The following is a 144,179-nucleotide window of genomic DNA, read 5'->3' as shown; positions in this document are numbered from 1 at the left end:
TCTCCTTTATCGTGCCGAATCGGCCTCACCCCTCCTCTGACTACCCGTTTACTGTTTGCATGCCTGTCGAAGTCTTTTGGATTCCCTTTTATGTTGGCCGTCAGTCTATAGTCATATTTCTCTTTGCCTCTCATTTCCTTTTTCACTTCCCCTCTGAACTCCCTAAATTCTGCCTGGTGAATTAACGCATAAAAAAGTTAGCATTTCTTTCAGCTGGAAACAGAAAGTTACTGGTTGATCAATGGCGATTTGAACAAGTATTCGTCTTTTTTACAGAGTTGAATGAGTTTTGCGAAATTAATACAGTGAACTAATACAGTAAAGTTGAATTCCTGATCGGGAACCGCCTCAGACAGCGCATTACTGCCCATCCCTTGGAAACAAGATACTACCGAAGCTTTGACAACACATCGCAGGTCCCCCTACAAAGTCACAGCTTGCCAGCTGTTCCGAAATTTGGAGCCTGGACAGGGAGTTAAACGCTGGACCTTCAGCTCACTACCCACTTTAAAAGTCTGATACTCTACCGACTGAGCTACCCAGGCTCGATACTACATAAGCTCACTTCGTACATATTCATGGGAGATCTCCGAATTATCATTGCAGCCGTCGAGCAAGGGTGAGGTCCGTTTGATAAAATTCTCAGGAACATGTTGAGGAGAATCCTTGTTTCTGTTGAACATGATGTAAGAAACATGGACAGTGAACTCGTGAGTTTACAATTCTTCTTGTTTGTGCGAAATGTCTTGTCATTCGTTAGCAGCAATTAAAAATAACACTTTACCCAGAGGCTCAAAGGCTGAACTTGTCCCACACGGGAGTTGGAAAAGGCCTCCAGACCTTTCAGCGTATTAACATCTGTAAGCTGAATAATTTCACCCGTGACACATTGAAACCAGGCAGAATATTTCTCTTCCAAATTTTCCCAACACGAAACTTGCAACCGATGAATATCGGCTTAAAGAAAAGAAGAATTGTTTTTTGGTTCTTTAGATTTAAAGATCTCGTACCGGCCCCTTTGCCATATGAGCTGCCGCTAAAAGCCCCCTCTCCCCCTATGAACAAGTAAACTGACACTTGCTATTGAAAGACGGTAGGCCAGAGGAACCCAAATGCCCACATGGGAAAACTAAGAAGTCGATTGTTGACCTCCATACATTTGTCCCACAAGGGCGTATTGTAAAAACGACTGGTTGTTAACAAGATGCGTTATTGAAGACACCATTTCTACCTTGAACTCCGATCAAAATGTTCGGAGTAAAAGGTTTGATTGTTTTAGAAGACGCTCGAACTCACAACCTGGTCATTTCTGGAGCCCATACTGCTATAAATAAGTAACGCACGCTTAACAATTGTGCAACACGAGAGCAGCGAACAACCGACAGCATCAGCGCTCTTGACAAACAGCTTTATTTTCGGTCTCTCAATTATCACTTCGAGATCTTTCTCAAACACAAGCCTCCAATCAAGATGCGATTCGTTAAATAACAATTCCTAAATCAAGAGAGTTTTGATCGATCATGACTAAAGCATGTACAATTTCCTCACCTGTTCCTTTTAATCCCTGGGGTGGAAACCATCAGCTCCTGGAAATTTGTCTATCTTTCGCCTCCTCATTTTCTCCATTGCCATTATTTTACTTGTACTGAATCCCCTTGATTTATTAACAGTTTTCCTCGTGTCTCTGGTATGTTAGCCTCATCCATTTCTGTGACGACCGATGCAAAGTAAAAAGTTAGCAACTCTGCCATTTCCTGATTTTCAATTACAATATCACCTGCATCTGTCTTTAAGCGGTCCACATTACTCTAAGCCTCCCTTCTTTCTCTGAATATACTCGTAAAAATCTTGAGAGTTGTCCTCATTTTCCCTCATAAGTTTTTCTCCTTTTCCCTTTTTGCTCCTCTTGCGATTTTTTTAGTTTCAGCACGACAATAAACCACACTTCGCTGTAAAGTTCGGCTCAATAGTTCTCCAATGTCAGAGCGAGAATTGTCTGAAGCCCTGATTTATTTCATGTCACAAATACAATCACACATAATCATCCTTGTATCAACTCACTGAAGGAGACACAAAGATAAACTCAGCGAGAAATGCAGTCAGTGTCGGGATACACAGGTGAACGGACAAGCGTAATGGACAGAGACAAAACGGCCTGAACCCCCAACAGTGAAGTGTCGCTGATAGATATTAGTGAGGAGGTGGGGGCCCCATCTCATCAATTGGCGCTGTGGCTTAGTTGGTTAAAGCATCTGTCCAGTAAACAGAAGATCCTGGGTTCAACTCCCAGTAGTGCCTTGTGCAGTTCATTATTTTACCTAATTTATGGAGTAAAGCGACAAAATAACAATGTGGTGTTCGTTTTTGTTCAGGTTTCAGGAGGAAACGGATAACAGAATGACTGTTCAAAAACGCCCTTTCATTCCACAGACAGACCTCTCAGAGAATGTGCCTGTAACACGTTAATTTAAGGACACGTTCTTGTTTCTCGGCTCGTTGGGATCGGGGTATAATTCACGATTTGAGGTTCAAAGCCGGAAGACATCCTAATTTGGACCAAGACTTGTGATCTTGACCTGCGGGACAAACGTTTGCAAAGAGGAAAAAGAAGTCCTCAAATCGCTCGACCTGAATCTCCAAGCCCAGATGAAATAGATCCCAGGTTGTTAACAGAAGCAAGGAAGGAAATAGCGGAGGCTCAAACCATCATTTTCCAATCCACCCTGGCAAGAGGTGTCGTGCAGGAGGATTTGAGGATTGCTAACGTTGTACCATTGCTGAAAAAGGGGTAAAGGGATAGATCGAGTAAATACAGGCCAGTCGGCCTAAACTCGATGGGAAGTATGAGTCGTCATTTAGAAAGGCACGGATTAATCAAGGACAGTCAGCGTGGATTTGTTAAGGGAAGGTCGTTTGAATTGAATTATTTGAGGAGGTATCAAGGAGGATCGATGAGGGTATCGCGATTGATGTAGTCAACATGGATTTTAACGAGGCTTTTGACAAAGTCCTACATGGCAGATTTGTCAAAAATGTAAAAGCCCATTGGATCCAAGGGACATTGGCAAGTTGAATCCAAAATTGGCTGAGCAGCAGGAAGCAAGCGGTTGTGGTCGACGGGTGCTTTTGTGACTGGAAGGCTGTTTCGAGTGGGGTTCCATGCGGATTCGTACTCGGTCCCTGCTTTTCATGGTACAGATCATTGATTTAGATTTAAATGTAGGGGGCATGATGAAGAAATTTGCAGATGATACAAGAGTTGGTCCTGTGGTTGAGAGTGAGGAGGAAAGCTGTCGACTGCAGGAAGATATCCATAGAGCGGACAGGTGGATAGAAAAGTGGCAAATGCAATTCAATCTGAAGAAGTGTGAGGTAATGCATTTAGTTGAGGGAGGGGGGGGCAAAAGGCAAGGGAGTGTACAATAAACATTGTAATTAATTTGCCATTGACACGCCCATTCTGCAAATTTACTAATGTCTTCCTTTATTTTTCGCATTTTTCCTTTGTATTAACTACAGCTCGCAATTAGGTGTCGTCCCTAAATTTTGAAATTGTACTTCCGATTCCAGTGTAGAAATCAGAAATGTAAATTGTAAACAGCAGTGGTCCCAGCACCGATAAATTTTGAAAAACAGTGGTCCCAGCACCGATAAATTTTGAAAAATAGTGATCCCAGCAGCTATAGATTTTGAGCAACAGTGGTCCCACCATTGATGAATTGTGAACAACAGTGGTCCCACCACTGATAAATTGTGAACAGTGGTCCCAGCACCGATAAATTGTGAACAGCAGTGGTCCCAGCATGTATAAATTATGAACAACTGTGGTTCCAGGAATTTTGAAATTGAACTGCAGTTGAAACTTTTGCATAAAAGGAAATGACGTCCCCAAATCGCTCGACCTGAATCTCCAGGCCCAGATGAAATATATCCCAGGTTGTTAACAGAAGCAAGGAAGGAAATAGCGGAGGCTCTGACCATCATTTTCCAATCCACCCTGGCAAAAGGCGTCGTGCAGGAGGATTTGAGGATTGCTAACGTTGTACCATTGTTTAAAAAGGGAGAAAGGGAAAGATCGAGTAAATACAGGCCAGTCAGCATAAACTCGATGGGAAGTATGAATCGTCATTTAGAAAGGCACGGATTAATCAAGGACAGTCAGCGTGGATTTGTTAAGGGATGGTCGTTTGAATTGAATTATTTGAGGAGGTATCAAGGAGGATCGATGAGGGTATCGCGATTGATGTAGTCTACATGGATTTTAACGAGGCTTTTGACAAAGTCCTACATGGCAGATTTGTCAAAAATGTAAAAGCCCATTGGATGCAAGGGACATTGGCAAGTTGAATCCAAAATTGGCTGAGTAGCAGGAAGCAAGCGGTTGTGGTCGACGGGTGCTTTTGTGACTGGAAGGCTGTTTCGACTGGAGTTCCATGCGGCTTCGTACCAGGTCCCTGCTTTTCATGGTACAGATCATTGATTTAGACTGAAATGTAGGGGGCATGATGAAGAAATTTGCAGATGATACAAAAATTGTTCCTGTGGTTGATAGTGAGGAGGAAAGCTGTCGACTGTAGGAAAATATCCAGAGAGCAGACAGGTGGAAAGAAAAGTGGCAAATGCAATTCAATCTGAAGAAGTGTGAGGTAATGCATTTAGTGAGGTGGGGGTGGTGGGGCAAAAAGGCAAGGGAGTATATAATAAATATTGCAATTAATTTGCCATTTACACGCCCATTCTGAAAATTTACTAATGTCTTCCTTTATTATTCGCATTTTTCTTTGTATTAACGACAGCTCGCAATTAGGTGTCGTCCCTAAATTTTGAAATTGTACTTCCGATTCCCGTGTCCAAATCATGAATGTAAATTTTGAACAAAAGTGGTCCCAGCACCGATAAATTGTGAACAACAGTGGTCCCACCACTGATGAAGTGTTAACAACAGTGGTCCTATCACTGATATATTGTGAACAACAGTTGTGCCAGCATCGATAAATTGTGAACAACCGTGGCCCAGCACCGATAAATTGTGAACAGCAGTGGTCCCAGCACCGATAAATTGTGAACAACTGTCGTCCCAGGAATTTTGATCTTAAACTGCAGTTGAAACTTTTGCACAAAAGAAAATAACGTCCGCAAATCGTCCCACGTGAAACTCAAATGCTTTGGGAAGAAGTCCAATCGAAACAATCAGGACTTTAAAGGCACCTCAACGACCTGAACTTTCGTTGAATGAATTGTGTTAGCCATTGCATTCGACCGTGAAATCGCTCTTGACTTTCATCTCACTGAAGCAGAGTGTGGCCGCTTTGTATCTGTGAGCATGTCGGTGGCGTGTTTAGCTTTGATATTGATCGCTTCCAATTTGTAAAATTTCATCAATCGTCAGGAAAAAGAAACCGAGAATCGAATTGTCCCTCCAAGTGATGAACTGAAGGGATTGGTGATCCAAGCAGATCTGGAAAATGCGTGGTGCAATCGGTCAGGAGTTCCAAATCCACCCTCCAGCCACTCGGCAATTATATTGAATGAACTTTACTCTGGCCCAGTGTCACCGCACTGAAATCGAGTATTTCTCCGGCATGTTTTTCTTCATAGTTGCTGGTTTAAGAGTGAAGACCTGCTGGTTGGATTTTCACTCCTACAAGCTTTAATCATTCATTTTTCACTGACTGTAGATAGTTGTTGTATTGGTCGCTGCAATCTCAAAGTTTAGCCCAGTGAATTATTGGTTGAGCAGGTGATCTCTTCACCTGTTCTCGGCGGTGTTATCCGTTGGCGTGAAAGTTTGATTGTTCGAGCCCTTATTTTATTTTTCCTCAGGATTCATCGCCTCAAAGTTCCAGGGTTTCAACGCATGATTTGGAATCAAGAAAATGTACCGGAATCAATGCCAGCTGAGCAGGGCTGATATTCTACCATTTACCCTGCGGTCGGAAATCAGGCACATGAATCATATAAAGGAATGGAACATTGGCTTCACGGTGATTACAATTCTCCTTGACAGACAAGCCCCCGAAAGGCCCGAAGGGAGGCCGCATTCGCAGCAGGAGAGCTGGTTCGCTGTGACATGGAGATTTCTGTAGTGAGTGCGACCAGACTGTTCCTATGTTCAGAGAATAAATTTCACACCCTTTATTTTGGAAAAGCAAAACGGTGGGGATTTTTGTCATAGCCCGATGCCTTTCGTGTTGTATCAGATGTTCCTCGTTGCGTTACTTTCATCTTGATCGGAGAACCAGTTCGGGCGCTCCTGTGATAAACAGCGACAATTGCCAGTTAATGTTAAATTTAACAACGACTCTACTGCGTTTTTAATCCCACTCTTAAGATGCAGTCTATAAAATGAATAAAAAATCATCACATTCAAAGCATAAAAATCTTATTAAAGTTTGGAATGTCTCTCGGTAACCACGTCAACATCGCCTTCAGTCTGAAATAGAATGTTATCGATTGATTCATGGTGATTAAAACAGGGATTCAACGACGAACAGGATTTAATTAGCTTCATGTAATTAATTTAATCAGTTCATAACTCTTTTTAAAATTAATTCCCTGACTGGGAATCGAACCTCGCGGCGGTGAGAGTCCCGAATTCTCACCACCAGGCCATTGGGGAGCTCCCAAGATTGTGCACGAGACAAAGTGGAACTGATGACATTAGTTTTTCTTTCGCTCTTTCGTGATTCATTCAGCTCTGTGTTTATTCTCAGGCCTCTTATCTCTCCTTCTTTTCAGCTTCTGACTGCGGATATTCCTGTGGCTCAATATGAATAATATAGAACATCTCACAGCCCCGGTATATTTGCTGTTTCTCTGTGCAGTTCTGTGCAAAATCAAACTGCACGCAAATACCGGCAGTGCCTCTCTCTCACTCCCCACAGAAGCAGCAGGAGATGCCACTTTAAACTGCCAGTTGCTTCAAACGATTCATGATGGACCTGCGTGGCCTTGCAGTTTTCCAAGGAGCTGCATTCAGTGCGTGAATTTTGGAAATGGAAACATGTCAATCAGCAGCTTGTGGTAGTATTTTACCTCACTTTCCATTTCATGTACATGCCTACTTGCACTTGGTGATGTCATTGCCTGAACATCACATCTGTCGCGGTATTATTTCGAACAGAAAATGCCATTTTGTGCGAGCAGTTTGTCTGGCAGGAAAATGACCTGAATTACAAAGGGCCAAGTAGGAAAGGCCGCGTTGCTCTGCTTGTTCGCAGCAACGAATTTTCAGCGTTTCCTTGGGGTTCAGTGTTTCGGATTCGGCGCTTTCATCACCACGGCAAAGGTTCGATTGTCGGTCTCAACATCCGCATATTATACACTCTATCATAAGTGTACTGTACTCAAATTGCTGATTTTTTCATTGTGAGGGGAAGAAACATAAATGTGTGGACATTAATTACGAATTCATCAGCTGGGTTGCACCATTTCTTTTCCTACCGTCTCAGTCTTTCCATCTTTACCCTTCTCTGCTGGTGTTGCAGGTTCCATCATTCTTCGCTGTTCACGATGCCTGAGAAGTCCATCAGGAGAAAACAGGCAAAGTCAAGAGACAGAGACAGGGAGAGATTAAAACACAGAAAAAAATTGTATAAATGTCAAGTTCTGCGAACGAGCAGAATTTAGAATGGAGCTTGGGAGAGATTCCTTCACGTGTCTTGCAATTTTGCAAGAGATCATTGGGCTCCGAGTTAAAAGCGTCGTTGGCGATGGAGCACCTCTCTGAGGGAGCGAACAAGGTCCGTTCGTTCAAGTTCATATTAATTTGAACACTGAACAAACTTTAAAAAGTAGCGCTGCGAACAGGATTCGAACCTGTGCAGGGAAACCCCACTGGATTTCAAGTCCAACGCCTTAACCACTCGGCCATCACAGCTGGAAACATCGATGATGCACAGCTATAAATCAGAATGCGTAGGGTTATCACACGAGATCTGTGACACTTTGTTCTCTCAGACAGGTTTCCAACTGGAAACTTACAGCTTGTTAATGTGCTGACTTTGCTGTCTCGGTGATAGAATTCTCGTTTATCACGTGAGAAACCGGGGTTCGATTTCCGGTTCGTTTAGGATTATTTTCATTCTCCATTCATAAGATCGCGTGAATTGTGCGACATTCGCCTTCAGCTTAAATCTGCGCACCATTTGAGACATTTTCCATTCTCCACGTGTGTTGCGTCGAAGCTGGGTTGGAAAATCACATTGCAAGTCTAACGCCTTAATCATTGGGTCATCGCTGCTGCAAGCGACAAATCCGACACGGCTGCAGAAGAGAATGAAGAAGGTTATGACAGGAGAACTCTGAGACTGTATGTTCTTTTAGACAGGTTTCGAACTGAGCGCAGACCACCGGCTGCTGTGCGGACTTTGTTATTTCAGTGATCAAATTCTTGCTGTCTGCGCGGGAGGCCCGAGTTCGACCACCGCTCAATCGACGAGCATTTTTCATTCTCCATTCATGAGGTCATGTGAATTCGGATACGTTTACATTAAGCTTCAATTTGAACACCATCTTGTGACATTTTCCTTTCTCCATGTGTGTTGTCGTCGACAGAACCTCTGCATTCTGTCCTCCATGCACTGGAATTAAGACAATCCTGCCGACTACACCGCTGACGAGACGTGAGAAACCAATTTGTGATTTTGAACTATAAATGGTAACACCGCAGGGCTCGTCCGGGATCTCTCACATAACAATCAGCAAATCCCCAAAGCGAGAATCATACCAGAAGACCAAAGAGCCACTGATAACAGAGGGGTGAAACCAATGCAGAATTCGGTGCCACCCACAGCCGATCGGCCACCATTCTCTACATCCTATCACTTTTTCTATTCCGATGTACGGCAATGTGAAGACGTACATTAACTATTTCATATCAACAATATTAGCCTCTCTTTACCACATTCGTTTCGAATGTGCGAGTTGTAATATCAAGTGAGACTTTGCAGAATTAATTGCTCTGTAGCTACATTGTTGTCTGTCTCGGCATCCGCAGATTATCCACTCTCCCACAAGTATAACAGTGACTACACTTCAAAAATACTTCATTGGCTGTAAAGCGCTTTGGGACGTCTTGATGTCGTGAAAAGCGCTTTATAAATACAAGACTTTGTTTTTATACTGGGCTAAAAGTACTGATAATTTCACTATGAGGACGAAGAGACATCAATATGTGGACATTGGCTACGAATTCATCATCTGGGTTGGTCCTTTACTTTTCCTCCCGTCTCATTCTTTCGATCTTTAGCGTTCTCTGCTGGTGTCGCAGGTTCGATGAGCTTTGGCCGTTCAATGAAGCCTGAGAAGTCCATCAGGGGAAAACAGAGCGGGACAGAGACAGGGAGAGATAGAGATAAAAGTATAGAAAATAAGCCTGAATATCAAGTTAAAAGAATTTTAAATGAAGCTTGAGAGAGATGGAATCATACACTCAAAGAATCGTTACTGCACAGAAGGAGGCCATTCGGCCCATTGAGCCTGCCCCGGATCTCTTTAAGAGCAATCCAGTTCGTCCCATTTCCCCGTTCTTTCCCTGTAGACCGCAAATATATTTCCTTCAAATACTTGTCCAATTCCTTTTAGAAATTAACGATTAAATCCGCTTCCATCACCCTTTCAGGAGATGCATTCCCGATTAGAACTACTCGCTGATTTAAAACGTTTTTCCTCATATCTCCTTTGGTCAACCACCGTAAATCGATGTCCTCTGATTCTCGACTCTTCCGCCAACGGGAGCAGTTTCTGTTTATTTACTTTATCTAAACCCGTCATGATTTTGAACACTTCTGTCAAATGTCCTCTCAACCTTCCTGCCCGAAGGAGAACAACCCCAGCTTCTCCAGTCTATCCACGTAACTGAAGTCCCTCATCCCTGAAACCATTCCAGTAAATCTTTTCTGCGCCACCCCTAAGGCCTTCACATCCTTCCTAAAGTGCGGTGCCCAGAATTGGACACAATTCTCCAGTTGTGGATTATTGTGAAGTTTCCTTCACGCACCTTGAAATTTTGCAAGAGACCATTGGGCTCCCAATTAAAAGGCTCTGCCGCGGTGGAGGATCTCTCTGAGAGAAGGAAATGCGGCCCGTTATCTCCAGTTCATATTTATTTGAGCATTGAATAAAACTGTAAACAATAGCGCCGCGAGCAGGATTCCAATGTTTTACCAAAAGACCCCGTCGAGTTTTAGATGTGACGGCTTAACCATTCGGCCATCACAAGCAGCGAGTGCTCGTAATGCAGGGCTGTAAATCAGAATGCGCAAGGTGCTCAGAGGAGATTTGTGAAATGATATGTTGTTTTGAACAGGTTTCCAATTGGACACAGCAAACGTTGCTGTTTCACTGGTAGAATTTGCACTTACCACGCGAGGGAACAGGGTTCGTTTTCCCGACCAATTAAGGCGCATTTTTGTTCTGCACCTCTGAGATCGCCTGAATTGGGATAAATTCACCTTCAGTTTCAATCTGCACACCGCCGTGAGGCATTTTACTCTCTCCGTGTGTGTTGCGTCGATAAACCGGCTGCATTCTGACCTCTGGACCTCAAACATGTTCGAGAATTAATTCAATGCTGCTTTCTGCAACGCTGAAAAGATGTGAGAAAGAAATGAGTAAATCCTCACTGGAAATAGTGAAACAGGCGGGTTCTGGGATTTGAACTGGGGAACTCTCACGTATCAATCAGTGAAACGTCCAAAATGAAAACCATAATCCGAGAACAAGGAGCCGTCATTAACACAACCGGACAACCAGTCGAAAATTTCCCTGTTACCCACAACCGATCGCCCATTCATTCAGACCGCTTCTGTCCATCGAATCACAGAAGGAGGCGATTGGGCTCAACGAGCCCGTGCCTGCTTTTTGTAAGAGCAATCCAATTCGTCCCATTCCCCGGCCCTTTCCCGGTGCTCTGTATTTTTCCCCTTCAAATTCCTTTTTCAAGTCACGATTGAATCTGCTTCCACCATCCTTTCAAGCAGCGCATTCCAGATCAGAACTACTCGCTGCGTCATTAAGTTTTTCCTCATATCGCCTTTGGTTCTTTTGCAATCACCTCAAATCTGTGACCTCTGGTTTCCGACCATTTCGACAATTAAAACAGCTTCTCTTTATTAACTTTAAACCTTTCATGACTTTGAACACTTCTATCAAATCTCCTCTGAACCTTCTCTGCTCTCAGGGGAACAACCCATCACCCGGCAAATACGGTCAATTAGCTTCAATTAATTTATATTATCATTAAACGGACCTTTAAAGACATGCCTTGTTTTGTGGAAGTGTGAGCTGGTGGTTTAAATCGCTGGTTTCAATGTCTGGGGCGTTTCTCGATTCGAATTTTACCACTGACATAATTTCTGCCAATGTTTATTTTGACCTGTTCACAGAAAACCCGATTGCAGTGCGATGGAGCAGAGGATGTGAAAGAAGCTGAAAGTGAAAGTGCAGATATTAGTTTCATCACGGGGACAGGACACGTTTCCACAGGTAAGGATCTCTCACCTTAAGATTCTTTCCAGCAGAGTGGGACAGGTGATCAGAGTGACCGGGCTCTAACGGCGCAATCGGTCCTTATATGAGTTACAGGCTCGGGAAATGCCGGGGTTGTTAATTCGAGTCTCACCTCGATCAAGCAATCCTTTTGTTTGTGAACATTTCGACAGGAGTTGAAGGTAGAATTGATGTTTTCGAAAATGCATCTACTTATCTGAATTGCCATGTGGTTCCTCTGGACTACGCTGTTGAAATATCAGAAGAGATGTTGAGTATTACTTGTTTACAGGAGGGAGGCTGCGGTTTTGTAGACACAAACTATGATTTTGATCCATCTTCAAATCGTGGGATTTAACTGGAGCTTTAAACCAGCGCCAGAGGCCGCTCAGCCAGGATACTTTCCATCCGACACTTCAGGAGCTAGTTTTACAGGAATAGAATTACTGCAAGCAAGAATTCTACGCCTCAAGCACCAATGCTGCCACGGCAGCAGGATGCATGTGTCCAGTTAGAAACCTGTCTGAAGGAACATGCAGACTGACAGAGCCGGAAGTCGAGCAGATTGACTTTCGGTCTGAGCAGATGTTGAGTCTCCTTCTTGAGAGAGTTTCGCCAATCCAGCTCAGAGTGGTTTAAGAATCATGAATTCGGGTGTGACTGGAGCCACTTGTGTAAGATGAAGTGTAGGGGGCAGTTTCACATCCTTGACGGACATTAATGATCCTGTTGCGGTTTTGCTGCAAAATTTCACTTCCCAGCTCCCGAACTAAAATCCAACGCCGTTGCAACTCGAATCCACAGCCTTTGAATGGCTTATCAAACAAAACAAGTAGAAGTCCAACACACGAGCCATTGCGTCACAGGGTCAGTTGCCAAAAAAAACCCGAATAAAAAGAAAGACGTGTTTCTCCGGTCCAGGGGCAAAGTGACAATGGATATTATTCAAAAAACTGTCCTCTCAAATCTGTCTTTATATTTTTTTTGTAAAGCTTCGATTTTAAATGTTATAAAAAGCCGAAATAAGTAAAGTAAATTAAAAGAATCGAATCCGTGATTAAGGGGTTACAACACACTCTAATCAACAGTTAACCGGCCGTACTGATGGTCCATTAGATATTTTAATTAATTTCTGTACCTGTACACTAGTTGGTAGCGCTTTCTGTACTTGGACCCCGAAATCTCTCTGCTCCTCCACAGTTCCTAGCTTCTCACCATTTAGAAAACATTCTGATTTATCTTTGTTAGATTTAAATTGGATGATCTCGCTCACCCCCCATTGAACTATATTTGCCGCAGTTTTGCCCACTCACTGAATCTATCAATTCCCACTTTTCAACTTCCTGCTTCAATCTTCATGACTTGTTGCGTCACCAGAAGGCTGCGTGTTCAAATCACGGGGTAACCGTTACTTTTCGAGCTGATCAGATTCTGGATCGTTCCGGGATGAATATTGTATCTGCTTTTTCTCAATAAACAGAACCTTGCTCTAAAGTCTGCTTCCCTGGTTCTCAAATTTCAGGAAGGCGTCTCATTCCGCCCTCGACTTTTGATTTTGACCTGCGGTTGAAACTTTTGCAAAGATGGAAAAGAAGTCCCCAAATCGCTCCATGTGAATCTTAAACGCTTTGGGAAGAAGTTCAGTGCAAACAGTTTGGAATTTAAAGGCACCTCAATGACCTGCACTTTCTTGGAATGAGTTTTGTTCGCCATTGCATTCGACCGTGAAATCGCTCCCGGCTTTCATCTCACTGAAGGGAAGAGTGTGGCCGCGTTCCAACTGTCAGAGTGGAAGTGACGAGTTTGGGGTCGGTGTGGGTCGTTCACAACTTTTGAAATCTCACCAAGCAGCAGAGAAAAAGAATCTTGGAATCAAATTGTCCCTGTCAGTGATGAATTGAAGTGAACATCGCTCCAAGCAGATCTGGACAACTCGCAGTGCAGCCGCACAGGAGTTCCAAATCCACCTTCTCGCCACTCGGCAATCGCCTGAACTGAACTTTACTCTGACCCAGTGTCACCGCGCTGAAATCGAGTAAGTCTCGGCCACACTTTTTCTGAACATCATGGTTACTGGTTTAAGAGTGAAAACTGCCGTCCGCTTCACTGTAAGTGCAAGAGACATCTTTGTAAACACCGAGTCGTGTCACAGACCTGCTCGTCGGACCTGCTCATTTCATCTCATCTCATTTTCAGCAAACCTGAATATTACTGGAATAGAGATTGACGAATCACAGCTCGAGAAATCAATCCTCTCGACCACGAGGGGACGGAGTCTTCCAACATACAGGTGTTTAATGGCAAGGTGAGTTTAATGTTCAGGAATAATAGAGCACAGATTTTCGGTCGTGCAAACTTCACACACTTTATTTTGGAAAAATAAACTGATAGCAGAGAGAATTTATTTTGATCGCTGCAACCTGAATTTTTAGTTCGTTGAATCAGTAGTTCAACAGCAAACGTGTGCCTCTGTGGCGCAATCGGTTAGCGCGTTCGAAGTTAACCGAAAGGTTGGTGGTTCGATCCCACCCAGGGACGGTAGGGAAACTTTTATCTTCATGGTCTCGCATTTCCTGGTTCTGTTGTTTGTTTTGGCTGCAAAACAATTGCCCGGTTTCGATGGCCAGCTGAGTGCGGCCGATCTTCCATCATTTCACCTGTGATTGGCTTCGCCGAAATCTGAATTCTTCTTGACAGACAAGGTCTGACATCGATATTTCTGCAGTGACCGACACCAGACTGTTTCCTCAATGAATGTCACTCCCTTTTATTTTGGAAACGCAAAATTGTATTCACATTCCGAACGGTTTCAGTTGATTTGTGAGAGATCATGAAAGGATCCTGCAGCGCTGCCTTGGATAATAACAACAGTTCTAAGCCGCATTTCAGTCGCGGCAACAAATCCTCACATCCGAGTATCTGCACCCTTAAATCCGAGTATCTGCACTTTTGCAGCAGAGTATCTGCACCCTCACACTGGAGTATCTGCACCGTTGCACCGGAGTATCTGCGCCCTTGCAACCATTAACTCATCAACTGTCCCCAATCATCTTTATCAGCGTCAGGAGCCCTAAACAAAACCCAACAGTGAAGAAATTGGCTTTATGATTCTTCACTAATGCACGGACACATTTTTATTAACGGAACTTTGAAGGAGATTTGGGGAAAGTGGCCGCTGATACTCAGAAACTACTGCTTGTTTTTTTTGCTCAGCGGGCTCGTTGGTCGAGGGGTATGATTCTCGCTTCGGGTTTGTTGTTTGAAATATGTGAGAGATCCCGGGTTCAAATCCCGGAGAAGCCATCATTTTTTTTCCCCCCCGACCTTTGATCTTGAGCTGCTGTTCAAACTGGCAGGGTGTTTGTCGGTATCTCAATAATCTCACGTCTTCTGAATGCATTCTGCTCGCAATTGCAATTGACCTTGAAACCGCTCTCGGATTTCATCTCACTGAAGCAGAATGTGGCCCCTTTTTGTTTCAGCGTGGAGGTGACGAGGTTGTGGTTGATAACCGCGGGCACACCTGTCCGGACATTGGTGGTCAGAATGTACAAAATGCTGTCTCAAATATTCTGTTGTCATCCAGGGAGCTCTAGTTTTGCATGCCCAACCTTTACCCTAGTAAGAATGTGTCCAGTCTGTACCCGAACTATCTCCTCACTCAAAGCCTCCCATTGCTCATTTACTGCTTTACCTGCCAATCTTTGATTCCAATCCACCTGGACCCGATCACTTTTCAACTCGCTGATATTCGCTCTTCCCAGTTCAGTATTTTCATGCTTGATATTTCCTTGCATTTTCCATAACTATACTAAACCTGCTGCAAATGCTCCCCCACTGAATCATGCTCCACTTGCCCCACTTCTTTCCCCGAAATAAATCCAGCACTGCTTCCTTCCTCGTTGGGCTGAAGAAATACAGATTAAGAAAGTTCTCTTGGACACAATTCAGGAATTGGTCGCCCTCTTTGACTTTTGCACTGCTCTTTCCCAGTCTATATTCGGATAAATGAAGTTCCCTTTTATCAATGCTCTAAAATTATTGCATCTTTCTGCAATTTCCTCCTCCATCTCCTTCCCACTAGTTGGCCCCCTATAGTCTGCATCCAGCAGCGTAATAGCTCCTCAATTTTTCCTTAATTCTAAACAAATAGATTCTGCCTTTGAACCCTTAAGCATGGCGACCCTTTCTACCGCTGTAACAGTATTTTTGATCAATAGTGCCTGGTCCACACCCCCCCCCCAACTTTTATCCCCTGCCTTTCCTGAATACGTTGTAGCCAGGAATATGTAAGTGGCCACTCCTCCGCTTGTTTGAGCAAGGTCTCCATTATTGACACTATAACATAATCCCATGTTACCACTTGTGTCTGCAGCTCACCAACCTTATTTACCAAGTATGTTAAACACAACATCAGGGCATAAGGGTAGGACAAGTTCTAATGCCCAATTAAATGTTCTATACACTAATGTCCGTAGCATAAGAAATAAAACAAGGGAATTAGAAGCCTAAATTGAGCTTATAGTGCATGACTTAGTGCTCATCACTGAGACCTGGCTACAAACTGGGCATGACTGGGAGATAAATATTTCAAGTTATAAGCCGTTTAGAAAGGATAGGGACATTGGAAAAGGCGGTGGAGTAGCGATATTGAGGAGGGATACTATTACTGCATGAGAAAGAAGACATATCAGTAAAGGTGAGCACGCAGTAGAAAGGCTTTGCGTGGAAATGAGTAACAGAATAGAATGCAAGACTTTGGTGGGAGTTGTTCATGGACTTCCGGACAGCAGTGAAAAAGTAACAGGATACACAGAAGCGGACAGGATGTTAGGGGTCTGGAACTCACTGTCTGAAAGGGTGGTCGAGGCAGAAAACCTCAACTCATTTAAAAAGTACTTAGATGTGCATTTGAAGTGCCGTAACCTACAGGGCTATGACCAAGTGTTGGAAAGTGCGATTAAGTTGGATAGCTCTTTTTCGGCCGTCATAGACACGATAGGCCGAATGGCTTCCTTCTGTTCTGTAACTTTCTATGATTCTATGTGTGTGAAGGGATTCGTTCAGTCATCACACGTGCTGAGACACCAGCGAGTTCACAAGTGACTGCAGGGGTTGGATTCTGCTGTTAATCCCATCCATCCAGGACTGAACCATATTCATTCTGACATTTGGGGTTTGTTTCTGCTGATGTTAATAACCGCTATAACTGGGCTGGAGTTTAAGATTCTGGATATGTTAAATAAATCAGCTATGTTTTAAACACCTTGTTGTCGATTTTGGTCTTTCCCACCTGAGTGTTTAGCATCACCTAACTGGAGCTCAGAAAGCACAATCTGGGGGGAGGATCATCCGGTGGGAACAGAACTTCAGCCTGGACACAGTCCTTCACGGCCACAGTGAGAGGGGCAAATGGCACTTTGGTCTTTCCCGTCGCTCGTCACTGACATCAAAGTCACCGTGCGGCGTCCAGTCTAAAAATGACTGTGGTAATTATTCTATGTTTGTTTGACAGTCCTGAGTCTACCATTTAAAGCAGGCGTTAACTGATTTAAAGTAAACCCGCTTAAAAGAAATGGGTTATCAGTTGTGATATCCGTGAAGCCAATGTTCCATTCCTTTATATGATTGATGTGCCTGATTTCCGACCGCAGTTTCAGTGGTGGAATATCAGCACTGCTCAGCCGGCTATGATCACGGTACATTTTCTTACAAACCAAACACAGATTGAAACCCTGGAACTTTGAGGCGATGAATCCTTGGAGAAAAAATAAATAAGGGTTCGAACCATCAAACTTTCTCGCTAAATGAGAGCACCACCGAAACATACAAAGAGGTCACCTGCTAAACCAGCAATTCACTGAGCGAAACTATGAGATTGCAGCCACCAATATAACAGTTGTCTACTGTCAGTTTACTTCTCCAAAATGACTGGATTTTTACTCCTGCAAGCTTCAACCAACGAGCTGGTCTTCACTCCGGAAACAGCAACTGTGAAGTTCAGAGAAACGTGTTCGATTTCAGCGCGGTGACACAAGACCAGTGTAAAGCTCAGTCAATGAGATCGCCGAGTGGCGAGAGGGTGGATTTGGAATGCCTGAGCGCCTGCACTGCGCACTTTTCAGATCTGCTTGGAGCACCAATCCCTTCAATTCATCACTTACAGGGACAGGTCGATTCTCTGTTTCTTTTCCTTGAGGCTTGGTGAAATTTTAAAAATTGATAGAGACCAATGTTAAAGCGAACCTCGTCAGTGACATGCTCATAGATACAAAGCGGCCAGACTCTGCTTCAGTGAGATGAAAGCCCAGAGCGGTTTCAAGGTCGAATGCAATTGCAAGCAAAGCTCGTTCAATGAAAGTGGAAGTCATTGAGGTGCCTTTAAGGTCCTGATTGTTTGAAATGAACTTCTTCTGAAAGCGTTTGAGATTGAGGTGGAGTGATTTGGGGATTTCTTTTCCCTATTTGCAAAAGTCTGAACCGCCACTAAAGATAAAAAGTCAAGGGCTAAATTGGGGATTCTACGGGATATGGACCTCGAATCGAGAATTATACCCCGACCTCAACGAGCCCAGAAACAAGAACGTGTCCTTACATTAACGTGTTACGCTCACATTCTCTGAGGGGTCTGTCTGCAAAATAAAAGGGCATTTTGAAGAGATATTCTGAGCAGTTCCGTATTGGACCCCGAACAAAGTACAAACACCGCACGATGCTTTTGCTGGTCAAATTCACTAAACATCATAAATTCCACAAAAGCACCACGGGGAGTTGAATCTATGACCGGAGTTCTTTAAGCAACTAAGCCACGGAGCCAATTCACGGGCACGCTTCTCACTTCCTCATTAATATCTGTGCTACACATTCTGTTGGGGGTTTAGACTGTTTTATCTTTGTCAATTTCATAGAAAATGAAAGCAAGAGTGGATCATTCAGCTCTGCCATTCAAAATGATCATGGCTGATCGTCTAGTTCTGTACCCTGTTCCCGCTTTTTCCCCATATCCCTTGAGCATTAAGAAATATATCTATCTGCTTATTGAATAAGTCTAATGACTTGGCCTCCACTGCCTTCTGTGGTAGTGAATTCCACAGGTTCACCACCCACTGAGTGAATACATTTCTCCTCATCTCGGTTCTAAATGACATACCCCGTATCCTGAGACTGTGACCCCTGGTTCTGGACTCCCCAGCCACCGGGAACATCCTCCCTGCATCTAGTCTGTCTCGTCCTGTTAGAATTTTATATGTTTCGATGAGATCACCCTTCATTCTTCTAAACTCGAGCGAATATAGGCCTGGTCGACCCAATCTCTCCTCATACGTCAGTCCTGCCATCCTCGGAACAAGTCTGCAAAACCTTCGTTGCACTCCCTCCATGGCAATGACATCTTTCCTCAGATAAGGAGACCAAAACTGCACACAATACTCCAGATGGGGTCTCACCAAGGCCCCGTACAACTGCAGTAAGACATTCCCTGTTCCTGTACTCAAATCCTCTTGCATTGAACGCCAACATACCATTCGCCTTCCTAACTGCTTGCTGCATCTGAATGCTCGCTTTCAGCGACTGGTGTACAAGGACACCCAGGTCTCGTTGCACCTCCCCATTTTCCCAATCTATCACCATTCAGATAATAAACTGCCTTTCTGTTTTGACAAAAAAAGTAGATAACCTCACATTTATCCACGTTATACTGCATCTGCCATGTTCTTGCCCACTCACCCAACTTGTCGAAATCACATTGGACCCTCTTTGCATCCTCCTCACAGCTCGCATTCCACCCCAGCTTTGCGTCGTCTGCAAACTTGGAAATGTTACATTCCGTTCCGTTCCCTCATCCAAATCATTGACATATATTGTGAATAGCTGAAGTCCCAAGCACTGACCCCTGCCGTGCCCCACGAGTCACTGCCTGCCACCCGGGAAAAGACCAGTTTATTCCCACTCTTTCCAGTCTGTCAACCAATTCTCAATCCAGGCCAGTCTATTCCCCGAATCCCATGTGCTTTAATTTTGCACACGGTCCTCTTCTGTGGGACTATATCAAAGGCCTTCTGAAAATCCATGTTTCCCACATCCATTGGTTCTCACCTATCTAATCTACTAGTTACATCCTCAAAAACCTCCAGTAGATTTGTTAAGCATGATTTCCCTTTCATAAACCTATGCTGACTTTATCAAATCCCATTAATGCCTTCTAATTGTTCTGTTATCACATCTTTTAAAATAGACTCGAGCATTTTCCCCACGACTGATGTGAGGCTAACTGGTCTTTAATTCCCTGTTTTTTCTCCCCCTCCTTTTTTTTTAAAAAAAAGTGCGGTTACATTTGCAACCCTCCAATCTGTAGGAATTGTGCCAGAGTATAGAATTTTGGAAGATGATCACCAATGCATGCACTCTTTCCAGGGCCACTTCGTTTGGTACTCTGGGATGTAGATTATCAGGCCCTGGGGATTTGTCAGCCTTTAACTCCATTAATTTCCCAAGCATTTTTTCTTTAAAAGTAATACTGGTTTCCTTCAGTAGAAACTTGGTTCCTCACATTTCTGGAAGGTTGTTTGTGTCCTACTTTGAGAGCAGAACCAAAGTATATTTTTAATTGTCTTCACTAATCTTTTTCTCTTGACATTTAGAGAAACTTTTACAGTCAGTTTTTATGTTCCTGCTAGTTTACTCTCATACTCTAATTTTTTCATCTGAGTCAATCTCTGTCCTCCTTTGCTGAATTTTAAACTGCTTCCAATCCTCAGGCTTGTTGCTTTTTCTAGCAATTTTATATGTCTCCTCTTTGGATAAATACTATCCCTAATTTCTTTTGTAAGCCACCATTCCTGTTTTATTTTTGTGCCAGACAGGAATCAATAATTGTTGTAATTCCTGCACATGTTCTGTTAATATTAGCCATTGCCTATCCACCTTCATCCCTTTGTGAAGTTCCCCAATCCATCCTAGCCAACTCACACTTTCATAATTTCCTTCATTTAGATTCAGGACCCCAGTTTCGGATTCAACTACTACACTCTCCATCTGAAATAAGGAATTCTATCATGTTATGGTCGCTCTTCTCGAAGGGAGCCCGCAAAAGATTGTTAATCAATCCTTTCTCATCGCACAATACCCAATCTAGGATCGCCTGTTCTCTAGTTGGTTCCTCAATGTATTGGTCTAGAAATCAATCATGTGCACTCCAGGAATTCCTTCCCCACAGTATTATTGCTAATTTGGTTTGACCAAACTACATGTTAAATTAAGTCAGCGTGATTACAGTTGTACCCTACTTGCATGCGTCTCCTATTTCCTGTTTAATGCCCTCTCCTGCATCACTACTCTTTGGGGGGCAATAGACAACCCCCACCGTTTTCTGCCCCTTGGTATTTTCGCTCCACCCATACAGATTCCATATCGTGATTTTCTGAGCCAATATCCTTCCTCACTATTGCGTTGATTTCCTCCTTTACTAACAACGCTACCTCACATCATTTCACTTTTTGCCTGTCCATCCTAAATATTGACTACCCCTGGATGTTCAGTTCCTATCCTTGGTCACCCTGCAGCCATGTCTCCCTTATCGTAACTTTTTCGTACCCATTAATCTCTGTGCTGTTAATTCATCGACCTTATTGCAAATGCTCCACACATTAAGACAATGCCTTCAGACTTGTCTTGAAGATTGCTAGTTAACTAGTATTTTTTTTGCACGGTGGCCCTATTTGTTTTTTTGCTCTGGTTTTCTCCGCCTGCCACTATTGCTTCCTCCCTTTGTCTTGTTTCAATCCTTGTTTTCCCCTCCTGTCTCTCAGCTCAGGTTCCAATCCCCCTGCCATTCCAGTTGAAACCTTCCCCAACAGCACGAACAAACTCCCCTGCGAGGACATCGGTCCTGGTCCGGCTCCGGTGTAACCCGTCCCACTTGTACAGGTCCCACCTTCTGCAGAACGGTCCCAATGTCCCATGAATTTAAATCCCTCCCTCCGACACAATCCATGCAGCCACACATTCATCTGGTCTATTCTCCTGTTCCGATAGCCCGAGAGAGCCCAACACTCGCCAGGCTTGGCAAATTGGTCAATCGATGCCGTCAGGGAAGAGCCAATTCCGGAGACATGTGCCCAGGACCAGTGTTAGAGGCAAGTGAACCAGTCATTCCTGACCGACACCATTTTGCTACAAACCCACCACAACTTTGCCCTGGATCTCAATGCGAATCGTTGGGGGGGGGGGGGGGGGGGATTGTTTGCTGCAGCCGTGGGATGCTGCAAAAACAATTCTCAAACCAGATACCAAATTAACTCACTGCAAACAGTACAATCCAGCGAGCATTTGAAAGATAACAAGACCAGCAATCGTCTATAACAGGAGTTTATTATCCAACAGACACATCTACAGTTCCATGGAGCTGCACTCGGAGCCCACCCTGCGGCCCTGCTCCATTTTCCACAAAGCAACAGTCCCGACCAACAGGGCCACGGAGAGCAGCGCTGCCCCAACCGCTAATCCAGGAACACGGGAGGGGGAATCAACAGCAGTGTCTGTGGAGAGAAGCCAGGGTTAGATGGGCACCAGTTACTCCATCACGAGACACAGGTGGAAGCTCCCTGTTTACCTTTCTCATCCTGTCGGATCCGAGCAGCCAATCTCTCCTCACCTTCCAGGAAAAGGATGGGTCCATCAGCGGTCACCAAGGCCCCAGACCGGTTATCGGCGCTTCTTCGCCTCTCTGGGGGCGAAGAAGAACAAGAGACAAGAGTTGATGTGAATAATTAAATCTTCAGTTGTCTGCAAATCCTGAATCAGATGGCCTCATGCAAAAAACCATCAGGGCCCTGGGTACCGGACAGAGTTTAGAGTTCAGGCTATAATTGCATCTGGTTCTCACCAAACCGAATCTCAGAAGGACGCACCAACTGAGCAGAGTTTGCAATTGCTGCTGCTACAATGGCCAGCCTGGTCTCCTGTGAAGGAGACACCGTTTGATGCATTACTTTGACCCGCAATTGGCCAGGTGTCCGGCCCCGGGACATCCTTTCAGTTGCACCCTGAATTCCCAGTGTCAGAAAGAGGACAATTAGATGCTCGTTAAACGTTCTCCAATGCCAAGGGTGGACTGTTCCGAACCGGATGCGGAACACAGCCGTGCCAACAATGGGAGGATTCTGCTCTTCAGCGGTCGGCAAGTGGGGCAGCTCAGCATCCGGGCAAGTAGCAAGAGCCAAAAATACTTCATTCACCCCAGCTCAAGGATCAGAGCATCCTTCACAATTACTGACCTGGTGCAAGATGCGCTCAGCCCCGCTGCCCTATATTGACATTCGAAATGGAAACCTGCACCGAATGCAACTGGGCAAGTTCCCAGAACCGCCAGATTCAGGACACTCCTCCTGTTCCCAGTGTTCGGCCTCTTGCTGAGGGAGCTCCGTGTCCAGATGTCCCACACCCACCCCTCCCCATCAGGAATTAATTTCTGGTCAGATCACAGGTACTTACTGGAGCTGCAGGGAGCAGTGCAGTTCTCTCGGGTGGAAGGGTAGCAAACCTCAGCACTGCAATGGAAATAAACCTGCAAAGGGACAGTGCGGTCCGGTCAGTCACACAGTTACCAGTCAGGAGATTAATGCTTCTAGTCAACCGACCAACAGGGGGCCTACTCAATTATTAAGAGCCAGGGAACAAGTGATACCAAGTGACCGGGAAAGAAGCACTGAAGGAAACTCACCTCCCCGGTCAGAGCCCGGCCCAAAACTCGGTCCCAGAAAGCGAACGTGCTGACTACAAAACGATTATGGTGAGTTGGGAACAGCAAATGGGAAGCAGCGGTTACCGGGAGGAGGCGGGTTTTGTAGTTATCACCAGCAAAGGGGCACCTGGAACAGAGACAGAGGGGGAGTCACACGGTTACAGGTTTACATCAAACCTATTATACCAGCGTCTGGAACACAATATCAACTTCGAAGGACTATTTCCCCCCGTCATTAACTCGGACTCCAGGAACGATTTCTGTATTAATCCCCGCCGATGTCGCACCCTCCCCAATCCCCACACTGCCTCAAGCTCCCTCGCTCCCTTACCTGTCCACCAGGAGGTCCCATCGGAGCCCCGAATACAGCTCGGCGGTGGGGGTCGCCCAGCAGTCATTGAGCAGCAGCACAAGGGACGGATCGTTCCGGTTCAGAACACGAACCTCCACAAACACGGGCTCCCGGAGCACACTCAGGATAGGGTAGTCACTGGCCACATACCAGCTCCGGTAGCCACCATCTGGAAAGAGAAAGATGAAGGGCGGGCACTATGCGGAGAGAGCCTCAAGTTGGACACCAGCCATCAGCGAGCACTCGTTACCTCTCGCTATTCTCAGCTCTAGAAGCAGGATCCCGGCCTCAGTGGCAGGCAGTGGTGGAGAAAGGGTGTAAACTCTGGGCTTCACCTGCAGATCAGACTCCTGGCAAGAGAACGGACACGGCTGGAGAATTCAGCTCCTCACTGTCTCTACCCGCTGAATGTGCTCCTATTCTCACCTGAAAGGGCTGTCCCGGGTCACCGATCCCAAAGCTCCATCCAAGATCTCAAACTCACCCAACACATCCGTTTCATACAGAATGTTCACCCCGTCCAGCAACAAGAGAAAAGACCATCAGTCCCGAACTGAGCAATTGATGGGACTCCCAGCCCGCAATACCTACCCGCTGAGTAGCGCCACATTCAGTGACTGCGAACTGAAAAAGCAGTGTCTGCAGAGGCCACGGTCGGATTGCACTCAGCTCCGTCTCCATCCTTCAGATGGAGGGTTGTTATGTTTAAAGGAGGCAGCGTCAAATCCTTGGAGATCGCGATCAGGACCCGCCCATCCTTGGTGCAGACTGCAAGAGAGGCAATGAAAGGCGGTTAGTTGCCCCACGGGGAGGGTCAAGGGAACTGTTACCGGGAGGGGGACAAACCCCATCCATGTTTCAGTTTCTATCCCGTCCCATTATCGGTCAAATGAAGACCAGTGGACCAACTATAGCTCATCACCACGATGGCTGGATTTAAATTGCTTGTATCTCCGACAGAAATTAAATATCAAATCCAAATAGCCAGTGGCAGCAGGGGCCGGGGCTCATTCACTCTGCCCTTACTCAGTGCGACTCCCAAGTCACCGAACAGTAGAATGATTCGAACTGCAGATACTGGGTCAAAGGACGATTAACTATTGCCTTTTCTGTATCTGATTAACAGCACCCCCAATCCCACCCTCAAATCTACTCTGCGGGATTGGAAGCTCAATCCCACCAGCGGTTCCACTCTCCGGACTGGAAAAGTTTGAATCTCCAACTGGCGTTGTAGGACAGGAAGGAAAGAGATGAAACTGTCCAGGGAAACCGCGTGCAGCTTGATGGCGGGTGACCCTGGAAAGTCCTGGCCCAGAATATAGACGGACCAAGAATACACCCACCTGGCAGATTGTCCAGTGAATAGAAACACGGCGGCGCATCCAGATTCCCCGCATCGAAGCAGCAGCCTCTCCGCACACACTCACGAGCTTCAATTCCCGGAAATCCGCAGTCTTTGCGGTTTTTAGGAGACAACCAACATTTATCGGCGGGGAAAAGAAGAGAGGGCGGCTGAGCAGAACAGATTACAACAAATAACAAAACAAGAATCCCCAACTCCTCCATTATAACAAGCGAACTCTCCTAAGTAAGTGATAATGGAAAGCCGACTTCCCCTTTTTATCGCAGCGCTGTTTAACCCGCAGTAACGGAATGTCCCAATCAGGCTGAGGCAGAGTCCGTGGCCCACGGGCTCCCGAACATCAACCCGCATTCGCACGGCTCACACGGATGGGCCTGTTTTTAATGGAAGAATAAAGGTGAGACAGAATTACTTGGTACACACGTGACATTAACTCTTCCATTGTTGGTGCTGAATTTGATTTACAACTTGTACCATGTGAATGTCTAACACCTACTGAAATTAATCACAGTAAAATTATGATGTGAACTATATAAAAAAAATAAAGGTGATACTGGGTCCAACGACACCTTTATTTCTTCATCACAACCAAACTGGAACCAAATCGCATTATTTGTTTTTTTTTTGCTTTTTTAGTCACCTTTATTCTTTAGACCCAACGTCACCTTTAATAGTTTATTAAAAATAGGCCCCATCTCCGTGTGACCGGTGGGAATGCGGTTTTTTAAATACTAATTAATAAACAGAGTGAAATCAATATGTTGTTGTCCAGATACGGTACGGTAGCAGAGTGGTTGTGTTACTGAAATAGTAATCTCACAGTCCTGGCTGAATAATCTCCAAGTCATAAGTTCAAATCCCGCCACGGCAGCTGAGGAATTTAATTTCAATTAATTAAATAAAATCTGGAATTAAAATACTGGTATCAGTAATGGGTTGCCATGAAACTACCGGATTGTCGTGAAAACACATCTGGTTCACGAATATCCTTCAAAGAAGGAAACCTGCCGTCCTTACCCGGTCTGGCCGAAATGTGACTCCAGACCCACAGCAATGTGATTGATTCTTAATTGCCCTCTGAAATGGCCGAGCAAGCAACTCAGCTGAAAAATCTCGCTTAAAAAAAAGTCATAATAAGAATAAAACCGGACGGACCACTCGGCACGGGACACGACATAGGTCAAAACAAGCCCAGTTGACCCCGCAAAGTCCTCCTCACGAACATCTGGAGACTTGTGCGAAAATTAGGGGAGCTGTCCCACAGACGAGTTAAGCAAAAGCCTGACACAGCCATGCTCACAGAATCATGCTTTTCAGCCAACGTCCCAGACTCTTCCATCACCATCCCTGGGGATGTCCTGTCCCACCGGCAGGACAGATCCGACCAGAGGTGGCGGTACAGTGATATCCAGTCAGGAGGGAGTGGCCCTGGGTGGTCCTCAACATTGACTCTGGACCCCATGAAAACTCATGGCATAAGGTCAAACATGGGCAAGGAAACCTCCTGCTGATTACCAGCTACCGTCCTCCCTCAGCTGATGATATCAGTCTTCCTCCATGTTGAGCACCACTTGGAGGAAGCACTGAGGGTAGCAAGGGCACAGAATGTACTCTGGGTGGGAGACTTCAATGTCCACCACTGACCGAGCTGGTCGAGTCCTGAAGGATATAGCTGCGAGACTGGGCCTGCATGAGGTGTTGAGCGAACCAACACGAGGGATAAACTGACTTGACCTCGTCCTCACCAATCTACCTGTCGCAAATGCATCTGTTCCATGACACCACTGCACAGTCCTCATGGAGACGAAGTCCCGTCTTCACACTGAGGATACCATCCAACGTGTTGTGTGACACTACCATTGTGCTAAATGGGGAAGATGCAGAACAGATCGAGCAGCTCAAAACTGGGCATCCATGAGTTGCTGTGGGCCATCAGCAGCAGCACAATCTGTTATCTCATGGATCAGCATATCCCTCACTCTATCATTACCAACAAGCCAGTGGATCAACCCTGGTTCAATGAGGAGTGTAGAAGAGCATGCCAGGAGCAACACCAGGCGTCCAAATAATGAGGTGTGAACCTGGTGAAGCTACAACTCAGGACTACATGCATGCTAAACAGCGGAAGCAAAATGCTATAGACAGAGCTAAGCGATTCCACAACCAACGGATCAGATCAAAGCTCTGCAATCCTGCCACATCCAGTCGTGATGGTGGTGGATAATTAAACAAGTCATGGGAGGAGGAGGCCCTGTAAACCTCCCGATCCTCAATGATGGCAGAGCCCAGCACGTGAGTGCAAAAGACAAGGCTGAAGCGGTTGCAACCATCTTCGGCCAGAAGTGCCGTGTTGATGATACATCTGGGCCTCCTTCCGATATCCCCAAAATCACAGAAGCCAATCTTCAGCCAAGTCGATTCACTCCACGTGATATCAAGGAACGGCTGGAGTGCACTGGATACAGCAAAGGCGATGGGCCCGGACAACATCCCGGCTGTCGTGCTGAAGTCTTGTGCTCCATAACGAGCCGCCCCTCTCGCCAAGCTGTTCCAGTACAGCTACAAGACTGGCATCTACCCGACAATGTGGAAAATTGCCCAGGTATGTCCTATCCAAAAAAGCAGGACAAATCCAATCCGGCCGATTACCGCCCCATTAGTCTACTCTCGATCATCAGCAAAGTGTTGGAAGGTGTCGTCGACAATGCTATCAAGCGGCACTTACTCACCAATAAACTGCTCACCGATGCTCGTTTGGGTTCCGCCAGGACCACTCAGCTCCAGACCTCACCACAGCCTTGGTCCAAACATGGACAAAAGAGCTGAATTCCAGAGGTGAGTTGAGAGGTACAGACCCTTGATATCAAGGCAGCATTTGACCGAGTGTGGCACCAAGGAACCCTAATAAAATTGAAGTCAATGCGAATCAGGGGGAAACTCTCGAGTGGCTGGATTTATACCTAGCACAAAGGAAGATGGGAGTGGTTGTTGGAGGCCAATCATCTCACCCCCAAGACATTGTTGCAGGAGTTCTTCAGGGCAGTGCATTAGGCCCAACCATCTTCAGCTGCTTCATCAATGACCTTCCTTCCATCATAATGTCAGAAATGGTGACGTTCGCTGATGATTGCACAGTGTTCAGTTCCATTCGCAATCCCTCAAATAATGAAGCAGTCCGAGCCCGCATTCAGCAAGACCTCGACAACATCCAGGCTTGGGCTGATAAGTGCCAAGTAACATTGGCGCCAGACAAGTGCCAGGCAATGACCATCTCCAACAAGAGAGAGTCGAACCACCTCCCCTTGACATTAAACGGCATTAACATCGCCGAATCCCCCATCATCAACATCCTTGGTTCACCATTGATCAGAAACTTAACTGGACCATCCATATAAATAGTGCAGCTACAAGAGCAGGTCAGAGGCTGAGTATTCTGCGGCGAGTGACTCACCTCCTGATTCCCAAAGCCTTTCCCCATATACAAGGGACAAGTCAGGAGTGTGATGGAATACTGTCCACTGGCCTGCATGAGTGGAGCTCCAACAACACTCAAGAAGCTCGACACGATCCAGGACAAAGCCGCCCGCTTGATTGGCACCCATCCACCACACTAAACATTCACTCCCTTCACCACCGACCCACAGTGGCTGCAGTGTGTACAATCTTTGGGATGCACTGCAGCAATTCGCCAAGGCTTCTTCGACAGCACCTCCCAAACCTACGACCTTTTCCACCAAGAATGACAATGGCAGCAGGCACATGGGAACAATACCACCTGCACGTTCCCCTCCAAGTCACACACCATCCCGACCTCGAAATATATCGCCGTTCCTTCATCACTGCTGGGTGAAAATACTGGAACTCCCTGCCTAACAGCACTGTGGGAGAACCTTCACCACACGGACTGCAGCGGTTCAAGAAAGCGGCTCACCACCACCACTCAAGGGTGATGAGGGATGGGCAATAAATGCTGGCCTCGCCAGCGACGCCCACATCCCATGAACGAATATATATAAAAAAACTTAAATACTGTGGCTACAATAGCAGGTCAGAGGCTGGGCATTCTATGGCGAGTGACTCAGCTCATGACTCTCCAAAATCTTTCTACCATCCACAAGGCACAAGTCAGGAGTGTGATGGAATACCCTCCACATGCCTGGACGAATGCATCTTCAACAACAATCAAGAAGCTAGGCACCATCCAGGACAAAGCAGCCCGATTAATTGGCACCCCATCCACCATCTTTAACATTCACTCCCTCCAGCGCACCGTGGCTGCAGTGTGTACCATCTACAAGATGCACTGCAGCAATGCAATTCGCCAATGCTTCTTCGACAGCACCACCCAAACCCGCCACCTCTACCAGCTAGAAGGACAAGAGCAGCAGGCGCATGGGAACAACACCACCTGCACGTTCCCCTCCAAGTCACACACCATGCTCACGTGAAGCTGGGTCAACATCCTAGAACTCCCTGCCTAACAGCACTGTGTGAGAACCTTCAGCACACGGACTTCAGCGGTTCATGAAGGCGGCTCACCGCCACCTTCTCAAGGCCAATTAGGGATACACAATAAATGCTGGCATTGCCAGCGACGGTCACATCCCATGAAATCATAGATTTCGGAGAAAGGTTGCAGCACGGAAGGAGGCCATTCGGCTCTAATATAACAGCAATCCGGCTCGTCCCACTCCCCTACCGTTTCCCCGTAGCCGTGCAATTCTTTTCCTTTCAAGTTATTATCCAGTTCCCTTTTGAAGGCCATGATTGAAACTGCCTCCACCACCCCCTCGGGCAGTGCATTCCAGGTCCTAACCATTCGCTGTGTAAAGAAGTTTTTCCTCATGTCACCTTTGGTTCTTTTGCCAGTCACCTGAAATCTATGTCCTCTGGTTCTCGACCCTTCTGCCAATGAGAACAGTTTCTCTCCATCTACTCTGTCTAGACCCATCATCATTTTGAATAACTTGATTAATTCTCCTCGCAACTCTCTCTGTTCCAAGGAGAACAACGCAACTTCTCCAGTCTATCCAAGTAACTAAAGTCCCTCATCCCTGGAATCATTCCAGTAAATCTCTTCTGCACCCTCTCGAAGGCCTTCACATTTTTCCTAAAGTGCGGTGCACAGAACTGGACACAATACTCCAGTTGTGGCCGAATCAGTGTTTGATAAAGGTTCATCATAACGTCCATGCTTTTTTACTCTATGCCTCTATTTATAAAGCCCAGGATCCCGTATGATTTTTAACGGCTTTCTCAACCTGCTCTGCCACCTTCAAAGATTTGTGCACAGAAACCCACAGAACTCTCTGAACCTGTGCCCCTTTTAGATTTGTGCCCTCTAGTTTATATTGCCTCTCCTCGTTCTCCCTACCGAAATGTATCATTATGCATGTTTCTGCGTTAAATTTCATCTGCCATGTGTCCGCCATGCAGCCAGTCTGTCCATCGCCTCTTGAGGTGTATCACTATCCTTCACAGTGTTTACCGCCATTCCAAATTTTGTGTCATCTGCAAATTTTGAAGTTGTGCCCAGTACACCCAAGTCCAAGTCATTAATATATATCAAGAAAATCAGTGGTCCCATCACTAACCCCTGGGGAACAACACTGTACACCTCCCTCCAGTCCACAAAACAACCGCTCACCACTACTTTCTGTTTCCTGTCCCTTAGCCAATTCTGTATCCATGTTTCTATTGCCCCCTTTATCCATGGGCCGCAATCTTACTGATAAGCCTACAGTGGGGCAATTTATGAAATGCATTTTCAAAGTCCATATACACCGTATCAACTGCATTGCCTTCACCTACCCTCTCTGTTATCTCATCAAAATATTCCATCAGGTTAGTTAAACTCGTTTTGCCTTTAACTAATCAATCCACACTCGTCCAAGTGATTGTGAATTCTGTCCCGGATTATCGTTTCTAAAAGTTTCCCCAACACTGAGGTTACCTGACTGGCCTCTTGTTGCTGGGATCACCCTTGCACTCTTTCTTGAACAAGGGTGTAACATTTGCAATTCTCCGCTCCTCTGCACCACTGCCGTATATTTGGATATTTGGATGATTATGGCCAGTACCTCTGCAATTTCCCCTCTTACTTATATCAGCAACCTAAGATGCATCCCATCCGGATCGGGTGCCTTATCTACTTTAAGTGCAGATAGCCTTTCAAGTACCTCTTTTTTATCAATGTTTCGCCCATCTGGTATCTCAACTATATCTTCCTATACTGTAACTCTGGCAGCATCTTCATCTTCGGTAAAGACAAATGCAAAGTATTCATTTAGTCCCTGAGCCACCCACTCTGCCTCCATGAGTAGATCTCCTTTATGGTCACTAATCAGAGTAGGGCTCTTACGACCCGTTTAATGTTTACATGCCTGTGGAAGACTTTTGGATTCCCTTTTATGTTGGCCTCCAGTCTATTCTTATACTCTCTCTTTGACCCTCTTATTTCCTCTTTCACATCCCCTCTGAACGTTCGATATTCTGCCTGGTGAATGAACACATAAAAAAAAGTTAGGATTTCCGTCAGCCTGAAACAAAAAGTTATTAGTTGATTAATGGCGATTTGAACAACTATTCGTCTTTTTTCAGAGTTTAATGAGTATTGCGAAATTAATACAGTAAACTATTTTGTAGAAGTTAATCCCCTGAACGGGATAGGGACCCGTCTCCCACACTGAGAGCATTTGCAGACAGCAGCTATCATCTGAGGGTTTCTGTAGTGTAGTGGTTATCACATTCGCCTAACACGCGAAAGGTCCCCGGTTCGAAACCAGGCAGAAACATTTTGAAAACGTTACCCACTAAAATTCAATAAGTGTGAAAAAGCAAGAATTCAGTCTGTGGTTCAATGTGAATAAAATACCACACCTCACAGAACAGGTCCCATTCTCTGTGTGGTTCAACACAAACTCAAACACTACACATGTGCAGACAGTGTTTAACACTCACTCACGTTTCCTGCACTGACGGTGCAGAAAGCCCCTCTCAAAGCTGCACATTGCAAATAATTTCAGCTGATTTGTGAGAGATCATTGAAGGCTCCTGAAGTGCAGCTTCGGTTAATAACCACAGCATTGCGGCCGCGGCAACAAACATCAGTTTTTCGATGTTTGATATTCCCCAGCTCCCGGATTGATTGAGGCCACGACAGAAACAACATTAAGCCCCTCTTTCGGCCCCGCTCTCTCCAATCACACATTGCTGGCGGGAAGCTGCAAATCCCGCTGCAGACAACGCATTACTGCCCATCCCTGGGAAACAAGACACCACCGAAGCTTTGACAACACATCGCAGGCATCGTCTGTCCCGGAGCTGTTGCTCCGCAACAAAGGCAGAATTTACCAGCTGTTTCAAAATTCATACCTTGAACACTGGACCCTGATATCACTACCCGCTTTAAAAGTTTGATGCTTTAACGAACGAGCTACCCAGGCTCGCTAATCGTTTAGTTCCCATCTTAAATATTCATAAGAGGACTCTGAATTATCCCTCGAAGACGTCGAACAGGGGTGATGGTCACTGTTCTAAAATTCTCAGTCACGTGTTGAGGGCTATCCTTGATTTTATTGAACATGATCTAAGAAACATGGACAGCGAACTCGTGAGCTAAAATTCTTCTTGTTTGTGCCAAATGTCTTGTCATTCGTTAGCTCCAATTAAAATAACACTTTACCCATTGGCCCAAAAGCTGAACTTGTCCCACACGGGAGTTGGAAAAGGCCTCTCGACCTTTCAGCGTATTAACATCTGTGAGCTGAATAATTTCACCCGTTTCACAGTGACACCAGGCAGCATATTTCCCTTCCAAATTTTCCCCACACGAAACTTCCAACCTATGAATATCCGCTCAACGAAAAGAATAATCGTATGTTTGGTTCCTTCGATTTAATGATCTCATCCCGGCCCCTTTGCCATATCAGCTGACGCTGAGATCCCCCTCTCCCTCGAAAACAACGAAACTCGCATCTGCTCAAGCAAGACGGAAGGCCAGAGGAACCCAAGTGCCCACATGGGAACACTAAGAAGTAGATGCATCATGGAACATACCAGTTGCACTTTGAACTCCGGTCAAAATGCCCGGAGTGAAATGTTGGATTGTTGAAGGTGAGACTGAAACTCACAACCTGAGCACTTCCAGAGCCCATACTGCTTTCATCAGTACCGAAATAACAGTGTTTCTGACAAACAGCTTGATTTTCGGCCTCTCAATGGTCGCTTCGGAATCTTAATCAAAGAGAAGCCGTCAATCAAGAGGCGCTTCGTCAAATATCCGCAATGATCTTTAAAAGCCGTGGAATCTGAACAAAACTCCAAAAGATAAGAACTTTTATTTATATTATTATTAACTGAAGGACATTTTTGCATGGTACTTCATGGAGGATTGAGGCAAAGTGGGACCTGAGACTCAGAAACTCTCTCTGGGTTGTCCGTGACTGAAGAGATGGACGTTATTTCATCTGAAAACGGAGGCACGGAACTTTCTCGTGGAGAAGTGAGACAGAAGATTGCAGTTGGTTAGTGGCAGTTGCCGGGGAGATCTAGAGGAGAGGGAGAAAAGTCAAAGTCACAGCTGCGACTGCTCAAGTGCTCTGCTTAGCTGTAATATTAAAAAGTAATGAACAGTACAGGGCAGTGTCCTCGGCCCAACCATCTTCAGCTGCTTCATCAATGACCTTCCCTCCATCATAAAGTCAGAAATGGGGATGTTCGCTGATGATTGCACGGTGTTCAGTTCCATTCGCAACCACTCAGATAAAGAAGCAGTCCGTGCCCGCATGCAGCAAGACCTGGACAACATCCAGGCTTGGGCTGATGAGTGCCAAGTAACATTCGCGCCAGAAAAGTGCCAGGCAATGGCTGTCTCCAACAAGAAAGAGTCTCACCATGTCCACTTGACATTCAACGGCATTACCATCGCCGAATCCCCAACCATCAACATCCTTGGGGTCACATTGACCAGAAACGACACTGGACCAGCCACATAAATACAGTGGCTGCAAGAGCAGGTCAGACGCTGGATATTCTCCTGACTCCCCAAAACATTTCCACCATCTACAAGGCACTAGTGAGGAGTGTGATGGAATATTCTCTACTTGCCTGGATGAGTGCAGCTCCAACAACACTCAAGAAGCTCGACAACACCCAGAACAAAGCAGCCCGCTTGATTGGCACCCCATCCACCACCCTAAACATTCACTCCCTTCACCACCGGCGCACAGTGGTTGCAGTGTGTACCATCCATAGGATGCACTGCAGCAACTCGCCAAGGCTTCTTCGACAGCACCTCCCAAACCCACGATCTCTACCAGCTAGCAGGACAAGGACAGCAGGCAGATGGGAACAATACCACCTGCACGTTCCCCTCCAAGTCGTTGGTTCAAAATCCTGGAACTCACGACCGAACAGCAGTGTGGGAGAACCTTCACCACACGGACTGCATCTGTTCGAGAAGGCGGCTCACCACCATCTTTTCAAGGGCAATTAGTGATAGGCAATAAATGCCAGCCTCGCCAGCCTCGCCCACATCCCATGAACGAATAAAAAAACCCTCAACCAAACAAACAGACCTTTTGGATGGGTTCACTAATTGGGAATCGGATTTAACTGCTGTGTTTGGGCACACGGTTCCACACTGCTGAACTCCCAGCCCCTTCCATCAGCACTCGCTTTCTTTCACACACCGACTGGATTTCAACATGTTGCTGTTCCATCTGAAATTCATCAACGGTCTCTCTGCCAAAATATCGAGTGAATCCTAATGCTTGGTATCCTGGCAATTCCCCACGCTCACCATTAGTCTTTGGTCCTTCCAGCATGCTGCATGCAGTGACAAAATCTGTTCTTCCACCGAAGTTTTCTGCTGACTGGATATTTTCAACATTCTCGATTTGGGTGCATGGGCAGGTCATATTGTATGGTCAGACTTTCTTGTCCTCAGAATCCAGGGCTTTGCATTCAAAAAAAGAAAAGAAAAGCGCTTTTATTCTGACTCAGCTCAGACGAAATGTCATCGACCTGAAACATTAACTCTACTTCTATATCTAAAGATTCTGTCTGAAATGCTGACGATTTCCAGCATCGACTTTTATTATTTCAGATTGGCAACATAGCCAGTATTTTCATTTTGAATAAAAGGGCTTTCCAGTTTCTGCTTATGTGACGCGGTGGCCGAGCGGTTAAGTCAATCGATTGTTAATGTATTTTGCTCTGCACGCGTGGGTTCGAATCCCATCCTCGTCGGTGTTGTGTTGAAGTCTTGTTTCTCTCATTCACTCCATCCAGAAGGTGTGGCTGTTGGTCCCAAGCTTCTCGAAACGGCAGACGGAGCTTTTTGCGTTGTTTGCTGCAATCAGCAACATTTCCTTCCACGAAGGTGTTGAGATTGTGAGATCGCGACGTAACAAACGGACAGCGGTGTCCTGGTAAAAAGAGTCGATCTTGTGGTCAACGTCAGAGAAACTAATCGAACATAATTGTGATTTATATCCTGGATCATTCCGTGTCTGTGTCTGTTCAAAAGGGATGTGCTGTCAGTCCCGGATCATTCCGTGTCTGTGTCTATTTAAAAGGGATGTGCTGTAAGTCCCGGATCATTCCGTGTCTGTGTCTGTTTAAAAGGGATGTGCTGTAAGTCCCGGATCATTCCGTGTCTGTGTCTGTTTAAAAGGGATGCGCTGTAAGTCCCGGATCATTCCGTGTCTCTGTCTGTTTAAAAGGGATGTGATGTAAGTCCCGGATCATTCCGAGTCTGTGTCTGTTTAAAAGGATTTGCGGTAAGTCCTGGATCATTCCGTGTCTGTGTCTGTTTAAAAGGGATGTGCTGTAAGTCCTGTATCATTCCGTGTCTGTGTCTGTTTAAAAGGGATGTGCTGTCAGTCCTGTATCATTCCGTGTCTGTGTCTGTTTAAAACTGATGTGCCGTAAATCCCAGATTATTCCGTGTCTCTGTCTGTTGAAAAGGTATGTGCCGTAAGGCCCAGATTATTCCTTTTCTGTGTCTGTTTAAAAAGCTGTGCTGTAAGTCCCGGATCATTCCGTGTGCGTTTCACCCGATTTTCTTGATACCTTTTTTTCCTTCCGAACTGAAATGACGATCCTCTCTCGAGGAGAAGGTTCACCGCCTGCATCGGGCAACTGGTAGGAAAAATAACAAAAACTGATGAGACCAAGTTCATTCCGCTGGGCTTCAATTCCAATCTCCGCACTCTATCCCCCATTCAGTCCCACCCCTCCCCCAGATATTATAATCTGCGATATTAATAAGGGAATGGCGAAGCCGAATATCACGATTATAATTTTCTTGTTTCGTCAACACTGAATAGCATCAATTGTAATGATTCAGAAGGTAATCATGGAATCCTACAGCACAGAAGGAGGCCATTCGGCCGTCGTACCTGTGCTGGCTCTTTCGAAGACCTTTCCATTTCGACCCACACCCCATATTTTTCCCCATAACCCTGCAAATTAGTCCTCTTCAATATGTCCAATTGCCGTTTGAATGATCCTGTGGAATCTGCTTCCACCGCCCTTTCAGGAAGTGCGTTCTTGATCTTAACAAACCCTCAGTGTGAAACAATTCTCCTCAATTCCCCTCTAGTTCTTTTCCCAATTATTTTAAATCTATGACCCACTTCCCAGAGGAAACAGTTACTCCCTACTTGCTCTTTCAAAACCCCTCATTATTTTGAGTACCTCTATTAGGTCTCCCGTTAACCATCTCTGCTGTAAGGAGAACAATCCCAGCTTCTCCAATCTCTCCATGTAACTGAAGTCCCTCATCACTGGTATCATCCAGGTCAACCTGCTCTGAATCCTCTTCAATGCCTTTTCATCCTTAAGTGTGGTGTCCAGAACTGTACATATCGTCCAGCTGAGGCCTAACCACTGATTTGTAAGGATTAGTATGACTTCCTTTTTTTGTATTCAATGCCCCTATTTACAAAGCAAAGTATCCCTTCTGCTTTCTCAACCGCCTTAACAACTTGCCGTGTTTTGTGAATATGCACCTCCAGGTTCCTCTGCTCTTTCATAAATTGTTCCATTTAGATTATACTAACTCTCCATGTTCTTCTTCCAAAAGTGCATCACCTCACACTGATCTGCATTAAATCTGTCACGTGACTGCCCATTTCACCATTCTGTCCATGTCCTCCTGAAATCTGCTACTATCTTCCTCACTATTTACAACTTTTTCAACTTTTGCAATATCCGCAAACTTCGAAACTGTACTCCCTATTCCCACATCCAAGTCATTTATATATAACAAGAAAAGCAATAGTCCTGGTACCGACCCCTGGGGGATCCCACTGCATGTTTCCCTCCAGTCAGAAAAACATCCGTTCACCACTACTCTCTGCCTCCTATCCCTTAGCCAATTACGTGCCCGCATTACCACTGGTCCTTTAACCCCACGTGCTTCTAGTTTTCGAATAAATCTGTTACGTATTAATTTCTAAAATGTGACCTGAGAATAGCTGTAACCCCGTTATCTTATTCTTAAGCAATGAGAATACAGATATTAAGGCCGAGTGATAGATCAGGTGCATTCCCATTACCCGGAGGTGACGGGACCTGAGGAGGGGAAGGCCCATCTGGGCCTTCAGATGTTCCGTCTCCGTTTTCCGAAAACGGAGACGGAACATCGCAAAGATCATCCCGTCGAAATACAACATTTGACTGAAGATCCGAAAGCCATGTTCCATCCGGACCTAGCCGTTCAAGGAAGCCTGATAAGTCCATCAGGGGAAAACACAGAGAGAGAGAAGAAATGCAGACAGAGGTAGAGAGAAGCACGCAAAGAAAATAATAGCATAAATCTCCACATTCGGTGATTAAGCTGAATTTAAGGTGCAGCTTAAATTAAACCCCATAACGTGAAATCTTATAGGTAAACATGTGGCTGGATTATGTCTTTATCTCTGAGAGAAGTACTGCCTGGTAATTACAGCTCATATTTATTTGAGCATTTCGCACTATGAGTGTGAGTTGGTTTTGAACACCCAGGTGAATTTCAAAGTCCATGCCTTGCATAATTCTCTCGTTAACCCACAGGTACCGCGCGGCTGTGAAGCAGGCTGCCCAGGAGCTTTGCAGACTGTATATTCAAGACATATGTCCAACGCTACACGTGCAACCTGCAGCTGTGTGTACATTAGCGGTTCAGTGGTGGAACCCTCGTCTGCCGGTGGGAAACCAGGGGTTTGGTTCCAGGCCAATGCAGCATCCTTTACCTTTTCATTCTGCACACATGAGATCGCCTGAATTGTGATAAATTCACGTGCCGGCTTCAATCTGTAAAACTTCTTGAAAGATTATATTCATTTCGTCTACGTGTGTTACGTGGACAAACCCTCTGCATTCTGTCCTCTGGTGCTCAAACATGCTCTGCTGGAGATAAGTCAAGCCTGCCTTCTGCACCGCTGAAAAGATGTGAGAAACCAATTGGTGATTTTTGATTAAAAATGGGGACACAACGGGGCTCATCCGGTTTGAACCAGTGAAACTCCCTGAGCGAGAATCAGACCCAAAGGCAACGGAGACGTTCAGCGAGGGTAAAATTCCGCTCCCAAAGACCCGATCCGCCATCCTTTCAGAACTCCCTGTCCATCCAATCTCGCTTCTTGTACCATGTACGATGCAGAGCAATATCAGGTTCTACACCAATTATTTCATATCAACAATATTACTCTCTCTTTATCAAATTCGTTTTGAATGTACGACTTGTAACATAAAGTAACACTTTACAGAATGAACTGCGCTGAAACGACATTGTCGTCTGTCTCGGTATCGTCACAATATACACTGGAACACAAGTGAACTTTCCTCAAATTGCTACTTTCATTCACTATGAGAACGAAGAGACGTAAGTGGACATTTGCAACTAGACAATGTGCCAGCATTGGTGGTTCAGTGGTAGAATTCTCGCCTCCCACGCGAGGGACTCGGGTTCGATTCCCGGCCAATGCAGGGTCGCTTTGTTTTCAACACCAATGGGGAACTGGAGTTGGCCATTTTGCCCCTCGAGACTGTTCCGCAATTCAATGAGATGATGGCTGATCTGTGACCAACCTCCACAGAACCGCCTGAGCATCATCGACCTTCATTCCTTTGGTTCACAAAAACCTGTTAAACTCAGGTTTAAAATTAACAATTAAGCTCGCATCAACTGCTGTTTGCGACAGAGAGTTCCAAACTTCTACCTCCCTTTACTTGTGGAAGTGTTTCCCAACTTCACTCCTGCAATTGCTGACTCCAATATTGATGCTTTGTCCTCTCGTCCCAGGCACCCAACGAGCAGAAATAGTTTCTCTCTATCTACCCCAACAATTCCCTTAATATCTTGAAAACTTCGATAAAATCAGCCCTTAACCTCCCAAATTCCAGGGTAAACAACCCTAGTTTGTGTAATCTCTCGTCGGAATTTAACCCTTGGAGTCCAGGTATCATTCTAGTAAATCTACACTGCACTCCCTCCACAGCCAATATATCCTCCCTCAGGTGCGGTGCCCAGAACTGAACACAGTACTCCAGGTGTGGTCTAACCAGAGCTTTGAATAGCTGTAGCATAATGTCTATTCTCTAGTATTCTATTCCTCTAAATATAAAGGCCAGCATTACATTAACCTTTTTGATTATTTTCTGCACCTGTCCATGACATTCTAATGACTATGTAGCTGCACCCCGAAGTCCCTTTGGACCAGTTTCCAGCATTTCATCATTTAGAAAGTATTCTGAAATATTATCTTTAGGTCCAAAGTGGATGACCTCACACTGGACTAAATTGAAATCCATTTGTCACAGTTTTGCCCATTCATTTATTATATTAATGTCTCTCTGTAATATTGTTCATCCATCTGCACTGCCTACAATGCTGCCCATCTTGGTGTTATCGGCTAACTTGGATATGTGGCTTTCTATCCTGTCATCTAATATCAATGAGGCCGCCTGAAGGTAAATTCACATCGAGCTTCAATCTCCTCATCAGCTTGAGACATTTATTTACTTCACATGTGTTTCGCCTTGGAAAGTTCCGCACTCTCTCCTCTGGATCTTAAAATTGCTCTGGATATAATTCGATTCGACCAACAGCAACACTGAAAAGGTATCAGAAGCCAATTGTTGACTTTTCACAAAAAGCCTTGTGGTTGTAAGGGTCGTCGTGGATTCGAACCCGGCATCATTCGTATCATTAATCAATAAAATCTCTAAAGTGAGAATCATACCCCGAGAACAACAAACCACTGTCGCTGACGTCGTGCAGCCAGTATAAATGTCCGCTGTCTCCCACAGCCTATCAGCCATCTTTCAGACCGCTTCTGTCCATCCCATCTCGTTTTCTATTCAGGTGTACAGCAATATCAACTTGCACACTAACTATTTCCAATCACCAATATTAGTCTCCCTTTACCAAATGGTTTTGACTGTACGACTTGTATTATCACGTAAGACGTTTCACAATTAGTTGCTCTGAAACTACCTTGCTTGGGAGGATACTGAGAGGTGTAGATGAACAGAGGGATCTTGGAGTGCATGTCCACAGATCCCTGAATGTAGATGGACAGGTAGATAAGGTGGTTAAAAGGCATGCAGGATACTTTCCTTAATTAGCCGAGGCATAGACTGTAATAGCAGTGAGGTTATGCTTGAACTGTATAAAACATTAGTTAGGCCACAACTTGAGTACTGCGTGCAGTTGTGGTCATCACATTACAGGAAAGATGTGATTGCACTGGAGACTCGTGACTCCCCGAAACCTTTCTAACATCTACAAGGCATAAGTCAGGAGTGTGATGGAATACTCTCCACTTGCCTGGATGTGTGCAGCTCCAACAACACTCAAGAGGCTCGACACAACCCAGGAAAAAGCAGCCCACTTGATTGGCACATCATCCACCACCTTAAACATTCACTCCCTCCACCACCAGCGCACCGTGGCTGCAGTGTGTACCATCCACAAGATGCACCTCCCAAACCCGCGACCTCTACCACCTGGAAGGACAAGGGCAGAAGGCACATATGAACACCGCAACCTGCACGCCGCCTCCAAGTCACACACCATCGTTACTTGGAAATATATCGCCGTTCCTTCATCGTCACTGTGCAAAATCCTGGAAATCCCTACATTGCAGCACCGTGGGAGAACCTTCACCACACGGACTGCAGCGGTTCAAGAAGACGGATCACCTCCATCTTCTCAAGGGCAATTAGGATTGGGCAATAAGTGCTGGCCTTTCCACCGACGCTGACATCCCATGAATGATTAAAAAAATGTTAGGATTTCCTTCAGTCTGAAACAGAATGTTCCTGGTTGATTAATGGCGATTAGAACGAGTATTCGTCTTTTTTACAGAGTTTAATGAGTTTTGCGAAATTAATACAGTAAACTATTTTGTAAAACTTAATTCCCTGAACGGGAATCTGACCCGGCTCTCGCACTGAGAGCATTTGTAGACGGCAGCTATCATCTGAGTTATGCCAATATGCATTTACACAGTGAACTTTTCGTCGTGCAGTAATTATCACGCACGCCGAACACACTAAATAACTCCGGTTCGAAACCGAGCGGAAACATTTTGAAAACGTTATCCACCAACAATTAGTGAATATAAATGAAGCAAGAATTCACTCTGTAGTTAAATATGAAAAAAACACAACACCTCATCGAAGCTCTGTACAGTTCTACACAAACTCAAGCATTACAAAGTTACCGACAGTGTCTCACCCTCACTCCCGTTTCCTGCACTAACGGTGCAGAAAGCACCTCTCAAGCTGCACATTGCGACAGATTTCAGTTGATTTGTGAGAGATCATGAAAGAATCCTGCAGCGCTGCCTCGGTTAATAACTGCAGTTCTGAACAGCACTGCATCCATCAGTTTTTCGATTTCGATGTTCCCCAGCTCCCGGATTGAGTGAAGCCACGACAGCAACAACATTCAGGCCGCCTGTCCGGCCCCGCTCTCTCCAATCACACGTTGCTGGCGGAAAGAAGCGAATGCCGCCGAAGAAAGCGCATTTCTGTCCATCCCTGGGAAACAGGATACCACCGAAGCTTTGACAGCACATCGCAGGCACCGTCTGTCCCGCAGTTGTTGCTTCGCTGCAAAGACAGAACTTGCCAGCTGTTTTAAAATTTACAGCCTGAACCAGACTTTGAACCTTCAGATCATTATCGGTTTTTAAAGTCCGATGTTCTTCCGATTGAGCTACCCGGAATCGCGATTAGAAAAGTTTCCATTATGCAGATTCCTGTACCATGAATTATCCCTCGTTGACGTCGAACTATGATGAGGATCCCTTTTTGAAAATTCTCAGTGACGTGTTGAGGGGATTCCTTGTTCCTGTTGAACATGATGTAAGAAACGTGGAGAGCGAACTCGTGAGTTTACAATTCTGTTTGTTTGTGCCAAATGTCTTATCAATCGTTAGCACCAATTAAAATAACACTTTACCAAGTGGCTCAAAAGCTAAACTTGTCCCACACGGGAGTTGGAAATAACCTCTCGACCTTTCAGCGTATTAACATCTGTAAACTGAATAGTTTCACCCGTTACACAGTGACACCAGGCAGCAGATTTCCCTTCCAAATCTTCCTCACACGAAACTTCCAATCGACGAATATCCACTCAACGAAAAGAAGATTTGTGTGTTTGGTTCTTTAGATTTAAGGACCTCGTGTAGACCGCTTTGCTTTATCAGCTGTCGCTAATCGCCCCCTCTTCCCTTATAAACAAGTAAACTCGCACCTGCTATTGCAAGACGGTCGGCCAGAGGAACTCAAGTACCCACAAGTGCCGACATAGGAACACTGAGAAGTAGATACCTTATGGAACATGCCAGTTGCACCTTGAACTCCGGTCAAAATGCTCGGATTGGAAGGTTTGTCTATCCAAGGTGCGACTCGAATTCATAACCTGGGTATTTCTAGAACCCTCTAATTACCGCAGGCTGACCGATTGCACCACAACCTTATACACCCAGAAACGCTACTCACTGTGCTATCTAATTTGATGCTAGCGACAAACGTGGCGATACGGCTTCCTATACCTTCACCTACGTTATTTATACATATAGTCAAAAGCTAATGCCCCAGCACTGATCACATCCTGCCAATTTGAGTACACACCTTATTATTCCGGCTCTCTGTCTCCCACCTTCTAACCAACTCCGAACCCATTTCATTAGGTTGCCTTAAATTCTACGCACTCTCATTGTTGTTCACAGCTTCTTATGTGGTACCTTATCGAATGCATCTGGAAGTGAATATTATATAACACCCAAGGAAACTCCATTATCTACCACGTTAGATACACCTTCAAAAAGTTCAACTAGTTTTGTTAGACTTGACTTACCCTTTACAAATCCATGCTGGCTCTCGCTGATGACTTCATATTTATCCAAGTGTTCAGTCATTATTTCCCTAATAACAGATACTGGTAACTCCCCCACAACAGACTTCAGACTAATGGGTCTTTAATTTCTAACTTTATCTCTCCTACCCATCCTAAATAATGGAGTGAGATTGACAATGTTTCAATCAAAGGAACAATTCCTGAATCAAGAGGCTTTTGAACGATCATGACTAAAACATGTACCATTTCCTCGCCGATTCCTCTTAGTCCCCTGGGATGGTAACCATCAGGTCCTGGAGATTTGTCTATCTTTCGTCTCATTATTATCTCCATTACCATTATTTTACTTATACGAATCCCCTTGATTTATTTTCAGTTTTCCTCGTGTCTCTGGTATGTTAGCTCCATCCATTTCTGTGAAGACCGATGAAAAGTAAATATTTAGCAACTCTGGCATTTCCTGATTTTCAATTACAATATCACCTCCATCTGTCTTTAAGGGGCCCACATTACTCTTAGTCACCCTTCTTTCTCTTAAGATACGTGTAAAAACCTTGATTGTTGTCAATATTTTCCCTCACAAGTTTATCTCTTTTTCCCTTTTTGGACCTCTTACGATTTTTTAGTTTCGGCACCATAATAAACAACACTTCGCTGCAAAGTTTGGGTCAATAGTTGTCCAATGTCAGAGCGAGAATTGTCTGAACCCCTAATTTATTTAATGTAACAAACACAAGCACACATAATCATCCGTGTATCAACGCACTGAGTGACACACAAAGTTGAACAGAGAGAAATGCAGGCGAAATTGGGATGCACAGGTTAACGGACAAGCGAAACAGACAAAGATAAAACGGTCTGAACCCCAAACAAACAGTAACGTGTCACTGATAGATATTAGTGAGAGGAGGTGGGCGAACAATGGTATCAAGTGGCGCTGTGGCTTAGTTGGTTAAAGTATTTGTCTTTTAACAGGCGATTCTGGGTTCAACTCCCAGCAGTGCCTTCCGTAATTTATTGTTTTCACCTAATTTGTGGAATTAAACGACAAAATAAGAGTGTGGAATTTGTATTTGTTCAAGTTTCAGGAGGAAACGGATATCAGAATGACTGATCAAAAACGCCCTTTCATTGTGCAGACAGACCTCTCATAGAATGTGTCTGTAACACGTTAATTTATTTGTTTTTGGGCTCGTTGGAGTTGTGGTATAATTCACGATTTGAGGTTTAAACCCGGAAGTTGTCCTAATTTTGACCGAGACTTGTGATCTTGACCTGCGGTGCAAACTTTTGCAAACAGAAAATAGAAAGTACCCAAATCATTCCGCCTGAATCCCCAGGCCCGGATGAAATATATTCCAGGTTGTTAATAGAAGCAAGAAAGGAAATAACGGATGCTCTGACCATCATTTTCCAATCATCTCTGGTTACAGGTGTGATGCCGGAGGATTGGAGGACTGCTAAAGATGTACCGTTGTTTAAAAAGGGAGAAAGGTGTAGATCGAATAATTACTGGCCAGTCAGCCGAACCTCGGTCAGGCTGAAGGTCTTCCATTAAATCTACACAGTACTTCCTCCACAGCCAATACTGGGAGGAGGGTACTCTTGACTGACAAGCCTCAGCTCCATCAGGAGAGGGAAACTGACCCTCGCTCTCTCTTATTCCTGGGATGTGCTACTTTTGAACAAAAAGGTAAGTGTCTCTATACCTTTAAACTCGCTGTCTCACTGCACATGTATTGAAAGTGTATCGTAGGACGGTGTGTCAATGTCTTTGTACCTTTAAACTCTTTGTCTCTCTGCACAGGTATTGAAAGTGTATCGTAGGACGGTGTGTGAGTGTCTCTACACCTTTAAACTCGCTGTCTCACTGCACAGGTATTGAAAGTGTATCGTATGACTGTGTGTGAGTGTCTCTATACCTTGAAACTCGCTGTCTCACTGCACATGTATTGAAAGTGTATCGTAGGACGGTGTGTGAGTGTCTCTATACCTTGAAACTCACTGTCTCACTGCACAGGTATTGAAAGTGTATCGTAGGACGGTGTGTGAGTGTCTCTATACCTTGAAACTCGCTGTCTCACTGCACAGGTATTGAAAGTGTGTCGTAGGACGGTGTGAGTGTCTTTATACCTTGAAACTCTCTGTTTCACTGCACAGCATTGACAGTATATTGTAGGATGTTGTGAATGGGACGAGGGTCAGTGGGGCGAAGTGCAGCCGAATGGGAGCAGCGCCCGTTTGCCGGGTGAGTATTGCACGGTTGTCTTTCTCTCTCCCCTCTTTCTTTCTTTCTTTCTTTCATCGCCTTCTATCCCATCCTTTCTTTCACTCTCTTTTCATTCCTCTTAATTCGTTCTTTTTCTTTCTGCCTCCAGCACCTTTGTCTGTATCCTGTCCTTGTTCTCTCATGTGTCTCTGCTGAAAGATCCAAAATTCAGACCCGCCGCTTCTTCCAGACTTTTTTCCTTCCACAATCATGGTCCATTTCATTGAGACTTTACTGCGGCCTTACCGACTCTAACACTCACTTTCACATTCTTATGTCTTTAAGTTTGCTCCACATCGACCGCTGTTACTCGGGGGCACATGTCCCGTTCGCACCAATGTTCATTTGTGCCTTGAAACATTCCCACCTGCGAGACTGCTCCAGAGACAAGAACGAAGAAAGCAGGGCTGGCAATCGGAAGGACAGCGGCATACTTCTCCGTGAAATTTCCATGGGGTATCTTGTGACACGGGGGACGTTAACTGAAGAACTGGGTTTTGTTTCCATGGTCGTTGGAGCTTTTCCCCGAGCAGTTGATGTGTGGGAGAGACGGGCGGCGCTGCATCGCTGCGAATGACGGCTGAAATGTGCACTTTTGGCAATCTGGGCGGTGCAGGAAGATCGGAAATGTTCCGCTTGATCTTAATAGGTCTGTGGAAATGTCCGATTGAAAAGGAATGAGGAGAAATGCAAAGAGCGGCAGTGGTGAAAAAGTGTCGATTACAGGAGGTTGGCAGTGAGTGAAAGGTCCTTTGAATGTCCGGCGCGGAGGGGATTTTGTTCGGAAACGACAGACTTTAAAGCGCGTGGGGAAAGTGAAGTGCGAGCTGCGTCCTTGGGTCAAATTGGGTGTTTTCAGGAAAACAGCCATTCTGAAATCATAAAAATGAAACCAGAAAATGCTGAAAACATTCAGCAGGTCAGGCAGAACCTGTGGAGAAAGAGCCAGAGGTAACGTTTCAGCTCTATGACATCTTTCAGCCGCAACGAATCGATTGCCATGTGGGACAGTGGCTTAGTTTTCGAAAATGTTAGATTTGGTTTCTGAATTACAAGGTTCGAATTCCACCGCTGTAAGAATTTGCTGGTGCTGTTCAGTTTGGTCTCTTCACCAAAAATCCTTCTTTTCTAAGAAGTGCCTTTCCGCATTGCTGGCGAACATCTGTTTGCTCAAATCAGCAAAGTCAAATTAGCACCTAAACTGTTTCTTGCACGGAGGTGTTGGGAGTGTAAAGTGTGATCTCTGTGAATTATCAATCAAAGTGCACAATGGTCCCCTGGTAAACCGAGTATCTCTAGTGGTCAGCATAAGATAAAAAATAAGTACAATAATTATGAATTTCTTCTTTCCCTCACACTAGGATTTATTATCAGGGAATGTACATGAGCAGGTCGATTGACGTCACGCTCCGGTCGTTTTGCATCGCCTCCTACAAATAGAATAGAATCATAGAAATGTTACAGCACGGAAAGAGGCCATTCGGCACATTGAGTCCTTGCCGGCTCTCTGCAAGAGCAATCCAGCAAGACCCACTCCCCCGCCCTTTCCCTGGAACCCTGTATTTTTTCCTTTCAAATACTTATCCAGTTCCCTTTTGAAGGCCATGATTGAATTTGGCTCCAAGACCCCCTCGGGCGGTGCATTCCACATCATAACCACTCGCTGTATAAAAAAAGTTTTTCCTTCAACTTTGGTTCTTTTGCCAAAGACCTGAGATCTATGTGCTCTGGTCCTTGACCCTTCCGCCAACGGGATCAGTTTCTCTCTATCTACTCTCTTCATGATTTTGAATACTTCTATCAAATCTCCTCGCAACCGTCTCTGTTCGAAGGAGAACAACCTCAGCTTCTCCAGTCTATCCATGTAACTAAAGACCCTCATCCCTGGAATCTTTCCAGTAAATCTCTTCTGTGGGAGATTACCATTACCATGGCATTACCATCGCCGAATCCCCCCGAGTAACATCCTGAGGATCACCATTGACCAGAAACTTAACTGGGCCAGCCACATAAATACTGTGGCTGTAAGAGCAGGTCAGAGGCTGGATGTTCTGCGGTGAGTGACTCACCTCGTGACTCTCCAAAGCTGTTCTCCGATCTGCAAGCCGCAAGTCAGGAGTGTGATGTAATACTCATGTGATGGTCATCGACCTGAAACTTTAACTCTGTTTCTATATCTAAAGATTCTGCCTGACCTGCTGAGGATATCCACATTTACTGTTTTTATTTCAGATTGGCAACATAACCAGTATTTTCATTTTGAATAAAAGGGATTTCGCAGGTTTCCTCATGTGACGAGGTGGCCGAGAGGTTAAGGCGATGGACTGCTCATCCATTGTGCTCTGCACGCGTGGCTTCGAATCCCACCCTCGTCGTTATTGTGTTTAAGTCTTCTTTCCCTCATTCAGCAGGTCTGGTTAAAGTCCCATCCTTCTCGAAAAGGCGGGCAGAGGTTTTTGCGTTGTTTGCTGAAATCAGCAAAAGTTCCTTCCACGAACGTGTTGAAATGAGAATGGCCGCGAAGTGTCAAAGAGAAAAGCGGAGTCATTGCAAAAAGGAGCAAATCTTATGGTCAACGTAAGAAAAACTTATGTTCCATAATGATGATTTATGTCCGGATCATTCCGTGCCTGTGTCTGTTTAAAAGGGATGTGCTGTAAGTTCACCACTACTCTCTGCCTCCTTCCCTTTAGCCAATTATGTGCCCAGGTTATCACCTGCCCTTTAATCCCACGTTTCCGAATACGTCTGTTATGTGTTAATTTCTAAAATGTGTCCTGAGAATAGCTGTAGCCCCGTAATTTTAATCTTAAGCAAAGAGAATACAGATATTAAGACCGAGTGATAGGTCGGGTTCATTTCCGTGACCGGACCCGAGGAGGGGAATTTCCATCTGGGTTTATATTTTCCGAAAGCGGAGACGAAAAACAGCAAAGCTCATCCCGTCGAAATAAAGCAACTGGACTGAAGATCCGACAGCCTTGTCCCATCCCGGGTTTCCAGACCTGGCCGTTCAAGGAAGCCTGATAAGTCCATCAGGGGAAATAGAGAGAAAGAAGAAACACAGACAGAGATAGAGAGATGCATGCAAAGAAAAATAGTATAAATCTCCAAATTCTGTGATTGAGCAGAATTTAAAGTACAGGTTAAAATAAATTCAGTCTCATGTCGTGAAATCTTTTAGGTGAACAATGGGCTGGATTATCCTTTATGCTCTGAGGGAGTAAACACTGCCTGGTAACTACAGCTCTTATTTATTTGAGCATTTCACAGTGGCGATGTGAGGTGGTTTCAAGCCCCCATTGAATTACACGGCTATGTTTGACCCACTCCTTACGTAACCTACAGGAACTGCACGGCAGTGGTTCAGACTGCGTAGGGTTATCACGGGAACTCTGCCAGACTGCATGTTCTGGACATGTACCCAACGCTACACGTGCAGGCTGCAGTTGTGTGTGCATTAGTATTTCAGTGTTAGTATCTTCGCCTGCCGGTGGGAAATCAGGGATTTGGTTCCAGTCCAATTCAGCATCCTTTACCTTTTGTATTCTGTACCCGTGAGATCGCCTGAGTTGGGATAAATTAGTTTGCCGGCTTCAGTCAGTCCAACTTCGAGAAAACTTGTCTTCATTTCGTCTCAGTGTGTTGCGTGGACAAACCCTCTGCATTCTGTCCTCTGGCGCTCAAACATGCTCTGCTGGAGATAAGTCAAAACCGCTGAAAAGCTGTGAGAAGCCAATTGGTGATTTTTGACCAAAAATGGGGACACCACGGGGCTGATCCGGCACTTGAACCAGTGAAACTCCCTGAGCGAGAATCAGACCCAAAGACCAACTGGCAACAGAGCCGTGCAGCCACTGTAAAATTTCGCTGCCTTGAAGCCGATCCACCATCCTTTCAGAACGCTCTGTCCCTCCAATCTCGCTTTCTTGTACGATGTACGATGTAGAGCAACATCAGGTTGTACACGAATTATTTCACATCGACAATATTAGCCTCTCTTTATCAAATTCGTTTTGAATGTACGACTTGTATTTTCAAGTAACAATTTACAGAACGAATTGCTCCGAAACGACATTGTCAACTGTCTCGGCATCGTCATAGTTTACACTCTACCATAAGTATACTTCACTCAAATTGCTGCTTCCATTCACTATGAGGGCGAAGAGACATAAATGTGGGTACATTAGCTCCGAATTTATCAGCTGAGTTCCACCTTTACTTGTCCAACCGCCTCAATCTTTTTATTCTTTCCCCTTCTCTGCTGGTTTTGCAGTTTCGATCAGAATTACATCGGGGACAACACAGAGAGACAAGAGTCAGAGACAGGGGGAGATAGAGAGATGCACGAAAAGAAAATAAAGAGTATAAATGTCAGGTCTTGTAAACTAGCAGAATTTAAGTTACAGATTGGGAGAGATTCCTTCTCGGGTCTTGAAATCTTTCAAGAGAAGTTTGGGCACCCAATCAAAAGCACCGGCCACGCTGAAATATCTGTCATGCTGAGCGAGAAATAAATGCGGTCAACTAACTCCAATTTTTCTATTTCAGCATTGAAGAGATCTTTAAACAGTGACGCTGCGAGCAGAATTCAAATCGAGGGAGAAAAACACCATTGGAATTTTGAGACCAACGCTTCAATCACTCGGCCATCCCAACGGCAAACGGCATGTTCGTTCAGAGATCATTTCAAATGGAAACAAGCAAGGCATCCTTTATGAGCATTGGTGGTTCAGGGGTAGAATTCTCGCCTGCCACGCGGGAGACCCGGGTTCGATTCCCGGCCAATGCAGCAAGTTTTTGCATTCTGGACCATGCGGAACTGAGGAACAGGATTGGGCCATTTGGGCACCTCGAGCCTGTTCCACAATTCAATGAGATCATGGCTGATCTGTGACGTAACTCCATATATGGGCATGAGCCGCATATCTCTTGATAACTTTGGTTAACAAAATAATTTCAATCTCAGCTTTAAAATCAACAATTGAGCTCGCATCAACTGCCGCTTGCGAAAAAGATTTTCAAACTTCCACCTCCTTTTGCTGATAGAAGTATTTCCTAACTTCAATCCTGAAAGTCCTGACTCTAATGTTTCGGCCCTGTCCCTCCATCCTGGACTCCCCAACCAGCGGAAATGGTTTCTCTCCATCAACCCCATCAGTTCTCATTAATATCTTGAAAACTTCGATCAAATCAGCCCTTAATCTACTAAATTTCGGGGAATATAGCCCTAGTTTGTGTAATCTCTCCTCGTAATTTAAGCCTTGGAGTCCAGCTATCATTCGAGTAAATCTACGCTGCACTCCATTCACGGCCAATATATCCTTCCTAAGATGCGGTGCTAGAAATGAACACAGTACTCCAGGTGTGGTCTAACAAGAGGTTTGTATCGCTGTAGCATAATGTCTATCCCCTTGTCGTCTAGTCCTCTAGATATAAAGGCCAGCATTCCATTAGCCTTTTCGATTATTTTCTGTACCTGTCCATGATATTTAATGATCTATGTACATGGACCCTATGTCCTTTTGGAACTCCACAGTTTCGAGTTTTTCTCTATTTAGAACGTATTCTGATCTATCCTTTTTAGGTCCAAAGTGGATGACCTCACACTTGCGTCAATTCAAATCCATTTGCCACAGTTTTGCCCATTCATTTATTATATTACTGTCTCTCTGTAATTTTATGCCTCTATCTACTCTGCTTACAATGCTGCCCATCTTGGTGTCATCAGCAAACTTGGATATGTGGCTCTCTATCCCATCATCCAATATCAATGAGACCGTCTGAATTGAGATAAATTCACAGTCAGCTTCAATCTCCTCATCATCTTGAGACATTTTATTTACTTCACTTGTGTTGTGACATGCAAACTTCCGAACTCTGTCCTCTGGAGCTCAAACATTCTCTGGATGTAATTCAATTCTACCAAAAGCAACACTGGAAAGATGTCAGAAGCCAATTGGAGACTTTTCACTAAAAGCAGCGAGACAGCAGGGCTCGTCCGCGATTTGAACCCAGGACCTCTCGCATATCAATCAATAAAATCCCCGAAGCGAGAATCATATCCCGAGACCAACGAGCCGCTCTCACTGTGCAGCCAGTGTAAACGTTCACTGCCTCCGGCAACTGCTCGGCCATCCTGTCAGACCTCTTCTGTCCATCCAATCTCGTTTTATATTCCGGTGTGCAGCAATATCAAGTTGTACACTAACTATTTCCAGTCACCAATATTAGTCTCCCTTTACCAAATTGGTTTCGACTTATGACTTGTATTATCAAGTGAGACGTTCCAGAATTAGTTGCTCTGAAACCACATTGCTTGGGAGGATACGGAGAGGTGGAGACGAACAGCGGGAACGTGGAGTGCATGTCCACAGATCACTGAAGGTAGCAGGACAGGTAGATAAGGTGGTTAAGAAGACATTCGGGATACTTTCCTTTATTAGCCTAGGCATAGGATATAATAGCAGGGAGGTTATCTGACAACTACATAAAACACTAGTAAGGCCACAGCTCGAGTACTGCGTACAGTTCTGGTCACCACATTAGGGGAAAGATGTGATTGCTCGAGAGAGGGCCATGATGTGGAGATGCCGGTGATGGACTGGGGTGGACAAATGTAAGGAATCTTACAACACCAGGTTATAGTCCAACAATTTTATTTTAAAATCACAAGCTTTCGGAGATTATCCCCTTCGTCAGGTGAATGAGTGAAAGGTTCTCAAATCGCATATCTTATATTAGGCTGGGACAGCATCACACCAATCAAAAGGTGTCGTTGTTGTTCAAACAGGCCAGTCACGGAGAACAGTACGTCCCAGTACACTGAATAAACATTGTGTCAATTACACAGACAGAGAGAAAGAGACCCAAATGGCAGAGAGAGAGAGAGAGAGAATATTAAAGGGTACAGAGGAGATTTACGGCGACGTTGCCAGGAGTTGAGAATTTTAGCTATGATGAAAGATTGGATAGGCTGGGATTGTTTTCTTTGGAACCAAGGACATTTAGACTCTTATTGTCCAAGTAGCATGCGGCCTCCTTGTTCTTTCTACCAAAATGCTCCACTTCACCCGCATCTGCATTTAGATTCATTTGCTAATTATACACCCATTTTGCCAGTTTATTGATGTATTCTTGTATTTGGTCGCAATCTTCATCAATATTATCTATACCCCACCCCACCCACCCACAGCCCCCCGCCCCGCTAATCTGGTGTCATCCGTAAATTTTGAAATTGTACTTCCGATTCCCGAGTCCAAATCGTTTATGTAAATTGTGAACAGTGTCCCAGAACCGACCCTTGTGGAACACCTCATTCCACCTTATACAGTCTGAGTAGCGACCCTTAACCCCTGCTATCTGTTATAGAGCAGTGATCAAGAGCAACTTCTTTACGTAGGGAGTTGTGAGACTGTGAAATTCACTTCCACGGTTAGTGTTTGGGGCACAAAGTACTGTAATGACAAGTGGTCCTCATGTTTTTATCCAAGACAGGCCTCAGCCCAGTCATTTACTCCAAATGTTGATGCAATGGTTCAAGCTAAGAGGTGCCAGGTATCGGGAGCCGCAGTAGCAGTAAATGAAACCCAAATGCAAGCAAGCACCAATATAGTCCATCTTCATCTATTTCTAGTTTACAACTTTTGTTGAATGTGGCCCAGGCCAAGTGCCAGGATATCGGATCAGGCCCACCATAGAAAATGAGTTTCGCACCCCTGAGATAGACAATGTGAATCGGATTACCCTCATCCACTAATCCGGTAACTTCTTCAAAAAACTCAAGCAAGTTTTTGAGACACGACCTTCTTTCCCGGAAGCCGTGTTGAGTATCTCTAATGGCTCCTTCTTTTTCCCCGTGATAATAAATAGCATCTCTTAGGATCCCTTCAAGCATCTTCCCTCTGATCGAGGTCACACTGATGGGCCTGTCATTCCCTGGCTATGATTTGTCCCCGTTAATGAAAATGGGAACGACGTGAGCTACCTTCCAATCCCAGGGAACAATCCCTGACTCTATTGAGCAGTTGTAGATACAGGCAAGGGGCTCACAGAGCACCCGTCCCATCTCTTTAAACACCCGGGGGTGGATATCATCTGGACCCGGAGCACAAAGTATTTTGAGATTTCATATTTTATCCAAGATCACATCCCTTTCTATTTTAATATTTATGATGCTATTGTCGACAGCACATCCCACAGCTGGAATCTGAGCATCATCCACAGGAGTGTAGACTGATGAGAAATACTCATTTAACAGCTGTACCATAGCCCAGGGATCTGTCCTGAACTGTCTTTCAGTGGACCTAAACCATCTTTAATGGTCTTCTGACTCATGACGTAGCTGGAAAATCTTTTACTATTATTACCACAATTGTGCACCATCTTCTTTTCCAAAGATCTCTGAGCTTCTTTAACGGCTGCTTGTGTCTCCATCGATTGTGGGTGATATTTGTCCCAATTCTCCTGTAAACTGAATTGATCCTGATCCGATCTGGGTTAAATGTAAGACAGTTCTGGGAGTCAGGAATCATTCACCCCGAGACCTACACTGACATGTAAGGTTTCCTCTGGTTCCTCGGCATATATTTGTCAAGATACCGAAACCCAGCTTTCTTACAGTCCACTCCTGGAGGCCCCACTCCCTGAGCCTGCAACCTTCAGCAGGGTCAGTGGTGGAGTTCCGCAGCAGGAGTGATCCCAGAGTAACTGTCGAGATCGCCCCCACCCCGTGGATGGTCAGGGTCGTGTATCTTTCATTATCCTGGTGTCCAACACAAAGACAACAATCAAACAGGGAATTCTGGCAACACACTGCAGGTCCTTCTTTGCCTCCAGATCAAATGCCTGTTGTACAATTGTACCAGCAGTTAACAGGCTCCTATGAATTAACTCTTCTGCTATTTTATTGCACGCTTTAACCCATTGATTTTAAATGGGTTTATTTTCGCCTGCCTTAATTGGTGGACTCAGGACTGTCACACAAACAATTTAAATCTTCATAGAATAAATACCAGTTATTTTTAGACTGGAGACTTAAACCTGCCGTTTCACTTCCAGTCAGGAATCGATTACAGTTTTACACCAATCTCTGATTTGACAGCACTTTTCCAGCATTCACCATTGTCCTTCTTGACTCCATTGGAAAGGACCCTTCTGTTCCGTGCCGAGGAGATCTGAACCATGAAAGAGTGCGGCTGGGACACATTTCTTACACGCAAGATAAACCCGCACGGCGACTTTACTGTCAGTGAAGAGAGACGAGAAAGACCAAAGTGCCGTTTGCCCCTCTCAGTGTGGCCCTGAAGGACTGTGTCCAGGCTGAAGTTCTGTTCCCACCGGACGATCCTCCCCGCAGATTGTCCTTTCTGAGCTCCAGACAGGTGATGCTAAACACTCAGGTGGGAAAGACCAAAATCAACAATAAAGTGTTTAAAATAAAGCTGATTTATTTTACAGATATTCAGAATATTAAACTCCAGCCCAGTTATAGGGGTTATTAACATCAGAAGAAACAAACCCCAACTGTCAGAATGAACATGGTTCAGTCCTGGATGGGATTAACAGCAGAATCCAACCCCTGCAGTCATATGTGAACTCGCTGGTGTCTCAGCACGTGTGATGACTGAGTGAATCCCTTCCCACACACGGAGCAGGTGAACAGTCTCTCCCCAGTGTGAGTGTGTTGGTGTTTCAGCAGATCATTTGTGCTTTTAAAGCCCTTCTCACAGTCAGAACATTTAAAAAGTCTCTCCCCAGTGTGAGTACGTTGGTGTGTCAGCAGATTCCTTTTGCTTTTATATCTCTTCCCACAGTCAGAACATTTAAAAGGTCTCTCATCAGTGTGAACTCGCTGGTGTCTCAGCAGGTTGGATGACTCAGTGAATCTCTTCCCACACACAGAGCAGGAGAATGGCCTCTCCCCAGTGTGAACTCGCTGGTGTATCAGCAGGGTGGATGACTGAGTGAATCTCTTCTTACACACGGAGCAGGAGAATGGCCTCTCCCCAGTGTGAACTCGCTGGTGTTTCAGCAGGTTGGATGACTGAGTGAATCTCTTCTTACACACGGAACAGGAGAATGGCCTCTCCCCAGTGTGAATTCGCTGGTGTCTCAGCAGGGTGGACGAACGAGTAAATCTCTTCTTACACACTGAGCAGATGAACGGCCTCTCCCCAGTGTCACTGTGCTGATGTCTCAGAAGTTTGTTTCTGCTTTTAAAGCTCTTCCCACAGTCAGAGCATGTAAAAGATCTCTCATCGGGGTGAACTCGTTGGTGTGTCAGCAGGTGGGATGACTCAGTGAATCTCTTCTTACACACGGAGCAGATGAACGGCCTCTCCCCGGTGTGTCTGCGTCGATGAATTTCCAGCTGTGACGGATAATTGAATCCCTTCCCACAGTCCCCACATTTCCACGGTTTCTCCGTGGTCCGGGTGTCCTTGTGTCTCTCCAGGTTGGACGATCAGTCGAAGCCTCGTCCACACACAGAACACGTGTACAGTTTCTCCCCGATGTGAATGGTGTGATGTCTATTCAGGCTTTGGAACTGGTTAAAGCTCTTTCCACAGTCAGTGCACTGGAACACTCTCACTCGGGTGTGTGTGTCTCGGTGCTTTTCCACTCACACTGATGTTTCAAATCTTTTCCCAAAGACAGAACAGACAAACATTTCTCCTTCCACATTCAAAGGCCGATGATATTCAAGTCCTGATGAATCGAGTGACTCTGTCAGATCTTGACGTGGTCTTTGGTTTGAGTTTCCTGTCTGCAAATCCACCCCTTCAAATACCCTGTAAAAGGAGTTTATAAAAGTTATCACTGTAAGTACAGGATAGAAATTTAGAACAGACAATTCTAGTTTCTATGGAACATTCTTTCCTCTCTTGTTCCTCAAAGCTGTAAATCCCCATCCCACACACTCTCCCTCGTCCCTGAGCTGAAATCCAAACTCATCGCATCATCTTTCAGTGGTGCTGAACCATGAGTGAAAGGGTGAGAGCGTGAGAGAGTGAATGTGAGAGAGTGAATGTGAGAGAGTGAATGTGAGAGAGTGTGAAAGAGTGAATGTGAGAGAGTGAATGTGAGAGAGTGTGAAAGAGTGAATGTGAGAGAGTGTGAAAGAGTGAATGTGAGAGTGAGCGTGAGAGAGTGACTGTGACAGAGTGAATGTGAGAGAGTGAATGTGAGTGCAGCAGTGGGCTCGGTGTGGAGAATGAAGTGGGACAGGTGGAGCATGTTTCAGTGGGGCAGCAGTGATCATAATCTCATTAGGTTTAGAACAGTTATGGAAAAGGACAAGGGACAGTCAAATGTGAAAATTCCTAACTGGAGGAGGGCTAATTTTAGTGAGTTAAAAAGGGATCTTGTCCAGGTGGATTGGAATCAAAAATTGGCAACAAAACAGTAATTGAACAATGGGAGGCCTTCAAGGAGGAGTTGGTTTGAGTACAGAGCAGACAGATTCCCACGAGGAGGAAAGGAACGGCCTCCAAAGCTGGAGATCTCTGGATGACAAAAGGTGTCGAGATCGTTATTTCTCCTTCATTTTTAGACGCTCCCTGACCGATCACTATTTCTCCTTCATTTACAGACGCTCCCTGACCCACCATTATTTCTCCTTCATTTACAGACGCTCCCTGACGGATCAGCATTTCTACTTCATTTACAGACGCTCCCTGACCGATCACCATTCCTGCTTCATTTACAGACGCTCCCTGACCGATCACCATTTCTCGTTCATTTACAGACGCTCCCTGACCCACCATTATTTCTCCTTCATTTATAGACACTCCCTGACCGATCACCATTTCTCCTTCATTTACAGACGCTCCCTGACCCACCATTATTTCTCCTTCATTTATAAACACTCCCTGACCGATCACCATTTCTCCTTCATTTACAGACGCTCCCTGACCAACCATTATTTCTCCTTCATTTACAGACGCTCCCTGAGCGATCACTATTTCTACTTCATTTACAGACGCTCCCTGGGAATTCCCAGTTTACACCGCGCAGGCGCGGGTCCGCGGCCTTTTGTTGAGAGTTGGTCCGGAGCGAAACGGGAGAAACCGGAAACCGGCGGGTAGTGAGGGGGGATAATGTTCACTGTTTTATATTCGGGTCTGGGGCCGCACTCGGGGTTTGTGAAGCCTGAGCCTGGGCCTGAGCCCGGACCCGGGCCCCGGGGTTTATTGATCCTCTTGCTCCGATCCTCTCACCTGCACCGAACGCGCTCCTCCCGCAGCCTCGACTGACCGCGCATGCTCAGGACACGCTGCCTTATCATGAGTCACTAATACGCATGCGCACTGTGCTCCTCTGATTCAGATAGTGCACAATCTCTACCGCGATGCATGCTGGGTGCTACAGCCGCCATCGCTTATCGTAATATCTGTACGAAAAGCAAAAACATGTGAAGCAGGCAGAGCGCGTTTGGATCAAGGATAATGAAATAAACTGAAAGCCCAGCCCTTCGTGCCATTTAAACCGGCACAAACACACGGCATAGAAGCCCCCCCCCCCCCCACACACACACTTTGGTGAACTCCAGAATATATTTTATTCGGTAACTTGTATTAATTTCGTTTTATTAATTGTTGCAACTGACGGGTTCAATTAATGTTTATTTTCCAACTGCACCTCAGAACCGTCAGTTTCTCCATTAATCCCGCCATGGTGATTAACGAGATATCCGGACCAAAAGGAGCAGCAGGAATTTATTGCAATTTCCTGTAACGAGTGGGGTGCCACAGCGATCAGTGCTGGAGCCTCAACTTTTTACAGTATATAATAATGGCTTGGATGAAGGAACAGTGTGTCTTGTGGCCAAATTTGTTGATGATACAAAGATAGGTGGAAAAGCAAGTTGCGATAAGGACACAAAGTGACTGTAAAGAGATATTGACAGGTTAAGCGGATGGGCAAAAATTTGGTAGATTGAATATAATGTGGGAAAATATGAAGTCATGCACTTTGGGAGGAAAAATAAAAAAGCAAAATATTATTTGAATGGAGAAATACTGCAAAATGCTGCGGTACAGAAGGATCTGGGTGTACTCGTACATGAAACATAAAAAGTCAACATACAAGTGCAGCAGGTAATCCGGAAGGCAAACGGAATATTGGCCTTTATTTCTAGGGGGTTGGAGTGTTAAAGCAGGGAAGTCATGCTACAACTGTACAGGGTGCTGGTGAGACCACATCTGGAGTACTGCGTACAGTTCTGGTGACCTTATTTAAGGAAGGGTATACTTGCATTGGAGGCAGTTCAGAGAAGGTTCACTCGGTTGATTCCGGGTATGGAAGGGCTGTCTTATGAGGAAAGATTGCTCAGGTTGGGTCTATAATCATTGGAGTTGAGAAGAATGAGAGGAGATCTTATTGAAACAGACAAGATTCTGAGGGGACTCGACAGGGTAGATACTGAGAGGTTGTTACCCCTCATGCGGGAATCTAAAACCAGGGGGCATAGTCTCAGAATAAGTGGTCGCCCGTTTAAGACGGAAATGAGGAGGAATTTCTTCTCCCAGAGGGTTGTGAATCTTTGGAATTCTTTACCCCAAAAAGCTGTGGAGGCTGAGTCATTGAATACATTCATGGCTGAGTTCGACAAATTTTTGATTCGCAAGGGAGTCAAAGGATTTGGGGAAAGGGCGGGTAAGTGGAGTTGAGGTAAACATCAGATCAGCCATGATCTCATTAAATGGCGGAGCAGGCTCGAGGGGCCGAATGGCCTACTCCTGCTCCTATCTCTTATGATCTTATGGTCTTATGGTAAATTGACTGGAGGGATGAGAGAACAGTTGGTCCTCCAACCAATCGGAGTGTGTGAGGGGCGTGAGTTGCGGCACCGAATGGGCGGGTCTGAGCCCAGATGACCCCATTGTCTGAAGCATCATTTAAAAAAAATAATTTATCTTAAGCTCCAGGAGCAAACTCGACCTGTCTGTTGTGGCTTGAAACAGATGAAACCAGATGAGGTGGAGCAAACATTTCAACATTTGTTGGATAAACACATTAAGTAAGAATAGCCAACATGGATTATTTGAGATAACTCGAGTCTACCGTTAAAGGGAATGTAGTGGATGTTGTGTCGATGGATTGTGAAAAAGTGTTTGATAAGATGCCGGACAGGAGGCTTGTTGATAAAATTAATACTCACGGTATTAAAATGAATCGGGCAGTGTGGATAGGAAGTTGTGTGAAGGGCAGAAAACAGAGAGTAGTGGTTAATGGATGTTCTTCAGACTGGAGGGATGTAAACATTGGTGTCCCCCAGGGTCAGTGTTGGGACCATTGCTCTTCTCAATACAGAGAATGATCTGAGCTTGGGTATGTGGGACACAAGGTGAAAATCTCTCGATGACCCCAAAATTGGCAGCGTGGGGAACTGTGAAGAGGAGTGTCAGTGACGTCATTGTGACATCCACAGGTTCGGAAACAGGCAGGTGAAGTTTAATGGAGAGAAATGTGAGGTGATAGATTTTGAGAGGAAGAAAAATGAGATGAAATCTACACTAAATGGTCAAAGTTTTAAAGTAGAGGAGCAGAGAGACTTAGGGGAGGAAGGTTCTAACTAATGCATTGTCTTATTAATTAACAAGTCTGAGAGTCAGCAACTTTAATACCTTATCAAGAAATATATGAGCAAATTCTCTTTCCTCTACCGCACCAGAGTAAACATGCAAGTCCCCCGTGTACACGAGATGATCCCTCCGGATGGAACCTCAGGCGCCCTGAGCTTGATCTCCGGTGTCTCCAGTCCCGACTGCCCCTTACATCAGTATCCGCTCACTTTTATACACTGTTGTGACCCATCCCTGTCACTGGAGCTGGAGCTTCCCTCGTCTGTGGTTTACAGGGACACATTGCTTGGTTCCCAGCAGTTATTTTTCTTCAGTAGCGTTCTCATGACCCCGAAACTATCCTGCTTACTGTTAATTAGAATCATAGAATCATAGGAATTTACGGCACAGAAAGAGACCGTTCGGCCCATCGTGTCTGTGCCAGCCGAAAAAGAGCTGTCCAGCTTAATCCCACTGTCCAGCTCTTGGTCTGTCGCCTTATAATTTACAGCGCTTCAAGTACATACCCACGTACTCTTAAAATGCGATGAGGGTGTCCGCCTCTACCATCCTTTCAGGCAGTGAGTTGCAGACCCCGCAACCCTTGGGCGAAAAAATTTCTCCTCAGCTCCACACTAATCCTCCTACCAATCACTTTAAATCTGTGCCCCTGGTTACTATCCTCTCTGTGAAGGGAAATGGGTCCTTCCAATCCACACTAGGCCCCTCATAGTTTTGTACAACTCAATTAAATCTGCATTCAGCCTCTTCTGTTCCAAAGAAAACATCCCCAGCCTATCCAATCTTTCCTCTTGGCTAAAATTCTACAGTCCAGGCAACATCCTTGCAAATCTTTCTTGCCTTGTATAAAATGTCTGCTATTTGAAAGTCGTGACATTGATCAAAGTCCGCGTTCCTTTTTCTTGCCATTTCTGTCAAGATTTGGAAAAGATCTGTTACCTGACACTTTAAATGTTGCCGACCTTTAACTGTAGCTCACAGTGTCTGAACAGTCCCTGTTATCATTGGACTTTTATGTATCTTCTTGTGCTCCATCTCCTTAACAACACAAGCTGATCACAGCAATGTTTTCTTCAAATGGAATCCCAGTGTAAAAAATGCACAATTTCAGAGCGAAGCGACATATGCAAGATTGGTGGGAGATGCGACTGGAGATAACGGGCCTGGGGCAGTGTGAACATCTCTTGAGCATTAAGATATTCAGTATCCGAAGAAGCAGGGAGATGAGGTCGTTGTGTCAATTTATCCTGGTATCTGCAAAATCCATCGTCTCTCAATGCCCAGCACCATTCTTCCCCTCTCCTCATTTCCAGTTGAGGTTTTTTTCTCGTTAAGTCTCTGTATTTACTTTGAACATCTACTTCACCGGCATGTGGAGGTGCAGAGGAAGCTCGAGATAAAGTAGTGACAGAAACAGAAGGAGATGGCAGGTGATGGCAGAATCTTGTGTGTGTCAGTTGCTTCATGTGAGACATGACAGCCCTGCGTTGCCTTGTAAATTTCCGTGGAGTTTCACTGATTCGGTGCGTGCGTTTTGGAAATGGAAACAGTTGCACCAGCAGCTTGTGGTAATATTTCCCCTCACTGTCCATTTCATGTACCTGCCGACCCGCACTTGGTGCTGTCGTTGTCAGAAAAAGGCTTTCATGTTCTAACAGTAAATTCCATTTTGTGCGAGCAACTTGTCTGGGCGAAAGTGACGTGAGTTTCAAAGGGACAAGTCGGAAAGACAACGTTGGTCTGTTTGCTTTAATGAAAATTGCAGCGGATTCGCTGGTGGTTTAGTGCTGAGGATTCGGCGCTCTCGCCGCCGCGGTACCATGTTTGATTCCCGATCAGGGAACTTGACTTTCCTGGTGTGGTTCAAAATAGCACCAACCAAATTCCCCCGACTGAGCACAAAGCTCGCTCCTGATCAACATGAGTAATTTCACCGCTCCTGCCTGAACAGCCAGCAGCCCATCATTCTTCAATTTTACAACCCATAAGAGCGATACACAATGCACTTTCTTGCCTTCTGTAAAATGTCTCCTGTTCGAAAGTCGTGCCGTTGATCAAAGTCTGCATGAAATTTTCGTGCCATTTCTGTCATGATTTGGAAAAGATCTGCTGCCTGACACTTTAAATGATGAAGAACCTTTAAATGTAGCTCACAGTGTTCGAACAGTCACTGTTATCATTCGCCTTTGATGTATCTTCTTTTACTCTATTTCCGGAACAACACCAGCTGATCACAGCATCGTTTTCTTCAAATTGAATCCCAGTGTGAAAAAATGCATAATTTCAAAGCTAAGCAACGTGTGCAAGATTGGAAGGAGAGTGCGAGTGGAGATAATTGGCTTGGATCAGCGATCTCTTGAGCATTCAGACATTCATTATCTGTAAGAAGCACGGAGATGAGATTTTTGTCGAGATTTATCAGTGTAGAAAAGAAGCAGGGAGTTGAGATCCGTTTGTCCATTCATCCTGCTATCTACAAAATCCTTCGCCTCTCAATGCCCAGCATCTTTCTTTCCAACTCCTTGCTCTGCAGGGAAGTCTTGGTTTCATTAATTCTCCGTGTTTGCAGCAAACATCTAATTCACCTGGCAGATCTGGCCTTGTCTTCCAGTCATAATACGTGCCATCGTGCTGACATCATGTTAGCAACTCAAGATAAGCTGACTTATGTTGATGGAATGCATTCGAGCCAGTTTTCTAGATCAATATGTCGAGGAACCAACAAGGGAACAGGCTATTTTAGATCTAATATTGTGTAATGAGACAGGATTAATTAGTAATCTGAAAGTAAATGATCCTCTGGGGAAGAATGATCAGAATATGATAGAATTTCAGATTGAGTTTGAGAATGATGTTGTTAAGTCCGAAACTAGGGTCTTAAATTTAAACAAAACCAATAACGGAGTTATGAGGGGTGAGTTGGCTGAGATGGTTTGTGAAATTAGATTAAAAATATGATGGTAGATAATCAATGGCGAACATTTAAAGAAATAATTCATAATTTCTCAACAAAATTACATTTGCTTGAGGATTATAAACACCACCGGAAAAGTGGAGAAATTAATGATAGAATTCGGGTAAAAGAGGCTTATATTCTTCCCAAAAAGAGTAGTAAGCCTGAGGATTAGGAGGGTTTTGGAAATCAGCAAAGGATGACCAAGAAATTGCTAAAATGGGAGAATATAGAAAGAGGATAAACCAGCAGGAAATGTAAACATGAAATGTAAGAGCTTCTACAAGGGAATTAGGGGTTACGGGGAGCGGGCAGGAAATTGGACATGAATTTAGATTTGAGGTTAGGATCAGATCAGCCATGATCTTATTGAATGGCGGAGCAGGCTCGAGGGGCCGATTGGCCTACTCCTGCTCCTATTTCTTATGTTATTATGTTCTTACGAATGTTTAAAGGAAGAGATTAGCGTATGTAAACATGGGTCCTTGGAGACAGAGACAGGAGAATTTATATTGGAGAATAAGGAAATGGCAGAGACGTTAAACAAGTATTTTGTATCTGTCGTCATAGTAGAAGACACAAAAATCATACCAGAACTATTGGGGAACCAAAGTTCTAATGAGAGTGAGGAACCTAAAGCAATTAAGATTAGTAATGAAAAAGTACTGGAGGAATTAATGGGACTAAAAGCTGACAAATTCATTGGCCCTGGTGGCCTACATCCAGGGTTTTAAAAGAGGTGGCTGCAGAGATAGTGGATGCATTGGTTTTATCTTCCAGAGTTCCGATGATTCTAGAAAGGTCCCCATGGATTGGAAGGTATCACAAGTAACCCCGCTATTCAAGAAAGGAGGGAGAGAGGAAGCAGGGAACGACAAGCCATTTAGCCTGAGAATAGTAGGAGGGAAAATGTTAGAATCTATTACTGGGGACTTGATAACAGGACACTTAGAAAATCATAACATGATTAGGCACATGCAACACGGTTTTGTGAAAGGGAAATCGTGTTTGACTACTCTGTTAGAGGTTATGAGGGTGTAGATAGCAGGGTAGATAAGGGAGAACCAGTGGATATAGAATATTTGGATTTTCAAAAGGTAATCGATAAGGTGCCACACAAAAGTTTGTTAGACAAGATTAGGGCTCATGGGATAGTGGGTAATATATTAACATGGATTGAGGATTTGTTGATGTACATAAAATAGAAAGTCAGAATAAACAGGTCATTTTCGGGTTGGCAGGTTGTAACTAGTGGGATGCCGTGAATATCAGTGCTTGGGCCTCAGATATTTACAATCTATATTAATGACTTAGATGAGGGGACCGAGTGTAATGTATCCAAGTTTGCTGACGATACAAAACTAGGTGGGAAAGTAAGCTGTGAGGAGGACGCAAAGAGGATGCAAAGTGATACAGACAGGTTAAGTGAGTGGGCGAGAAGTTGGCAGATGAATTATAACGTGGGGAAATGTGAGGTTATTCACTTTGGTAGGAAGAATTGAAAAGCAGAATATCTTTTCAAAGGTGAGAGACTGCGAAATGTTGGTATTCAGAGGGATTTGCGTGTCCTTGCACACGGATCACAGAAAGTTAACATGCAGGTGCAGCAAGCAATTAGAAAAGCAAATGGTATGTTGCCCTTTATTGCGAGGTGGTTGGATTACAAAGATAAGGAAGCCTTGCTGTAATTATATAGGGTTTGGTGAGACCGCATCTGGAGTACTGTGTACAGTTTTGATCCCTTACCTGCGGAACGATACACTTGCCTTAGAGTGCGTGCAACAAAACTTCACTGGATTGATTCCTGGGATGAGAGGGTTGTCTTGTGAGGAGAGATTGAGTAGAATGGGCTATATTCTCTGCAGTTTTCAATAATAAGGTGATCTCATTGAAACATATAAAATTCTTAGAGGGCTTGACAGGTTAAATGCTGGGACGCTGTTTCCCCTAGCTGGAGAGTCTAAAACTAAGGGTCATAATCTCAAGATAAGGGGCCGGCCATTTAGTGCAGAGATGAGGAATATATTGTTCACTGAGAAGGTTGTGAACCATTGGAATTCTCGACCCCAGAGGGCTGTGGATGCTGAGCCATTGAATAGATTCAAAACTGAGATGGATAGAATGTTGGACACGAAGGAACTCAAGGGATATGGGGACAGGTCGGGAAAGTGGAGTTGAGATCGAAGATCAGCGATTACCTTATCAAATTGGCGAAGCAGGCTCGAGGGACTGCATGGCCAACTCTTGCTCCTTTCGGTCCGCTGGAAAAGCAGAACTTGCCAGCTGTTTTAAAAGTTTTAGCCTGAACAGGGACTCGAACCCTGGACCCTCAGATCACTACCGGTTTTAAAAGTCTGATGCTCTGCCGACTGAGCTATCCAGGCTCGCTGCTTAATTAATTTCCATCATACAGATTCATGGTAGGACTCAGAATTATCCCTGCAGATGTCCAATTCGGGTGAGGATCCCTTTTCTCCAATTTTCAGCAACGTGTTGAGGAGAATCCTTGTTTCTGTTGAACATGATGTCAGAAACATGGACAGTGAACTCGTGATTTTGCAATTCTTCTTGTTTGTACAAAATGTATTGTCATTCGTTAGCAGCAATTAAAAAAAAACACCTTACCCAATGGCTCAAAAGCCAAACTTTTTCCACATGGGAGCTGGAAAATGCCTCTCGACATTTCAGCCGATCAACAATTGAAAGCTGAATAATTTCACCCGTTACACCGTGACAACGGGCAGCAGATTTGCCTCCCGAATTTTCCCTACACGACACCTCAAACCGATGAATACCTGCTTCACGGAAAGAAGAATTGTGTTTTTGGTTCTTTAGATTTAAAGATGTTGTGCCGGCCGCTTTACCATTTCAGCTCTCGCCAATTGCCCCCACTCCCTCCCATAAACAAATAAACTCTCGCCTGCTATTGCAAGACGGGAGGCCAGAGGAGCCTCAGTGCCCACATGGGGACATGAAGAAGTCGATGCGTTGTGGAACCGGTTGTACCTTGAACTCTGGTCAAAATGTTTGGAAGGTTCAACTATTGACATGGCGCTGGAGCTCACAATCTCGAGGGTATAATTATTATAGAAATGACGCGGGCTGACCGATTGCGCCACTGGAGCCGCGCACGGTCTGTGTCACCAGTGCTCCCATCAAACAGCTTCATCCTCGGTCTCTCAATTATCGCTTCGTGATCTTTCCCACACAGAAGCCTCCAGCCAAGAGGCGATTCGTTAAACATCCGCAGCGACATTTGAAAGCCGTGGAATCTGAAACAAAACCCCAGACGATAAGAACTTTTAATTATATTATTATTATTAACTTAAGGACAATTATTTTCATGCTACTTTGAGGATTTGGGGAAATTGGGATCTGAAACTAAGGAACTCTCTCTGAGCTGTCGTTGATTGAAGAGATGGGCGTTATTTCATTTAAAAACCGAGACTCGGAACTTTCTGATGGAGAAGTGAGACAGAAGATTGTGATTAGTGGTAGTTGCCGGGGAGATCGAGAGGAGAGGGAGAAAAGTCAAAGTCACAGCTGTGACAGCTCAAGTGCTCCGCTTATCTGTAATATTTAGAAAGTAATGTACAGTACAGGACAAACCAGTTTGCTATCGGTTATCAAAAATGCTAAAAGTCCCGGGTTCAAAGGTGGATTTGTGAAGAGGGAACGGATTTAAACGCCAGACCGAAATCATTCCCCATGAATCTGAAGCGTCTTACGGAAAACAGCAGTGCGAACTGTTATGTTCGTGTCATGACTTGAAAGACCCTCCAATTACCGACAGTATCTTTGAACGAGTTGTGCAGCCAAACCGCGATTGAAGCCGCTTTGCATTCGTCAAACGCGTAGGTGACGATATTGAGAGTGATAAGGGATGTTTTCAATTATTTGAAATCTCACCATGTGACCCGAAGATTGACGGCAGAATCGAGTTTTTCCTTTAAGTCCTGAATTGAAGGGAAAGGCGCTGCAAACAAGTCGGAGAAATGAAGAGCGGAAAATGTGGATGAAACTTGCAAGAGTGAAAATCCCTGCATGTTGGAAGACCCAGTCCCCAGTGGTGGAGAGGATTGGTATTTCAAGCTGTCTCACAGCTCACACACACACCATTGGCTCATTTAATCACCTTCAACAACTCGATGACATCATCACTTAATCTTCTATACACAAGGAAATACAAACCTTGTCTGTGCAACCTGTCCCGCACAACTTAACTATTTTAGCCCCGGTATCATTCTGGTGAATCTGCGCTGCACCCCCTCCAAGGCCAATATATCCTCCCTGAGGTGTGGTGCTCAGAACTGAATGCAGTACTCGAAATGTGGTCTCAGAAGAGTTTATATAACTGTAACATAGCGTACACCCCTTTGAATTCCAGCTCCCTTTAAGATGAAGGCCAACATTCCATTCGCCTTTTGGGTTATTTTTTGCAAATGTCCACTGACTTTTAGTGATTTCTGCACTTGGACCCGAAAACATCTTTCCTCCTCCACAGTTCCGAGCTTATCATCAGTTAGAAAATATTCTAACCTATCTTGCTTAGGTCCAAAGTTCATACTTCCCCATATTGAAAGATTGAACAGACTGGGGCTCTTTTCCATAGGAAAGAGAAGGCTGAGGGCTGAGCTGATATCGGACTTCAAGATTATGCAAGGGTTTGATAGGTCAGATGTAGAAAAGGTGTTTGAACTTTTGTTGGTGATGATTCCAAAACTTGGGGCCATAAATAAAAGTCACCAATTAATCCAATATGGCATTCAAGAGAACCATATATACCCAGAGACTCGTTAGAATGTGCAACTCGCTACCTCAAGAAGTAGTTAAGACGAATCGCATGGATGCGTTTACGGGGAAGCTAGATAAACACATGGAGGAGAAAGGAATAAAGGAATAAAAGGGTTTGCTCATAAGGTTAGATGAAGAGGCGTTGGAGGAGGTTCGTCTGCAGCATAAACACCGGCATAGTCTAATTGGGCCGAATTGTCCGTTTCTGAGATGTACATTCTATGTAATTCTATGTAAGCTCCATCTGCCACAGTTTTACCAACTCACTTAATCTATCAATTTCTCTTATAACTTTATGCTCCGACCTGCACCACTCACTGTGCCTCCTAACTTGGTGTCGTCGACAAACTTGGATATGCGGCTCTCATTCATTCATCTACGTCATTTAAGCATATAGTTAAAAGCTGATGGGCCGGAACAGATCCCTGGGGGACACCACTAATCACATCCTGTCAATTTGAGCACAGATCCATTATCCCTACTCTCTGTCTCCTAACTCCCAACCAACTCCCTACCCATGTCTATGGGTTGCTTTAATTTCCATGTGCTCCCATTTGTGTTAACAGTCTCTCATGTGGCACCTTATCGAATGCCTCTGGAAGTCAATATACATAAAACACCCAGAGACACTCCATTATCTACCACGTTATTATATCTTCAAAAAGTTCAACTAGTTTCGTTGGACTTGACTTCGACTTTACAAATCCATGCTGGCTCTCTCTGATCAATTCATGTGTATCCAAGTGCTCAGTCATTCTTTCCCTAATAACATATACTGGTAACTTCCCCACAACAGACGCCAGAATAATAGGTCTGTAATTTTCTACTTTATCTCTCCTCCCCTTCCAAAATAATGGAGTGACAGTGCCAATTTTTCAATCCATGGAACAATTCCTGATTCAAGAGAGTTTTGAACGATCATGACTGAAGCATGTACAATTTCCTCACCGATTCCTTTTCATCCCCTGGGATGGTAACCATCAGGTCCTGGAGATTTGTTTATCTTTAGTCCAATTACTTTCTCCATTACCATTATTTTACTTGCACTGAATCCCCTTGATTTATTTTCAGTTTTCCTCGTGTCTCTGGGATATTACCCTCATCCTTTTCTTTGAGTGTTTAGCAAGTCTGCCATTTCCTGATTTTCAATTACAATATCGCCCCCATCCGTCTTTCAGGGGCCCACATTACTCCAAGTCACCCTTCTTTCTCGTTGTGTACTGTTAATACCGTGAGAGTTGTCCGTATTTTCCTTCACAAGTTTTTCTCGTTTTCCCTTTTTGCACCTCTTAAGATTTTTTTTAAATTTCAGCACCACGATGAACAACACTTCGCTGTGAAATTTGCTTCATTAGTTCTTCAGTGTCAGAGCGAGAATTGTCTGATCCTCTAAATTATTTAATGTAACAAACAAACACAAGCAAACATATCCATCCGTGTATCAACGCACTGATGGACACACACAGATAAACACAGCCTGAAACGCAGGCAGTGTCGGGATTCACTGGGAAACGGGCAACCGAAATAGACAAAGATGGAACAGTCTGAACCCCCAACAGAATGTGACGTGTGGCTGATAGATATTAATGAGAGGAGGTGAAAACCACAGCCAGGAATTTGCTCCGTGGCTTAGTTGGTTAAAGCGCTTGTCCAATAAACAGGAGATTCTGGGTTCAACTCTCAGCGGCGCCTTTATGTAATTTATGATGTTGAGTGAATCTGACATGCGAAAACAGACAGTGTGGTGTTTGTCCTTGTTCAGAGAGCCAACACAAAATTGATCAAAATGTTTCTTCAAAAATGCCCTTTCAATTTTCAGATCGACCTCTCATGGAATGTGACCGTCGCACGTCAATGGAAGGACACGTTCTTGTCTCTGGGCTGGTTGAGGTCGGGGTATAATTCTCGATTCGAGAGTCGAAGCCCGAATTAAACCCGGGACTTTTGATCTTGACCTGCGGTTCAAACTTTTGCAAAGAGGGGAAAGAAGTCCCCAGATCACTCCATTTGAATCTCAAGCACCTTCGGAAGAAGTTCAGTTCGAACAATCAGGACTTTAAAGGCACCTCAATGACCTGCACTTTCATTGAACGAGCTTTGCTTACAATTGCATTCGACCTTGAAACCGCTCTGGGCTTTCATCTCACTGAAGCAGAGTGTGTCCGCTTTGTATCTGTGAGCATGTCAGTGACGAGGTTCGCTTTGATATTGGTCGCTTACAAATTTTAAAATTTCACCAAGCATCGGGGAAAAGAAACCGAGAATCGAATTTTCCCTGTAAGTGATGAATTGAAGGGATTGGTGCTCCAAGCAGATCTTGAAAATGCGCAGTGCGGTCGATCAGGAGTTCCAAATCCACCCTCTCGCCACTGGGCGATCATATTAACTGAGCTTTACTCTGGCCCAGTGTCACCGCGCTGAAATCGAGTATTTATCTGGCACGTTTCTCTTAACTTCATAGTTGCTGATTTAAGAGTGAAGACCGGCTCGTTGGATTTTCACTCCTGCAAGCTTCAATCATTCATTTTGGACTGACAGTAGACAAATGTTATATTGGTCACTGCAACCTCAAAGGTTAGCTGAGTGAATTATTGGTTCAGTCGGTAAATTCTTCACCTGTCTCGTGGTGCTATCGTTTAACGCGAAGGTTTGATGGTTTGAGCCCTAATTTTATTTTCCCTAAGGATTCATCACCTCAAAGTTCCAGGGTTTCAATGTGTGTTTTGTCTGCAAGAAAATGTACCGTGATCATTGCCGGCTGAGCAGGGCTGATATTCCACCATTTACCCTGTAGTCGGAGAGCAGGCACATCAATCACATAAAGGAATGGAACTTTGGCTTCACAGAAATCACAATTCATAACCCATTTATTTTAAGCGGGTTTATTTTAAATGAGTTAACGCCTGCCTTAAATGGTCGACTCAGGACTGTCAGACAAAGAGGTTAAATCTTCAGAGAATAATTACCAGTCATTTTTAGACTGGATGCCGCACGGCGACTTTGCTATCAGTGAACAGAGCCAAGGAAGACCAAAGTGCCGTTTGCCCCTCTCAGTGTGGCCCTGAAGGACTGTGTCCAGGTTGAAGTTCTGTTCCCATCGGACGATCCTCCCCCCAGATTGTCCTTTCTGAGCTCCAGTCAGGTGATGCTAAACACTCAGGCGGGAAAGACCAAAATCTACAACAAGATGTTTAAAACAAAGCTGATTTATTCAACAGATATACAGAAAATTAAACTCCAGCCCAGTTATGGGGGTTATTAACATCAGAAGAAACAAACTCGAAATGTCAGAATGAAAATGGTTCAGTTCTGGATGTGATTAACAGCAGAATCCAACTCCTGCAGTCACTTTTGAACTCCCTGGTGTCTCAGCACGTGTGATGACTGAGTGAATCCCTTCCCACACACGGAATCATGGAATCACAGAAAATTACAGAACAGAAGGAAGCCATTCGGCCTATCGTGTCTGTGCCGGCCGAAAAAGAGCTATCCAACTTAATCCTACTTTCCAACACTTGGTCCATAGCCCTGTAGATTACGGCACTTCAAATGCACATCCAAGTACTTTTTAAATGAGTTGAGGTTTTCTGCCTCGACCACACTTTCAGACAGTGAGTTCCAGACCCCTAACAACCTGTCCGCTTTTGTGTATCCTGTTACTTTTTCACCGCTATCCGGAAGTCCATAAACAACTCCCACCAAAGTCTTGTATTCTATTCTGTTACTCATTTCTACGCAAAGCCTTTCTAATGCGTGCTCACCTTGACTGATATCTCTTCTTTCCAATGCAGTAATAGTATCCCTCATCAATATCGCTACTCCACCGCCTTTTCCAATGTCCCTATCCTTTCCAAACGGCTTATAACTTGAAATATTTATCTCAGTCATGCCCAGTTTGTCGTCAGGTCTCAGTGATGAGCACTACGTCATGCACTATAAGCTTAATTTACGCTTCTAATTCACTTGTTTTATTTCTTATGCTACGTACATTAGTGTATAGAACATTTAATTGGGCATTGGAACTTGTCCGACCTTTATGCCCTGATGTTGTGTTTAACATCCTTGGTAAATAAGGTTGGTGAGCTGCAGACACAAGTGGTAACATGGGATTATGTTATAGTGTCAATAATGGAGACCTGGCTCATACAAGTGGAGGAGTGGCCACTTCGATATTCCAGGCTACAACGTATTCAGAAAAGGCAGGGGAAAAAAGGAGGGGGGGCGGGGCTAGAGGGGAGCAGGCACTATTGATCAAAAATACTGTGACAGCGGTAGAAAGGGTTGACATGCTTAAGGGTTCAAAGGCAGAATCTATTTGTTTAGAATTAAGGAACAATTGAGGAGCTATTACGCTGCTGGATGCATTCTATCGGGGGACCAAATCGTGGGAAGGAGATAGAGGAGCAAATTGGCAGGTAAATTGGAGAAAGATGCAATAATTTTAGAGTAGTTATAAAAGGGAACTTCATTTATCAGAATATAGACTGGGATATAGCAGTGTAAAAGTCAAAGAGGTCGAGCAATTCCTGAAATGTGTACAAGAGAAATTTCTTAATCTGTATGTTTTCAGCCCAACGAGGAAGGAAGCCGTGTTGGATTTATTTAGGGGAAAGAAGTGGGGCAAGTGGAGCATGATTCTCTGGGGGAGCATTTGCAGCAGGTTTAGTGTAGTTATGGAAAATGCAAGAAAAAATCAGGTATGAAAATACTCAACTGGGAAGAGCGAATTGCAGCGAGTTGAAAAGGGATCGGGTCCAGGTGGATTGGAATCAAAAATTGGCAGGTAAAACAGTAAATGAGCAATGGGAGGCTTTGAGTGAGGAGATAGTTCGGGTACAGACTGGATACATTCTTACTCGGGGAAAGGTTGGGCATGCAAAACTAGAGCTCGCTGGATGACAACAGAGTATTTGAGACAGCATTTTGTACATTCTGAATACCAATGTCCGGACAGGTGTGCCCGCGGTTCTCAACCACAACCTCGTCACCTCCACGCTGACAGATAAAAAGCGGCCACATTCTGCTTCAGTGAGATTAAATCCGAGAGCGGTTTCAAGGTCAATTGCAATTACAAGTAGAATGCATTCAGAGGACGTGAGATCATGGAGATACCTCCAAACACCCTGCCAGTTTGAACAGCAGCTCAAGATCTAAAGTCTGGGGGGGAAATGAGGGCTCGTCCGGGATTTGAACCCGGGATCTCTCACATATTTTAAACAACAAACCCGAAGCGAGAATCATACCCCAAGACCAACGAGCCCACTGAAAAAAAAAAAGCAACAAGTAGTGGTTTCTGAGTATCAGCGGCCACTTTCCCCAAATCTCCCTTGAAGGACCGTGAACAAAAATGTGTCCGTACATTAGTGAAGAATCATAAAGCCAATTTCTTCACTGTTGTGTTTTGTTTAGGTCTCCTGACGCTCATAAAGATGATTGGGGACAGTTGATGAGTTATCGGTGTGAGGGCGCAGATACTCCGGTGTGAGGGCGCAGATACTCCGGTGTGAGGGCGCAGATACTCCGGTGTGAGGGCGCAGATACTCCGGTGTGAGGGCGCAGATACTCCGGTGTGAGGGCGCAGATACTCGGATTTAAGGGTGCAGATACTCGGATGCAGTGATTTGTTGCCGCGACTGAAATGCGGCTTAGAACTGTTGTTATTATCCAAGGCAGCGCTGCAGGATCCTTTCATGATCTCTCACAAATCAACTGAAACCCATCGGAATGTGAATACAATTTTGCGTTTCCAAAATAAAAGGGAGTGACATTCATTGTGGAAACAGTCTGGCGTCACTCACTGCAGAAATATCCATGTCAGAGTGAAGCGGCTCTCCTGCAACCTTCGGACCTTGTCCGTCAAGAAGAATTCAGATTTCCGCGAAGCCAATCACAGGTGAAATGATGGAAGATCGGCCGTGCTCAGCTGGCCATCGAAACCGGGCATTTGTTTTGCAGCCAAAACAAACATCAGAACCAGGAAATGCGAGACCGTGAAGATAAAAGTTTCCCCACCGTCCCTGGGTGGGATCGAACCACCAACCTTTCGGTTAACAGCCGAACGCCCTAACCGATTGCGCCACACAGACAGCACACGTTTGCTGTTGAACTCCTGATTCAACGAACTAAAAATTCAGTTTGCAGCGATCAAAATAAGTTCTCTCCACTATCAGTTTACTTTTCCAACATAAAGTGTGTGAAGTTTGCACGAGTGAAAATCTGTGCATTATTATTCCTGAACATTAAACTCACCTTGCCATTAAACACCTGTCTGTTGGAAGACTCCGTCCCCTCGTGGTCGAGAGGATTGATTTCTCGAGCTGTGATTCGCCATTCTCTATTCCAGTAATATTCAGGTTTGCTGAAAATGAGATGAGATGAAATGAGCAGGTCCGACGAGCAGGTCTGTGACACGACTCGGTGTTTCCAAAGATGTCTCTTGCACTTACAGTGAAGCGGACGGCAGTTTTCACTCTTAAACCACGAACCATGATGTTCAGAAAAAGTGTGGCCGAGACATCCGCGATTTCAGCGCGGTGACACTGGGTCAGAGTAAAGTTCAGTTCATGCGATTGCCGAGTGGCGAGAAGGTGGATTTGGAACTCCTGTGCGGCTGCACTGCGAGTTGTCCAGATCTGCTTGGAGCGATATTCACTTCAATTCATCACTGACAGGGACAATTTGATTCCAAGTTTCTTTTTCTCTGCTGCTTGGTGAGATTTCAAAATTTGTAAACGACCCACACCGACCCCAAACTCGTCACTTCCACTCTGACAGATGTAACGCGGTCACACTCTTCACTTCAGTGAGATGAAAGCCGGGAGCGATTTCACGGTCGAATGCAATGGCGAACAAAACTCATTCCAAGAAAGTGCAGGTCATTGAGGTGCCTTTAAATTCCTGATTGTTTGCATTGAACGTCTTCCCAAAGCGTTTAAGATTCACGTGGAGCGATTTGGGGACTTATTTTCCATCTTTGCAAAAGTTTCAACCGCAGGTCAAAATCAAAAGTCGAGGGCGGAATGAGACGCCTTCCTGAAATTTGAGAACCAGAGAAGCAGACTTTAGAGCAAGGTTCTGTTTATTGAGAAAAAGCAGATGCAATATTCATCCCGGATCGATCCAGAATCTGATCAGCTGGAAAAGTAACGATTACCCCGTGATTTGAACACGCAGCCTTCTGGTGACGCAATAAGTCATGAAGATTGAAGCAGGAAGTTGAAAAGTGGGAATTGATAGATTCAGTGAGTGGGGAAAACTGCGGCAAATATAGTTCAATGTGGGGGTGAGCGAGATCATCCAATTTAAATCTAAGAAAGATAAATCAGAATGTTTTCTAAATGGTGAGAAACTAGGAACTGTGGAGGAGCAGAGAGATTTAGGGGTCCAAGTACAGAAAGCGCGACCAACTAGCGTTCAGGTATAGAAATTAATTAAAATATCTAATGGACCGTTAATACGGCCGGTTAACTCAATTGCTTAGAGTATGTTGTAACACCTTAATCACGGATTCGATTCTTATAATTTACTTTATTTATTTCGGCTTTTTATAACTTTTAAAATCGATGCTTTACAAAAAAATATATAAAGACAGATTCGAGGGGACAGTTTTTTGAATAACATCCATTGTCACTTTGCCCCTGGACCGGAGAAACACGTCTTTCTTTTTATGCGGGATTTTTTGGCAACTGACCCTGTGACGCAATGGCTAGTGTGTTGGACTTCTACTTGTTTTGTTTGATAAGCCATTCAAAGGTTGTGGATTCGAGTTGCAACGGCGTTGGATTTTAGTTCGGGAGCTGGGAAGTGAAATTTTACAGCAAAACCGCAACAGGATCATTAATGTCCGTCAGGGATGTGAAACTGCCCCCGACACTTCATCTTACACAAGTGGCTCCAGTCACATCCGAATTCATGATTCTTAAACCGCTCTGAGCTGGATTGGCGAAACTCTCTCAAGAAGGAGACTCAACATCTGCTCAGACCGAAAGTCAATCTGCTCGACTTCCGGCTCTGTCAGACTGCATGTTCCTTCAGACAGGTTTCTAACTGGACACATTCATCCTGCTGCCGTGCGAACATTGGTGCTTCAGGGGTAGAATTCTTGCTTGCAGTAATTCTATTCCTGTAAAACTAGCTCCTGAAGTGTAGGATGGAAAGTATCCTGGCTGAGCGGCCTCTGTTTCTGGTTTAAAGCTCCAGTTAAATCCCACGATTTGAAGATGGATCAAAATCATAGTTTGTGTCTGCAAAACTGCAGCCTCCCTCCTGTAAACAAGTAATACTAAACATCTCATCTGCTCTTGCAACCGAGTAGTCCGGAGGAACCACATGGCAATTCAGATAAGTGGATGCATTTTGGATCACACCAATTGTACCTTCAACTCCGGTCGAAATGTTCACAAGGAAAAGGATTGTTTGATCTTGGTGAGACTCGAATTAACAACCCCAGCATTTCCCGAGCCTGTAACTCATATAAGGACCGATTGCGCCGCTCGAGCCCGGTCACTCTGATCACCTGTCCCACTCTGCTGGAAAGAATCTTAAGGTGAGATGTCCTTACCTGTGGAAACGTGTCCTGTGGACACTTCGTGGTATAATCTGGGCGACATGGACATGTTGGGCCGAAGGACCTGTTTCCATGTTGGAAGCTTCTGTGATTCTGTGATTCTAATTGGCGGAATGGTCGGGAACCAGAGGACACAGATTTGAGGTGATTGCAAAAGAACAAAAGGCGATATGAGGAAAAACTTAATGACGCAGCGAGTAGTTCTGATCTGGAATGCGCTGCTTGAAAGGGTGGTGGAAGCAGATTCAATCGTGACTTAAGAAATGAATTTGAAGTGAAAAAATACAGAGCACCGGGAAAGGGCCGGGGAATGGGACGAATTGGATTGCTCTTATAAAAAGCCGCCACGGGCTGGATTAGCCGAATAGCCTCCTTCCGTGCTGTAACCATTCTATGATTCGATGGACAGAAGCGGTCTGAATGAATGGGCGATCGGTTGTGGGTCGCAGGGAAATTTTCGACTGGTTGTACGGTTGTGTTACCGACGGCTCCGTGTTCTCGGATTATGGTTTTCATTTTGGGCGTTTCAATGTTTGATATGTGAGCGGTCCCCAGTTCAAATCCCAGAATCCTCCTGTTTCACTATTTCCAGTGAAGATTCACTCATTTCTTTCTCACATCTTTTCAGCGTTGCAGAAAGCAGGATTGATTTAATTCTCCAGCATGTTTGAGGTCCAGAGGCAAGAATGCAGCCGGTTTGTCGACGCAACACACAAGGAGAGAGTAAAATGTCTCACGGCGGTGTGCAAATTGAAACTGAAGGTGAATTTATCCCAATTCAGGCGATCTCAGAGGTGCAGAATAAAAATGCTCCTTAATTGGTCGGGAAAACGAACCCTGTTCCCTCGCGTGGTAAGTGCAAATTCTACCAGTGAAACGGCAACGTTTGCATCGCATCGGGCTCTCTGTGTCCAGTTGGAAACCTGTTTAAAACAACATGTAATTTCACAAATCTCCTCTGAGTACCTTGCGCATTCTGATTTACAGCCGTGCATTACCAGCACTCGCTGCTTGTGATGGCCGAGTGGTTCAGGCGTTACATCTGAAACTCGACAGGGTCTTTCGGTGATTCATTGGAATCCTGCTCGTGGCGCTATTGTTTAAAGTTTTGTTCAATGCTCAAATAAATATGAACTGGAGATAACGGGCCGCATTTCCTTCTCTCAGACAGATCCTACACCGCGGCAGAGCCTTTTTGATTGGGAGCCCAGTGGTCTCTTGCAAAACTTCAAGGTGCTTGAAGGAAACTTCACAATAATCCACAACTGGAGTATTGTGTCCAATTCTGGGCACCGCACTTTAGGAAGGATGTGAAGGCCTGAGAGGTGGCGCAGAAAAGATTTACTGGACTGGTTTCAGGGATGAGGGACTTCAGTTACGTGGATAGACTGGAGAAGCTGGGGTTGTTCTCCTCAGGGCAGGAAGTTTGAGAGGAGATTTGATAGAAGTGTTCAAAATCATGACGGGTTGAGATAAAGTAAATAAAGAGAAACTGATCCCGTTGGCGGAAGGGTCGAGAACCAGAGGACACAGATTTACGGTGGTTGACAAAAGAACCAAAGGCGATATGAGGAAAAACGTTTGAAATCAGCGAATAGTTACAATCTGGAATGCATCTCCTGAAAGGGTGGTGGAAGCAGATTTAATCGTGACTTTCTAAAAGGAATTTGATTAATATTTGAAGGAAAAATATTTGCGGGTCTACAGGGAAAGAACGGGGGAATGGGACTAACTGGATTGCTCTTAAAGAGAGCCGGGGCAGGCTCAATGGGCCGAATGGCCTACTTCTGTGCAGTAACGATTCTATGAGTGTATGATTCCATCTCTCTCAAGCTTCATTTCAAATTCTGCTAACTTGATATTCAGGCTTTTTTTTTCTTTACTTTTATCTCTCTATCTCTCCCTGTCTCTGTCACTCTCTGTTTTCCCCGAATGGACTTCTCAGGCTTGCTTGAACGGCCAAAGCTCATCGAACCTGCGACACCAGCAGAGAACGGTAAAGATAGAAAGACTGAGACGGGAGGAAAAGTAAAGGACCAACCCAGATGATGAATTCTTAGCCAATGTCCACATATTGATGTCGCTTCGTCCTCATAGTGAAATCATCAGTACTTTTAGCCCAGTATAAAAACAAAGTCTTGTATTTATAAAGCGCTTTTCACGACCTCAGGACGTCCCAAAGCGCTTTACAGACAATGAAGTATTTTTGAAGTGTAGTCACTGTTATACTTGTGGGAGAGTGGATAATCTGCGGATGCCAAGACAGACAACAATGTAGCTTTAGAGCAATTAATTCTGCAAAGTCTCACTTGATATTACAACTCGCACATTCGAAACGAATGTGGTAAAAAGATGCTAATATTGTTGATATGAAATAGTTAATGTACGTCTTCACATTGCCGTACATCGGAATAGAAAAAGTGATAGGATGTAGAGAATGGTGGCCGATCGGCTGTGGGTGGCACAGAATTCTGCATTGGTTGCACCCCTCTGTTATCAGTGGCTCGTTGGCCTTGGGGTATGATTCTCGCTTTGGGGATTTGATGATTGTTATGTGAGAGATCCCGGACGAGCCCTGCGGTGTTACCATTTTTAGTTCAAAATCACGAATTGGCTTCTCACGTCTTGTCAGCGGTGTTGTCGGCAGGATTGTCTTAATTCCAGTGCATAGAGGACAGAATACAGAGGTTCTGTCGACGACAACACACATGGAGAAAGGGAAATTTCCCAAGATGTTGTTCAGATTGAAGCTGAATGTAAACGTATCCCAATTCACGTGACCTCATGAATGGAAAATGAAAAATGCTCCCCTCTTGGGCAGTGATCGAACCCGGGCCTCCCGCGCAGAAAGCAATAATTTTATTACCGAAATAACAAAGTCCGCACAGCAGCCGGCGGCATGCGCTCAGTTCGAAACCTGTCTAAAAGAACATACAGTCTCAGAGTTCTCCTGTCATAACCTTCTTCATTCTCTTCTGCAGCCGTTTCGGATTTGTCGCTTGCAGCAGCGATGACCCAATGATTAAGAAGTCGGACTTGCAATGTGATTTTCCAACCCCGCTTCGATGCAACACACGTGGAGAATGGAAAATGTCTCGAAATGGTGCGCAGATTGAAGCTGAGGGCGAATGTCGCACAATTCACGCGATCGTATGAATGGAGAATGAAAATAATCCGAAACGAACCGGAAATCGAACCCCGGTTTCTCACGTGATAAATGAGAATTCTATCACCGAGACAGCAAAGTCAGCACATGAACAAGCTGCAAGTTTCCAGTTGGAAACCTGTCTGAGAGAACAAAGTGTCACAGATCTCGTGTGATAACCCTACGCATTCTGATTTATAGCTGTGCATCATCGATGTTTGCAGCTGCGATGGCCGAGTGGTTAAGGCGTTGGACTTGAAATCCAATGGGGTTTCCCTGCACAGGTTCGAATCCTGTTCGCAGCGCTACTTTTTAAAGTTTGTTCAGTGTTCAAATTAATATGAACTTGAACGAACGGACCTTGTTCGCTCCCTCAGAGAGGTGCTCCATCGCCAACGACGCTTTTAACTCGGAGCCCAATGATCTCTTGCAAAATTGCAAGACACGTGAAGGAATCTCTCCCAAGCTCCATTCTAAATTCTGCTCGTTCGCAGAACTTGACATTTATACAATTTATTTCTATGTTTTAATCTCTCCCTGTCTCTGTCTCTTGACTTTGCCTGTTTTCTCCTGATGGACTTCTCAGGCATCGTGAACAGCGAAGAATGATGGAACCTGCAACACCAGCAGAGAAGGGGAAAGATGGAAAGACTGAGACGGTAGGAAAAGAAATGGTGCAACCCAGTTGATGAATTCGTAGTTAATGTCCACACATTTATGTTTCTTCCCCTCACAATGAAAAAATCAGCAATTTGAGTACAGTACACTTATGGTAGAGTGTATAATATGCGGATGTTGAGACCGACAATCGAACCTTTGCCGTGGTGATGAAAGCGCCGAATCCTAAACACTAAACCCCAAGGAAACGCCAAAATTCTTTGCTGCGAACAAGCAGAGCAACGCGGCCTTTCCTACTTGGCCCTTTGCAATTCAGGTCATTTTCCTGCCAGACAAACTGCTCGCACAAAATGGCATTTTCTGTTCGAAATAATATCGCGACAGAGGTGATGTTCAGGCAATGACATCACCAAGTGCAAGTAGGCATGTACATGAAATGGAAAGTGAGGTAAAATACGACCACAAGCTGCTGATGGACATGTTTCCATTTCCAAAATTCACGCACTGAATGCAGCTCCTTGGAAAACTGCAAAGCCACGCAGGTCCATCATGATTCGTTTGAAGCAACTGACAGTTTAAAGTGGCATCTCCTGCTGCTTCTGTGGGGAGTGAGAGAGAGGCACTGTCGGTATTTGCGTGCAGTTTGATTTTGCACAGAACTGCACAGAGAAACAGCAAATATACCGGGGCTGTGAGATGTTCTATATTATTCATATTTAGCCACAGGAATATCCGCAGTCAGAAGCTGAAAAGAAGGAGAGATAAGCGGCCTGAGAATAAACACAGAGCTGAATGAATCATGAAAGAGCGAAAGAAAAACGAATGTCATCAGTTCCACTTTGTCTCGTGCGCAATCTTGGGAGCTCCCCAATGGCCTGGTGGTGAGAATTCGGTCCTCTCACCGCCGCGAGGTTCGATTCCCAGTCAGGGAATTAACTTTAAAAAGAGTGATGAACTTATTAAATTAATTACATGAAGCGAATTGAATCCTGTTCGGAGTTGAATCCCTGTTTTAATCACCATGAATCAATCGATAACTTTCTATTTCAGACTGATGGCGATGTTGACGTGGTTACCGAGAGACAGTCAAAACTTAATAAGATTTTTATGCTTTGAATGTGATGAATTTTTTTCATTTTATAGACTGCATCTTAAGAGTGGGATTAAAAACGCAGTGGAGTCGTTGTTAAATTTAACATTAACTGGCAATTGTCGCTCTTTATCACAGGAGCGCCCGAACTGGTTCTCCGATCAAGATGAAAGTAACGCAACGAGGAACATCTGATACAACACGAAAGGCATCGGGCTATGACAAAAATCCCCACCGTTTTGCTTTTCCAAAATAAAGGGTGTGAAATTTATTCTCTGAACATAGGAACAGTCTGGTCTCACTCACTACAGAAATCTCCATGTCACAGCGAACCAGCTCTCCTGCTGCAAATGCGGCCTCCCTTCGGGCCTTTCGGGGGCTTGTCTGTCAAGGAGAATTGTAATTTCCGTGAAGCCAATGTTCCATTCCTTTATATGATTCATGTGCCTGATTTCCGACCGCAGGGTAAATGGTAGAATATCAGCCCTGCTCAGCTGGCAATGATTCTTGATTCCAAAACATGCGTTGAAACCCTGGAACTTTGAGGCGATGAATCCTGAGAATAAAATAAGGGCTCGAACCATCAAACTTTCACGCTAACGGATAACACCACCGAGAACAGGTGAAGAGGTCACCTGCTAAACCAATAATTCACTGGGCTAAACTTTGAGTTTGTAGCGACCAAGAGAACAACTGTCTGCAGTCAGTGAAAAATGAATGGTTGAAACTTGCAGGAGTAAAAATCCAACAAGCCGGTCTTCAATCTTAAACCAGCAACTATGAAGAAAAACACGCCGCATCAATACTCGATTTCAGTGCGGTGACACTGGGCCAGAGTAAAGCTCAGTTAATATGATTGCCGAGTGGCTGGAGGGTGGATTTTGAACTCCTGACCAATTGCACCACGCATTTTCCAGATCTGCTTGGAGCACCAATCCCTTCACTTCATCACTTACAGGGACAATTCGATTCTCGGTTTCTTTTCCCTGACGATTGATGAAATTTTACAAATTGGAAGCGATCAATATCAAAGCTAAACACGCGACCGCCATGCTCACAGATACAAAGCGGCCACACTCTGCTTCAGTGAGATGAACGTCAAGGGCGATTTCATGGTCGAATGTAATGGCTAACAAAATTCATTCAACGAAAGTTCAGGTCTTTGAGGTGCCTTTAAAGTCCTGATTGTTTCCATTGAACTTCTTCCCAAAGCGTTTGAGATTCATGTGGGACGATTTGGGGACGTTATTTCCTTTTATGCAAAAGTTTCAACTGCAGTTCAAGATCACAATTCCTGGGACCACAGTTGTTCACAATTTATCGGTGCTGGGACCACTGCTGTTCACAATTTGTCGGTGCTGGGACCACTGTTCACAATTTATCGGTGCTGGGACCACTGTTCACAATTTATCGGTGCTGGGACCACTGCTGTTCACAATTTATCGGTGCTGGGACCACTGTGCACAATTTATCGGTGCTGGGACCACTGCTCTTCACAATTTATCGGTGCTAGGACCACTGTTGTTCAAAATTTACATTCATGATTTGGACACGGGAATCGGAAGTACAATTTCAAAATTTAGGGAGGACACCTAATTGCGAGCTGTAGTTAATACAAAGGAAAAATGCGAAAAATAAAGGAAGACATTAGTAAAATTACAGAATGGGAGTGTAAATGGCAAATTAATGACAATATTTGTTGTGTACTCCCTTGCCTTTTTGCCCCCCCCCCCCCGACTAAATGCATTACCTCACACTTCTTCAGATTGAATTGCATTTGCCACTTTTCTATCCACCTGTCCGCTCTATGGATATCTTCCTGCAGTCGACAGCTTTCCTCCTCACTATCAACCACAGGAACAATTTTTGTATCATCTGCAAATTTCTTAATCATGCCCCCTACATTTAAATCCAAATCAATGATCTGTACCACGAAATGCAGGGACCTAGTACGAAGCCGCATGGAACCCCACTCGAAACAGCCTTCCAGTCACAAAAGCACCCGTCGAACACAACCGCTTGCTTCCTGCTGCTCAGCCAAATTTGGATTCAACTTGCCAATGTCCCTTGGATCCAATGGGCTTTTACATTTTTGACCAATCTGCCATGTAGGACTTTGCCAAAAGCCTCGCTAAAATCCATGTTGACTCCATCAATCGCGCTACCCTCATCGATCCTCCTTGATACCTCCTCAAATAATTCAATTCAAACGACCTTCCCTTCACAAATCCACACTGACTGTCCTTGATTAATCCGTGCCTTTCTAAATGACGATTCATACTTTCCGTCAGAATTGTGCTCAATAATTTACCCACCATCGAGTTTAGGCTGACTGGCCTGTATTTACTCGATCTATCTCTTTTTACCTTTTTAAACAATGGTACAACGTTAGCAATCCTCAAATCCTTCAGCACGACACCTTTTGCCAGGGTGGATTGGAAAATGATGGTCAGAGCCTCCGCTTTTTCCTTCCTTGCTTCTGTTAACATCCTGGGTATATTTCATCTGGGCCTGGAGATTCAGGTGGAGCGATTTGAGGACTTATTTTTCCTATTTGCAAACGTTTGTACCGCAGGTCAAGATCACAAGTCGAGGTCCAAATTTGGACGAGTTCCGACTTTGAACCTCAAATCGTGAATTATGCCCCCACCACAACGAGCCCAGAAACAAGAACGTGTCCTTAAATTAACGTGTGGCAGACACATTATATGAGAGGTCTGTCTGGACAATGAAAGGGCGTTTTTGAACAGTCATCTTGCAATCCGTTTCCTCCTGAAACCTGAAAAAAGACAAACACCACAGTGTTATTTTGTCGCTTAATTCCACAAATTAGGTAAAATAATAAGCTGTACAAGGCACTGCTGGGAGTTGAACCCAGGATCTCCTGTTTACTAGACAGATGCTTTAACCAGCTAAGCCACAGCGCCAAGTGATGATGCAGTAGCCCCACCTCCTCGCACTAATATCTATCAGCGACACTTCACTATTGGGGGTTCAGGCCGTTTCATCTCTGTCCATTTCGCTTGTCCGTTTGCCTGTGCATTCCGACACTGACTGGATTTCTCGCTGTGTTTATCTTTGTGTATCCATCAGTGCGTTGATACACGGATGATTATGTGTGATTGTATTTGTTACATTACATAAATTAGGGCTTCAGACAATTCTCGCTCTGACATTGGAGAACTATTGAGCCGAACTTTCCAGCGAAGTGTTGTTTATCGTGGTGCTGAAACTAAAAAATCGTAAGAGGAGCAAAAAAGGAAAAGGAGAAAAACTTGTGTGGGAAAATGAGGACAACTCTCAAGGTTTTTACAAGTATATTAAGAGAAAGAAAGGAGGCTCAGAGTAACTTGGGCCGCTTAAAAACAGATGGAGGTGATATTGTAATTGAAAATCAGGAAATGGCAGTTGCTCAATTTTTACTTTGCATCAGTTGTCACAGAAATGGATGAGGATAACATCCCAGAGACACGAGGAAAACTGTTTAATAAATCACGGGGATTCGTATTATTAAAATAACGGCAATGGAGAAAATAATTAGGCTAAAGATAGACAAATCTCCAGGACCTGATGTTCACCATCCCAGGGATTAAAAGGAACAGGTGAGGAAATTGTGCATGCTTTCGTCATGATTGATCAAAACTCTCTTGATTCGGGAATTGTTATTTAACGAAGAGCATCTTGATTGGAGGCTTCTGTTTGAGAAAGATCTCGAAGTGATAAATGAGAGACCGAAAATGAAGCTGTTTGGCAGGAGCGCTGATGCTGTCGGTTTTGCGCTGCTCTCGTTTTGCACAATTGTTAAGCGTGCGTTACTTATTTATAGCAGTATGGGCTCCAGAAATGACCAGGTTGTGAGTTCGAGCGTCTTCTAAAACAATCAAACCTTTTACTCCGAACATTTTGAATGGAGTTCAAGGTACAACTGGTATGTTCCATAACGCATCTACTTCTTAGTGTTCCCATGTGGGCTCTTGGGTTCCTCTGGTCTACCGTCTTGCAATAGGAGGTGCCAGTTTACTTGTTCATAGGGGGAGAGGGGGCTTTTAGCGGCATCTCACATGGCAAAGGGGCCGTTACGAGATATTTAAATCTAAAGAACCAAACAAACAATTCTTCTTTTCGTTAAGCCGATATTCATCGGTTGGAAGTGTCGTGTGGGGAAAATTTGGAAGGGAAATATTCTGCCTGGTGTCACTGTGTAACGGGAGAAATTATTCAGCTTACAGATGTTAATACGCTGAAAGGTCGAGAGGCCTTTTCCAGCTCCCATGTGGGACAAGTTCAGCTTTTGAGCCGCTGGGTAAAGTGTGATTTTAATTGCTGCTAACGAATGACAAGACATTTGGCACAAGCAAGAAGAATTATAAACTCACGAGTTCACTGCCCCTGTTTCTTACATCATGTTCAACAGGAACAAGGATTCTCCTCAACACGTTCCTGAGAATTTTATCAAACGGACCTCACCCTTGCTCGACGGCTGCAGGGATAATTCAGAGACCTCCCATGAATATGTACGATGGGAGCTTATGTAGTATCGAGCCTGGGTAGCTCAGTCGGTGGAGTATCAGACTAAAGTGGGTAGTGAGATGATGGTTCAGCGTTTAACTCCCTATCCAGGCTCCAAATTGCTGAACAGCTGGCAAGCTGTGTCTTTGCAGCGGGACCTGCGATGTGTTGTCAAAGCTTCGGTATTATCTTGTATCCCAGGGATGGGCAGTAATGCGCTGTCTGAGGCGGTTACCGATCATGAATTCAACTTTTACAAAATACTTTACTATATTAGTTCACTGTATTAACTTCTCAAAACTGATTAAACACTGTAAAAAAGACGAATATTTGTTCAAATCGCCATTAATCAACCAGTAACTTTCTGTTTCCGGCTGAAAGAAATGCTAACTTTTTTTATGCGCTCATTCACCAGGCCGAAATTAGGGAGCTCAGAGGGGAAGTGAAAAAGGTAATGAGAGGCACAGAGAAATATGACTATAGACTGACGGCCAGCATAAAAGGGAATCCAAAAGTTTTCGACAGGCATGTAAACATTCAACGGGTTGTAAGGGGAGGGGAGAGGCCGATTCGGCACGATAAAGGAGATCTACTGATGGAGACAGAGGGGATGGCCTCGGTACCAAATGAGTACTTTGCATCTGTCTTTACCAAGAAGATGCTGCCAGAGTCTCAGCAAAAGAAGGTATAGTTAAGGTACTGGATGGTCTAAAAATTGAAAAAGAAGAGGCACTTGAACGGCTGGCTGTACTTAAAGTGGATAAACCACCAGGTCCGGATGGGATGCATGCTCGGTTGCTGAGGGAAGTAAATGTGGAAATTGCGGAGGTACTGGCCATAATCAACAAACATCCTTAGATATGTGGGTGGTGCCAGAGGACTGGAGAATTGCAAAGGTTACACCCTTGCCCAAAAAAGGGTGTACGATTAAACCCAGCAACTATAGGCCAGTCAGTTTAACCTCAGTGGTGGGGAAACGTTTAGAAACGATAACCCGGGATAGAATTAACAGTCACCTGGACGAGGGTGGAATGATTAGGGAAAGCCAGCACGGATTTGTTAAAGTCAAATCGTGGTTAACTAACCTGTAAGAGTTTTTTGATGAGGTAACAGAGAGGAGAGATGAGGGCAATTCAGTTGATGTGGTGTATGTGGACTTTCAAAAGGCGTTTGATAAAGTGCCGCATGGTCGGCTTATCATCAAGATTGCGGCATATGGAATAAAGGGGGCAGTAACAACATGAATGCAGAATTGACTAAGAGCAGGAAACAGAGATTACTGGTGAACGGTTGTTTTTCGAACTGGAGAGAGTTGTACAGTGGCGTTCCCCAGGGATCAGTGCTGGGACCACTGCTTTTCTTGATATATATTAATGACTTGGACTTGAGTGCACAGATCACAATTTAAAATTTGCAGGTGAAACAAACCTTGGAATGGTCGTAAACAGTGATAAGAATAGTGATAGACTTCAAAGGATATAGGTTGGCTGGTGGCATGGGCGGAGACGTGGCAGATGAAATTTAATGCAGAAAAATGAGAAGTGATACATTTCGGTTGGAAGAACGAGGTGAGGCAATATAAACTCCAGGGCACAAATGTAAAAGCGGTACAGGAACAAAGAGGGGTTTATGTGCACAAATCGTTGAATGTGGCAGGGCAGATTGAGAAAGCGGTTAAAAAGCATACGGGATCCTGGGCTTTATAAATAGATGTACAGAGTACAAAAGTATAGCTGTCATGATGAAATTTTATAACACAGTGGTTTGAACACAACTGAATTATTGTGTCCGGTTCTGGACATGGCACTTCAGGAAAGATGTTAAGGCCTTAGAGGGGTGCAGATAAAAAATACTAGCATAATTCCATGGACGAGGGACTTTAGTAACGTGGATAGGCAAGAGAATCTGGGGTTGTTCTCCTCGAAACAGAGACGGTTTTGTAGAGATTTGATAGAGGTATTCAAAATCATGAAGTGTCTGGACAGAGGAGATGGAGAGAAACTGTACCTATTAGCGGAAGGATCAAGAACCAGAGGACATAGATTTAAGGTGATTGTCAAAATAACCAAAGGTGACATGAGGAAAAACTTTGTTACACAGCGAGAGGTTCGGATCTGGACTGCCCGAGGGTGCAATGGAGGCAGATTCAATCATGGCCTTCAAAGGGGAACTGGATAAGTACTTGAAAGGAAAAATAATGCAGGTCTTCGGGGCTCGGTTCTAGCTGGATTGCTCTTGCAGAGAGCTAGCACGGACTCGATGGCGCGAATGGCCTCTTTCCGTGCTGTAACATTTCTATGATTCAATTCTATGTGTGGGATGTAATGCAAAGGGAACAGAGCGTGCCACAAATCGACACGACTCTCCGTATCCTCCCAAGCAATGTAGTTTAAGAGCAGCTAATTCTGAAACGTCTTACTTGATAACTCAAGTCGTGCACTCGAAAGCAATTTGGTAAAAGGAGACTAATATTGGTGAATGGAAATAGTTGGTGCACAACTTGATATTGCTGTCCTCCCGAATAGAAAACGAGATTGAATGGATCGAAGTGGTCTGAAAGGATGGTCGATCGGCTGTGAGACGCAACGAACATTTACACTGGCTTCACAACTAAACTAACAGCGGCTCGTTGGTTTAGGGGTATGATTCTCGCTTAGGGCGTTTCATTGAGTAATATGCGAGAGGTCCCGGGTTCAAATCCCGGACGAGCCCTCATGTGTTGCTTCTTTTAGTGAAAAGTTACCAATTGGCTTCTCACATCTTTTCCGTTTTGTTGTTGGGAGAACTGAATTATGTCCAGAGGATGTTTGAGCTCCAGTGGACTGAATGCCGAAGTTTCGTCGGCGCAACACACATGAAGCAAATAAAATGTCTCAAGATGATGAGGAGATTGAAACTGAATTTGGATTTTTCCCAATTCAGGCGGATATTAGATGACGGGATAGAAAGGCACATATCCAAGTTTGCCGATGACACCAAGATGGGCAGCATTGTAAGCAGTGCAGATGAAAGCATAAAATTACAGAGAGGCATTAATATAATAAATGAATGGGCAAAATTGTGGCAAATGGTTCTGAATTTCGTCAAGTGTGAGGTCATCTACTTTGGACCTAAAAGGATAAATCAGAGTACTTTCGAAATGGTGAAAAGCTCGAAACAGTGGAGGTCCAAAAAGACTTAGGGGCCCATGTACATAGATCATTAAAATGTCATGGACAGGTAGAAAAATAATCAAAAACGTTAATGGAATGTTGGTCTTTATATCTAGACGACTAGAATACAAGGAGATAGGCATTATGATACAGCTGTACAAAGATCTGTTTCGACCACACCTGGAGTATTGTCTTCAGTTCTGGGCAACGCACCTTAGGAAGGATATATTGGCTATGAAGGGAGTGCAGCGTCGATTTACGAGAGTGCTACCTGGACTCCAAAATTTAAATTACGAGGAGAGATTACATAAACTTGGGTTTGCCTCGAAATAAGTACATTAAGTGCTGATTTGATCGAACATTTCAAAATATTAAGGGGAACTGGTGGGGTAAACAGAAAAAAAATATTTTCGCCCGTTAGCGTGTCTCGGACTCGGGGACAGAGCCTAAACATTAGGGTCAGGACTTTCAGGCGTGAAGTTGGGAAACACCTCGACAAGCAAAGGGAGGCAGAAGTTTGGAACTCTCTTCCACCAACGGCAGTTGATGCGAACTGAATTGTCAATTTTAAGACTGAAATTGATAGATTTTTGTTGACCAAAGTCATTAAGGGATATGTGGCTCAGGCGATAATATGCAGTTAGGTTACATATCAACCAGGATCTCATTGAATTGCGCAACAGGCTCGAGGGGCGAAATGGTATACTTTTGCTCCTCAGCTCCTCATTGTTACAGAATGATCCTGCATTGTATCGGGAATCGAACCAAGGTCTCCAGCGTAACAAGTAAGAATTCGACCCCAAGCACCATCAATGCGCGCGTTTGTAACAGCAGCATGTGTCCATTTGGAATCCGATCTGAATGAACATGCCGTTTACAGCTGCGGTGGCCGAGTGTTTAAAGCGTTGGACTCAAAATTCAATTGAGGTTTTCCTGCCCAGGTTTGAATTCTGCTCGCAGAGCTACTGTTTAAAGATCCCTTCAGTGCTGAAATAGATTAATTGGAGTTAATTGACCGCATTTATCTCTCTCCCAGAATGAGAGATTCTCCAGCGAGGCCTATGATTTTAACTTGTGTCCAATCTTCTCTTGCAAGATTTCAAGACCCAAGAAGGAATCTCTCCCAATCTGTAACATAAATTCTGCTAGTTTGCAAAACCTGACACTTATACTCTTTATTTTCTTTGCATGCATCTCTCCATCTCTCCATGTCTCCGTCTCTTGTCTCTCTGTATTGTCCACAATGGACTTCTCAGGCTTCCTTGAACGGCGATGGCAGATCTAACCTGCAAAAATAGCAGAGAAGGGTTAAGAAAAAAAGACTGAGGAAGTATGAAAAGGAAAGGTGCAACCCAGCTGATAATTTCGTAGCTAATGTTTCCACATCCGTGGCTCTTCGTTCTCATGGTGAATGAAAGCAGCAATTTGACTAAAGTATACTTATGGTGAAGTGTAAACTATGACGATGCCGAGACAGACGACAATGTCGTTTCAGAGTAATTCATTCTGTAAAGTGTTACTTGATAATACAAGTCGTACATTCAAAACAAATTTGATAAAGAGAGACTAATATTGTTGATCTGAAATAATTAGTTTAGAACCTGATATTGCTCTATATCGTATATCGTACAAGAAAGCGAGATTGGATGGCCATGGTGTTCTGAAAGGATGGCGGATCGGCTGCGTGGCAGCGAAATTTTACAGTGGCTGCACGGCTCTGTTACCAGTTGGACTTTGGATCTGATTCTCGCTCAGGGAGTTTCACTGGCTCAAATCCCGGTATGAGCCCCCTTGCGTCCCCATTTTTCGTCAAAAACCACCAATTGGCTTCTCACATCTTTGAAGCAAGTGCAGAAGGCAGGTTTGACTTATCTCCAGCCGAGCATGTTTGAACACCAGAGGACAGAATGCAGATGGTATGTCCACGAAAGACACGTAGACGAAATGAAGATAATCTTTCAAGAAGTTGTACAGATTGAAGCCGGCACATGAATTTTTCCCAATTCAGGCGATTTCATGGGTACAGATACAAAAGGTAAAGGAAGCTGCATTGGCCTGGAACCAAACCCCTGGTTTCCCGTCGGCAGGCGAGGGTTCTGCACTCAACCACCAATCCACACACGGCTGCAGGCTGCACGTGTAGCGTTGGATACAGGTCTGGAACATGCAGTCTGGCAGAGTTCCTGTGATGAGCCTGCGCAGTCTACAACCGCGTGCTACCTGTGGGTGACCAAACGAGTGGGTCAAGCATGGTCTGGAAATTCACTGAGATTCGAAATCACTTCAAACCGCCACTGTAAAATGGTCAAATAAATAAGAGCTGTAGTTATCAGGCAGTGTTTACTTTTTTCAGAAATAATGTAAGAATCCAGCCCTATGTACACGTCTAAGATTTCACGGCATGCGACGAATTTCCTTTAAGCGGCCACTTAAATTCTGCTCAATCACAGAATTGGAGATTTATACTATTTTTCTTTGCATGTATCTATCTATCTCTGTCTGCGTTTCTTCACTTTCGCTGTTGATCCCTAATGGACTTATCAGGCTTCCTTCAACAGCCAGGTCTGCAAACCCGGGATGGGAAAAGGCTATCGGTTCTTCGTCCAATTGTTGGATTTCAACGGGATGAGATTTGCTATTTTCCGTCTCCGTTTTCGGAAAAAATAAACCCAGATGGGATTCCCCGTCCTCGGGCCCCGTCACCTCCGGGTAATGGGAATGAACCCGATCTAGCACTCGATTTAATATCTGTATTCTCATTGTTTAACAATAAAATTATAGGGATATATTTATTTTGAGGACACATTTTAGAAATGAACACATTGCAGACTTATTCGAAAACTAGAAGCACGTGGGATTAAAGGGTCGGTGGAAACGTGGGCAAGTAATTGGCTAAATGATAGGAGGCAGAGATTCGTGGTGAACGGATGTTTTTCTGATTGGAGAGAAATATGCAGTGGGATCCCCCAGGGGTCGGTATTAGGATTATTGTTTTTCTTGTTATATATAAATGACTTGGATGTGGCAATAGGGAGTACAATTTCGAAGTTTGCGGATGATACAAAACTTGGTAACGTGGTAAATAGTGAGCAAGATAATAGCAGACTTCAGGAGGACAAAGACAGACTGGTGAAATGGGCAGTCACGTGACAGATTTAACGCCGATCAGTGTGAAGTGATGCACTTTTGGAAGAAGAACATGGAGAGGCAGTATAATCTAAATGGAACAAATTATGGGGGGTTCCAAGAGCAGAGGGACCTGGGGGTTCATATTCAGAAAACAGGGCAAGTTAATAAGGTGATTAAGAAAGCGTATGGGATACTTGGCTTTGTGAATCGGGGCATTGAATATTTAAAAAGGAAATCATACTAATCCTTACAAATCATTGGTTCGGCCTCAGCTGAAGTATATTGTACAGATCTGGGCACCACACTTTAGGATGAAAAGGCAGTGAAGAGGATTCAGAGCAGGTTGACCTGGATGACACCAGTGATGAGGGACTTCAGTTGTGTGGAGAGATTGGAGAAGCTGGGATTGTTCTCCTTACAGCAGAGATGGTTAACGGGAGACCTAATAGAGGTATTCAAAATAGTGAGGGGTTTTGAAAGAGCAAGTAGGGAGAAACTGTTTCCTCTGGCAAGTGGGTCGGTAACCGGAGATCACAGATTGAAAATAATTGGCAAAAGAACTAGAGGGGAATTGAGGAGAATTTTTTTCACACAGAGGGTTGTTAAGATCAGGAACGCACTTCCTGAAAGGGTGGTGGAAGCAGATTCCATACGATCATTTAAAAGGCAATTGGACATAATTGAAGAGGACTAATTTGCAGTGTTATGGGGAAAAATCTGGGCTGTGGGTCTAATTTGGACAGATCTTCGAAAAAGCCGACACTGGCACGACGGCCGAAAGTCCTCCTTCTGTGCTGTAAGATTCTATGATTCTGTGATTACCTTCTGAATCATTACAATTGAAGCTATTCATTGTTGAGCAACCAAGAAAATTATAACCGTGATATTCGGCTTCTCCATTCCCTTATGAATATCGCAGATTATAATGTCCAGGCGGGGTGGGACTGAATGGGGGATAGAGTGCGGAGATTGGAATGGAAGCTCATCAGAATGAACTTGGTCTCATCAGTTTTTGTTATTTTTCCTACCAGTTGCCCGAAGCAGGTGGTGAACCTTCGTGTCGAGAGAGGATCGTCATTTCAGTTCAGAAGGAGAAAGGGTATCAAGAAAATCGGGTAAAACGCACACAGAATGATCCGGGACTAACAGCACACCCCTTTTAAACAGACACAGACACGGAATGATCCGGACATAAATCATAATTATGGTGCATAAGTTTCTCTTACGTTGACCATAAGATTTACTCTTTTTACAATGACACCAATGTACAATCTGATACTTCGCCACCTTACAATCTCAACACCATCCTGGAAGGAACTGTTGCTGATATCAGCAAACAATGCAAAACCCACCGTCTGCCGTTTCGAGAAGGATGGGACTTTGACCAGACCTTCTGGATGGACTGAATGAGAGAAACAAAACTTGAACATCAGAGCGACGAGGATGGGATTCGAACCCCCGCGTGCACAGCACAATGAATTAGCAGTCCATCGCCTTAACCTCTCGGCCACCTCGTCGAATTCGGAAATACGCGAAAGCACCTTTATTCAAAATGAAAATACTGGCTGTGTTGCCAACCTGAAACTGCAAATGTGCAGATCCTCAGCAGGTCAGGCAGAATCTTCAGACATCGAAACAGAGTTAACATTTCAGGTCGATGGCCATCACATGAGTATTCCAACTCACTCAACTTGCGCCTTGTCGATGGTTGAACCGCTTCAGGGAGTTAGAAGGTGAGTCACTTGGCACAGAATATCCAGCCTCTGACCTGCTCTTGTCGCCACAATATTGATGTAGCTGGTCCAGTTAAATTTCTGGTTAATGGTGACCACCAGTATGTTGATGGTGGGGGATTCGGCGATGTTAATAACGAATCCCCACAGAAGAGATTTACTGTAAAGATTCCAGGGATGAGGGGCATATGTTTCATGGATCAATTGGAGAAGCTGGGGTTGTTCTGCTTGGAACAGAGACGGTTACGAGGAGATTTGATAGAGGTATTCAAAATCATGAAGGATCCAGACAGAGCAGATCGAGAGAAACTGTTGCTATTGGCGGAAGGTTCAAGGACCAGAGAACATCGATTTAAGGTGTTCGGCAAAAGAACCAAAGGTGACATGAGGAAAAACTTTTCTACACAGCGAGTGTTTAGGATCTGGAATACACCGCCCGAGGGGGTGGTGGAAGCAGATTCAATCATGGTGTTCAATAAAGAACTGGATAAGTATTTGAAACGAAAGAGAATACAGGGCTACAGGGAAAGGGTGGGGGAGTGGGTCTGTCTGGATTGCACTTGCAGAGAGCCGGCACGGACTCGATGTGCCGAATGGCCTCTTTTCGTGCTGTGACCTTTCGATGATTCTATTCTATTTGTGGGAGGCGATGCGAAGCGACCGGAGCGTGACGTAAATCGACCTGCTCATGTACATTCCCTGATAATAAATCCTAGTGTGATGAAAAGAAGAAATTCATAATTATGGTGCATACCATTTATATTATGCTGACAATAAGAGGTATTCGGTTCACCAGGGCGCCATTGTGCACATTGATTGATACTTCACCGAGATCACCCCTTACACTCCCAACACCTCCGTCCAAGAAACAGTTGGGTGGCAATCCAGACTTTGCTGAATTGTGCAAAAAGGTGTAAACCAGCAATGCGGAAAAGCACTTCTTATCAAAGAAGGGTTTTTGGTGAGGCGGCGAAAATGGAAGGGGATACAAATTCTGGCAGCAGTGAGATTCGAACCCACATAATTCAGAGATGGAAGCCAGCCATCTTTGACAGCGCAGTTACTCACGCACATGGCAAGCCATTGAGATCTGATGATAAAGGTCATAGAGCTGAAACGTTTCCTCTGGTTCTTTCTCCACAGGCGCTGCCTGACCTGCTCAGCGTTTTCAGCATTTTCAGTTTTCATTCTTGTGATTTCACAATGGCTGTTTTCCTGAAAACACCCAATTTGACCCAAGGACGCAGCTCGCACTTCACTTTCCTCACGCGCTTAAAGTCTGCCGTTTCCGAACAAAATCTCCTCCGCGCCGAGCTTTCAAAGGACCTTTCGCTCACGGCCAACCTCCTGTAATCGACACTTTTTCACCATTCCCGCTCTTCTAATTTCTCCTCATTACTTTTCAATCGGACATTTCCACAGACCTAGTAAGATCAAGCGGAACATTTCCGACTTTCCTGCACCGCCCAGATTGACAAAAGTGCACCTTTCAGCCGTCATTCGCAGCAATGTCGCGCCGCCCGTCTCTCCCGCACATCAACTGCTCGGGGAAAAGCGCCAACCACCATGGAAACAAAACCATGTTAACATCCCCCGTGTCACAAGATACCCCATGGAAATTTCACGGAAACGTATGCGCTGTCCCACCGAATGCCAGCCCTGCTTTCTGAGAGCTTGTCTCTGGAGCAGATCGAAATGTATCGACTGGTTTCAAGGCACAAATGAACATTGATGCGAACGGGACATGTGCCCCCGAGAAACAGCGGTCGATGGAGAGCAAACGTCAAGGCGTAAGGATGTGTAAGTGAATGTTACAGTAGGCAAGGCCGCAGTAAAGTCTCAATTAAATGAACGATGATCGTGGAAGGAAGGAAAAGCTGGAAGAAGCGGCGAGTCTGAATTTTGGATCATCCAACAGAGACACATGAGAGAACAAAAACAGGATACAGACAAAGGTGCTGGGGCAGAAAGACAAAGAACGAAATAAGAGGAATGAAAAGAGAGTGAAAGAAAGAATGGGAGAGAGGGAGGTGAAAGAAAGAAAGAGAGAAAGAAAGATAGAAGGGAGAGAGAAAATCAAGCGTGCAATACTCACCCCGCAAACGGGCGCTGCTCCCAATCGGCTACACTTCGCCCCACAGACCCTCATCCCATTCACACCATCCTACAATACACTGACAATGCTGTGAAGTGAAACAGAGAGTTTAAAGATACAGAGATACTTGCATACTATACTACAGCACACATTAAACATCCGTGCAGTGAGTCAGAGAGTTTACAGGTACAGAGACACTCACAGCGTCCCACAATACACTTTAAATCATGTGCAGTGAGACAGAGCGTTTAAAGATATAGAGAAATTCACCTTGTTTTTCAAAAGTGGCACATCCCAGAAGCAAGAGAGAGCGTGGGTCAGTCTCCCTCTCCTGGTGGAGCTGAGGCTTGTCAGTCAAGAGTCCCCTCCTCCCTGTATTGGCCGTGGAGGAAGTGCAGAGCAGATTTAACAGAATACCTTCAGCCTGACCGAGGTTAGGCTGACTGGCCTATAATTACTTTATCTATCCTTTTCTCCCTTTTTATACAACAGCACAACTTTAGCAGCCCTCCAATCCTTCGGCATATCACCTGTAACCAGGGAGAATTGGAAAATGATGGTCAGAGCCTCCGTTATTTCCTCCCTTGCTTCTGTTAACAGCCTGGGATATATTTCATTGGGGTCTGGAGATTCAGGTGGAGTGTTCTGGTGACTTCATTTTCCTCTTTGCAAAGATTTTCACCGCAGGTCAAGATCACAAGTCAAGGTCCAAATTAGGACTACTTCCGGGTTTGAACCTCAAATTGTGAATTATACCCTGACCTCAACGAGCCCAGAAACAAGAACGTGTCTTTAAGTTAACCCGTTGCTGACACATTCTATGAGAGGTCTGACTGCACAATGAAAGGGCGTGTTAGAAGAGTCAATCTGATATCCGTTTCCTCCTCAAATCTGAACAAATACCAATTCCAAAGTGCCATTTTGTCGCTTAATTCCACAAATTAGGTAAAAATAAGTAGTTACGCAAGGCACTGCTGGGAGTTGAACCCAGGCTCTTCTGTTTACAAGACAGATGCTTTAACCAACTAAGCCACAGCGCCCATTCATGATAGCAAAGTCCCACCTCCTCTCACTAATATCTATCAGCGATACGTCACTGTTTGGGGTTCAGACCGTTTCATCTTTGTCTGTTCAGCTTGTTCGTTCACCTGTTCATCCCGATGCTGCCTGTAGATCTCGTTGTGTTTATCTTTGTGTGTCCATCAATGCGTTGATATGGGGATGATTATGTGTACTTATGTTTGTTACATTAAGTAAATTACCGGTTTGGACAATTCTCTCCCTGAAAGTGAAGAAATATTGAGACGAACTTTACAGCAAAGTATTGTTTATTTTGGTGCTGAAAATTAAAAACCGGAAGAGGCCCAAACAGGGAAAAGGAGAAAAACCTGTGAGGGAAAATGAGGACAACAGTCAAGATTTTTACCAGTATATTAAGTGAAAGAATGGAGGCTTAGAGTAATGTGGGCCGCTTAAAGACAGATGGAGGTGATATTGTAATTGAAAATCATGAAATGTGGAGTTGCTAAATATTTACTTTGCTTCGTTCTTCACAGAAATAAATGAGGCTGACATATCAGAGATATGTGGAAAACTGTAAATAAATCAAGGGGATTCAGTATAAGTAAAATAATGGCAATGGAGAAAATAATTAGATGAAAGATAGACAAATCTCCAGGACCTGATGGTGACCATCCCAGGGGACTGAAAGGACTAGGTGAGGAAATTGTACATGCTTTCGTCATGATCGTTCAAACTCTCTTGGTTCAGGAATTGTTCCTTTGATGGAAACAATTTCAATGTCACTCCATTATTTGGGATGGGTAGCAGAGATGATGCTGGAAATTATAGACCCATTAGTCTGACATCCGTTGTGGGGAAGTTGCCAGTATCCGTTATTAGGGAAAGAAAGATTGAGCACTTGGATAAACATGAATTGATCAGAGAGAGCCAGCATGGATATTTTGTAAGTCAAGTCTAACAAAACTAGTTGAACTTTATGGAGATGTAACTAACGTGGTAGATAATGGAGTGTCCATGGTTGTTATATGATATTGACTTCCAGAGGTATTCGATAAGGTACCATATAAGAGACTGTTAACGACAATGACAGTGCGTAGAATTTATGGCAACCTAATGAAATGGGTAGGGAGTTGGTTAGAAGGTGGGAGACAGAGACCCGGCATATAAATGACGTAGACCAAGGAATAGAGAGCCGTAAATCCACGTGTGTCGCTGACACCAAGATAGGTGTCACGGTGAGTCCTGTAGATGGAAGCATAAAGTTGCCAAGGCAAATTGATAAATTAAGTGAGTTGGCAAAACTGTGGCAGATGGAGCTTACATAGAATTACATAGAATGTACATCACGGAAACAGGCAATTCGGCCCAGTTAGACAATGCCGGTGTTTATGCTGCAAACAAGCCTCCGCCATCCCCATTTAATCTAGCCCGATGAGCAAACCATTATATTCCTTTCTCCTCCATTTCTTTTTCTAGATTCGCTGTAAACGAATCCATGCTATTCGCCTAAACTACTCCTTGTGGGAGCGAATTGCAAATTCTTACTTCTCTCTGGGTAAATGTGTTCCTCTTGAATGCAATGTTGAATTAAATAGTGACTACCTTATATTCATTGCCTCAATGATTTGGAGTTCCCACCTCCACAAATGCAAACACCTTATCTACGTCTAACCTATCAAACCCTTGGATAATCTTAAAGTCCGATATCAGATCACCCCTCAGCCTTCTCTTTTCTATGCAGAAGAGCCCCAGTCTGTTCAAACTTTCAATATGGAAAAGTGTGAGTTCATCTACTTTGGACTGAAGCAAGATAGATCAGAGTATTTTCTAAATGGTGAGAAGCTAGGAACTGTGGAGGAGCAGAGAGATTTAGGGGTCCAAGGACAGAAATCGCTAAATCCAGTGGAATGGTAGAAAAATTGATTTAAATGTCTCATGGGATGTTGGCTTTTATCTCAAGGAAGCTGGTATTCAAAGGGGGGAAGTATGTTACAGATAGAAATCCTTGCTGAGACCCCATTTAAAGTACTGCATTCAGCTCTGGGCACCACACATCAGGAAGGAAACATTGGCCTTGGAGTGGTGCAGCGCCGAATGACCAGAATGATACCGGGGCTAAAATGGTTAAATTATGAAGACAGGTTATGCGGACGTCGGTCCTCATTTTTCTCTTCAGGATCCGGCCCCATCCGTTTACTGTTGACGGGAGCGCGTCTGATACTAAGTCAGTCAGAATCGGATGCAAATCACATCACGGGCACAGCGGGTCTGGGACTGGCGACTGGTTTTACATTGAGTCTTTTTTATGGGATAGGCTGTACATTGTTTGTATAATAATAATACGTTTGATACAATGAAGGTTTTTTCAGTTATTTCCCATTTCCACTCTCACCAGTTTTATACAGTAACAGGTAACAATCTTTCAGGGATGTGATGTACAGTGTTGGTGGAATCAGTGTAATTTAACTTGATATATTGAAGAATCTCTTGTCTATCCCAGGCTCTTACCTCAGGTTTAGACCCTCACCTAGTTTAAAATCAGCCACTCACTGATATAAATAAATCAGTAACAACCCCGAAACCTCAGCGGGTATATTTGTTCCGATACTAAGTGACGGTCCCAATTTCCACTGAAATTCTCGATGAGCAAATACCAGAGGCTGTTTTGGGTTTGACAAACTGTGAAACAGATTGTTTTAAAAGCCGGAAAGAGGGAAAAACTCGTGGTTGATATTAAGTGTTATGCATTAACTCTTTCTGTTTCCGATTTACAATTTCTCTTTGTGTGTGACTGACAGGAGCGGCTATAACGGAGCCCAGTGACTGGGTAACGAGCTGCACTGAATCATTGTCCTGTGTTACAGACCGGCTCGTTAGACCTGTTCATTCCGTCTCATCTCATTGTCAGCAAACAGGAAATTACTGAAGTTAAGGCTGGTGAATAACAGCTCGAAATATCAATCCTCTCCACCAGTGGGGACAGAGTCTTCCGAAAAACAGGGATTTTCACTCGTGCAAATTTCATCCACATTTTCTGCTCTTCATTTCTCTGATCTGTTTGATGCGGCTTTGCCTACAATTCACGACTTACATGAAAACCTCAATTTTACAGTCGATTTTCGGGTCAAGAGGTATGGTGAGATTTCAAATAATTGAAATCCACCCTTATTAACGCCAATATCGTCACCTACACGTTTGACAAGTGTAAAGCGACTTCACTCACGGTTTTGTGCACAACTCATTCAAAGATACTTTCGGTAATTGGAGGGTCTTTGAAGTGATGACACGAACACAACAGTTCGCGCTGCCGTTTTCCGCAAGACACTTCAGATTCATGGGGAATGATTTCGGTCTGGCGGTTAAATCCGCTCCCTCTTCACAAATCCGCCTTTGAACCTGTATCCTTTAGTATTTTTGAGAACCGATACCAAATCGGTTTGCCCTGTACTGTACATTACTTTTTTAAAATATTACAGATAAGCAGAGCACTTGAGCTGTCACAGCTGTGACTTTGACTTTTCTCCCTCTGCTCTCGATCTCCCCGGTAACTGCCACTAACCACAATCTTCTGTCACACTTCTCCATCAGAAAGTTCCGAGCCTCGGTTTTCAACTGAAATAACGCCCATCTCTTCAATCAACGACATCCCAGAGAGAGATTCTCAGTTTCATTTCACACTTTATCCAAATCCTCTTTAAAGCACCATCAAAAGTTGTCCTTTAGTTAATAATAAGATCAATAAAAGTTCTTATCTTCTGGGGTTTTGTTTCAGATTCCAGGGCTTTTAAAGTTCACTGCGGATATTTATCGAAGCGCATCTTGATTGGAGGCTTCTTGGAGAAATCGGAGAAAGATCACAAAGCGATAATTCAGATACGGAAAATGAAGCTGTTTGACGGGAGCACTGATAGAACCGATTGTGCGCTGCTCTTGTGGCGCAAGCGCTCAGCGTGCGGTACTTTTATGAACTCCAGAAATGCCCAGGTTGTGAGTTTGAGCCTCATCTGGAACAATCGAACATTTTGAGTTCAAGGTGCAACTGGTATGTTCCATAACGCATCTACTTCTTAGTGTTCCCATGTGAGCACTTGGGTTCCTCTGGCCTACCGTCTTGCAATAGTAGGTGTGAATTTGTTTGTTTATAGGGGGAGAGGGAGCGATTAGCGGCATCTGATATGGCAAAGGAGCCGGTACGAGATCTTTAAATCTAAGGAACTAAACATACAATTCTTCTATTCGTTTAGCGGATATTCATCAGTTGGAAGTTTCGTGTGGGGAAAATCTGGATGGGAAATATTCTCCCTGGTGTCACTGTGCAACGGGTGAAATTATTCAGCTCACAGATGTTAATACGCTGAAAGGTCGAGAGGCCTTTTCCAGCTCCCGTGTGGGGCAAGTTTAGCTTTTGAGCCGCTATGTAAAGTGTTATTTTAATTGCTGCTAACGAATGACAAGACATTGTTAAATAATAGCTACATCATTAAATAAATTTAAAACAGAAATAGATAGTTTCCTAGAATTAAAGGGAATTCGGGGTTACGGGGAGCGGGCAGGAAATTGGACATGAATTTAGATTTGAGGTTAGGATCAGATCAGCCATGATCTTATTGAATGGAGGAGCAGGATCGAGGGGCCGATTGGCCTACTCCTGCTCCTATTTCTTATGTTCTTATGTTCTTATTTGGCACAAACACGAGAATTGTAAACTCACGAGTTCACTGTCCATGTTTCTTACATCATGTTCAACAGAAACAAGGATTCTCCTCAACACGAAGCTGACAATTTTATAACAGGGACCCTCACCCAATTTCGACGTCCACGATGGATAATTCAGAGTCCTACATTGAATATGTACGATATGAACTTAACAAATTGCGAGCCTGCGTAGCTCAGTTGGTGGAGCAACAGACTTTTAAAACGGGTAGTGATCTGAGGATCCAGTGTTCTGGTTGTAAATTTTGAAACAGCTGGCAAGTTCTGTCTTCGCAGCGGAGCAACAACTACGGGACAGAAGATGCATGTGATGTGTTGTCAAAGCTTCGTTGTAAACTTCTTTCCCAGGGATGGGCAGTAATGCGCTGTCTGCAAGCGGCAATTGCAGCTTCCCGCCAGCAACGTGTGATTGGAGAGAGCGGGGCCGGACAGGCGGCCTGAATATTGTTGCTCTCGTGGCCTCACTCAATGCGGGAGCTGGGGAACATCGAACATCGAAAAACTGATCTGTTTGTTGCCGCGGCTGCAATGCTGTTTATAACTGTATTTATAAACCGAGGCAGCGCTGCAGGATCCTTTAATGATCTCTCATAAATTAACTGAAAACAATCGCAATGTGTAGCTTTGAGAGGGGCTTCCTGCACAGTCGGGGCATGAAGCGTGAATGAGGGCGAGACACTGTCTGTATATGTGTAGTGTTTGAATGTGTATTGAACTATACAGAGAATGGAAAATATATCAGTTCTGTGAGGTGTGGTATTTTATTCACATTTTCCCACAGACTGAATTCTTGCTTTTTTTCATACTTATTGATTTTTAGTGGGGAACTTTTTCAAAATGTTTCTGCCCGGTTTCGAACCGGGGACCTTTCGCGTGTTAGGCGAACGTGATAACCACGACACTACAGAAACTCTGCTACATATTTCGCTATAGGAAACCCTCAGAAGATAGCTGCCGTCTGCAAATGCTCTCAGTGTGGGAGACGGGTCCCTTTCCCGTTCAGGGAATTAACTTCAGGGAAATAGTTTGCTGTATTAATTTCGCAATACTCATTAAACTCTGAAAAAAGACGAATAGTTGTTCAAATCGCCATTAATCAACTAACAACTTTCTGTTTCAGGCTGAAGGAAATCCTAACTTTTATTTTTATTCATTCGCCAGGCAGAATACAGAAAGTTCAGAGGGGAACTGAAAGTGACAAAGAGAGGGTATGAGAATAGACTGGCGGCCAACATAAATGGGAATTCAAAAGTCTTCCACAGGCATGTAAACATAAAACGGTTCGTAAGAACCCAACTCTGATTCGGGACCATGAAGGAGATCGACTCATGGAGGCAGAGGGGGTGGCCCAAAAATGTTTCTGTACGGTTTTGAACCGGGGATCTTTCGCGTGTTAGGCAAACGTGACAACCACGACACTGCAAAAACTCTGCCGCAGACGGTGTGAAAGGAAATCCTCAGAAGATAGCCATTAATCAACTAATAACTTTTTGTTTCAGGCTGACGGAAATCCTAACTTTTTTTTTATTCAATCACCAGGCAGAATATGGAAAGTTCAGAGGGGAACTGAAAGGGGAAATAAGAGGGGCAAAGAGAGGGTCTGAGAATAGACTGGCGGCCAACATAAAAGGCAATCCAAAAGTCTGCCACAGGCATGTAAACATTAAACGGGTAGGAAGAACCCGACTCTGATTCTGGACCACAAAGGAGATCGATTCATGGAGGCATCCCAAAAATGTTTCTGTTCGTTTTCGAACCGGGGACTTTTCACGTTTATAAGCGAACATGATAACCATTACACTACAGTAACTCTGCTGCGCACGTTGTTCGAGGAAACCCTCAGAAGATCGCTGCAGTCTGCAAAAGCTCTCAATGTGGGAGACGGGTCCCATTCTCGTTTCGGGAATTAACTTCGACAAAATAGTTTACTGTATTAATTTCGCAATACTCATTAAACTCTGAAAAAAGTCGAATAGTTGTTCAAATCACCATTAATCAACTAATAACTTTCTGTTTCAGGCTGACGGAAATCATAACTTTTTAAAAATTCATTCACCAGGCAGAATTTAGAAAGTTCGGAGGGGAACTGAAAGGGGAAATAAGAGGGGCAAAGAGAATACTTTGCATATGTCTTTAACAAGGGTGAAGTTGCTGCCAGAGTCTCAGTATAGGAAGATATAGTTGAGATACTGAATGGGTTAAACATTGGAAGACAGGGCAAATATGTGAGGGCAAGGCTGGATGGCATCTATTTTAATGCAAGGAGTCTTGCGAATAAGGTGGATGAACTGAAGGTGTTGATAAACACATGGGAGTATGATATTGTTGCTGTCACAGAGACATGGTTGAGGGAGGGGCAAGACTGGCAGCTCAATATTCCGGGGTACAGAATCTTCAGGCGAGACAGAGGGGGAGGTATAAGAGGAGGGGGGGTCGCAATATTAATTAAAGAATCTATTACTGCCATAAGGAGGGATGATATATTAGCAGGTTCCTCGAATGAGGCCATATGGGTGGAGCTTAAAAACAAAAAGGGGGCAAGCACTTTGATGGGAGTGTACTATAGGCCCCCAAACAGTCAGGGGGAGATAGAGGAACAGATATGTAGGCAAATCTCAGAAAATTGTGCAAATAATAGGGTAATAATAGTGGGGGATTTCAACTTCCCCAATATTAACTGGGATACTCAGAGTGTAAAAGGCTTGGAGGGTACAAAATTCTTAACGTGCATCCAGGAGAGCTTTTTGAGCCAGCATGCAGAAAGTCCTACAAGAGAGGGGGCAGTACTGGACCTAATTCTAGGGAATGTGGCCGGCCAAGTGGAAGAAGTGCTCGTAGGTGAGCACTTTGGTGACAGTGACCATAATTCGGTGAGATTTAAGGTGGTCATGGAAAAGGACAGGGAGGGGCCGGAAATAAAGGTTCTAAATTGGGGGAAGGCCGATTTTAATAGGATAAGGCAGGATCTGGCCAAAATGGACTGGGATCAGCTGCTTGTAGGAAAATCCGCATCGGAGCAATGGGAGTCTTTCAGAAGGGAGATTGAGACCATACAATGGCAACATGTTCCCGTAAAGGTCAAGGGTGGTTCCAAGAACTCCAGGGAACCTTGGATGTCAGGGGATATACGAGAATGGATTAGGAAAAAAAGGAGGGCTTTTGGCAGATACAAAAGGCTAAAGACGGAGGAAGCCCTAGAGGAGTACAAAAAGTGCAGGGGGATACTTAAAAAAGAAATTAGGAGATCAAGGAGGGGCCATGAAATAACACTGGCGAGCAAAATAAAGGAAAATCCTAAGATGTTTTATAAGTATATTAAGGGTAAGAGGATGACTAGGGAAAAAATAGGGCCCATTAGGGACAAAAATGGCAATGTGTGTGGAGCCGGCAGATGTAGGAGGGGTTCTAAATGAATTTTTTGCATCTGTTTTCACTATGGAGAAGGACGATGTAGACATAGAAATACGGCAGGGGGACTGTGATATACTCGAACATATTAACATCGAGCAGGAGGAGATATTGGCGGTTTTAGCAGGCCTAAAAATGGATAAATCCCCAGGCCCGGACGAAATGTATCCCAGGCTGCTGTGTGAGGCAAAGGAGGAGATTGCGGGGGCTCTGACACATATATTCAGAACCTCTCTGGCCACAGGGGATGTGCCAGAGGACTGGAGAACCGCTAATGTAATACCATTATTCAAGAAGGGGAGTAGGGAAAAACCGGGGAACTACAGGCCAGTGAGCCTAACATCAGTGGTAGGAAAATTATTGGAAAAATTCTGAAGGACAAAATTAGTCTCCACTTGGAGAAGCAAGGATTAATCAGGGATAGTCAACATGGCTTTGTCAAGGGAAGATCATGTCTGACTAATTTGATTGAATTTTTTGAGGGGGTGACTAGGCGTGTGGATGAGGGTAACGCAGTGGATGTGGTATACATGGATTTCAGTAAGGCATTCGATAAAGTCCCCCACAGGAGACTGGTCAAGAAAGTACGAGCCCATGGAATCCAGGGTGCCTTGGCACTTTGGAAACAAAACTGGCTTAGTGGCAGAAGGCAGAGGGTGATGGTCGAAGGTTGTTTTTGTGACTGGAAGCCTGTGGCCAGTGGGGTACCACAGGGATCGGTGCTGGGTCCCTTGCTGTTTGTGGTCTACATTAATGACTTGGATATGAATGTAAAAGGTATGATCAGTAAGTTCGCTGATGATACAAAAATTGGTAGGGTGGTAAATAGCGAGGAGGATAGCCTCAGTCTGCAGGACGATATAGATGGGTTGGTCAGATGGGCGGAACAGTGGCAAATGGAATTTAACCCGGAAAAGTGCGAGGTGATGCACTTTGGAGGGACTAACAAGGCAAGGGAATACACAATGAATGGGAGGACCCTAGGCAAGACAGAGGGTCAGAGGGATCTTGGTGTGCAAGTTCACAGATCCCTGAAGGCGGCGGAACAGGTAGATAAGGTGGTAAAGAAGGCATATGGGATACTTGCCTTTATTAGCCGAGGCATAGAATATAAGAGCAAGGAGGTTATGATGGAGCTGTATAAAACACTGGTTAGGCCACAGCTGGAGTACTGTGTGCAGTTCTGGTCGCCACACTACAGGAAGGATGTGATCGCTTTGGAGAGGGTGCAGAGGAGATTCACCAGGATGTTACCAGGGCTGGAGCGCTTCAGCTATGAAGGGAGACTGGGAAGATTGGGTTTGTTTTCCTTGGAGCAGAGGAGGCTGAGGGGGGACATGATTGAGGTGTACAAAATTATGAGGGGCACAGATAGGATGGATACTAAGGAGCTTTTTCCCTTCGTTGAGGGTTCTATAACAAGGGGACATAGATTCAAGGTAAAAGGCGGGAGGTTAAGAGGGGATTTGAGAAAGAACTTTTTCACCCAGAGGGTGGTTGGAGTCTGGAACTCACTGCCTGAAAGGGTTGTGGAGGCAGGAACCCTCACAACATTCAAGAAGCATTTGGATGAGCACTTGAAATGCCATAGCATACAAGGCTATGGACCAAATGCTGGAATATGGGATTAGAGTAGACAGGGCTGATGGCCGGCGCGGACACGATGGGCCGAAGGGCCTCTATCCGTGCTGTATAACTCTATGACTCTATGACAGTGGTGACACAGACCGTGCGCGGCTCCAGTGGCGCAATTGGTCAGCGCGCGTTACTTCCACAATAATTATACGCTCGAGAAATGCTGGGGTTGTGAGCTCCAGCGCCCTCGAAAGTAGTTGAAACTTCTCAACATTTTGACTGGAGTTCAAGGTACAACTGGTTCCATAACGCATCGACTTCTTCATGTCCCCATGTGGGCACTGAGGCTCCTCTGGCCGACCGTCTTGCAATAGCAGGTGAGAGTTTATTTGTTAAAAGGAGGGAGAGAGGGCAATTGGCGACAACTGAAATGGTGAAGCGGCCGGCACGACATCTTTAAATCGAAAGAACCAAAAACACAATTCTTCTTTCCGTGAAGCAGGTTTTCATCGGTTTGAAGTGTCGTGTCGGGAAAATTCGGGAGGTAAGTCTGCTGCCTGGTGTCACGGTGTATCGGGTGAAATTATTCAGCTTTCAATTGTTGATCGGCTGAAAGGTCGAGAGGCCTTTTCCAGCTCCCGTGTGGAACAAGTTTAGCTTTGGAGCCATTGGGTAAAGTGTTGTTTTTAATTACTGCTAACGAATGACAAGACATTTTGTACAAACAAGAAGAATTGCAAAATCACGAGTTCGCTGGCCATGTTTCTTTCACCATGTTCAACAGAAACAAGGATTCTCCTCAACACGTTGCTGAAAATTGTTTCAAAGGGACACTCTCCCGAATTCGACATCGACAGGGATAATTCAGAGTCCGACCATGAATCTGTATGATGGAAGCTAATCCAACAGCGAGCCTGGATAGCTCAGTCGGTAGAGCATCAGACTTTTACGAACGGGTAGTGATCTGAGGGTCCAGGGTTCAAGTCCCTGTTCAGGCGAAAACTTTTAAAATAGCTGGCAAGTTCTGCTTTTCCAGCGGAGCAAAATCAGCGAAAGGAGCAAGAGTTGGCCATCCAGTCCCTCGAGCCCACTTCGCCAATTTGATGAGGTCATCGCTGATTTTCGACCTCAACTCCACTTTCCTGACCTGTCCCCATATCCTTTGAGTTCCTTCGTGTCCAGCATTCTATCTATCTCAGTTTTGAATCTATTCAATGGCTCAGCATCCACAGCCCTCTGGGGTCGAGAATTCCAATAGTTCACAACCTTCTCAGTGAAGAAATTATTCCTCATCTCTGTACTGAATGGCCGGCCCCTTATCTTGAGATTATCACCATTAGCTCTAGACTCTCCAGCAAGGGGAAACAGCATCCCAGCATCTACCCTGTCAAGCCCTCTAAGAATTTTATATGTTTCAATGAGATCACCTGATTATTGAAAACTGCAGAGAATATAGGCCCATTCTACTCAATCTCTCCTCACAAGACAACCCTCTCATCCCAGGAATCAATCGAGTGAACCTTTGTTGCATCCACTCTAAGGCAAGTGTATCGTTCCGCAGGTAAGGAGATCAAAACTGTACACAGTACTCCAGATGTGGTCTTACCAAACCCTATATAATTACAGCAAGGCTTCCTTATCTTTGTACTCCAACCACCTCGCAATAAAGGGCAACATACCATTTGCTTTCCTAATTGCTTGCTGCATCTGCATGTTAACTTTCTGTGATCCGTGTGCAAGAGCACACAAATCCCTCTGAATACCAACATTTCGCAGTCTCTCACCTTTGAAAAGATATTCTGCTTTTCAATTCTTCCTACCAAAGTGAATAACCTCACATTTCCCCACGTTATAATTCATCTGCCAACTTCTCGCCCACTCACTTAACCTGTCTGTATCACTTTGCATCCTCTTTGCGTCCTCCTCACAGCTTACTTTCCCACCTAGTTTTGTATCGTCAGCAAACTTGGATACATTACACTCGGTCCCCTCATCTAAGTCATTAATATAGATTGTAAATATCTGAGGCCCAAGCACTGATATTCACGGCACCCCACTAGTTACAACCTGCCAACCCGAAAATGACCTGTTTATTCCGACTTTCTCTTTTATGTACATCAACAAATCCTCAATCCATGTTGATATATTACCCACTATCCCATGAGCCCTAATCTTGTCTAACAAACTTTTGTGTGGCACCTTATTGATTACCTTTTGAAAATCCAAATATTCTATATCCACTGGTTCTCCCTTATCTACCCTGCTATCTACACCCTCATAACCTCTAACAGAGTTGTCAAACACGATTTCCCTTTCACAAAACCGTGTTGCATGTGCCTAATCATGTTATGATTATCTAAGTGTCCTGTTATCAAGTCCCTAGTCATAGATTCTAACATTTTCCCTCCTACTATTGTCAGGCTAAATGTCTTGTCGTTACCTGTTTCCTCTCTCCCTCCTTTCTTGAATAGCGGGGTTACTTTTGGTACCTTCCAATCCATGGGGACCTTTCTAGAATCATGGGAACTCTGGAAGATAAAACCAATGCATCCACTATCTCTGCAGCCACCTCTTTTAAAACCCTGGATGTGGGCCACCAGGGCCAATGAATTTGTCAGCTTTTAGTCCCATTAATTCCTCCAGTACTTTTTCATTACTAATCTTCATTGCTTTAGGTTCCTCACTCTCATTAGAACTTTGGTTCCCCAATAGTTCTGGTATGATTTTTGTGTCTTCTACTATGACGACAGATACAAAATACTTGTTTAACGTCTCTGCCATTTCCTTATTCTCCAATATAAATTCTCCTGTCTCTGTCTCCAAGGACCCATGTTTACATACGCTAATCTCTTCCTTTAAACATTCTTAAGAACATAATAACATAAGAAATAGGAGCAGGAGTAGGCCAATCGGCCGCTCGAGCCTGCTCCGCCATTCAAAAAGATCATGGCTTATCTGATCCGAACCTCAAATCTAAATTCATGTCCAATTTCCTGCCCGCTCCCCGTAAACCCGAATTCCCTTGTAGAAGCTCTTACAATTCATGTTTACATTTCCTGCTGGTTTAGCCTCTTTCTATATTCTCCCATTTTAGCAATTTCTTGGTCATCCTTTGCTGATTTCCAAAACCCTCCTAATCCTCAGGCTTACTACTCTTTTTGGGAAGAATATAAGCCTCTTTTACCCGAATTCCATCATTAATTTCTCCACTTTTCCGGTGGTGTTTTTAATCCTCAAGCGAATGTAATTTTGTTGAGAAATTATGAATTATTTCTTTAAATGTTCGCCATTGATTATCTACCATCATATTTTTAATCTAATTTCACAAACCATCTCAGCCAACTCACCCCTCATAACTCCGTTATTGGTTTTGTTCAGATTTAAGACCCTAGTTTCGGACTTAACGACATCATTCTCAAACTCAATCTGAAATTCTATCATTTTATGATCATTCTTCCCCAGAGGATCATTTACTTTCAGATTACTAATTAATCCAGTCTCATTACACAATATTAGATCTAAAATAGCCTGTTCCCTTGTTGGGTCCTCGACATATTGATCTAGAAAACTGTCTCGAATGCATTCCATCAACAAAAAACAGCTTATCTTGAGTTGCGAACATGGTGTCAACACGATAGGATGATTATGACTGGAAGACACGGCCAGATCTGCCAGGTGAATTAAATGTTTGCTGCAAACACGGAGAATTAATGAAACCAAGACTTCCCTGCAGAGCAAGGAGTTGGAAAGAAAGATGCTGGGCATTGAGAGGCGAAGGATTTTGTAGATAGCAGGATGAATGGACAAAAGGATCTCAACTCCCTGCTTCTTTTCTACACTGATAAATCGAGACAAAAATATCATCTCCGTGCTTCTTTCAGATAATGAATGTCTTAATGCTCAAGAGATCGCTGATCCAAGCCAATTATCTCCACTCGCACTCTCCTTCCAATCTTGCACACGTTGCTCAGCTTTGAAATTATGCATTTTTTCACACTGGGATTCAATTTGAAGAAAACGATGCTGTGATCAGCTGGTGTTGTTCCGGAAATGGAGTAAAAGAAGATACATAAAAGGCTAATGATAACAGTGACTGTTCGAACACTGTGAGCTACATTTAAAGGTTCTTCATCATTTAAAGTGTCAGGCAGCAGATCTTTTCCAAATCATGACAGAAATGGCAAGAAAATTTCATGCAGACTTTGATCAACGGCACGACTTTCGAACAGGAGGCATTTTACAGAAGGCAAGAAAGTGCATTGTTTATCGCTCTTATGGGTTGTAAAATTGAAGAATGATGGGCTGCTGGCTGTTCAGGCAGGAGCGGTGAAATTACTCATGTTGATCAGGAGCGAGCTTTGTGCTCAGTCGAGGGAATTTGGTTGGTGCTATTTTGAACCACACCAGGAAAGTCAAGTTCCCTGATCGGGAATCAAACATGGTACCGCGGCGGCGAGAGCGCCAAATCCTCAGCACTAAACCACGAACGAATCTGCTGCAATTTTCATTAAAGCAAGCAGTCCAACGTTGCCTTTCCGACTTGTCCCTTTGAAACTCACGTCACTTTCGCCCCAGACAAGTTGCTCGCACAAAATGGAATTTACTGTTAGAACATGAAAGCCTTTTTTCTGACAACGACAGCACCAAGTGCGGGTCGGCAGGGACATGAAATGGACAGTGAGGGGAAATATTACCTCAAGCTGCTGGTGAAACTGTTTCCATTTCCAAAACGCACGCACCGAATCAGTGAAACTCCTCGGAAATTTACAAGTCAACGCAGGGTTGTCATGTCTCACATGAAGCAACTGACACACACAAGATTCTGTCATCACCTGCCATCTCCTTCTGTTTCTGTCACTACTTTATCTCGAGCTTCCTCTGCACCTCCACATGCCGTTGAAGTAGATGTTCAAAGTAAATACAGAGACTTAACGAGAAAAAAACCTCAACTGGAAATGAGGAGAGGGGAAGAATGATGCTGGGCATTGAGAGACGATGGATTTTGCAGATACCTGGATAAATTGACACAACGACCTCATCCCCCTGCTTCTTCGGATACTGAATATCTTAATGCTCAAGAGATGTTCACACTGCCCCAGGCCCATTTTCTCCAGTCGCATCTCCCACCAATCTTGCCTATGTTGCTTCGCTCTGAAATTGTGCATTTTTTCACACTGCGATTCCATTTGATGAAAACATTGCTGTGATCAGCTTGTGTTGTTAAGGAGATGGAGCACAAGAAGATACATGGAAGGCCAATGATAACAGTGACTGTTCAGACACAGTGAGCTGCAGTTAAAGTCGGCAACATTTAAAGTGTCAGGTAACAGATCTTTTCCAAATCTTGACAGAAATGGCAAGAAAACGGAACGCGGACTTTGATCAATATCACGACTTTCAATTCGTAGACATTTTATACAAGGCAAGAAAGATTTACAAGGATGTTGCCTGGACTGTAGAATTTTAGCTAAGAGGAAAGATTGGATAGGCGGGGGATGTTTTCTTTGGAACAGAAGAGGCTGAATGCAGATTTAATTGAGGTGTACAAAATTATGAGGGGCCGAGTGTGGATTGGAAGGACCCATATCCCTTCACAGAGAGGATAGTAACCAGGGGCATAGATTTAAAGTGATTGGTCGGAGGATCAGTGGGGATTTGAGGAGAAATTCTTTCGCCCAAGGTCTGTGGGGTCTGCAACTCACTGCCTGAAAGGATGGTTGAGGCGGACACCCTCATCGCATTTAAAGAGTACGTGGGAATGTACTTGAAGTGCTGTAAACTATAAGGCTACAGACCAAGAGCTGGAATGTGGGATTAAGCTGAACAGCTCTTTTTCGGCTGGCACAGACATGATGGGCCGAACGGTCTCTTTCTGTGCCGTAAATTTCTTTAATTCTTTGATTCTAATTAACAGTAAGCAGGGTAGTTCAGGGGTCATGAGAACGCTACTGAAGAAAAATAACTGCTGCGCACCAAGCAATGTGTCCTTGTAAACCACAGACTGGGGAAGTTCCAGCTCCAGTGACGGGATACTGATGTAAGGGGCAGTCGGGACTGGAGACACCGGAGATCAAACTCAGGGCGCCTGAGGTTCCATCCAGCAGGATCATCTCGTGTGAACGGGAGACTTGTATATTTACTCTGGTGCGGTAGAGGAAAGAGAATTTGCTCATATATTTCTTAATAAGGTATTAATGTTGCTGACTCTCAAACTTGTTAATTAATAAGACAACGTATTAGTTATAATCTTCAACCCCGAAGTCTCTCTGCTCCTCTATTTTAAACTTTGACCATTTAGTTTACATTTCATCTCATTTTTCTTCCTCTCAAAATGTATGACGTCACATTTCTCTCCATTAAACTTCACCCGCCTGTTTCCGAACCTGTGAACGTCACAATGAAGTCACTGACTCCTCTCCACAGTTCCCCACGCTGCCAATTTTGGCGTCATCTGGAGATTTTCACCTTGTGTCCCACATACCCAAGTTCAGATCATTCTCTGTATTGAGAAGAGCAATGGTCCCAACACTGACCCTGGGGGACACCACTGTTTTCATCTCTCCAGTCTGAAGAACATCCATTAACCACTACTCCATGTTTTCTGCCCTTTCCACAACTTCCTATCAATACTGCCCAATTCAATTTAATACCGTGAGTATTAATTTTATCAACAAGCCTCCTTTCCGACATCTTATCAAACACCTTTTCACAATCCATCTACACAACCTCCGCTACATTCCCTTTATCAGTAGACTTGAGATATCTCAAATAATCCATGTTGGTTGTTCTTAATTAATGTGTTTTTCCAACAAATGTTGAAATGTTTGCTCCACCTCATCTGGTTTCATTTATTTCAAACCACAACAGAAAGGTCGAGTTTTCTACTGGAGCTTCAGATAAATTAATTTTTTACGATGATGCTTCAGACAAAAACGGACATCTGGGCTTAGACCCGCCCATTCAGTGCCGCAACTCCCGCCCCTCACACACTCCGATTGGTTGGAGGACCAACTGTCCGCTCATCCCTCCAGTCAATTTACCATAAGACCATAAGAGATAGGAGCAGGAATAGGTCATTCGGCCCCTCGAGCCTGCTCAGCCATTTAATGTGATCATGGCTGATCTGATTTTTACCTTAATCTCCACTTTTCCGCCCTTTCCCCATATCCTTTAACTCCCTCGCTGATCAAAAATTTGTCGAACTCAGCGTTGAATGTGTTCAATGACTCAGCCTCCGCAGCTTTTTGGGTGAAGAATTCCAAAGATTCACGGCTCTCTGGGAGAAGAAATTCCTCCTAATTTCCGTCTAAAACGGGCGAACCCTTATTCTTATACTATGCCCCCTCGTTTTAGATTCCCCCATGAGGGGTAACATCCTCTCAGCATCTACCCTATCAAGTCCCTTCAGAATCTTGCATGTTTCAATAAGATCTCCTCTCATTCTTCTAAATTCCAATGAGTATAGACCCACCCTGTTCAATCTTTCCACGTAAGACAAACCTTCCATACCCGGAATCAACCTACTGAACTTTCTCCGAACTGCCTCCGATGCAAGTCTGTCATTCCTGAAATAAGGGCACCAGAACTGTACGCAGTACCTCAGATGTGGTCTCACCAGCATCCTGTACAGTTGTAGCATGACTTCCCTGATTTTACACTTCATACCCCTGGAAATTAAGGCTAATATTCTGTTTGCCTTCCGGACTACCTGCTGCAACTGCATGTTCACTTTTGGTGTTTCGTGTACAAGGACACCCAGATCCCTCTGTTCCACAGCATTTTTTAGTATTTCTCCATTCAAACAATATTTTGCTTTTTTATTTTTCCTCCCAATGTGGATGACTTCACATTTTCCCACATAAGATTCCATCTGCCAAATTTTTGCTCATTCGCTTAACCAGTCAACATCCCTTTGCTGACACTTTGTGTCCTCATCGCATGTTGCTTTTCCACCTATCTTTGTATCATCAGCTAATTTGGCCACAAGACGCTCTGTTCCATTATCAAAGTTATTGATATATATTTTAAATAGTTGAGGTCCCCAGCATTGATCCGTGCGGTACCCCACTAGTTGCAGGAAATTCCTATAAATTTCCGCTCCCCCTAATGGTCCGGAATTCTCCTTAATCACCAGGACGGAGTTAATAGTGAGACTGGCGGTCCTGCGGTGCAGTTGGAAAATAAACATTAATTGAACCCGTCAGTTGCAACATTTAATAAAACGAAATTAATATAAGTTACCGACAAAATATTTTCTGGATTTCTGCAAAGTGGGGGGGGGGGCGTCTACGCTATGTGTTTTTCCGGTTTAAATGGCACGAAGGGCTGGGGTTTCAGTTTATTTTATTATCCATGGTCCAAACGCGATCTCACTGCTTCATTGTCTTTGCTTTTCGGCTAGATATTAAGACCATCAATGGCGGCGGGATCCCCCAGCATGCCGGGCGGTAGAGATTGTGCCCTATCTGAATCAGTGGAGCACAGTGCGCAGGCGCAGTATGACTCATTATCGGGCAGCGTGTCCTGAGCATGCGCGGCCAGTCGAGGCTGCGGGAGGAGCGCGTTCGGTGCAGGTCAGAGGATCGGAGCAAGAGGATCAATAAACCCCGGGGCCCGGGTCCGGGCTCAGGCCCAGGCTCAGGCTTCACAAACCCCGAGTGCGGCCCCAGACCCGAATATAAAACAGTGAACATTATCCCCCCTCACTACCCGCCGGTTTCCGGTTTCTCCCGTTTCGCTCCGGACCAACTCTGAACTAAAGGCCGCGGCCCCGCGCATGCGCGGTGTAAACTGGGAATTCTCAGGGAGCGTCTGTAAATGAAGGATAAATGGAGATCGGTCAGGGAGCGTCTGTAAATATAAGAGAAATGGTGTTCGGTCAGGGAGCGTCTGTAAATATAGGAGAAATGGTGATCGGTCAGGGAGCGTCTGTAAACAAAGGAGAAATGGTGATCGGTCATGGAGCGTCTGGAAATGACGGTGGAATGGTGATCTGTCAGGGAGAGTCTGTAAATGAAGTAAAAAATGCTGATCCGTCAGGGAATGTCTATAAATGAAGGAGAAGTGATGGTGGGTCAGGGAGCGTCTGTAAATGAAGGAGAAATGGTGATCGGTCAAGGAGCGTCTGTTCATGAAGGAGAAATAGTGATCGGTCAGGGAGCGTCTAAAAATGAAGGAGAATGATGATCGGGCAGGGAAGGTTTGTAAATGAAGGAGAAATAGTGATCTCTATACCTTTAGTCATCAAGGGAGATCCAGCTTTGGAGGCCGTTCCTTTCCTCCTCGTGGGAATCTGTCTGCTCTGTACCCAAACCAACTCCTCCCTGAAGGCCTCCCATTCAATTACTGATCTGCCTGCCAATTTTTGATTCCAATCCACCTGGACAAGATCCCCTTTAAGCCCTCCTCCAGTTAAGAATTTTCACATTTGATTGTCCCTTGTCCTTTTCCATTACTATTCTAAACCTAATGCTGCCCCACTGAAACATGCTCCACCTGCCCCACTTCATTCTACACACCGAGCCCACTGCTGTACTCACATTCACTCTCTCATGTTCAGTTTCTCACACTCTACCTCAACCACTCTCTCACATTCACCCTCTCCCGCTCTCTCTCATTCAATCCCTCATGCTCTCTCACCGTTTTGCTCATGGTTTTGGGATATTGAAAGATAATGCGATGGGTTTGGATTTCAGCACAGGGAGGAAGGAGAGTGTGTGGGACGGGGATTTACAGCTTTGAGGAATGAGAGAGGAAATAATGTTCCATAGAAACTAGAATTGTCTGTTCCGAATTTCTATCCTGTATTTACAGTGATAACTTTTGTAAACTCCTTTTACAGGGTATTAGAAGGGGAGGATTTGCAGACAGGAAACTCAAACCAAAGATCACGTCAAGATCTAACAGAGTCACACGATTCATCAGGACCTGAATATCATCAGCCTTTGAATGTGGAAGGAGAAATGATTGTCTGTTCTGTCTGTGAGAGAAGATTTCAAACATCAGTGTGAGTGGAAAAGCACCGAGACACACACACCCGAGTGAGAGTGTTCCAGTGCACTGACTGTGGAAAGAGCTTGAATCAGATACACAGTCTGCAAAAACATCAGACCATTCACAGTGGGGAGAAACGGTACACGTGTTGTGTGTGTGGACGAGGCTTCAATTAATCGTCCAACCTGGAGAGACACAAGGACACCCGGACCACGGAGAAACCATGGAAATGTGGGGACTGTGGGAAGGGATTCAATTACCCTTCAGAGCTGGAAACTCATCGACGCAGTCACACTGGGGAGAGGCCGTTCACCTGCTCCGTGTGTAAGAAAAGATTCACTCAGTCATCCAACCTGCTGAGACACCAGCGAATTCACACTGATGAGAGACCTTTTAAATGTTCTGAATGTGAGAGGAGCTTTAAAAGCAAAATTAATCTGCTGAGACATCAAAGCGCTCACACTGGGGAGAGGCCGTTCTCCTGTTCCTTGTGTAAGAAGAGATTTACTCAGTCATCCCACCTGATGGCACACCAGCGAGTTCACACTGGGGAGAGGCCCTTCTCCTGCTCTCTGCGTGGGAAGAGATTCACTCAGTCCCCCACCCTGCTGATACACCAGCGAGTTCACACTGGCAAGAGTAAGTTCTCCTGCTCTGTGTGTGGGAAGAGATTCACTCAGTCATCCACCCTGCTGAGACACCAGCGAGTTCACTCCAATGAGAGACCTTTTAAATGTTCTGACTGTGAGAAGAGGTTTAAAAGCAAAATTAATCTGCTGAGGCATCAAAGCGCTCACACTCGGGAGAGGCCGTTCATCTGCTCTGTGTGTAAGAAGAGATTCACTCGGTCATCCCACCTGCTGATACACCAGCAAGTTCACACTGAGGAGAGACCGTTCTGCTGCTCTGTGTGTGGGAAGAGATTCACTCAGTCATCCAACCTGCTGACACACCAGCGAGTTCACTCTGATAAGAGACCTTTTAAATGTTCTCTCTGTGAGAAGAGGTTTAAAAGTAAAATTAATCTGCTGACACACCAATGCACTCACACTGGGGAAAGGCCATTTCCCTGCTCTGTGTGTAAGAAGAGATTTACTCGGCCATCCCATCTGCTGAGACACCAGCAAGTTCACACTGATAAGAGACCTTTTAAATGTTCTGACTGTGGGAAGAGATTTAAAAGCAAAAGGAATCTGCTGATACACCAACACACTCACACTGGGGAGAGGCCATTCACCTGCTCCGTGTGAGGGAAGGGATTCACTATTTCATCCGAACTGCTGATGCACCAACTTGTTCACTCTGGGGAGAGACGTTTTACATGTTCTGACTGTGAGAAGAGCTCGAACAGCAAATATGAACTGTGGAGACACCAACGCACTCACACTGGGGAGAGGCCATTCACCTGCTCCGTGTGTAAGAAGAGATTTACTCGGTCATCCCACCTGCTGAGACACCAACGAGTTCACTGTGATGAGAGACCTCTTAAATGTTCTGACTGTGGGAAGAGATTTAAAAGCAACAGGAATCAGCTGACACACCAACGTACTCACCCTGGGGAGAGACTTTTTAAATGTTCTGACTGTGAGAAGGGCTTTAAAAGCACAAATGATCTGCTGAAACACCAACACACTAATACAGGGGAGAGACTGTTCACCTGCTCCGTGTGTGGGAAGGGATTCACTAATTCATCCCACCTTCTGAGACATCAACTTGTTCACACTATTGAGTGACCTTTTCATGCAGTGACTGTGAAAAAAGCTTTAAAAGCAGAAATGAACTGCTGACACATCAACTCACGCACATTGTGGAGAGACTGTTCACCTGCTCCGTGTGTGGGAAGGGATTCACTCAGTCATCACACGTGCTGAGTCACCACCGAGTTCACATTTTTTTTATTGGTTCATGGGATGTGGGTGTCGCTGGCGAGGCCGGCATTTATTGCCCATCCCTAATTGCCCCAGAGAAAGTGGTGGTGAGCCGCCTTCTTGAATCGCTGCAGTCTGTGTGGTGAAGGTTCTCCCACAGTGCTGTTAGGAAGGGAGTTCCAGGATTTTGACCCAGCGACGATGATGGAACGGCGATATGTTTCCAAGTCGGGATGGTGTGTGACTTGGAGGGAAACGTGCAGATGTTGTTGTTCCCATGTAGCTGTTGCTCTTGTCCTTCTAGGTGGTAGAGGTCGCGGGTTTGGGAGGTGCTGTCGACGATGCCTTGGCGAATAGCTGCAGTGCATCCTGTGGATGGTACACACTGCAGCCACAGTGCGACTGCAGTGAAGGGAGTGAATGTTTAGGGTGGTGGATGGGGTGCCAATCAAGCGGGCTGCTTTGTCCTGGATGGTGTCGAGCTTCTTGAGTGTTGTTGGAGCTGCACTCATCCAGGCAAGTGGAGAGTATTCCATCACACTCCTGACTTGTGCCTTGTTGGTGGTGGAAAGGCTTTGGGGAGTCAGGAGGTGAGTCACCTGCCGCAGAAGACCCAGCCTCTGACCTGCTCTTGTAGCCACAGTATTTATATGGCTGGTCCAGTTAAGTTTCTGGTCAATGGTGACCCCCAGGATGTTGATGGTGAGGATTTCGGCGATAGTAATGCAGTTGAATGTCAAGGGGAGGTGGTTAGACTCTCTCTTGTTGGAGATGGTCATTGCCTGGCACTTGTCTGGCGCGAATATTACTTGCCACTTATGAGCCCAAGCCTGGATGTTGTCCAGGTCTTGCTGCATGCGGGCTTGGACTGCTTCATTATTTGAGGGGTTGCGAATGGAACTGAACACTGTGCAATCATAAGCGAACATCCCCATTTCTGACCTTATGATGGAGGGAAGGTCATTGATGAAGCAGCTGAAGATGGTTGGGCCTAGGACACTGCCCTGAGGAACTCCTGGTGGTTGTTGGAGGCAATGATTGGCCTCCAACAACCACCACCATCTTCCTTTGTGCTCGATATGACTCCAGCCACTGGAGAGTTTTCCCCATATGACTGCAGGGTTGGATTCTGCTGTTAATCGCATCCAGGACTGAACCATGTTCATTCTGACAGTTGGGGTTTGTTTCTGCTGATGTTAATAACCCCTATAACTGGCCTAGAGTTTAATATTCTGGACACGTTAAATAAATAAGCTTTGTTTTAAACACCTTGTTGTAGATTTTGGTCTTTCCCACCTGAGTGTATAGCATCACCTGACCTGAGTTCAGAAAGGACAATTTGGGGGGAGGATCGTCCGGTAGAGCAGAACTTCAGCCTGGACACAGTCCTTCAAGGCCACACTGAGAGGGACAAACAGCACTTTGGTCTTTCTCGTCTCTCTTCCCTGACAGCAAAGTCGCCGTGCGGGTTAATCTTGAGGCGTGTAAGAAATGTGTCCCAGCCGCTCTCTTCCATGGTTCAGAGTTACTAGGCACGGAACAGAAGTCTCCTTGACAATGGTGTTTGGAGTCAGGAAGAACAATGTGTAAGGATTAACCCATTAAAGTGGTAATTTACAGACCTTGGGGAAATCACAGGCACTCAGGGAGGATGTGCTGGAATAGCATAATGTCTAAAAGACATGTAGATAACTGGGACTGAAGGTTAATTAAATCAAGGAGTCACGCAGGCTTAGGCCTCTCTATCTCGAGCCTCCACAAGCTAGTGAATAGCAGTCTGTTTATACAAACGGTTCTGTGAAGGCTGGCAATGTCAACTCTAAGATAAGGTACTGTTAAGTCTGTAACAACAAGGCACGGATGGTACCAGGAGTTATGCTTGGAATGTAACTTCTGAAGGTTGAGAGACATGAATAATGGTGAGGCTGAGAGATGTGGATGCGATGGTGAACTGCCACAGAGACTGAAAATGGGAATAAGAAGAGACCTCAAAAGCTGAGGAAGGCGCGCAAGATTCTAGCAAGGAAGAAGAGAACTCTTCAGTCAACAGATCACAGCAAAAGAGAGAGAGAGAGAGAGACCGCGCTGCAGTCACATGGAGGGATACTTCCGAGGTTTCAAGGAACAGACTGTGACTATTCCTCTTTGTTAAGTATCACCTTTTTTGTACCAATTGTGATGTGCTTAATATATCTGTTTTGCCTTCAACCATAATACCAGTACCGTGGTTATCTTGTTGTTGTCACGAACCAGTTCTTAGATCAGATTAGATTATAATCCTGAAAGTAGTGATTTAAATCCTGCAATTGGCGACCACGAATGGACTATTTCTGACAACAGCCAAAACCTGGTATTACTGGATATAAGGTAATGGACGCGAGGGTTATCACTTGATCACCAGTCAGTCCTTGTGGGGGATTAGTAATAACAAACGGATAGTGGCTCTCTAAAGTACACTAAGATGCCGAACGGGGATCTTTGGAAGTAGTACAGAACCAGAATCAAGAAAAACTGTAGTGGGACCGATGTACAGGTCTTATTGTTAGAATGGTTGGGTAAAGGCCCGGAAATTACATTGAAGGACGCCGTGGCTTTGATTGAACAGAAAATTACCGATAAAAAATGGAGGCTGGATAGGGCGATCGGCTTGATCACTTCTGCACCCTCGTATTGCACGGGACAAGATTGGCACATTATCCTGGTACAGAATGACCAGTTAAAACGGCAGCAGAAAGAACTTGCTGAGAAAGATAGTCAGATTGATGACCAGTTAAAATGGCAGCAGAAAGAACTTGCCGAGAAAGATAGTCAGGTTGATGGTCTAAAATACCAAGTTGCATCGGCAGCTGCAATCATGTAACATCAAAGTGTTAAGGCTGTAAATGCTGGATCAGCATTACATAATTTAGAAGAAATACGATGTCAGCTAGAAACTGTAATGAAAGACAATACTCGCCTCACTAAAAACTTTGAGGATGCAAGAGATGCTTTGAGAGAAGCCCCCAGAGAGAGGCGGATCATCGTCAATGCCATACCAGAGTTAGCCAGTTCGAAAAACAACTGAGTGTGTAACATACAGTGGTAGCGGCAGTGACCCCGGGGGACCCTGACGTGGATTATGGTCAAGAAAGAAATGAGTATAGTGAGAACTTATATCCCCCTCTGCCACCACTCCCTGCACCAGATCCCCCGCCCCATGTGAACTGTGAGGAGAAACCGGTTTCCGTTGCCCAAATTGAGGGAAAAGTCCCTGGCGAAGACAAGGCCCACTTGATTCCCCAAGTGCAGAAAACCCGGTGAGTGTTATTATCAGAACTCGGGTAGTTCCCAATGTACCAGGTGCAGCACCAGCAGAGGGAGGAGCAAATCCTCCACCTGGGGTCCCCTGGGCAGGTGCATCCCAACGGTCTCAGCCCTTAGATTATTCCGAACTACAAACATGTGACCAACAATTAGGACCAATTAGTCCACAAACGTGCCCCCCAGAATTAAGACAGTGTCTACAGACGTTTCGGAATTACCACCCCAATTTTGAAGACAGTGATATGAAGAATGTTATTTTATCCGCTCTCACTTCGGACTTGGGAGGTGGCTTTCCTTTTATTGTCTTTAACCAAGCTGCTGCCCGAAACAAGAAAGCTTTTCAACATGGGAGTAAAAACAAGCCTGGTAAAAAGGGCTTTCAACATGAGATTTTAAATCAGTTTAGAATTAAGTTAAGTAGGAAAAATTAGAGATTGAAAATGGAGTGCAGAGATGAAGGATAAATGATTTAAAAAGGGAGGGATAATAACTACAGAATGTGTTCTTTTGTTTTCAGTGTACTGTCTCTTTAAAAAGCCTGTCCTTATTGTGAGTGTTTTCTGTTGGTGTTGTGGGCCACGCCCCCTTCTTACTGCGTCTTACGTGTTTTCCTCTTTTGTGTAATGTATCTGTTTTGTCTTGTGTTTAATTCTGATATTGCTGAATTAATATTGGAGTTATTATGGTTAAGTGACCTATTACATTCTGGTTCTTATAAAATGTGAGTGTGTCAAATTCCAGACATGGGATCTTCACAGAAAAATTGGCATTTTGAATTTCTTAAATTCAAGTGATTTGAAGTTTAAGTTGTGTTGAGTATTGGTGAGTGTGAATTGGTGTAAATAATTAATGTTGTGTAACTGTAAATCGAAGAACGACATCTTGTTATCCAGCACAGGGCATCAATTTTGATAATTTTGGGATTAATCTTGGTTGTACTAAAATGTGATAGCTGTTAGATCTGACAGTGACGATCCGGATTCTTTCCCCTCAGTCTGGTTCAGTAAAAACTGAAGTCGAATACATTTTAAAGTGCATCACAACTTTAATAGCAGGGTTCTTAGTCTGCAGCATTGATTTGGACTCCTGATAGAGTCCCTCTATGCTGGCAGAGCAAGAACAAAAACATACAGAAATCCCCACATTTTTATACAATCAATAGGGGTTGGAACATACTTAACGAGGGTCAACACCAATCATAAGCCGGGCACAGGTTGCCATGCGAGGTTACATTATTTCCGGCCAATCATAGATAATCATGTGCTGACCATGTTGCTGTTAGACATCAAAGGGGATACTTCCTCACCTTCCAACTTGGAATGTTCTTCCCTGTTCCTTCTGTTCCTTATCTCCCAACCTGGAATTTCTTTCAACTTTGGCTAAGCTCGTTCCCTATATTGATCTGCCATAAACATGGAGACATTCAGACCAGTCCTTGACTCACATCAAAGACCTATCATTGATAAGACAATGCAGGCCTGCTGACTAAGCAAACATATGGCCCAGCAGGAGGCCAGGCCACCTGTACCAATCTCAGTTACTAACTAATTAACCCTTTCTTACCATTTTACGTTCTGCTTCTTTGCCACGTAGACATTTTAATATTTTACCGAAAACTGACCACGTAGGGATTCTCAACAGCACACCCCTTTTTATCTTGTGATTGGCTGTGGTTTGAAAAAAAAGTGACCCAAAAACGGAACAGATAAAAAAGGATATCTGATATCACCTTGATAGGAAAAGCAGGAAACCTAGAACAGCTCGGAGAGTTGGTTACAATCATACCCACGAAAGTATGTGAAAAAACAATGAATTGGAAAGCTATAGTTGTATTATGGCGATGATAGCAAATTATAAAACTTAAGAAACAATTAGAAATTGAGGGGGACCTCAACAAAACTTTGATCACAACAGTCTGGAAATACTGGACTAACTAAAAACTAAAATGTACGAACAGAGATGCTATTTCCCTGTACGAATGTTTTTTTTTAAATAGTTTACGTGAAAGCTGTGTTGACATAAGCTGAGAACGCTGCGTGCATCTGATATCTGGCTCCGTCGTTTTGTTTCTGCAAAAAATAAAGTTAACCCCTTCCAAGGACACTGACATCTGTTTTCAATTCACCAAGCAACAACCTTTGCATTGATATAAAATAATTGACAAAATGAGATTTAATTGTAAAAGAAAAGATAAAGTGCAGCTTTAAAGAATTACACGTTACAGTTGCAGGATGGTCTCTGGTTATAAATTAATTTGAACTTCTTCGAAGCATTTTGTGCGATTGTGATTGATTCCTCCCCCACACCTTAAGGTTTTGACATGCAAGAAGTAACTAACCCGTACTTCTGTATTGCTGAAGTTAAGTATTTGGACTGCACTAGTTTTTTTAAGATGTTGATCTGACACCTTTGGAGTCACAGCATTCTGAAAGTGGAAAGAGCAGGTACTGTAAACAGTGTTATTGTCTCTTGATAAAAACAATTATTTTTGTGAATTTCGAAGGAAGTCACCCCCTTTCTTCAGGAGTGCATGGTGAGGATCCTTGAACCCTCCTCCCCTAAGGGAATAAATGAAATCAAAAACACAAAACATTTTTCTTAATGTGGTTACATCTTGAAAACACAGAGAGAAGGACTTGGAGTTGGAAATTCCAGTTGGCAGTCCTACGGACATCTGTGTGTGGGAGAGACAGACTTTATTACAGACAGGCTGCCAACTCCAGAGAGAGAGAGGGAGGGGGGCTGCGCAGTCCCTCTCTCTCCTGTTTTGTTTTCTGGATTTGTTTCGGGTAAAGGGATTATTCCTTTGGACAAAAGAAATAATAAATGATGATTTGACAAATTAACCCCTTGTGCTCTCTGGAAGCACCACAATAGATTTTCTGTGTTTCGTTTAAAACAGGTGACCCTGGTTTTCAGCACCACATGAGTGTTGATGGTGCAGGATTACCAAGAGTCGTTCTTTTACATGAAATGGCTTTACAAAGTAACGGTGCAATCTTTGCTGGAGGAATTTGGGGCAGGAAGCGATCCAGTGGTGTTAAAAATTTAAGACCTTAGCTGCAGATATCGGCAGATATCAAATGTCACAGCATGGTGATTTTGTTTCAATAATTCAAAATTAAATAGAGAAGGAAAAGCAATCATCAGCCTTGATCCAATCTGCTTTTCTTCTTTTGAAAAAAATTTGATTTGTTTTGTTTTAAGGCTACGGGTTAAGGTGAAAATTGACCCAAAATTTGAACCATTCAGGTTCAAAATGGAGATGCAAGAATATGGTTTAAATCTAAATCTTATCAATGGAGATACAGATTTATGTAAAATCAGAACATTCATCAAATTTCGTCCGATCAAGCATGAATGCCACGAGGTAGGGAGCCAGAAGTTGTTGGTACTAGGAGTAGGAATTCCCATGTAGTATGAACCGAACGATACCCAATACCCTGTTCAGAGTGTGTAACATAAGGGTGAACCGTATGACATATCACAAGTGTTGTCAGCAGCTAAACGTGTTTACATCGCGCAAGACGCCTCAAGGCCACCAGCTGTTTGACCTGGCCGTCCGCCACAAGTCCACTTGTTTCCGCCCCAGTACAACTATTGGGGACTTCCCAGACTCGGAGGACTTCACTCAGGACTGGGAGTGCATCCGGTGCCTGGGAAAACTACAGGCTCAATTACCAGCCGTCAACTTCAGGGGTCCCCGACGGGCAGACGGACGTGAGCTTGTGATTGATTGTTTGTCTATTACAGTACTTGTATGTTATAAGTGTTACAATATAGTAGCACCTTTTACTTTCCCCTGTGTACTATATTGTCTCAGATCCAGAACCTGTGTTTAAAACAATACACTACAGAGTGCAATATATAGGAGTTGTGAAAGGAGCTACTGTTTGCCCCGATGATTTATATGACCACTCAGTCGACACGTGTGGTTTTGATAGGAATCAGAAAGGATTAAATTGCACCATGGAAGTGACAGGATCATCAGATATAAGAAACCAAGACCTAATAGAGAGGAGCAAAAAATGGGAACCTAAAATATATTCGCATGCAGTATGAGGGATCGGCATAAATGCATCACCCTCAAGGTTGGGAATTGTAAGGATTAACCCAATAACAGATATCATTTAGTATAATTATAATTAATAGTAGAAGTAGAATGAAATGTACTATGAATCTATGTATCTATAAATGTAAACTGTACTGTGTATTAATATAGTATGAACCATGTAACGTGTATTCAATGAGAAAGTACTGCTGGGCCGAGATGGAAGCATTATGGTTATTATAGTCAAGTTTGCAGTTAAAACTAAAAGGATGCTGACAACAGTAAAGTGGGAATGAACAGACGTTGGGGAAATCACAGGCACTGAGGGAGGAATTTGCTGTAATAGCATAATGTCAAAAAGACATGAAGATAACTGGGACTGAAGTTTAATTAAATCAAGGAGTCACGCAGGCTTAGGCCTCTCTATCTCGAGGATTTTTGTACGAATTGTGATGTGCTGAATAAGTCTGTTTTGCTTTTAACCAGAATACCAGTACCGTGGTGATCTTGTTGTCACGAACTAGTCCTTAGATTTGATTAAATTATAATCCTGAAAGTAGCGGTTTAAATCCTACACTGTTCTGTATGGTCTGTGAGTGTTTGATGGGACAGTGTCGTGGGAGCTCTACTCTTTACTTAACTGGTGCTATACCTGCTCTGGGAGGATTTGATAGTACAGTGTGGAGGGAGCTTTACTCTGTATCTAACCTGTGCTGTCTTGCATTGGGACTGTTTGATGGGACAAGAAGAGGGAGCTTTTGTCTGTATCTATCCCGTGATGTACCTACCATGGAAGTGTTTGATGGGACAGTTTAGAGGGAGCATTACTCTGTGTCTAACCCGTGCTGTGGTTGCCCTGGGAGTGTTGGATAGGGTAGTGCTGATGGAGCTTTACTCTGTATCTAACCTGTGCTGTACCTGCCCTGGGAGTGTTTGATGGGACAGTGCTGAGGGAGATTTTGTCTCGATCTAAGCGATGCTGTACCTGCCCTGGGAGTGTTTGATGGTACAGTATAGAGGGTCTTTACTCTGTATCTAACCCGTGCTGTACCTGACTGGAGAGTGTTGACACTGGGTGCTCACCTCGATGAGAACAACATTTAACCCGAAGATGATAAGATAAACCCATCTGCCCCCGCCCTGTACACAGACCTTCAGAGACATTGAGTGTCCCTAACACATTTAGACAATGCCCATGATCAAAATTTGAACACCTCCCTCAGATCCCACTTACAGTTCTTTGTTCTGATGAAAAGAGTCCCAGTTTCTCTTGTCTCTCCTCATAACTAAAGTCTCTCGTCACTGATATTGCTGCAGGAGTTCCTCAGGGCAGTGTCCCAGGCCCAACCATCTTCAGCTGCTTCATCAATGACCTTCCCGCCACCATAAGGTCAGAAATGGGGATGTTCGCTGATGACTGCACAGTGTTCAGTTCCATTCGCAACCCCTCAGATAATGAAGCAGTCCGAGCCTGCATGCAGCAAGACCTGGACAACATCCAGGCTTGGGCTCATAAGTGGCAAGTAACATTCGCGCCAGAGAAGTGCCAGGCAATGACCATCTCCAACAAGAGAGAGTCTAACCACCTCCCCTTGACATTCAACGGCATTACCATCGCCGAATTCCCCACCATCAACATCCTGGGGGTCACCATTGACCAGAAACTTAACTGGACCAGCCATATAAATACCGTGGCTACGAGAGCAGGTCAGAGGCTGGGTATTCTGCGGCGAGTGACTCACCTCCTGACTCCCCAAAGCCTTTCCACCATCTACAAGGCACAAGTCAGGAGTGCGATGGAATACTCTCCACTTGCCTGGATGAGTGCAGCTCCAACAACACTCAAGAAGCTCGACACCATCCAAGATAAAGCAGCCCGCTTGATTGGCACCCCATCCACCACCCTAAACATTCACTCCCTTCACCACCGGCGCACTGTGGCTGCAGTGTGCACCATCCACAGGATGCACTGCAGCAACTCGCCAAGGCTTCTTCGACAGCACCTCCCAAACCCGCGACCTCTACCACCTAGAAGGACAAGGGCAGCAGGCGCATGGGAAGAACACCACCTGCACGTTCCCCTCCAAGTCACACACCATCCCGACTTGGAAATATATCGCCGTTCCTTCATTGTCGCTGGGTCAAAATCCTGGAACTCCCTTCCGAACAGCACTGTGGGAGAACCGTCACCACACGGACTGCAGCGGTTCAAGAAGGCGGCTCACCACCACCTTCTCGAGGGCAATTAGGGATGGGCAATAAATGCCGGCCTTGCCAGCGACGCCCACATCCCGTGAACGAATAAAAAAAAAAAAATTCACATTTCAGTGAATCTCTTCTGCACCCTCTCCATGGCCTTGATATCTTTCCCAGTGTAAGATCCCCAAAACTTGACACAATATTCTAACCGCAGCCTAACCAATAACTTGTACAGGTTTACATGGCCTCTGTCCTTTTGTACTCTGTACCTCTATTTGTAAAACCGAGGATCACGTGTATTTTTTCGACCACTTTATCAACTTGAGCTCCCACTTTTAAAGGTTTGTGTATCTCAACACTTTGCAGGTTTATAGATATTAACATAACATGGCTAAAATACATTGACATTAAATGTCTGATATAATGTGTATTATGGGGAGGAGAGGTTTCGTCTGAATTCGAAACTCAAACAGGCACTTGGCTGCAGGCAGGTCGCCATGGCAACACTGATCAGACATTCCATTCCACAGAATCGGCCAGTTGGAATCTCTAATCCGATAAGGAGAAAGAAATGACTTTGTCTGTTATCAACCATAATATAAACTTAAACCAGAGTGAGTAATATAGTAGATTAGATTGTAATGTGTGATGTTTGGACCAATGAGTAGGAAATTATATCCCTTGATGTCAAGGGGCATATAGGGTAAGATAGGTGGAGAAGGAAAGCTTATGTCAGACACGGAGAGCTCAATACTACAGAAAGCCTAGAGGAGTATAAAAAATGCAGGGGTGAAATTAAAAAGGAATTAGGAAAGCAAAGGGAGAGCATCAAACAATATTGGCAAGTAAAATCAAGGACAATCCAAAGATGTTTTATAAATACATTAAGAGCAAGAGATTAACTAAGGAAAGAGTGGGGCCTATTAGAGACTAAAAAGGTAACCTGTGTGAGGAGGTGGAAGATGGAGGTGTGGTTATTAATGAGTGCTTTGTGTCTGTCTTCACAAAAGAGAAGGACGATGCAGAAGTTGCAGTTAAGGAGGAGGAGTGTGAAAAATTGGATGGGATAACCTTAGTGAGAGAGGAAGTTTTAAAGTGTTTAGCATCTTTGAAGGTCGATAAATCACAAGGACCGGATGAAATGTATCTCAGGCTATTAAAAAAGCAAGGAAGGAAATAACGGAGGCTCTGACCATCATTTTCCAATCCTCACTTCATACAGGTATGGTGCCGATGATTGGAGGACTGGGAACGTTGTACCGTTGTTTAAAAAGGGAGTGAGGGGTCGACTGAGTAATTACAGGCCAGTCAGCCTAACCTCGGTGGTGGGCAAATTATTGGAATCAATTCTGAGGCACAGTATAAACCATCACTTAGAAAGTCATGGAGTAATCAAGGCCAGTCAGCATGGATTTGTTAAGGGGTGGTCGTGTCTGACTAACTTGATTGAATTTATTGAGGAGATAACAAGGAGAGTCAATAAGGGTAGTGCATTTGTACATGGATTTGTACACGGTGTACATGGATTTTAGCAAGTCTTTCGAGACGATCCCACATGACAGACTGGTGGAAAAAGTACAAGCCCATGGGATCGAAGGGAGAGTGGCAAGTTGGATCCAAAATTGGCACAGTAGCAGGAAGTAAAGAGAAATGGTCGATGGGTGTTTTTGTGCCTGGAAGGTTGTTTCCAGTGGGGTTCCGCAGGGCTCTGTACTAGGTCCCATGCTTTTTGTGATGTATATTAATTATTTGGACTTAAATGTAGGGGGCTTGATCAAGAAGTTTGCAGATGAGACAAAATTGGCCGTATGGTTGATCGTGAGGAAGAAAGCTGTAGGCTGCAGGAAGATATCAATGGACTGGTTGAGTGGGCAGAAAAGTGGCAAATGGAATTCAATCCGGAGAAGTGTGAGATAATGCATTTGGGAACGGCAAATAAGGCAAGGGAGTACACAATAAATGGTAGGATACTGAAAGGTGTGGAAGAAGTCAGGGACCTTGGAGTGCATGTCCACAGATCCCTGAAGGTAGCAGGACAGGTAGAAAAGGTGGTTAAGAAGGCATATGGAATACTTTCCTTTATTAGACACGGCATGGAATGTAAGAGCAGGGAGGTTATGCTGGAACTCGATAAAACACTGGTTAGGCCACAGCTCGGATACTGCGTACAGTTCTGGTCACCAAAATACAGGAAGGGTGTAATTGCAATGGAGAGTACAGAGGAGATTTACGAGGATGTGCCAGGACTGGAGAATTTTAGCTATGAGGAAAGATTGCATAGGCTGGGGCTGTTTTCTTTGGATCAGAGGAGGCTGAGGGGCGATTTAATTGGGGTGTATAAAATTACGAGAGACCTAGATCGAGTGGACAAGAATGACCTATTTCCCTTAGAGGAGAAGTCAATAGAGGGCATGGATTTTCACCTTGTGTCCCACATACCCAAGCTGAGTTTATTCTCTACATTGAGAAGAGCAATGGTCACAACACTGAACCTGGGGGACACCACTGTTTACATCCTTTCAGTCTGAAGAACGTCCATTAACCACGACTCTCTGTTTTCTGCCCTTCACACAAATTTCTATCCACACTGCCGCATTCATTTTAATACCGTGAGTATTAATTTTATGAACAAGTCTCCTGTTCGGCATCTTATCAAACACCTTTTCACAATCCATCTACACAACATCCACGACATTCCATTCATCAGTAGACTTGAATTATCTCAAATAATCCATGTTGGCTGTTCTTAATTAACGTGTTTTTCTAACAAATGTTGAAATGTTTGCTCCACCTCATCGGGTTTCATCTGTTTCAAGACGCAACAGAAAGATCGAGTTTTCTCCTGGAGTTTATGAAAAAATAATTTAAAAAAATGATGCTTCAGACAATGACGGACATCTGGGCTTCGGCCCGCCCATTCGGTGCCGCAACTCCCGCCCCTTTCACACTCCGATGAGTTGGAGGACCAACTGTGCGGTATCCATCCAACCAATTTCCGCTCCTGCAATTGGTCCGGAACTCCCCTTAATCATCAGGGCGGAGTTAATGGTGAGACTGGTGGTCCTGAGCTGCAGTTCGAAAATAAACATTTATTGGACCCGTCGGTTGCAACGTGTAGCACAACGAAATTTTTTTGGACTTCACGAAAGTGGGGGGCGCGTCTGCGCTGTGTGTTTGTGCCGGTTTAAATGGCACGAGGAGCTGGGGTTTCAATTTATTTTATTATCTTTGGTCCAAACGCACGATCCCTGCTTCCAATGTCATTGATTTTCGGCCTGAAATTAAGATCATCAATGGCGGCTGCATCACCCAGCATGCAGCGCGGTACAGATTGTGCCCTATCTGAATCAGTTGAGACCAGCGCGCAGGCGCAGTAGTGACTCATTAACGGGCAGTGTGTCCTGAGCATGCGCGGCCAGTCGAGGCTGCGGGAGGAGCGCGTTCGGTGCAGGTGAGAGGATCGGAGCAAGAGGATCAATAAACCCCGGGGCCCGGGTCCGGGCTCAGGCCCAGGCTCAGGCTTCACAAACCCCGAGTGCGGCCCCAGACCCGAATATAAAACAGTGAACATTATCCCCCCTCACTACCCGCCGGTTTCCGGTTTCTCCCGTTTCGCTCCGGACCAACTCTCAACAAAAGGAGAAATGGTGATCGGTCAGGGAGCGTCTGTAAATGGAGGAGAAATGGTGATGGGTCAGGGAACGTCTGTAAATGGAGGAGAAATGGTGATGGGTCAGGGAACGTCTGCAAATGGAGGAGAAATGGTGATCAGTCAGGGACATTCCACAAATGAAGGAGAAATGGTGATTGGTCAGGGAGTGTCTGTAAATGAAGATGAAATGTTGATCAGGCAGGTAACATCTGTAAAGGAAGGAGAAATGGTAATCGGTCAGGGAATGTCTGTAAATAGAATCATAGAGGTTTACAACATGGAAACAGGCCCTCCGGCCCAACATGTCCATGTCGCCCAGTTTAGACCACGAAGCTAGTCCCAATTGCCTGCACTTGGCCCATATCCCTCTATACCCATCTTACCCATGTAACTGTCCAAATGCTTTTTAAAAGACAAAACTGTGCCCGCCTCTACTACTGCCTCTGGCAGCTCGTTCCAGACACTCACCACCCTTTGAGTGAAAAAATTGCCCCTCTGGACCCTTTTGTATCTCTCCCCTCTCACCTTAAATCTATGTCCCCTCGTCATAGACTCCCCTACCTTTGGGAAAAGATTTTGACTATCAACCTTATCTATGCCACTCATTATTTTATAGACTTCTATAAGATCACCCCTAAACCTCCTAATCTCCAGGGAAAAAAGTCTCAGTCTATCCAACCTCTCCCTATAAGTCAAACCATCAAGTCCTGGTAGCATCCTAGTAAATCTTTTCTGCACTCTTTCTAGTTTAATAATATCCTTTCTATAATAGGGTGACCAGAACTGTACACAGTATTCCAAGTGTGGCCTTACTAATGTCTTGCACAACTTCAACAAGACATCCCATCTCCTGTATTCAATGTTCTGACCAATGAAACCAAGCATGCTGAATGCCTTCTTCACCACCCTATCCACCTGTGACTCCACTTTCAAGGAGCTGTGAACCTGTACTCCTAGATCTCTTTGTTCTATAACTCTCCCCAACGTCCTACCATTAACGGAGTAGGTCCTGGCCTGATTCGATCTTCCAAAATGCATCACCTCACATTTATCTAAATTAAACTCTATCTGCCATTCATTGGCCCAATTTATCAAGATCCCGTTGCAATCCCAGATAACCTTCTTCACTGTCCACAATGCCACCAATCTTGGTGTCATCTGCAAACTTACGAACCATGCCTCTTAAATTCTCATCCAAATCATTAATATAAATAACAAATAACAGCAGACCCAGCACCGATCACTGAGGCACACCGCTGGTCACAGGCCTCCAGTTTGAAAAACCACCCTCTGTCTTCTGTCGTCAATCCAATTTTGTATCCAATTGGCTACCTCACCTTGGATCCCATGGGATTTAACCTTATGTAACAAACTACCATGCGGTACCTTGTCAAAGGCTTTGCTAAAGTCCATGTAGACCACGTCTACTGCACAGCCCTCATCTATCTTCTTGGTTCCCCCTTCAAAAAACTCAATCAAATTCGTAAGACATGATTTTCCTCTCACAAAACCATGCTGACTGTTCCTAATCAGTCCCTGCCTCTCCAAATGCCTGTAGATCCTGTCTCTCAGAATACCCTCTAACAACTTACCCACTACAGATGTCAGGCTCACCGGTCTGTAGTCCCCAGGCTTTTCCCTGCCACCCTTCTTAAACAAAGGCACAACATTTGCTACCCTCCAATCTCCAGGCACCTCAGCTGTAGCTGTCGATGATTCAAATATCTCTGCTAGGGGACCCGCAATTTCCTCCCTAACCTCCCATAACGTCCTGGGATACATTTCATCAGGTCCCGGAGATTTATCTACCTTGATGCGCATTAAGACTTCCAGCACCTCCCTCTCTGTAATATGTACACTCCTCAAGACATCACTACTTATTTCCCCAAGTTCCCTAACATCCATGCCTTTCTCAACCGTAAATACCGATGCGAAATATTCATTTAGGATCTCACCCATCTCTTCTGGTTCCGCACATAGACAACCTTGTTGATCCTTAAGAGGCCCTACTCTCTCCCTAGTTACTCTTTTGCCATTTATGTATTTGTAGAATCTCTTTGGATTCTCCTTTGCCTTATCTGCCAAAGCAATCTCATGTCCCCTTTTTGACCTCCTGATTTCTCTCTTAACTCTACTCCGGCAATCTCTATACTCTTCAAGGGATCCACTTGATCCCAGCTGCCGATGCATGTCATATGCCTCCTTCTTCTTTTTGACTCGGGCCTCAATCTCCCGAGTCATCCAAGGTTCCCTACTTCTACCGGCCTTGCCCTTCACTTTATAAGGAATGTGCTTACCCTGAACCCTGGTTAACACACTTTTGAAAGCCTCCCACTTACCAGACGTCCCTTTGCCTGCCAACAGACTCTCCCAATCAACTTCCGAAAGTTCCTGTCTAATACCATCAAAATTGGCCTTTCCCCAATTTAGAATTTTAACTTTTGGGCCAGACCTACCCTTCTCCATAGCTATCTTAAAACTAATGGAATTATGATCACTGGTCCCAAAGTGATCCCTCACTAACATTTCTGTCACCTGCATGAAGGAGAAGTGATGATAAGTGAGGAAACGTCTGTGAATGAAGGAGAAATGATGATCGGTCAGCGATCGTCTGTAAATGAAGGAGCAATGGTGATCTCTATATCTTTATTCATCCAGGGAGCTCCAGCTTCGGAAGCCGTTCCTTTCCTCCTCGTTGGAATCTGTCTGCTCAGTACCCGAGCCGTCTCCTCTTTGGAGGCCTCCCACTGTTCAATTACTGTTCTGCCTGCCAATTTTTGATTCCAATCCACCTGGACAAGATCCCTTTTTAACTCACTGAAATGAGCCCTCCTCCAGTTAAGAATTTTCACATTTGACTGTCCCTTGTCCTTTTCCATAACTATTCTAAACCTAATGAGATTATGATCACTGCTGCCCCACTGAAACATGCTCTACCTGCCCCACTTCATTCTCCACACCGAGCCCACTGCTGTACTCACATTCACTCTCTCACATTCATTCTCTCACACTTTCACTGATGGTTTAGGGCCACTGAAAGATGATGCGATGAGTTTGGATTTCAGCACAGGGAGGAGGGAGAGTGTATGGGACGGGGATTGACAGCTTTGAGGCAAAAGAGAGGAAAGAATGTTCCGTAGAAACTAGAATTGTCTGTTCTCAATTTCTATCCTGTATTTACAGTGATAACTTTTATAAACTCCTTTTACAGGGTATTAGAAGGGGAGGATTTGCAGAGGGAAATTCAAACCAAAGATCACACAAAATCTGACAGAGTCACTCGATTCATCAGGACCTGAATATCATCGGCCTTTGAATGTGGAAGGAGAAATGTTTGTCTGTTCTATCTCTGGGAAAAGATTTCAAACATCGGTGTGAGTGGAAAATCACCGAGACACACACACCCGAGTGAGAGTGTTCCAGTGCACTGACTGTGGAAAGAGCTTTAACCAGTTACACAGCCTGAAAAAACATCACACCATTCACAGAGGGGAGAAACCGTACACGTGTTCTGTGTGTGGACGAGGCTTCAACTGATCGTCAATCCTGGAGAGACACAAGGACACCCGGACCACGGAGAAACCGTGGAAATGTGGGGACTGTGGGAAGGGATTCAATTCCCCGTCTGAGCTGGAAATTCATCAACGCACTCACACTGGGGAGAGGCCGTTCTCCTGCTCCGTGTGTGGGAAGAGATTCGCTCAGTCATCCACCCTGGTGACACACCAGCGAGTTCACACTGGGGAGAGGCCGTTCTCCTGCTCTGTGTGTGGGAAGAGATTCACTCAGTCATGCAACCTGCTGATACACCAGCGAGTTCACTCCAATGAGAGACCGTTTAAATGCTCTGACTGTGGGAAAAGTTTTAAAAGCAGAAAAGAACTTCTGAGACATCAACACAGTGGCACTGAGGAGAGGCCGTTCTTCTGCTCTGTGTGTGGGAAGAGATTCACTCGGTCATCCAACCTGCTGATACACCATCGAGTTCACTCCGATGAGAGACCATTTAAATGCTCTGACTGTGGGAAATGTTTTAAAAGCAGAAACGAACTTCTGAGACATGAACGCAGTGGCACTGGGGAGAGGCCGTTCATCTGCTCTGTGTGTGGGAAGAGATTCACTCGGTCATCCACCCTGCTGACACACCAGCAAGTTCACTCCGATGAGAGACCTTTTGAATGCTCTGACTGTGGGAAGAGCTTTAAAAGCAGAAAGGAACTGCTGAGACATCAACGCAGTGAAACTGGGGAGAGGCCGTTCACCTGCTCCGTGTGTAAGAAGAGATTTACTCAGTCAACCCACCTGCAGAGACACCAGCGAGTTCACACTGATAAGAGACCTCTTAAATGTTCTGAGTGTGGGAAGAGATATAAAAGCAACAGGAATCTACTGCGACACCAATGTACTCACCCAGGGGAGAGACTTTTTAAATGTTCTGACTGTGAGAAGGGCTTTAAAAGCACAAATGATCTCCTGAAACACCAACATACTCACACTGGGGAGAGACTGTTCACCTGCTCCGTGTGTGGGAAGGGATTCACTAATTCATCCCACCTTCTGAGACATCAACTTGTTCACACTATTGAGTGACCTTTTAATGCACTGACTGTGAGAAAAGCTTTAAAATCAGAAATGAACTGCTGACACATCAACTCGCGCCCATTTGGGAGAGACTGTTCACCTGCTCCATGTGTGGGAAGGGATTCACTCAGTCATCACACGTGCTGAGACACCAGCGAGTTCAATTGTGACTGCAGGGGTTGGATTCTGCAGTTAATCACATCCAGGACTGAACTCTGGTGTTCAGAGTCAGGAAGAACAATGTGTAATGATTAACCCAATAACAGTTATAATTTAGTATAATTATAATCAATAGTAGAAGTAGAATGAAATGTACTATGAATCTACGTATCTCTAAATGTAAACTGTACTGTGTATTAATATTGTATGAACCATGTAACGTGTATTCAATAAGAAAGTGCTGGTGGGCCGAGAAGGATACATGATGGTTATTATAGTCAAGTTTGCAGTTAAAACTAAAAGGATGCTGACAACATTAAAGTGGGAATGAACAGACCTTGGGGAAATCACAGGCACTAAGGTAGGAATGTGCTGGAATAGCACAATGTCTAAACAACATGTAGATAAAGTGACTGAAGTTTAATTAAATCAAGGAGTCACGCCGGCTTAGGCCTCTCTATCTCGAGCCTCCGCAAGCTAGCGAATAGAAGTCTTTTTATACAAACGGTTCTGTGAAGGCTGGCAATGCTCTAAGGTAAGGTACTGTTAAATCTGTAACAACAAGGCACAGATGGTACCAGGAGTTATGCTTGGAATGTAACTTCCGACGGTTGAGAGACATGAATAATGGTAAGGCTGAGAGATGTGAATGTGATCGTGAACTGCTCATAAAGTGAAAAAGGGGATAAGAAGAGACCTCAAAGGCTGAGGAAGGCGCTCAACATTCTGGCAATGAAGATAACTTGTCAGTCAACAGATCACAGCGAGAGAGAGAGAGAGACCGCGCCGCAGCCACTTGGAGGGATACTTCCGAGGTTTCAAGGAACACTGACCATTTTTCCATGTTAAATATCACCTTTTTGTACTAATTGTGATGTGCTTAATAAATCTGTTTTGCCATTAACCATAATACCAGTACCGTGGTGATCTTGTTGTCAGGAACCAGTCCTTAGATTGGATTAGATTATAATCCTGAATATAGTGGTTTAAATCCTACAATTGGCGACCACGAAGGGACTATTCCTGACAACAGCTAAAACCTGGTATTACTGGATATAAGGTAACCATGGAAAAGATACAGCACAGAAGGAGGCCATTCGGCCCATCATATCCGCGCCGGCTCAAAGACCAACCAGGTGCCCATTCGTATGCCTTCTTCACAACCTTATCTACCTGTAATGCCACCTTCAGGGACCAGTGCACATGCACTCCATGGGCTCTCACTTCCTCTACCCCTCTCAATATATTCCTGTTTACTGCGTATTCCCTTTTACTGTTTGCCCTCCCGAAGTGCATTACCTCACACTTCTCCGGGTTGAATTCCATTTGCCATTTTCCGCCCATTCCACTAACCCATTGATATCTTCTTGGAGTCTACAGCTATCCTCTTCACTATCAACTACACAGCCAATTTCTGCAATTTGCCAATCGTACCCCCTACATTCAAGTCCACATCATTAATATATACCACAAACAGCAAGGGACCCAACACTGAGTCCTGTGGCACACCACTGGAAATGGATTTACATTCGCAAAGACATTCATCGACTTTTACCCTTTCCTGTTACTGAGCCAATTTTGCATCCAATTCACCACATTTCCCTGTATCCCATGGGCTTTAACCTTTCTGACCAGTCTGCATTGTGGGACCTTGTCAAATGCCTTACTACAATCCATGTCGACAACATCCAACAGCACGACCATCATCAATCCTCATTGTCACTTTCTCAAAGAATTCAATCAGATTTGTGAGGCATGACGTTCCCTAAACAAATCCATGCTGACTGTCACTGATTAAACTATGCCTTTCGAAGTGACAGTTTATCCTATCTCTCAATATTGATTCTAATATGTATAAATGTTCTATATGTATAAATGCGTAGGCTTCAAGGAGCTCCTGAACATTTACCTGAGGAAGGAGGAAGCCTCCGAAAGCTTGTGAATTTAAAATAAAATTACTGGACTATAACTTGGTGTTGTAAAATTGTTTACAATTGTCAACCCCAGTCCATCACCGGCATCTCCACATCATGACTACCATCGACACCACAAACTGCCGGCTCACAGTGGAAAGGATATCCAAGAAGATCGCGCATTTAGACACAGACATCAAGTTTTTACAGAGCTGCAAGAAAGCAGACAAGATCCCGAAAGGACTCCAGATCACGAACCCACTCAAGTCCACATACAACTCGGATTACGCTGAGAGACTCTGCCGCCGTACCTCTCGCACACTCCGCAACCATCTCATACACCAACTCTACAGCAGACGCCACAACCTCGAAACCAAGATAGAGTCCATACTCTCAACCTGTACTCAGGAAACAGCAGACCAGCTACGTTATACCGCCAAACAGACGAGGCAACGGAACTACGCTGCCTACATGAAAACCAAGAGCAGGAAGCTTGAGAAACTCGGCATCACCACCAGCAACGACCAAGCTTCCCCTGGTACCACGGTTGCAACCACAGGGAAGTCTATTGTCAATTTATCCGACCACACCCTTCATCCAGACGAAATCGAAGTTCTCAGCCGAGGGCTCAATTTCTGCCCCACTACCAAAATGGACCCCACTAGTCTCGCGGCGGACACAGAGGAATTCATCAGGAGAATGAGGCTCCGGGAATTCTACCACAAACCCCAAGATTTCAGCAGCGAACCCAATGAGACAATCGACGATCTGGAACAGCAGACAGAGGGATCCGCGGTACAGCAACCGAAGAGGAAAGAGTCAAACTGGACTCCTCCGGAGGGTCGCTGCCCTCAGCTGGACATGTATGCTCAAGCTGTCAGGAAATGCGTCAATGCCAGATTCATCAGCCGCACTCAGAAGACAGTCCAGAATGTCACCCGAGCACAACGCAACGCCATCAACGCTCTCAAGACCAACCGCAACATCGTCATCAAACCAGCGGACAAATGAGGAGCCATAGTCATACAGAACAGAACAGACTATTGCAAAGAAGCATACCAACAACTGGACAACCAGGAACACTACAGACGGTTACCCGCAGATCCGACCAAAGAACACACCCAACAGCTCAACAAACTGATCAAGACCTTCGATCCAGACCTTCAAAGCATCCTACGCACTCTCATCCCACGTAATCCCCGCGTGGGAGACTTCTACTGCCTCCCAAAGATACACAAAGCCAACACACCCGGACGTCCCATCGTATCAGGCAACGGAACCCTGTGTGAGAACCTCTCTGGATACATCGAGGGCATCCTGAAACCCATCGGACAGGGAACCCCCAGCTTCTGTCGCGACACTACAGACTTCCTACAAAAACTCAGTACCCACGGACCAGTTGAACCAGGAACACTTCTCACCACGATGGACGTCTCGGCACTATACACCAGTATCCCCCACGATGACGGCATCGCTGCGACATCATCAATACTCAACACCAACAACAGCCAATCTCCGGAAGCCATCCTACAACTCATCCGCTTCATCCTGGATCACAATGTCTTCACCTTCGATAACCAGTTCTTTACCCAAACACACGGAACAGCCATGGGGACCAAATTCGCACCCCAATACGCCAACATTTTCATGCACAAGTTCGAGCAGGACTTCTTCACTGCACAAGACCTCCAACCAACACTATACACCAGATACATCGACGACATTTTCTTTCTATGGACCCACGGCAAGGAATCACTGAAGAGACGACACGATAACATCAACAAGTTCCATCCCACCATCAAGCTCACCATGGACTACTCCTCAGAATCAGTTTCTTTCTTGGACACACGAATCTCCATCAAAGACGGGCACCTCAGCACCTCACTCTACCGCAAGCCCACGGACAACCTCACGATGCTCCACTTTTCCAGCTTCCACCCTAACCACGTCAAAGAGGCCATCCCCTATGGACAGGCCCTGCGAATACACAGGGTCTGCTCAGACGAGGAGGAACGCGATGGACACCTACAGACGCTGAAAGACGCCCTCGTAAGGACGGGATATGACGCTCCACTCGTCGATCGACAGTTCCGACGGGCCACAGCGAAAAATCGCATGGACCTCCTCAAAAGACTAACACGGGACGCAACCAACAGAGTACCCTTCGTCGTCCAGTTCTTCCCCGGAGCAGAGATACTACGCCATGTTCTCCGCAGCCTTCAACATGTCATCGATGACGGCGAACACCTCGCTAAGGCCATCCCCACACCTCCACTACTCGCCTTTAAACAGCCACCCAACCTCAAACAGACCATCGTTCGCTGCAAATTACCCAGCTTTCAGGAGAACAGCGTCCACGGCACCACACAACCCTGCCACGGTAACCTCTGCAAGACATGCCAGATCATCGACACAGATACCACCATCACACGAGAGGACACCACCCATCAGGTACATGGTTCATACTCCTGTGACTCAGCCAACGTTGTCCACCTCATACGTTGCAGGAAAGGATGCCCCGGAGCATGGTACATTGGCGAGACCATGCAGGCACTGCGACAACGGATGAACCGACACCGCGCAACAATCGCCAGACAGGAGAGTTCTCTCCCAGTCGGGGAACACTTCAGCAGTCAAGGGCATTCAGCCACCGATCTTAGGGTAAGCGTATTCCCAGGCGGCCTTCGAGACACACGACAACGCAAAATCGTCGAGCAGAAATTGATAGCCAAGTTCCGCACCCATGAGGACGGCCTCAACCGGGATCTTGGGTTCATGTCATGCTACATGTAACCCCACCAGCGGAAAAAAAAGTTATCTGTTTTTAATTCAACGAGTCATTTTCTATCTTTCTCTTCCTTTCGGATGTTTCTCCCTCTCTCTCTCTGTTTTGTGTTCTGGCCGTTTGTATATTCGGTGGTCCTGTATGTAACACCTCTCTGTCTGAACACCTTGCTTGCCTTGACAACGGGCAGTTGGAAAGATTATCTGTAATCATCAGGTATTGTTCTCTGAATATAAATGCGAAACGTTCAAGGATTTCCTGACATTCACCTGACGAAGGAGGAAGCCTCCGAAAGCTTGTGATTTTCAAATAAAATTGTTGGACTATAACTTGGTGTTGTAAGATTGTTTACATCTGTTTAAAAGGGATGTGCTGTAATTCCCGGATCATTCCGTGTCTGTTTCCGTTTAAAAGGGATGTGCTGTCAGTCCCGGATCTTTCCGTGTCTGCGTCTGTTTGAAAGGGATATGCTGTAAGTCCCGGATCATTCCCTGAATGTGTCTGTTTTAAAAGGGATGTGCTGTCAGTCCCGGATCATTCCGTGTCTGTGTCAGTTTAAAAGGGATGTGCTAAAAGTCCCGGATCATTCCGTGTCTGTGTCTGTTAAAAAGGGATGTGCAAAAAGTCCTGGATCATTCCGTGTCTGTGTCTGTTTAAAAGGGATTTGCTGTCAGTCCTGGATCATTCCGTGTCTGCGTCAGTTTATAAGGAATGTGCTGTCAGTCCCGGATCATTCCGTATCTGTTTCACCCGATTTTCTTGATACCTTTTTCCTTCTGAACTGAAATGACGATCCTCTCTGGAGAAGAAGGTTCACCGCCTGCTGTTGAGTTCAAATTCATTCTGCTGGGCTTCCATTCCAATCTCCGCACTCTATCCCCCATTCAGTCCCACCCCCGCCTGGACATTATAATCTGCGATATTCATAAGGGAATAGAGAAGCAGAATATCATGGTTATAATTTTCTTGGCTCCACAACACTGAATATTGTCAATTCCAACGATTCAGAAGGTCATCATAGAATCATACAATCTTACAGCATGGAAGGAGGCCATTCGGCCATCGTACCTGTGCCGACTCTTTCGAAGACCTGTCCAAATTAGACCCACACCCCAGATTTTCCCCATAACCCTGCACATTAGTCCTCTTCAAGTACATGTCCAATTGCCTTTTGAATGATCCTGTGGAATCTGCTTCCACCACCCTTTCAGGAAGTGCGTTCCTGATCTTAACAAACCCTCTGTGTGAAAAAAAATCTCTTAGATTCCTCTCTAGTTATTTTGCCAATTATTTTAAATCTATGACCTCTGGTTACCGACCCACTTGCCAGAGGAAACAGTTTCTCCCTACTTGCTCTTTCAAAACCCCTCATTATTTTGAATACCTCTATTAGGTCTCCCGTTAACCATCTCTGCTGTAACGAGAATAATCCCAGCTTCTCCAGTCTCTCCACATAACTGAAGTCCCTCATCCCTGGTATCATCCAGGCCAACCTGCTCTGAATCCTCTTCAATCCCTTTTCATCCTTCGTATAGTATGCTGCCCAGAAGTGTACAATACATTCCAGCTGAGGCCTAACCAGTGATTTGTAAAGTTTTAGTGTGACTTCCTTGTATTTAAATTCAATGCCCCCATTTACAAAGCCAAATATCCCATACGCTGTTTTAACTACCTTATCAACTTGCCCTGTTTTGTGAATATGCTCCCCCAGGTCCCTCTGCTCTTGCAACCCCTCATAAATTGTTCCATTTAGATTATACTGCCTCTTCTTGTTCTTCTTCCAAAAGTGCATCACTTCACACTGATCGGCGTTAAATCTGTCACGTGACTGCCCATTTCACCAGTCTGTCCATGTTCTCCTGAAGTCTGCTACTATCTTCCTCACTATTTTCTACGTTGCCAAGTTTTGTATCATCCGCAAACTTCGAAACTGTACTCCCTATTCCAACATCCAAGTCATGTATATATAACAAGAAAAGCAATAGTCCGAGTACCGACCCCTGGGGGATCCCACTGCATATTTCTCTCCAGTCAGAAAAACATCCGTTCACCACGACTCTCTGCCTCCTATCCTTTAGCGAATTACGTGCTCACGTTGCCACCGGTCCTTTAATCCCACGTGCTTCTAGTTTTCGAATAAGTCTGTTATGTGTTAATTTCTAAAATGTGTCCTCAAAATAACTGTAACCCTGTAATTTTATTCTCAAGCAATGAGAATACAGATATTAAGGCCGAATGATAGATTGGGTTCATTCCCATTACCCGAAGGTGACGGGACCCGAGGAGGTGAAAACCCATCTGGGTTTATATTTTCCAAAAACGGAGACGAAAATCGCAAAGCTCATCCCGTCGAAACACAACAATTGGACTGAAGATCCGACATTCTGGAAACCCGGGCGTTCCAGAAACCCTTCCGGAACGCCCGAGTTTCCAGACCTCGCCGTTCAAAGATTCCGGATAAGTCCATCAAGGGGAAACACAGAGAGCGAAGAAACGCAGACAGAGATATCGAGATACATGCAAAGAAAAATAGTATAAATCTCCAAATTCTGTGATTGAGCAGAATTTAAGGTACAGCTTAAAGTCAATCCGTGAAATCTTCGAGGTGGACATACGGGAACTCTGCCAGACTGCATGTTCCAGACATGTATCCAACGCGACACGTGCAGTCTGCAGCCGTGTGTGCATTGGTGGTTCTGTGTGTAACCCTTGCCTGCCGGCGGGAAACCATGAGTTTGTTTCCAGGACAATGCAGCATCCTTTACCTTTTGTATTCTGTGCCCATGAGATCGCCTGAGTTGGGATAAATTCATGTGACGGCTTCAATCGGTCCAACTTCTTGAAAGATTATCTTCATTTCGTCTCCGTGTGTTGCGTGGACAAACTTTCTGCATTCTGTCCTCTGGTGCTCAAACATGCTCTGCTGGAGATAAGTCAAACCTGCCTTCTGCACCGCTGAAAGGAAATGAGAAGCCAATTGGTGATCTTTGACTGAAAATGGGGACACAA

General features: G+C 44.7%; 1 protein-coding gene, 15 non-coding genes and 1 pseudogene across 16 annotated transcripts; 9 read left to right on the top strand and 8 right to left on the bottom strand.

Annotated features, from left to right (window-relative positions):
• Positions 1-2,224: 2,224 nt before the first annotated feature.
• trnat-agu (transfer RNA threonine (anticodon AGU)) lies at positions 2,225-2,298 on the top strand. The gene has a single exon. It is a non-coding gene; the product is annotated as a tRNA-Thr (tRNA).
• Positions 2,299-7,797: 5,499 nt separating this feature from the next.
• On the bottom strand, positions 7,798-7,879 carry trnas-uga (transfer RNA serine (anticodon UGA)). Its single transcript has one exon. It is a non-coding gene; the product is annotated as a tRNA-Ser (tRNA).
• A 13,971-nt stretch (positions 7,880-21,850) lies between these two features.
• On the bottom strand, positions 21,851-34,865 carry LOC137335580 (zona pellucida sperm-binding protein 4-like). Its single transcript, XM_068000891.1, has 9 exons — positions 34,580-34,865; positions 33,078-33,180; positions 24,926-25,094; positions 23,833-23,932; positions 23,562-23,751; positions 23,210-23,357; positions 22,981-23,053; positions 22,100-22,213; positions 21,851-22,025 (listed from the first exon to the last, which is right to left on the bottom strand). Exons 1-9 carry the CDS (start codon positions 34,863-34,865, stop codon positions 21,877-21,879), a joined length of 1,332 nt encoding a protein of 443 aa, XP_067856992.1. The 3' UTR covers positions 21,851-21,876.
• trnav-aac (transfer RNA valine (anticodon AAC)) lies at positions 31,667-31,739 on the top strand. The gene has a single exon. It is a non-coding gene; the product is annotated as a tRNA-Val (tRNA).
• Positions 34,866-38,851: 3,986 nt separating the features above from the next.
• Positions 38,852-38,922, top strand: trnag-ccc (transfer RNA glycine (anticodon CCC)). The gene has a single exon. It is a non-coding gene; the product is annotated as a tRNA-Gly (tRNA).
• Positions 38,923-47,868: 8,946 nt separating this feature from the next.
• On the top strand, positions 47,869-47,950 carry trnas-gcu (transfer RNA serine (anticodon GCU)). The gene has a single exon. It is a non-coding gene; the product is annotated as a tRNA-Ser (tRNA).
• Positions 47,951-50,296: 2,346 nt separating this feature from the next.
• On the top strand, positions 50,297-50,367 carry trnag-gcc (transfer RNA glycine (anticodon GCC)). The gene has a single exon. It is a non-coding gene; the product is annotated as a tRNA-Gly (tRNA).
• Positions 50,368-65,415: 15,048 nt separating this feature from the next.
• On the bottom strand, positions 65,416-65,500 carry trnak-uuu (transfer RNA lysine (anticodon UUU)). The gene is given in 2 exon segments: positions 65,416-65,451; positions 65,464-65,500. It is a non-coding gene; the product is annotated as a tRNA-Lys (tRNA).
• An 8,422-nt stretch (positions 65,501-73,922) lies between these two features.
• On the bottom strand, positions 73,923-73,996 carry trnan-guu (transfer RNA asparagine (anticodon GUU)). Its single transcript has one exon. It is a non-coding gene; the product is annotated as a tRNA-Asn (tRNA).
• A 5,848-nt stretch (positions 73,997-79,844) lies between these two features.
• Positions 79,845-79,926, top strand: trnas-uga (transfer RNA serine (anticodon UGA)). Its single transcript has one exon. It is a non-coding gene; the product is annotated as a tRNA-Ser (tRNA).
• A 4,256-nt stretch (positions 79,927-84,182) lies between these two features.
• Positions 84,183-84,256, bottom strand: trnat-agu (transfer RNA threonine (anticodon AGU)). Its single transcript has one exon. It is a non-coding gene; the product is annotated as a tRNA-Thr (tRNA).
• A 4,205-nt stretch (positions 84,257-88,461) lies between these two features.
• trnap-agg (transfer RNA proline (anticodon AGG)) lies at positions 88,462-88,550 on the top strand. The gene is given in 2 exon segments: positions 88,462-88,497; positions 88,515-88,550. It is a non-coding gene; the product is annotated as a tRNA-Pro (tRNA).
• A 5,004-nt stretch (positions 88,551-93,554) lies between these two features.
• trnas-gcu (transfer RNA serine (anticodon GCU)) lies at positions 93,555-93,636 on the bottom strand. The gene has a single exon. It is a non-coding gene; the product is annotated as a tRNA-Ser (tRNA).
• On the top strand, positions 93,563-121,387 carry LOC137335578 (zinc finger protein 271-like; annotated as a pseudogene).
• Positions 96,914-96,987, bottom strand: trnat-ugu (transfer RNA threonine (anticodon UGU)). The gene has a single exon. It is a non-coding gene; the product is annotated as a tRNA-Thr (tRNA).
• On the bottom strand, positions 102,522-102,594 carry trnav-aac (transfer RNA valine (anticodon AAC)). The gene has a single exon. It is a non-coding gene; the product is annotated as a tRNA-Val (tRNA).
• On the top strand, positions 107,579-107,664 carry trnak-uuu (transfer RNA lysine (anticodon UUU)). The gene is given in 2 exon segments: positions 107,579-107,615; positions 107,629-107,664. It is a non-coding gene; the product is annotated as a tRNA-Lys (tRNA).
• Positions 121,388-144,179: the final 22,792 nt, after the last annotated feature.

The sequence above is a fragment of the Heptranchias perlo genome, chromosome 20, assembly GCF_035084215.1.
Source record: "Heptranchias perlo isolate sHepPer1 chromosome 20, sHepPer1.hap1, whole genome shotgun sequence".
Classification (NCBI taxonomy): domain Eukaryota; kingdom Metazoa; phylum Chordata; class Chondrichthyes; order Hexanchiformes; family Hexanchidae; genus Heptranchias; species Heptranchias perlo.
The sequence above is the reverse complement of the archived record's forward strand: the minus strand, read 5'-3'. Positions and strand labels throughout refer to the sequence as shown.

What these genes read in the sequence shown, in the direction of transcription:
- LOC137335580 (XM_068000891.1), bottom strand. Translation starts at nt 34,865, where the DNA reads ATGACCTGCCCATGCACCCAAATCGAGAATGTTGAAAATATCCAGTCA. An exon ending in GCCGGGCTCTGACCGGGGAG is followed by an intron (nt 23,054 to 23,209) that starts GTGAGTTTCCTT and finishes GTCCCTTTGCAG; the next exon opens with GTTTATTTCCATTGCAGTGC. An exon ending in GATCCGACAGGATGAGAAAG is followed by an intron (nt 22,026 to 22,099) that starts GTAAACAGGGAG and finishes TTCTCTCCACAG; the next exon opens with ACACTGCTGTTGATTCCCCC.